Source organism: Amblyomma mixtum, chromosome 4 (assembly GCF_055824585.1).
Source record: "Amblyomma mixtum isolate Tamu chromosome 4, ASM5582458v1, whole genome shotgun sequence".
In the NCBI taxonomy this organism is placed as follows: Eukaryota; Metazoa; Arthropoda; class Arachnida; order Ixodida; family Ixodidae; genus Amblyomma; species Amblyomma mixtum.
The window spans coordinates 113,334,168-113,478,346 of NC_143015.1; the positions used below are offsets into that span (position 1 = coordinate 113,334,168).

General features: G+C 48.1%; 1 protein-coding gene across 1 annotated transcript; it reads right to left on the minus strand.

The window, feature by feature from the left end:
• Positions 1-1,622: 1,622 nt before the first annotated feature.
• LOC149347937 (uncharacterized) lies at positions 1,623-97,082 on the minus strand. The gene is made up of 3 exons (XM_089587780.1): positions 96,660-97,082; positions 40,602-40,956; positions 1,623-5,392 (listed from the first exon to the last, which is right to left on the minus strand). The coding sequence occupies exons 1-3, from the start codon at positions 96,665-96,667 to the stop codon at positions 5,231-5,233; spliced, it is 525 nt and encodes a 174-aa protein (XP_089443906.1). The 5' UTR covers positions 96,668-97,082; the 3' UTR covers positions 1,623-5,230.
• Positions 97,083-144,179: the final 47,097 nt, after the last annotated feature.

Genomic DNA, 144,179 nt, shown 5'->3' on the forward strand with positions numbered 1-144,179 from the left:
CTTCCGTTTTTCTAGCTTTGCGCAATCGGCCTCCCAGGTAGCACCGAACATATGAATAGTGTTATAAAAATGTTATGTAAGTTGGAGTAATGTTACATGTTGCATAGTAACTTTACATTAACATTAAAATTAATATAAATTTTATAAGTTATATGGAAACGTTACTTTCACATTCTAAACAAACATTGTTTTAATATAATCTTCTAAATTTTATTATAATGTTAGAGTCGCAACTATAAAACAACATTGCAAATATATTTCGAGCACGGATTTCCAGACATTTTCTCACTGTTCTTAGAGTAAAGATGTTTTTCCACTAACAGTACCTTGTAACCACATCTCTTAGATAGTACTCGCCATAGATTACATGAAGAGCCCCATTATTTTGTCACAAAACTTTAGTTATTACCCATTCCCCACTGTCACTCATGGGACATCCCGCAGTAGCGAGTATATAAGCTCGGCGGCATGATATCCGTTTGGAGGTGAGTGAGTACGAGTTGCTGTGCTGTAGTGTAGTGGAGAAGGTGTCGCTCTTGTTGTTGGTTCTTGCAAAGTGTTGTAAGTTGTGTGCCGTCACCACTGGCAGGCCTGCATGCTTGTGCGGGGCTGCTTCACCATTTTCGAGAATGTTGCATTTATGTTGTTTACATCTTTCATGAATGTTTGGGGAAGGTTATTCGAACATTTATATGTAACATTACAAAAACATTAGAAAAAAAGGACATCAAGGACATTGAAATAACATTTGAGCGTAACAAAAATGTAACATTATCGCAATGTTTCGGTGCTACCTGGGCTATTCTTTACTCGTTATCGTGTTGGCAGAAGAACCAAGGAACCGCGGGCACAGTTCGTACGCTTTATGACGCAGCAATTATTCCTGGTGTGGTTCTCGTGATGGCAATACGTACGTTACGAGTGCAGCGTTATCATTTGCGTGCAGCATTTCTACACATTTATCCAAATGAGGACCAGAAAACTTGCGACGCAATGAAACCAACTGTACAATTTGGGAGACTGGTCAAACGAAACGTGCATAGTCGTGCTGTGCATCGATCGATATGAAAAAATTTCAGAACTTGTTAGACACAGAATTCCTCCCACATATTTAATATGGGCCAGGTGTAAGAAGTAACCGCGTCAAAAGTTATGTAAACCTTTAAGTTTCCTGAATCTTTAATGTTTGTGTATGCTTATCATCACAGGTGTGGTAGCTATCGTCGCAATATGCAGGTGTGGGATACGTTGCTAGGCTAAGAAGCTGTATCGAAACACCCTAGGCTACGCCACCGTATGTTACTTCATATTCATATCTTCATTCCGCAGATTCCTGGCAGGCTCGTGAAAATGTCCAAATAATGCCCTAAGGAACTGCCCTAAGGTTGATGGGATGGAGTGTACAGATTCCTAAAATGGAGTCCCCCCCCCTCCTTGCATGGTGCAAGTTTAAAGATTGCCCGAGTATTCATTTCCCGTGAAAGGTGTGAATGTTTCCCAGCTATTGACTTTCATAAAGGTGCACCCTCTCAGAACTACGTAAGGAAAAAACATCTTTTATTGTGCAGAAAAAAAAACACTTCAAAACATTTGTCTACAAACGTCGAAAAAACGATGGCAAAAAAAGGAGAAAAAATCGCAAAGCACGCAAGTCTGTGCGCGCTTGGCGGTTGAAAATATCGCGATACAAAATGAACACTACTCGACTCACACGGTAAAAGGGGAAGGGGAGAGGGTAAGCATACAGGTATTTCACAGTCCGAAGCTTGACAAGGCGTGAAGCTATACGATGCTCGCAAATGTTCCTTCTTGAAAAACGGGGCTCCACCCACATTGGCCAGCTTTCAAGAGAGAACGCCACTCGATGATTTTGTAAGGAAAGTTGTGTTGCGCTTTGTGCATACGTACGGCAGAACCGAAGTACAACCCAAGCAGCGCACGCAATCGGCCCAATATTGTAAATGGAAGGTTTCACTGTGGTCCCTTGTAGAACCGACATTTGCCAATACGTTTCCAATATTGGGCCTGTTATGTTTCCACTATTGGGCCCATTACGTTTCCAACATTGGGCCTGTTATATTTTCAGTATTGGGCCTATTACGCTTCCAATATTGGGTCTGTTATATTTCCAGTATTGGGCCCATTACGTTTCCAATATTGGGCCTGTTATGTTTCCAGTATTGGGCCTATTACCTTTCCAGTATTGGGCCTGTTATGCTTCCAGTATTGGGCCCATTACGTTTCCAAAACTGGGCCTTTTATGTTTCCAGTACTGGGCCAATTACGTTTCCAATATTGGGCCAGTTATGTTTCCAGTATTGGGCCCATTACGTTTCCAATATTGGGCCGATTACCTGTGCTGCTTGTGTTAAGATGCTCTCAGGTGACGACCCGAGAGCTGTCGAAAAGTGAATCGTTATAGATCATTGCAGCTTCGTTCAGTGGAGGCAGCCACGCCAGACTTTAGCAGGCGCTGACACCACGATTTTAAAGTTTACCTTTTTTTTCTCTTATTTTGGCGCTTGCGATAACTGAAACGTCATCGCTATCAATGAAAAGCAAGTCGAATTTCGCGAGCTTTCCGCGCGTGTGTACCGGGTGTTTCGGCGAACACTAAAAAAATTTTCAGAAATAGACTTTTTGGGGTGAAAATATGGCGTTTTCGGCATAGTATAGCCATTGTTGGCGGACACTGGAAAGCTGGTTAACTAATTATTAATTTACTTTTTAAGTAGTAGGTTAGCGCAGTTTAGCGCAGAAATGAGGACGGTACAGCATTTCTGACGTGACTCTGCCCACTGAACGAAACTGACATGCTCTATATATACAAACCAGGACACTCATTCGAAACACTCGCAAAACTCTCACAACCACACAAGCATGAATCATCGGCACCAAACATTCTCGGCAGTTCATGAGAATATAAAAAGATTTTACAACACTTCTTTCTTTCTTGTGCAGGCAGAACCTTTATAGTAGTCGCGGCAGTCGCACCGACATAGATGGCAAAAAAAGGAGAAACATTAATCTATTGAACAGTAACGCACAGCTGGCTTCTATTTCTGGTGGAAGTACTGACGTCACAAATTTAATAATCCACTATGCTTTTCTTTAGAACCACGGTATATATGTACAAAATGCACCAGTTCTAGCAGCTTAGAATAAGCCGTTGCAGTACAACCCCTTCGGTGTCGCCGTATGTGTACATGTTTCAGTTTCAGTCGGGCTTCAGCTACTATTTCTTATATAATGCGCTGCAAATTGTTACGGCTTTCATTTGGAGCTCTTTGCAACAAGGCGCTATTATGAACGCAGGGAATCCAACGCTTTACGCTAGTTCTTATCCCCTTGTTTCTAGAACAATCGCCACTTTGAAAGGCTTAAAATTTGCTGATCTGTTTTCATATCGACTCTTTATGACACGAATGAGTCAAAAGAAGTATAAATGAGACTCTGAAGGTAGTGTTCAGTCATGTTGTAGGCAAATGAGTACCCGATAGAAATTTCATAATCACCACGAAGGCCGGAATTTTACTGTGGGCAGTCTCAATTATTGTTTGAAAGATACTTTCTTTTTCCTCTTCGTAATAATAACTGACTGAAGAGGATAAATCGCCGCACACCAGAGACACCAATCTTGTGGAACACGCTTGACAGCCGCGCAGCACAAGTATGAATATTATTAATATTTACTTTACGAGCTCACACGCGAAATACCGGTCATTTTCTAGCAGCCACCTGTAGTCGTGGAGGTCGTACTGGCACCAGTTAGTCAATGTTGAATGCGGTTTCTACAGTCGCAATACGAGTATTTAACAGGACAACAGCCTTAACACTGTCTAAAACGAGTGGAAGTCTAAATGCTTTTATTGGTTCATCAGCACATTGTAGGGACTTTAACTAAGGCTAGTTTAGTAGCGGCGCTGAATTGCTGTTGTTTAGTTTATATTTATTTGCAAATAGCGCATTGTTAAGGACCTATGGCCTGAGTCATGCATTAGCAGAATAGGCATAAACAAAAATAGCACAGACCCGGAGCACTTCTTCGTGTTCATCACGGCAGCTATCTTAGACAGCGTAAAAAAGCCTACAATAAGATACCCTGTTCAAATTGGTTCATTGAGTTAGTTCCCTATGTGACATGCTCCGAAATGCGTTAAGCAACTCGATGAGGAGAGAAGAGAATAGTCAAGAGAAGTTTTCTCGGGGAACGAAAGAAGAGGAAAAAGAAAGCTAGGAGCACACCGCTGCAGTCGGGCCAGTTTATCTTATCAAAACTCGATAGCCTGAGAGAGTATCATGGAGGCAGTTCTCAAAAAGACACCCAGTATAAAAAGGAGTCTTTTAGACTCCCTTTCGAGAGCCGAATAACACTTTATGAATGGAGTCAGTGCTGCTTTCGAGGACTGCACTGACTAGGGAGTGTAAAATTTCCCGCCCGTTGAATCAGGAGTTTTCTAGCTAGAAAAGTCGCAAGATGAATTAAAAAAAAGGGGACCACGAAAGGGTGAAGAAGACAGCTAAATGTCCAGACATCGAACTACGAATGTGTGCTGTACTGGAACATTCTTTTTACAAGCTCATCATTCACACAACTTTCTAGTTCGCAGTAGCTGTGTTTGTGGTTCCGTCTCAGATTGTCTCAAGTAAAGGAAGTCCCAAAACGTACCTGTTTGAGAGGTATGTAGTGCTTGAATTTTTAGCTTTTCATTGCTTTTAACGTGGGAATATTAATGTGGCGTCATAGATTTAACCATCTCAAACCCTTTTGTGACTCCTTACCACTGCTTTTTAATCGTAAATATTAACCAGACCTCTCAAACGGCCCCAGCCTCCATAAGTCAGGTCGACCCAGGTGGCGCTCCCAGCGCTGTTGACGTCACAGCCACTCGGTGACGTCACGATGCGACGTTCGCCGATTCGCTTCACGACGCATTTGCTTTTCGGAAGAATTCGCTTCGACAAAAAAAAACCGTAGAAAATATAAACGCACGCGCACGCACACACAAACACACACTGGACAGCTGTGCACACGGTGGTCAGGTCGCGTCGGAATAGCCACCGACAGTCTTTCTTGATGACGTCACGAAGGACCACCTCGGTCGCAGTGAAATGGGTCCGGTTGTTCACAGCGTCACAAACGTGCGTGGAGGGGTTGAGTCCGACGGGCTCAGGACGAACGAAGAATCACTAGTGACGCGAGCGCCGCCGCGCCGTTTTCCCCCTCTCTCTATATCCGGAAGTAGTGGGGCGGGGTCTTGATGATGACGCGCCTGCGCGGCTTCCCATTGGCCAGGAACTTGATGGGCATGAGGATCATCTTGGAGGTCTGGTAGAGCGACTGTTTCCTGTACGGCTTGGAGTACGACGGCTTCCGGATACCCTTCACCACCTGCGGAAGCGCAATGGAAACATTAAAGAAATTCAGGGGGCACGTTGGCTCTCTACAGTGCTGCAGGGCGAAAGCACTGCCTGGCGCACTGTTTGGCATTGACTGCGAGATTGTTCGTGCTGTACTAGTGCTTTATTTGACTACACATTAAAACTACACACTTTGACTTGCCGACTATGATTGCTTCTTTATCACGATTCTCTCTCTGCTTCGATGAGTCCGGTTGTATCCATGGCTCTGTTCGCAGTAATGAGGTACGTAATGTGCTCACCCACGGACGCCTTACGCCCCCTGCCGGAGCGGACGACAACTATTTTGATAGTTGTCGTCTGCTCCGGCAGGGGCCGTAAGGCGTCCGTGGGTGAGCACATTACTTCGAATCCGCGCACTCTGACGTCATAACCGTTTCGACCAACCGAAAAGCGTGACACGTGTGCTGACAACCTTCTGTCGACAACGATGAGGCATTAAAGGCTTTCTCCTTAAAAACGAAAGGTTGCAGCGGCAAGCGAGAATTGACGTAATGTGATGGGCACATGCTGTTAAGGGAACCATGGTGGTTATTACGTGAGTGTTTTTATGGTCATGTGACCGTTAATCGCCATTAGAGAGATATAGCATATCGTTACCGTGTTTACGTTACCGTTTACTGGGCTCGGTTACCGTTTACCGGGCTCGGCTGGCGACATCTGCGCATGCGCGCCCATTACCGGGCCGGTAACACTTTACGGAAACTCTTTAGCGTTGCGGAGAGAGTTAGCGTTCGCTTGTAAACAAACATGGCGGCGCCCTGCTCGCCCGCTTCGGAATAAATGCATGTCACCGCTGGATTCTTTGATGGGACAGCTCACTCAAATGGTAGCGGTTCGCTTTTATTTCGCATACTCTCACCCATACGTCGAGGCTTAAGTGACAACTAGCGCGTGTTGTTGAGATAATTCTGTGATTTTCGAGCACCTAAGCCTAACTATCCGCGTCGCAAATTTTCCTTCCTCCAAGCGCGTAGCCAAGGAAGCAACAACACTGTAGCTTTTGTGCCAGCTTTAACATTTTTCTCTCTATTTTCATAGTTTTCTTCCTGGAAAAACAAAAGCATTCTGGTAATGCTTGTCATATTCACCACTAAATTCAGAAAAAAAAAGTTTCTCCAGTCCAGAGTTCAAGTGCTTTGACTTACTGTCACCAGAAGGCGCCACTATGTTTACATCCAAGTCGTGCATCGAAACATACAAAGAAGCGACGCTGCGCGCGGCAAACAGAAGGTGTTGTAGCTGCGTCCTTTACAGCATTCGCAACGCAGTAAGCGCAGCGTACACAAGCTTAGTGCGTTCTGCGTAGTAAACTTGTCTACTGGTCAGGGTACTTTTGAAGCCACTGAGCCGGCCGTTAGCAGAAAAGTAGTGAGCACGTCTTTATATACAGAGAAAAAGATGATTAAAGAGCATGTATCCCCTCACTGCAAAGCAAATGCTTTCAATGCATGCGTATTTCTTTTTGTAATTAATGCTGGGGCTTCTACCATCATCATCATTCGTTTTCGCCTTACAGTAACTTGTTACGGGAGAAATCGGAGAGGCGGTATGCTAAAACGTCTTCTAGCGTGCGCAGCGCTAACCGGAAACTCCGGCGTCCGGTAACACGGTAAACGGTAACGTAAACACGGTAACGATATGCTATAACTCTCTATTATTCGCGTGACCGTATATGCGACCAGCGGGTCGTACGACGGATGAGAATTGATCATGCGACTTTTTTGTACGGAGTATTCACTGACGTCACAGCTGCCGCCATTTTGTTGCCTTTGGAGCACTGCGAAAGGCTGCGGGCGTCTCTCCAGCTTGCACTGCTGAACCTACGCGCTGGACAACAAAATGGCGCCCGTGACGTCACGTGAATGCCCCCTATTGACTACGTCATGCGGACAACCACGAGATGTTTGGAGGACAGGGGACGGGTTTGGATGGTCTGGTACAACTAACAATATATAAAAAAGCCCCTCCAAGATTCCTTATCCTTATCCAAGGAGAAAAAAGTGCCAGGGGCAGCTGCACGGGAGCTCTTTGAAGAAACTATAGCAGGATATTAGTAAAAAAAAATAAACATTGTGCCACGGTCCACGGCGTTTTGTATTACTTCGCTAGCCATTCAGAACAGTAAACGAAATAAACTTTTTAATGTTTGACTTTAGTAAGCAAGCCAGCTATTAGAATTATAGAGTTTATATTTTTCTTTGTCCTGAGTAGCTTCTTGTTTAAGTAACAAGAAAGGTTTTATTAACGGACTATTTTTTTTTATCGTGGAGGAATTTTGTTCTGCGGTCCTGAATGCGGGCGGAGCTTCACCGCAGAATTAAGTTGCATCCGACGATACTATTAGCGAAGCTGTTGCAAAACAAGGCTTTCCCCGTGGTCCCTTCGCGGTGGGCAACAGACGGTGGCGCCGCCTATGAGCTGTGGGCGCTTGTCTGTCTGTTTCAAAATTTCAACCCAGTCAGCGTTACTGATTTCTAAAGATGGACCAAAAACGTTAGAGATCACTGCGGCACCCATATTGGAGAAATGCGTATGGCATCACACTTTATGACGTCACACCTTATGACATCACAGCAAGCAACCTAGGAAGCAGGTGGGCCACGTAGGTCACGGAATCTTGTGACAGTTAAATTAATGATTGGTCGGTAGAGGTTGCTGCCATTGCGCCATAATCGCTGCAAAATAAATGCGCAGTTTTCGCGATTATTGTCCTTACTGGCTGAAATAGCAGCGGCATGCAAGTAATTTAGATGAGCCACGTGAAATAGTGCCTGTTAGGTGATCGTTAAGTAACGTCGGCGGTAAAGCCTTTAAGATAATAAATATATAAAACGCATGGATATCAGCATTGAGAAGAATGAAGCAGTCAGAATAAGGTATTTCGCCGAAAGAGATGTGACGACGATTAAAACAGATGGGCATCTTTTTCCAAGATTGTTCATTTGCTGTTCAGATATCATTGGCTCCATCCGCAGCCGGGTGTGTTAATTAATTATTGATTGTTTTCTCTAATCGGTTCTGTACCCAGACTCAGAAACAGGTGTCCATTATGCTAAAAGCGAGTACACGTACAGTCAGTACCAAAAGTCTCTGGACCGCATGCGTCGTAAACAAAGCCGATATAGATCTGTCATTAGCCACCGACTGGAGACAACACTCGTGGAGGTTATAGAACAGGATTCTGACTTCCACCTCCACAAGTGTGGCCTCGATCCGGCAGCTAACAATGGAGCTGTCGTCTTCGTTTACGGCACTGTACCTTTGACGACTGTATCTTTGGTGACTGTACCTTTGACGAATCTACGAAGCGCGGCCAGCAGTCATTGCTATACTTCGATCGTCGTTCATACGACGATCGTTTTATACATTATACGTTTCGAATCAAACATTGTATTCCTCTGACACATTTTGACACTTCACATCTGTTGAACCACTGTGAAATAGTAATCTCGGTGTTAGGGATTTAAACAAAGAAAGCATTAAACTGAAAGAAGGAAGAAAAGTTCAGGAAAGGAAGCCCTCTTTTTTTAGAACGTGAGCTTTAATACTCGCATTACTCAAGGTAACTTAGTATGAAACAAAAGGCCTTTCAAGTGGGACCAGGGGGTGGTACCACTGGTACACAGATTGTGGACCCCTAATTGGCGTATAATGTTCAGAGTGGTATCAAATGATTCAGCGCGTTAGGGAGCGTAACATTACTAGTCGAATCAAAGCGTAGCTTATCACAGGAATTCGCACTGACGACCTTTGGTTTCCCAAACCGTGGCTTCTTGAAACTTCAAACGCCCATTACGGCCAAAGTAATTGGAGTAGGACCTTCGAAGTGGTGTCAAACGATTTGTCTTCTTGCGCTCTATGCGTTGGCATCAAAACAGTGGATATCCTGATATAACGAAAAATTTGTACCGGATATGACGTAATATTCGTTCGATATTGCTAACGCTGGATACTCATACGCTGCCTCAGCCGCCGCGGTGGCTCAGTGGCTATGGTGCTCGGCTGCTGACCCAAAAGACGCGGGTTCGATCCCGGCCGCGGCGGCTAGAATTTCTTTGGAGGAGAAATTCTAGAGGCCCGTGTTCTGTGCGATGTCAGTGCACGCTAAAGAACCCCAGGTGGTCGAAATTTCCGGAGCCCTTCACTACGGCGTCTCTCATAGCCTTAGTCGCTTTGGGACGTAAAACCCCACAAAACCAAACCAAAATCATACGCTGCCTCAGCGTTTTGCCCTTTCTTTATCCGCGTCAGATGGGCTTTGGAAATCGAGTGATTCATTTCTGCATCCGTGTTCGCGACGAGAAGGTGGTACGTTCTGTCTGGGAGGCGTGTGGTATCCCAGGGTCCACCCTACGCATCCTGGTGTATGCTCAGTCGAGCGAACTGATTGACTCTGACTCACTCCCGCCGACATGACAGCTACGCCAGCGAAAAAAAAAAAAACGGAAACGCCTCGCGGATCTGGCAGCTTCTGCTCTCCAGAGACAAAACAACCGGCTGGCCACGATTACAAAGGAAAGCTCACTCATCGAGCATTCCAGAAGCGTTGCGTGTATACGCGGTGACCATGAGCGCAGGCGGGCGACGGTTCCCTCCCAAGCAGCACATTTATTGCAAATGGATGGTTTCACTCTGTTCCTTCGTATAGGACAGGCCTTCGCCAATACATTTCCAATATCGGGCCCATTAGCTGTGCTCGTTGGGCTGCGTGGGCAGTGAGTCGCGCCGTGTCCATTGTCTGCGCAGAGTCCACCAGGGGAAAAAAGAAGTAGACACACACTGTACAGTGTGTTTCGCTCGAGATTTCGCACAACTTTTAAAAATAGGTTTTCTGAGTTAGAAGACCGCTCTTTTTCTCGGCATAACATTGACAGCGGTTTAGTACGCCAGAATACAGCTAAGGCGTGCTAACTAGCAGGATTGTTAACTAGTATTGAATAGTTAACGGTTTAAATATTACTCTTAAGCCCCTTAATCATTGAGAGGCGAGTAGCGTACCGTAAGTAATGTCCTTATCAGTTTTTAGAATTTCGAAAATGAATGCAGTTACCTTCGGCGCTGTGGCCAAACAAATTTTGGCTGTTTCGACGAGTTGCGTGCTTTGGAGAGGTTGCTTTGCCTGCAAGCTCCTCGAAAGCGTATGTATTTTGGCGCGATGTAGCTTGGTTTATTGGTTTATTGGGGTTTAACGTCCCGAAGCAACTTAGGCTAAAGGGACGCTGTAGTGAAGGGCTCCAGAAATTTCGACCGCCTGGGATTCTTTAACGTGCACCGACATCGCACAGCACAGGGGCCTCTAGAATTTCGCCTCCATCGAAATTCGGCTGCCGCGGCCAGGATCGAACCCGCGTCTTTCGGGTCAGCAGCCGAACGCTGTAGCCACTGAGCCATCACGGCGGGGTCCTGCGATGCAGCCAAAATTTGTTGGGCCAAAAGCACTGAGGGTAACCACGTTTTCGAAATTCTAAAAAATGATATGACTATTTTTTACGGGAGGCTGCGCTACTCTCAGTAATTAAGGAGCCTAATAGTAATAGTTAAAAAGTTCACTATTGATTATTAGTTAACCAGCCTGCTAGTTAGCACGTCTTGGCTGTATTCCGACGAATATACTACATCGCTGACAATGCTACGTCCAAGAAAGCGTTCTTCTACCTCAAAAAGCCTGTTTTTAAAAATTGTGTAAAATCTTGTGTTCTAACGCTTACTGTAAAGGTTGGTGGAATATGTTCCGATCGACTGCCCACATAGAAGGCGCTGTATTTTATCGAGACTGTCTGCTTCTTCGTCGTTTACTATACTTCACCTTCTACTTCGCCTTACTATTCTTCCTGGCTCACCTGAATAATGCGGGTAACCTAGCCCGTTACACCTGCGCGGCCAGGCATGGAGTATCACACACTTCACGCATGGCTACTTAGATGTTAACCCAAGCAGAGCTGGAAATTGGCCCAATATTGGAAGTGTATTACACAGGCCGGTCTTGCAGAGAACCAGTGTTAAACCATCCATTTGCAATATTGGGCCAATTACACGTACTGCTTGTGAAGAGGCTGCACGCGCTACACGTGGCAATGGCCATGTGTAGCGCGTGCAGTGCAGTATAGTTATTTATGTCAGCTTGGAAGCGGAGTGTTATCAAGGTGAGCTGTGCAGTGCAGTGCATGTTTCCAGTTCCGGCTTGTGCATGGAACCGGAAGTCGTGCCCTTCCAGCTGAAAAACCATTCAATTCTATCTAACTTTCTCTGCTTCGTGGCGGAAAATGGCATTTCCAGCTGGTTTACGGAACCGGAAATAGCGTCCAGCTGGAAAACTTCCGCTTCCAGCTATAGCTGAAGCCGGAAATGCAGCTGGAAAAGCGTTTTTCCTTAACTTTTCGTGTGGCCTTCAAAGCAAAAGAAAGAGAAAAGAAACCCACTACAGCCATCTATGAACGCGCTTTCGAATTAAACACGAGTTTGAGCCGATTAAATCACTGGGAAGCAGGTATTTCTGTCTAATCTCCCCGGCACGACTAACGGCCCAACGGAACCTTCTAATGGACACGTTTCGTGAGGAGCGAGCGACCATTCATTCAACCGACACGAACCAGTCGGTGCGCGCTGTGCTCAGCGCTGACGCGGATTCCAATATTATACCAATATTCTTCCGCATTCTAGCAAAGCGGATTCTAGCAAACTCAACCCTGACTCATCCGCGTTGATGACAACCATCGGGAACGAAAAAAAAAGAAAAAGAAAGACAGCGGCTCGCGGATCTTGGCAGCGTCTCTCTACCGTGACGACGCTTACTGGCGCGCGCGCACACTATAGACACACAACATACACGATGATTCGGAAGCAATCGGCGAACAATCGCGGGAGTTACGTCAGGTAGTGTAACCGCCCGCGCACAAGTTTTCTCGGGTGGAATCCCGAGTCTCACGCTGCGAAGCTTTGCCCGTCGATGCGAAGAAGGAAAGAAGGAAAAAAGAGAAAGAGTGAAGTGCGGAATATTATTCGTACCCGACGCAGCCTTGAGAGAGCAGTAATAGCTGCGCCTGGAGTCGTTTGGGCGACACGCCCCCGCGGCGCGCGAAAGGTTGTTATAACTGCGCTTCTGATGACAGGCGTGACTCCGCGGGTCCCGCTGGGAAAAGAAAATATGGCACCTCTCTGCTGGCGCATGGCCCGTTCAATCGTGCGTCGCTGCTGGCTTCCCTTTACGTCTCTCTCTTCGATGGAAGCTGGGACACGATATGTGAGCGCGTTCGACCGGAACGTTGCTTTTCGAGGGTAGTTTTTTTTTTTTTTTTTTGACGCGGATATTGACTTCACTGCGTTACACTGGCTAAGTATAGTGGCTAGGTGGGAAAATTGTCCCTCTTTTATTTTAGTGGGGTTGGAAGCGGAGTGAGATTCCCATGGAGTCGGGAACAGTTTCCTCTTTCTCTCTCTCTCACGCACACGCGCAGACGTTATGCGGATACACGTTGGAAAAATAACGGCTTCCACCGTTATGGTTGTGTAGTAAGGAAGGTTTAACGTGCTGAAACTGCAAGATCAACGCGAGAGAAAGTCGTGGTGGAGGACTACGGATTAACATCGACCACATGGGATTGTGTGACGTACTCTGACATTGCACATCACATGGACATCTTTTGTATTTCTCCTGAATGCTTCCTGTGTAAAACACGTTTCGCGTCTTGAGTCGGGGTTAATGTAACATATGTGCATGGATCAGAGAAGACGAGTTAGGAGAGTCCTGGAAATAAGAGGATGAAATAGGCAGGCCTTACAATACGCGGAGCATTGGGCTGGTGGTACCGGACGTGCGAAATTCGGTGGGACAGGCTCACTTTTTGGGCTGTGGTCCCGCAGTCCGACCGACCTAGGCGTGGGACGGTGTTTATTGGGTTGCTATCACAACGCAGCCGAAGTCCAAAGGCGCTTTTGAAAGATGCAGACACGTGACACATAGAGTACACAGTCGATTCCATCCTGTCCATTTCTGCTGAGCCTTAGTAGCGAAAGATGGGTCAACTGGTTCGGCCACATGGTGAAAATAGCTGCTTGCAAAAGAGGACGGGCAAGGAACAAAGCAACAGCGGACGAGCTATAGTGCAAAGAGTGGGCTAGTTGGTATCTGTCGCTGTTAATAACTATTAACGAGCACAAGGAACAAGGAGGATAGAACAACCGCTGACTGGCAACTGCGTAAGGAAGGTGATCACGGTTTCTCGAGGCCACCTCTCATTTCATATCGGATGGAAGAAACCTAGCAGTGGCGTGGTCGTTCGGTTGAGGCCGCATGGCTGCTGGCCATCTTTTCAGCGCACGAGCCGTAGCCAAATCCAAAGTACACTTCACCGCGCCAACCCCGTTTGTGAAACCGCCGTTCACAAACGCGGTTTCACAAACGCCGTTCACAAACGCCGTTCACAAACGCCGTTCACAAGCCTCGACCGCCGTTAGCGCAGCGCAGAGCCTTATAAGCATTATATTCCGCGTGCTGTTGAAGCTGCGCGAACGGCGGTCGAGGCTTAAGCATTATATTCCGTGCTGTTGAAGGCAATGCCGACACGCAAATGCAAGTTCAGTGAGCAGCTGGCAAGAGAGTTTCCGTTCATCAAGAAGACGAAGTCGGTGTTTGGTGTCCGTTGGTATAAATGCGGAACTGATTTCCCGTTTGCGAATGGTGGACGTTCGGACATTATACACTAAACATTAATACACCTACATGGGAGTAAAAAAAGGAGTAAACTGTCCTCTAGCGCACATCCTTTTTACTTCTTTTTGTTTTGAGTGTACAAAGCACGCCGATACTTTGAACTATACGCGTAATGAGTCAGCTGCTAGCTCAGCTAGTACAGTAATCAACTTCTTCAAGAAAGAATGTGCCGGTGAGAAGGAGCTAGAGCTTGCTACACCAGGAGGCGTGTTCGCGTTCCTCACGATTGAGCGCAACCAAACCTTGGTTTGGTTGGTTTATTGGGGTTTAACGTCCCAAAGCGACTCAGGCTATGAGAGACGCCGTAGTGGAGGGCTCCGGAAATTTCGACCACCTGGGGTTCCTTAACGTGCACTGACATCGCACAGTACACGGGCCTCTAGAATTTCGCCTTCGTAGAAATTCAGCCGCCGTGGCCGGGATCGAACCCGCGTCTTTCGGTACAGCAGCCGAGTGCCGTAACCACTAAGCCACCGCGGCGGGGCGAACCAAACCTTCCGATCAATGGAATATACATCGACATTTCTGCAGGAAATTGACTAAAAGATTGCCCCGTGCTCGCGCAAAAGCGAAGCCATGTTTTAAATGTGCTGGTCCCAATTCCTCTCCATCTTTTTCCAACTGTAAGGACTTGAAATATTTCCAATATTGGTGCGCTACATCACTTTATACTATCAGGGGGTTCGAACGTCACTTCTTGCGACTGACGCCTTACAGGGTGAAACCTCGATCGTGATGAGGGTATATTTCACGAGGACACTTCGCGACAACGACGTCGCTCAAAAGCTGGTTGCTTTCAACGCAGAAAGTTACCACTGAGATTTTGGTGGTGTTACTCGCAAGATGCTATAGATCACAAGACCCTCGGCAACCGTTGTGCTGCACACATTGTGCATAACGATGTCCGCACTGCCTCTCAATGCTTGGCAGTGGATTTCGAAGTCGTGATTGTAAAAATGCGAGGTCTGTTAGAAAAGTATCCGACCTTTGGCCGTAGAAAAAAAACTTGCAAAACTGGAGCGTTGCAAACCTAATAACTTTCAAAGTAGTCTCCTTGAGACTCCACACATTTCTCCCAGCGGTGCTGCCATTGTTGGAAGTATTCCGAAAAGGCCCCTTTCGGAATGGAGTTTAGCTCAGCTGTCTTTGCAGCCATAATGTCCTCTCTTGTCTGAAATCGCGCTATTTTCAATGACCTCTTGATTTTGGGAAACAACCAGAAGTCGCAGGGGGCCATAGCAAGAGAGTAAGGAGTCTGTCGAACTACAGGAGTCTGGTTTTTCGCCAAAAAAGTCTCAATCAAGTGCGAGGAATGCGCAGGAGCATTGTCGTGATGGATGCGCCAATGTCCTGTTGACCTCAACTCCGGTCTCTTGCGCCTCACAGCACCTCGTAGGCGACGGAGGACATCCCTGTAGTACTCTTTGGTCATTGTTTGACCCTGTGGGGTGCGTAGTCGTGGTGTGCCACACAGAGGGAGTCAAAGAAAGCAGTCGGCACCACTTTCACATTGCTGCGCACTTGGCGGGCCTTCTTTGGTCTTGGTGACGTGGAATGCTTCCACTGTGACGACTGGGATTTGGTTTCCGGGTCGTACCCGTACACCTAAGACTAGTCACTAGTGATTATAGTGTTGATGAAGTCAGGGTCACTGTTTGTGGAATCCAGCATGTCCTGTGAGACTTCAACACGAAGCTGCTTTTGCTCCACCGTGAGCAGCTTCGGCACGAATTTCGCCGCAACTCTCTCCATGGCCAAATCTTCGGTGATAATGGAATGTGCTGAAAAAGTGCTGATGTCCACCTCTTCCGCAATTTCTCGGATAGTCACACGACGGTCCCGCATCACCACAGCGTTCACTTCGGCAATGGCCTCGTCATTTCGGCATGTTGATGGCCGATCGGAGCGTGGCTCGCTGTCCACCGATGTGGACCGTCTTTAAACCAATTGTATAAATGCTTAATCTGTGTGCTGCTCATAGCATCGTCACCGAAAGCCGTCTGAATATTCCGAGTGGTTTCTACTTGGCTGTCGCCCAGTTTCTGGCAAAATGTGATGCAGTAGCGCTGCTCCTGTCGCTCCGCCATTTTCCTTGCAATAAAAAAACCGACGAGAGCACTGCGCACTACTTCACTAAAACGGTGCGTCCGAGCGACTGACGCTATCGGAAGGCGGAAAAAAAATTCGTGCATGCGCACGAGGTTTGAAGGTCGGCTGATGCAAGCGCGCTTGTTTCATATCCATCAGGTGTTCGCAAAAAAAAAAAAAAATAAAGTCGGATACTTTTCTAACAGGCCTCGTATATTCGTACATCTTCGTTCCCAAGTAGCACAGGTAATCAGCCCAATATTGTAAATGGTCTGGTCCTTTGCAGGGCCGGTATTTACCAATACATTTGGACGTTACGTGATTGCTGTAAAATTGGAAAAGAGGAAGGCTCAGAAAATTCCTGGCGGAGAACGTTGCGGAAGAAGTCCTGCAGCTTTTTGAGGAAACTAATGTGCCTTGTCAGAACATAAATGCAGTAGTTGGGTATTGCGTGTGCTTGTCTGGCTTGAGTTCTGCTCTTGAAAGGGGGTTTTCTTTGATTAATTAGTTACGGACGGCTTAGAAGACCCAGCTCCAAGTTTCTACGGTTAAATCCATGCTTAAGCTCAACCGTATCAGTATCAATAAATAAAGTAAACGTCCGCAGGACATGTGAGCAATACTATGGGCATATCTGCAGGAACGTAGAGATTATTAAGAAGATTACATGTGAAGGACTTACACAGACGAGCGCGAAAGCAGCAGGTTCTTGTGTGGAGAAAGTAAAAGTTTGCTGTTTCATAAAATTCGAGGTTATCAAAAAATCTGTAAAGCAGTTAAAAATGATACTGTGAACGGCCGTTGTCTAATTCTCCATCTGATGAAGGCTAACCCCCCTTTACCTGCCTCGGCCTGCTAAAAATACAGTTACACCACTTACGGTAGGAATGTAGACACAGTGGGCAGATTGTACTACAACAATCATCACCGCTAATCACACGTGGTGAAGCAACGTGTTCGTAGTGCGTCTTCGCCACTGTGCGCCTGACACATGCAGCGAAGCTTCACCGCTTCTTTTGGACACGGGGACAGACGTTCCGTTGATGGGTGCAAGGAGAATCGGAGAAAGTTCCGACTCTTGGGAGAACATCATTCCAGAATATTGCGCCCTGAGTTGACGTCCTTGACATTCCCATGTCTCTCTGTTCGTTTTATGGGGATACGTGCTTCATTTTACAGCGAACAGCTGTTTGAGAGGCTTTCCCCCTGGTTATGCAGCGCGCGTCGTGGTCGACGTCGTAGTGCGTCGAAAATGAACACTCTATAGGATTTCTCCCTTTCTCCAAGCTGGCCTAATCCTTGCATAAAGATGGCGCCAACATTGTTACGGGAGGAGATGCGGAGCACAGCTATGGTTGTGCTTTCTTGGGGTCGAAGTAAAGGTCAACGCTGCGAAAACCTCCTGTGAGTTGGAACATTCTTGTCACAAGCCTTCTGTGGCTTTGGGAGCTCCGTCTACTTCTGTGTGAAATTCGTACGGACAACAGAGAGATTTAGCACAGCCCGATCAGCCCTGCTCATGCGCAACTGGTGACTCGAGGAACCGGTTCGCGCTATGCTAAATCTTTCTAATATGCCACCGCTGTCCCCACCATCATCGTGGCCATCGGTTTTTGGTATTAAGGCGGAAGCCTTTAATGCTTCATCGTTGTCGACAGAAGGTTGTCAGCAGAGGTGTCGCTCTTTTCTAGTCAGACCAGAAAACAAAATCTTTCTGCACGATGGGATTCGAACCACCAGCCTTCCGTTCCGCAGCCGAGTGTGCTAATGGTTACTTCCTGCCAACGCATATGTAGTTTTCCTTGTATAGCACGCTGGAGAGTGTTTGCAGAAAGGCGTCGATTCAGACGGATGCCTGCCAAACGCCCTCCACTGTCTCCAGCATTTGAGATTCACACATAATTGTGTACTTAGTTAACATCTTAACCACACATCAGTGACACAAGCAGGCAACAACACTGCGCTAAAGGCTTTCTCCTCACCGCACTTTAGGTCAACAAAGTGCCCCTCTGAATTTTTTACTATTATTACTAGCGTGGTTACTGCGTCACCGTGGGGCAGCGATTGCCAGCGTCCTTCTATGCATAGTTAGTGCATGGTCGAAAGAGCCGCCTCATCCCACTGAGGCCTCTCCCTCTTCGAGCCATAACGGCCTTGGCACCCGTCGCACACGCAGAACGCCTGGAGGCCGGACCGTTACGTCGCTTACATCCGCTCCTCGCCACGCACGCACACACACATACGCCCGCAGCCATTAAGCACATCGCGGCGTAGCAGCCCTGACGCGCGTCTCAGACAAAACGGACGCCTTTGTCTGCGCGTGGCGCTCTCTCGCGGCTTTCCCCGGAATGAATGCAAAGAGGACGGTGACGAAGGAACGGAAAGAGAAGGTCGGGTCCCCGTCTATGAAAGGAGGTGGCGCTGCCGTTCCTTCGACCGTTGCCGGCGTTGGTTGTGGCCGGCGAAGCGGAAACAGCCGCTCGTGTGTGCGTGCAGGAAAACGTGCCCACAGATCGCCTATCGCGTCGGTTTGTGGAACTCCGCAGACGCGCGCCGCATCTTCTGGCATTCAGCTTGCTTCCGAGGGGTCCTTCGTTCTTTTTTTTCTTGCGTCACTGTTGCGTAGTGTTTGGCGCGCGTGTATTTTGATTGCCTTCGCCTTGTGTGCGAAGGAGGAGACGGATGCCCGCATGTTTGCGAAGCCACGCCAGTGGCCGTTCTTTGGGCGATTGTGCCTTGGCAGCCAGTTCTCACGGGGCCTAAGTAGTGGTGGTGGGGAGGTCAACGGTTGGTCTATTGGCGTTGTTGGATGTACTTTTTTTTTGCATACGTGTTTATGCCAAGAATCCAAGACAGCGAACTCCTGCGTGCTCGTTTATATGGTTTCCGTTCGCCGTAGGTAGTTCTTTGGCTAGTGATGTAAACCAATGGGCAGAAAAGATGTGTGGCGCCCGCTCCGTCGGCGGGCAGCTGCACACGGTAGTCGGGCGCCTTGTAGAAAATGCGAGCAAAAAGTAAAAAAGAAAGGAAACAAACATGTCTGTCGTCCGAGTGGTCACGGAACGCATATACCACGCGTCTGATGCGTTGCGCGATGCCCTTTTCAGTTTTCTGAGGCGGTGATCGGAACGGATCATGTTCGTAAACATGGTGTTCTGTCTTCCGTTCTTACGCCTACTTCTCTGCCCCCCCCCCCCCCCCCCCCTCTCACGCAGTCCACACAAGCGTGTATTTCCCGGGAGACTGTTCCCTTCTTTCCGCAGCAGAACGGATCGTGACGACAGAGTCTCTGGAAGCCGGAATTCGTCGCACCCGTGGACATCGTGTCCACTTCGCGTTTCAGCGGATAAGCGTCCCCCGCAAGGTGGCGTGGCTAGCCGTTGATCAGCGCTGTTGTCTGTTCTTTAGGGTCGATCGACGGGACTTTTTGTTGGGCGCCGAAAAGGAGGAGAAAAAAATAACTCCGGAACTCGGCGCGGGCACGCCGTGACTAAGCGGTTTGACATGCGGGCGGGCGCGACCTGTCCGGTGGTTTTACGCGTGGCCTAGGATTTCCGCGCTCATCTCCCTCCCCCCCCCCCCCCCCCCCTCCTCCTTGTGCTTTTATCCTTCGCTGAGTCTGGCGCAAACCTTCCGGCGAGAAAAGCCACGTGTACCGAAGTTCGTTCGCAGGGCGCCAGGTCATATGACGAAAAAAGGAAAAAAAAAAACGAGAGACGAGTAATAAGTAGAGTGGTTGCTATGCCGATCGAGTCCTGTGCTGCGCAGAACAGTTTATGATGTAGTGAAGCAAAAGTTTGTGTACAGAAGCCATCATCACTGACTGGTCAGTTTACCTTTCCTTTCTGATCAACCCCTTGTATTCTGTTCTTACATAGTTCTCTTATTTTCAGTGCCACTAATTTGTGAACTCACACGTTGACGAGCGCAACCATAATTTCAACTTTTCCGTCTTCTTTTTGCTTTTTTTTCAACTAGCCGTGCGCCCCGCCGCGGTGGCTCAGTGGTTACGGCGCTCGGCTGCTGTCCCGAAAGACGCGGGTTCGATCCCGGCTGCGGCGGCTGAATTTCGATGAAGGCGAAATTCTAGAGGCCCGTGTACTGTGCGATGTCAGTGCACGTTAAAGAACTCCAGGTGGTCGAAATTTCCGGAGCCCTTCACTACGGCGTCTCTCATAGCCTGAGTCACTTTGGGACGTTAAACCCCATACACCAAACCAAACCAACTAGCCGTGCGATTTCTCCCATTGTCGCGGTCTCGCTGAATCGAAAAGTCTCGTAGTTCTCGTCGAAATAACAGCCGCACAACCCTCACGACTGACCGTACAACCCGCGCGGCTGACCGTACAACCCGCACGGCTACCCGTACAACCCGCACGGCTGACCGTACAACCCGACCCTCACGGCTGACCGTACAACCCGCACGGCTGACCGTACAACCCGCACGGCTACCCGTACAACCCGCACGGCTGACCGTACAACCCGACCCTCACGGCTGACCGTACAACCCGCACGGCTGACCGTACAACCCGCACGGCTACCCGTACAACCCGCACGGCTGACCGTACAACCCGACCCTCACGGCTGACCGTACAACCCGCACGGCTGACCGTACAACCCGACCCTCACGGCTGACCGTACAACCCGCACGGCTGACCGTACAACCCGACCCTCACGGCTGACCGTACAACCCGCACGGCTGACCGTACAACCCGACCCTCACGGCTGACCGTACAACCCGCACGGCTGACCGTACAACCCGCACGGCTACCCGTACAACCCGCACGGCTGACCGTACAACCCGACCCTCACGGCTGACCGTACAACCCGCACGGCTGACCGTACAACCCGCACAGCTACCCGTACAACCCGCACGGCTGACCGTACAACCCGACCCTCACGGCTGACCGTACAACCCGCACGGCTGACCGTACAACCCGTGCGGCTGACCGTACAACCCGCACAGCTAACCGTATAACCCGCACGGCTACCCGTACAACCCGCACGGCTGACCGTACAACCCGCACAGCTAACCGTACAACCCTCACGGCTACCCGTACAACCCGCACGGCTGACCGTACAACCCGCACAGCTACCCGTACAACCCTCACGACTGACCGTACAACCCGACCCTCACGGCTGACCGTACAACCCGCACGGCTGACCGTACAACCCGCACGGCTGACCGTACAGCCCGCACAGCTACCCGTACAACCCGCACGGCTGACCGTACAACCCGACCCTCACGGCTGACCGTACAACCCGCACGGCTGACCGTACAACCCGTGCGGCTGACCGTACAACCCGCACGGCTGACCGTACAACCCGCACGGCTGACCGTACAACCCGCACAGCTACCCGTACAACCCGCACGGCTGACCGTACAACCCGACCCTCACGGCTGACCGTACAACCCGCACGGCTGACCGTACAACCCGCACGGCTGACCGTACAACCCGCACAGCTACCCGTACAACCCGCACGGCTGACCGTACGACCCGACCCTCACGGCTGACCGTACAACCCGCACGGCTGACCGTACAACCCGTGCGGCTGACCGTACAACCCGCACAGCTAACCGTATAACCCGCACGGCTGACCGTACAACCCGCACGGCTACCCGTACAACCCGCACGGCTGACCGTACAACCCGCACAGCTAACCGTACAACCCTCACGGCTACCCGTACAACCCGCACGGCTGACCGTACAACCCGCACAGCTACCCGTACAACCCTCACGACTGACCGTACAACCCGACCCTCACGGCTGACCGTACAACCCGCACGGCTGACCGTACAACCCGTGCGGCTGACCGTACAGCCCTCACGGCTAACCGTATAACCCTCGCGGCTGACCGTACAACCCGCACGGCTACCCGTACAACCCGCACGGCTGACCGTACAACCCGCACAGCTAACCGTACAACCCTCACGGCTACCCGTACAACCCGCACGGCTGACCGTACAACCCGCACAGCTACCCGTACAACCCTCACGACTGACCGTACAACCCGACCCTCACGGCTGACCGTACAACCCGCACGGCTGACCGTACAACCCGTGCGGCTGACCGTACAGCCCTCACGGCTAACCGTATAACCCTCGCGGCTGACCGTACAACCCGCACGGCTACCCGTACAACCCGCACGGCTGACCGTACAACCCGCACAGCTAACCGTACAACCCTCACGGCTACCCGTACAACCCGCACGGCTGACCGTACAACCCGCACAGCTACCCGTACAACCCTCACGACTGACCGTACAACCCGACCCTCACGGCTGACCGTACAACCCGACCCTCACGGCTGACCGTACAACCCGTGCGGCTGACCGTACAGCCCTCACGGCTAACCGTATAACCCTCGCGGCTGACCGTACAACCCGCACGGCTACCCGTACAACCCGCACGGCTGACCGTACAACCCGCACAGCTAACCGTACAACCCTCACGGCTACCCGTACAACCCGCACGGCTGACCGTACAACCCGCACAGCTACCCGTACAACCCTCACGACTGACCGTACAACCCGACCCTCACGGCTGACCGTACAACCCGCACGGCTGACCGTACAACCCGTGCGGCTGACCGTACAGCCCTCACGGCTAACCGTATAACCCTCGCGGCTGACCGTACAACCCGCGCGGCTGCCTGCCCGTACAACCCGTATGTACTGGTTTCCTACAAGACCGTGTTTGTTATAACCACCGCATACGTAACTCATACCCCTTAGAAAGAGCCGTCGTTATCGCCATCATCGCCACCACCATCATCATCATCATCAGTCTCACTACGCCCACTGCAGGGCAAAGGCCTCTCCCATGTCTCTCCAATTAACCCTGTCCTTCGCCAGTTGCTGCCACCGTATTCCCGCAAATTTCTTAATCTCATCCGCCCACCTAACTTTCTGCAGCCCTCTGCTACCCATACACCCAGCGGAACGGAACCAAGTACAACTATCCCACGAGCCCACAGAATTATCAAACAGTCGCCAGCACAAGCCACAGCGCCCAAGAAAACCGCTTCATAAGCGCTTCAAACGGAACCTCTCAGACCGACTGCCTGCCGTGCTCGGACAATGTAGAAGATACCACCATGCGTCCGGGCCTCGGCCACCCGCAGGGAGTGACTTATGGTTATCGTCGCCGCCGGACGCACATCTTTCGGCCTCGGGGACAATAGCGCGGACGGGGAGCCAAGGTGGACCGGGAACGAGATATACGCTCCGCGCAGTGATTACTTTGTCCCGTCATTTTCTCAGTACACGCGCGTACACCCGGTAGCCCTTCCTGTTCACCGAAAGGGATAAAACGTCCACTTAAAAGTCAACCGGGGAGGACCTACCGGCGCCCCTTAATCGCTTTCAGAGGGTCATGCCTCTGTGGTTGCCGAGCGTAATCATCTATCTGTCGTGCTTGTCATTCTACACGAACACGGCACGTATGTATCTGTGGACGACGACTGGGAGGGGAGGGTTTCGGAGACAGTGCAGAAACAAAGAAAGGTCCAGTCGCTAAACCGCTCTTCGTATTGTCTTTTTTTGTTTGGTGGTAATAGGAGGACCGATGGGATTGCATAGAAGACGTCTGACCGTTCTCACGGGTATACATAACGGTGCGGATGTGATATGTATGCTCCATGGAAAGAAAGCCAGTGCGGGTCCGTGCCTGATACGAGGAGCACGGCAGCTCCAATCATATCGGTCCGGGTCTACAGAGGGTGCACTTAGCACCGTGTTTCAAGATTACGGGAAAAAGGACAACATCTACGAGTATACAAACAAATGGATATTCTAGAGATATACGCCAAATCGCCACTCTTGTCCTCAGCCCATTTGGGTGCTTGACAAATGTATTAGACAAAGACCTCCACGGAGACAAGCACTGTTATTTCTTGTCGCCGGAAGCGCGGAGCTTTCTTTAATCGGAGTATGGCGGGACGGGCTATTGACAAGGACGGTATATAGATTACGAACGCTGAAAGGAGACATCGTCTTCGTTGTCGACGACAAACAGCCGCAGCGATTGAGTCCGCGTACGTGAGCCGGTTTCGCAATCGCTTTCAGTCCTTGTAAAGAGCCGAGCATTGCGCTTCGTTGCAATGTATGCATAGGCATCCGGGAGATATGCGAAGCTCTCGATGACTCCTTTTGGTTCGTTGTTTCTTTTCCTTCCTTTCATTTTAATTTTAGTAACGTCTTTCTCTGTGTCCACTCTATACACGATTACGCCTGATGGGAGTAAAAACTATGGGGACACTTTGGAAGCCTTACTTCCTTGTTACTTGTTTGTGTTTACAGTGCACTTGAACTCGCGGTGCGAGTCGATGGTCATCCGTCTTTGTGAAAGGAGTGCTGCTGTTGCATAGACGCGCGTACCGCGGCGGCAGGCTTCGATGAGTAGTGGCCACTTAGTAATTGTCTTCTTGGTTCCCAAGCGATAAGTGCCGTGATAACCGAGCGTGTAATTGCCGTTCGCGATAAGGTCGAAGCATTGCGTCTCCTCAGGCACCCCCCTTAATTCAGCTTCGAAACATGGCTGACTCTGTAAGCACTGTTAGGCCTGCAGTGTTTTCTCACGAAGGAAACCCTTTTTGGCTGCAGCGTTGGCGAGTGTACAAGGAAGCTGGTTGAATGAAACCAGCGGTTGCGATACGCCTGTAGTCTGTTTTTTTCTTTCTTTTTCCCCTTTGGACCAGCTCGTGGTGCGTGGGAACTGCTTTCGCGGGGTGAAATTGGAGCGGCGGAAGGCGCGTAGATGTATCGCGACGACGGGAAGAAAACCGCGGGAAATGTCTAGCGACGACGGAAACAAAAACCGCGGGAAATGTCAGTTTTTATATCCTTTTCAGTCTCCGCGCATATCATGATGAATGTATGCTTTTTTTTTTGTAAAAAACCACACCAATTCTGCAGCCTACGTGCCAGTCGCAGTCAGAGATTACTTTCTGTGCTTCCGGGTCCCGGGTAATCCACCCCCCCCCCCCCCCCCCCTTTTTTTTCAACAACTGTGCAGCAACAGAGGCGTGTCCAACATTTTTGGACAACAAATTCGAATATTGGAAAGTTGTAAGGTACTGTTAAGGAAATATTGAAGGTAATAGGCCATTCTTTAGATGTGTAGCAAAATATTCCCTTTAAAGTTGTTCCATCGCTAGCATCGCGCAGTTTAGAATGCCGTAGAAAACCAAAGGGACGATCGCTAAAACACTAATGGCAAAAAAATTCAAGGCTACCGATGGGAGATGGGCGGATATATTGATTGCTATAGTAAAATATTCCAATATATGAAAAAATTGCGTTCATAAAAGGTTTCCCGCTCAAAAATGCTTTTGTCCAGAATCGCTTCTGAAAGGGATCTTAACAAGTTTCAGGACCTTCTAACCCAAATGTCTGTTTAGCTTCACTAATTGATTGTACCACTTGCTGCATTCAGCTGTTTTATTATTTTGTTTTGTTCCTGTGGTTGTTATGCCTCTAAAACACTATCTGTTCTTTTTTTCGTGTAACTTACAATGTATACTACAGGTTTTTGTTTTTCTTGTTTTGTTTTCTACATGTGCTTTCTGTATTTATGTATTGCACCTTGGTGCTTGCTAATTCTAATTTTGCGTTGTGTGTCATTGCTCCCCCTATGTAATACCCTCGATTGAGGGCCTTTAGGGGTTTATTGAATAAATAAATAAATTGTTGGGTATGAAATCAGCTTCATATTCCCAGCGGCCAAGTAACTATTAAGTTTCACGGTGGTACTTATCGTAAATATGATCTAAATATTTATTCAGCCTATGTTTTTAACCGTATGTGCGGCATAGGACTTGGATGCATGCTTCTGACGGCACCAAGACCCTCAGCAGAGAGCATGGAGAAAAATCATAGGAAAAGAACTGTGGGAACTACAGATGCGAAACCCTTTGTCTACGCTCTACGTTCCGAACATAAGCTCAGCTTTGAAAAGGAAAGCGTATATGCAGGGTGTGTTACCTTTTTCAGGCCTCTTGCTTTCACTTCCAGTGAATGGAGTATATATATATATATATATATATATATATATATATATATATATGATGAAAGAAGCCAACAGCCAGAGAAACCAAGGGGCACAGGGGATTTTTTTAAAAATATTTATTTATTTTGTGGTGTTGATCAATTTAGAATATTACTGGATATGTTATCGCTTAAAGCTAATTGATTAGAAAAGCAGAAGAAAAAACAACCACATATATATATATATATATATATATATATATATATATATATATATATATATATATATATATATAGCGAAGTATGCGCTTCGTTAAAGGAAACATTTATTTGACTGCATGTTTCGATCGGAAGACCGATCTTTTTGAAGAGTGATTTTTCTTCTCTGGTGTTTCCCTTTTGATAGGGATTGGACTCAGAACAATGTTGTGGCATGTTGGAGCGAGAAACGGATAGAGAATAGAAAGATAAGTAGACGGAAGTAAAAAAATACAAGTAAAAATAAAGAAATAACCATGGGCAGGAAAAGTGGGAGTGGGACCCGCACGAAAGAATGGAAAATGCGCAGAACATGTAAAGAGTAGGGATATACAATATCCAGATGCGACCTCTGCTTTGTCGAGTCAGATAAAAATGTTTCCTTTTACGAAGCGTATACTTGGCTATATACTCTTTGAAGCAGTCAAGCTCTCGCAACACACACACGCACACGCACGCACACACACACGCACGCACGCACACACGCACGCGCACACGCACGCGCACACACACACACACACGCACACACACACACACACACACACACACACACACACACGCACGCACACACACACGCACGCACGCACGCACACGCACACACGCACGCACACACGCACGCACACGCACACACACACACAGACACACATCCCCAGAGAAAATGAATAGCGGCCAAAGATTGGGGTTAAAACGTTATAGACATTTAGGCTCCCATGCATGAGACCTTTTCAGCTCCTCTGCATTGAGGAGGCTTTCGTACAGGCCACCGCATGGGAGTCGAATCGTCGTACACACTTAACCTCAGCCTTCGGCGTTTCCTTTTTCGACATCTTTTCTGCTTTCTTTTTGTTATTCGCTGCCTCATACCTGCCAATATTTTCTGCTGCTTCCTCTGCAATGCCCCCGAGCCGTGAGGGCAATGAAGTAAATAAATAAATAGCCTAGAAGAGTTGATAAATGGGCAAGTTGAAAACTATTTACGCTTAGCGTAAAAGCCATGCACAACAAAAATACAGAAGACACACGGCAGTGTGTCCTGGGTCAGGAAGGGTATTGCATTAAAGAAAGAAATGAAGGCCTTTATCTACATGTTGTGGCAAGTGGCTCTTTCCTTTTGGGCTGGAGCCAGATATAAAAGAAGATAAATATACTGTCACCTGAAGGAACGTAAGTTCAGCACAAGTAGCATCATTTATGGCACATGTTTTGCAACCAATATTCTTTGTCTTTGAACGCTATACATGGCTATAGCTTACGCTTGATCCCGCTACGTTTCCTGATGTCGAAAGCTTCAGCGATTGAGCGCTTTAACTCTTCCTTTTCTATGGTCAAAACGACCTTTCTTTTTGCCTTGTGTTGAGCAGTCGCGTCTGTAGAATTTTTAAATTACGAAAGTACCAGCATAGAGCACCCTTCACGAAGGAAGCCGCAGAATGGAGCACAGAATAGTGTAGCTTTGGAACGTGGTCTTAGAACACTTTTCTTCATCAGTGTTGTAAGTGAATCCATGCGCAGGACGTTAATGCAGTGCATGATCTGGTTGGGCGGGCTTCAAAGTGTATGGTTGAAGTTCTGGGGTGTGCTCCGAAGCTGGACAGAGGGCTCCCTACGGTCTAATCTATTTCTCAATGAACTAACTATTTTTTTTCCGTCTTCACATTCTGTATGCAATACAGTAGGAAGCTCCTTTCTTGGACTTATTTAAGGTGTTCAGTGCTTCGCTGCGTCGCCCGCAGGCTGTAGCACGCAGGATATTCTCCTTACTGATAAATGCAGCATCTCATTTTTCCGGATGCATTGTTCTCTCTTCGAACGAGTAGCGAAGAAAACAGAAGGCTGGAGTGGAAATGTAATCTGCGGAAGTGTTGAGGTAAAGAATGAAACGCTCAAGGAAAGAAGTGCTATTATCCCCCCCCCCCCTCTTTCTCTGGAAGAAGCTTATTGCGGATGCAGGTTTGTAATGAAAAAGATCTGCGCAAAGCCTCCACGGCCGAACATGAAAGTGCGTCCTTGCTTGAGGCTTATAGTCCAAGGATTATCGCGTCATCGACTGAAGCATGCCTTGGCTCGATTGCTTAATTTGAATAGTTAACGAGAGGCCGGAGGTTTACTCCATGCAGAGTTTCCTTTCTTCCATTGCGCGGTAAGCTTCAAACATAGCACGCTTTATATGCACGGCTGCAACCAGAAAAGGGAGACGGTCCAGCTGGCGCTCTTTGAACGGCTCAGACACGGGGAGACGTGGACTAGCGCGTAAGAAACTTCAGGCCTGCAAAGTTGTTTCTCTCGTACTTTGCGTTTCCGACTCGCTAGTTAGCATGATAAGTGTTGTTCTGGCTAATTCGTCGTTGGGCACATAGACAGTGCGGCACAAAACAGACAGCACCTGACATGACAACAGAAAATTTTATATCCGTCACAACAGATTTTTTTGGTAGTATCTTGACTCACGAACTTGTAGTAACAACAAATTTTTTTTGTAGGAACAAGATTTCCTGTCTGCTGTCCTTCGACAAAGCGACAGAACTACCAAAAAATACCGTAATACTTAAAAATAATCTTTATTCTGCATCAGTAATCTGTATCACTTTAAAGAACCCCAGGTGGTCGAAATTTCCGTAGCCCTCCTCCACTACGGCGTCCCTCGTATAGCATGAATCGCTTTGGAACGTTAAACACCCATAAACCCAAAACCCATAAACCGTGTCTGTAATCTGCATGAGCAATCTGTAATCTGTATCTAATCTGTATCACGTTAAAGAACCCCAGGTGGTCGAAATTTCCGGAGCCCTTCACTACGGCGTCCCTCATAGCCTGAGTCGCTTCGGGACGTTAAACTTCCATGAACAATAAACCCACAAACTGTGTCTGCAATCTGTATCTGTAATCTGTACCTGTAATCTGTATCTGTAATCTGTAACTGTAATCTGTGTCTGCAATCTGTATCTGATTGCGCGACAAAACTTTTTGTGTATTATGGGCACGATTCTGTCGTCTTTTCTGACTGGGACATGAACACTGTAGCTGCTAGTACATGTCGCTTGTACATCGTGTCCCTGTCTGTTTTGCACCACACAATCAATGTGGCTACTGTTACCATGTCTGGGCGGCTACCATGTTCATGCCAAATCTCTGAGAAAGTTGCGCGGTAATAAGCGTCTCAGAAAGTGAGCGATAACGCCCAAACAGCTTGTAGAAAACGCCGCACTCATTCAGTGAACTTCAGCAGAAAGTACGAACCCGTCATGAGCTGAACAGAGGGGTGCCAATACCTTTCACTGAACAGTCCAAAAACACTACTTTGTCGCGGGCGTAAAGCATAAACAGAAATGAGGGTACAGTGGTAAACACCATGCTCCATAGTCACTCCTCTTGGCGGTCGACGTATTTCCCTCTGTTGTACCCCAGGATGCACTAGGGTCATTCACCCTGTATTGGAAGTTAGGCTTTGTGTTAATAAATGTGCTATTCCTTATAAAAATGGTCTATAGAGTTCTTATAGACTCTACTGCCTTCCTATAGATATTTATCGTTGTCTATTCATACTTTATAGACTGTCTATAGACAAAACTCTACTACAAGCGTATTACCGTAAATCTATAGATTTTCTATAGTATTTGTATCGCCTATAGACTGTTCTCTAGGATTTGTCTATCAAAAGTCTGTAGACTCTATAGACGGAAGTCTATGAACAGTCTATAAACTGTCTAAAATTTTTATAAGAAATGGCTCTTTACCTTCTGCACTCCCGTAGACGCATGACTAAAAAATGTTTCCTAACCGGCCATTGTGTAATTAAAAAAATAAAAACAAGCCGATACATTGATAATCTAGCTTGGAATCGAAACACCGCTGTTGTGCACCTCTCCCTGTACAGTATGCAGGCCCCTACCAAAGCGCAGTGGTTTGTGCTTGTCGAAACAGATTTCGTCGCAGGCTGTTTCGTCGTACGCTGTTTTGTCTGACATATCTACTGCTGGCGGTCGTTTGACGAACCTCTACTCAGCGGCATGATCGTCGTTTCAATTAGTACCCAAAAATTTATTTCCCAAGCCTCCCTTGTTAGTACAGTGGTCCTGCTGCTAAGTGCACATGAAAGCTTTGTCCGTAGGAACACAGCTAGCACAGTGCAAAGAAACTGACGCTGAAAACTCCATCAAAACCCTCAATATGCGAGTAGCAGAAACTTGCTACTAAAGATATACGTACCTTGTCTACTTAGTAACTAAATAAGCAGCGTCTTAAAAGCTAAAGAAAAGCGTGTTATAGCCGAATACAACTTGAGTTTGCAGTGAAGCTCCGCCCCCATTCAGCCTCTGCACACAGAATTCCTCCACGACGAAAACGTAGTCCACTGCTTAAATGTTTCTTGTTACGTAAACAAGAAGGTTCATCACAAAAAAATAATGAGCTCTAGAATTTTGATACATGGATTGTTTGTTATAGTCAAACACTAAGAAGCTGATTTCATTTACAGTTGCGATTGGCCAGCGGAGTAATACAAGACACCGCGGACCGCGGCCCAGTGTTAGCAACTGCTGTTTTTTTTTAAGTTGTATCCTACTATAATTTCACGTCTTTAGGTATATATGAACTTCCAGGTGAAAGCTCCAGGAAATTCAATGAACTTTCGACCATAATTATTTCCATAGAAACCGATGGTTTACAGCAGTTGTGAGTTGCAGTTCTTGTACAGCGCACTGGTATCGCAAGCGTGCTCGGAGACGGTGGATCATTATATGTCTTGGTACTCGACGTGTACCCATTCAGCTGTGGTGGCGAGCTCGCACTTAGGTCGTTGGCTACTTCGCCGTGACTGAGCGGGGGGCGCAACGAACACTGCCTTGCGAAGCGATGCTCTTCATATTTTTTACCTTTCTTTTCGTGCGCGGGAGCGTCGACAAATTCGGGCGCACTACGGCAAGGCGGCGAATCGCGGTCAAGGCTATATGCGAGGCCGTATACAGAACCATACCGAATCGTTCCGTGGAATGATTATCGTTCCGCGCTCAAGTACGTCGCGAAGCAGCCGCAACTCTTTATCCGCAGTTACACGCCCGTAAATTGCCGAGGCGCGGTGACCGGTTAGCATTCCTTTGTTTCCTGTAATCACCTACCGGCGTAATACACGGCCCGGTTACATCACACAGTCCGCCGCAGGCCCGGAGGGCTCGGCGTATACACACTGTGCTTTCATATGCAAATATCGCGTGCGGGCTCGCTTCGAACTGGCCCCGTCGGGGCCCTTCGCTTGTATACACCTCGCGGTCGTGTATATACATGCTCACGCTCACAGGAGGCAGACGCACAAACGCATGTGTCGATACCCGCGCATCTGCGTTTGAATCTCCGAGCGGACGGACTGCGAGCATCGGCGAGACACATGGCACGCAGAGAAGAGCGGGCCTGCAGAGGCGGCGATGACCGCGCCCATGTAGTGAGTATACCGTAAGGAAGGATCCAGCGCCGTCGTCATCCGTCTGGCCGCTCGATACCCGTCTGTGTATCGACGCACGAGTCCGAGGCTGCTTATTACCCGCGCCCATTTCTTCTTCTTCTTCTTCCCACTCCCTGGTGCCGAAGAAGAAGACCGGGTCTGTCGGGCACCCACTGGTTTATTGCGCGAGGCGTGTTGTGTACCCTGGCGGCACGCGCTGTCACTTGCGAGTGAGGAGTGTTTCGCCGGCAGTCCCTGGCGCTGGTGGGTGAAGATCTCTTGAAAGAGACTATATATGTACGTCTAAGTTCACTCGAGGGCAACGCAGAGCGGGTTCGAAACGGAGGCTGTATAGGAGTTGGACACACACGGAAACCTCCAGTCTTGTCATCTTTCCAGGGGTGCAGCAGGGACACTTGCAGCCGTCATCATCATCATCATCATCATCATCATCATCATCTTTGCTCCCACTATCTGTCCCCATGTTGTCACTATGCTACAGTTCATCATCGTTACTTTCATCCCACTGACGTCCACTGCTGGATAAAGGTCTCTCCCATTGTCCTTGCCTTGTCCTGTTCTTGTACTGGCTTCAGCTGTCGCCAAACATACTAGCCCCCCCCCCCCCCGTGCGTTTGTCTCGATCCTCTTGGTATCCACTCCGGTATGCACTTGGTATCCACTTGGTATCCACTTGGTATCCACTTGGTATCCACTTGGTATCCACTTGGTATTCACTTTGAGGGAGTATTCCGATGAGTAGTCCGATGGCTGCACCACTCCCCCGTTCTTCCACCTCCTTGGGTGCACCAAATCCCATGTTCACCTTGTCCTCATTCAACTGCCCACATCACCAATGCGGACATGGGAGTTGGTGCACTGATAGAGGTGGGCCCTGTAGTGTACAAGGTAGTATATATAGGGTGTTGACGGCAGCGCTAATGCAGTTTAATTTGCATAATAATATAATAGCAGTAGTAGTAACAATCTCTTACGAGGAAACGAAAGCTGCTCTAACTGTCTCACCCCCCGCGCAGCAATTATTGTATAAAAATAAAATAAAAGCTAAAGCGGCGAGAGTTTGGCTGGAAATTCGGTCGCCGCTGGTTGCTCTAGCTTCAGTTTACTAACCCCGGGGATGCCGCGGGGTGCCGGGACGTGCTCGTAAACCCGGCGGTTGTGCATTCGTGGGGGCAACTATATACGCGGCCAGCTCTCACGCCGTGGCACGGACGGTCAGCTCCCCGCTCGTAAGCGGAGCGGAACGCACACACGATTTGCTCGGCTCGGCAGAAAAATGAAAAACTTCCGTGGTTAGAAAGGAAGGCGTCTCGACGAACTCTTCCTTTTGCATTCGTACCTGCATGCGAAGCACGATTGTCTGTTAACGAGGAACGACGAAGTGTGAGACGAGGAAGAAGAGACTACTGTTTTTAAGCAGAAGCGTCCAGCCGAGTTCACGTAGATTACAGCTCATTCTCACTGCCGGGTGTGCCAGTTGTGATGGTGGATGTATTCTTAGTAGGAAAGCACTACTTAACACGGTCCCAGCCAAGAATCTTGCGAAGCCTCGGAGTAACTCGGGCAAGCTCGGGCAAGTTCAGGCAAGTTCAGGCACGTTCGGGCACGTTCGGGCACGTTCGGGCACGTTCGGGCACGTTCGGGCACGTTCGGGAACGTTCGGGCAAGCTCGGGCAAGCTCGGGCAAGCTCGGGCAAGCTTGGAAAAGCTCGGAAAAGCTCGGGAAAGCTCGGGCAAGCTCGGGTTAGTTCGGAGGAGCGTCGCGCAAGCTGTAGCCAATGGGAGGAAGTTCGGATATGTCCAGCGTTCTCGAAAAAACAAATTGAAAAACTGTAAGATACTGCCTCGAAATATAGAAATTGGTCCATTCTTCTGATACGAGTATTTCCATCTATCGCATGGAGCAGTTGAGACTGCCACAGAAAACAAACGGGGAACGCCTTTGACGATAGCAAGAAAATTAATACACAAAGAATTGCAAGAGTGCCGTCGTGTGATCTGCGGATATATGGATCGGTATAATGAAATCTTACATTATACGAAAAAATTGCGATCATGAACGGTTTCCTCGCTCAGAAATGCTTTTGCCCGGAATTGCTAGGTATGAGCGTCGCGCCAGCTGTAGCCAATGGGAGGGTGACCTTGAGGGTGACCTTGGCCGAACCTAGCATAGCAACAGCCCATGCAGAAATGAAATAAATATTGCCGCGACTGGGTTTCGAACTCTAGGCGGCGCGAACAGATCAGCTTTGCTGGCCACTGCACGAGAGCACTATACGCTATCGCCGCAGCCAATCACGCCTCGTGTTGAACTGCAACACACTCTCGCGCTGTGCATTACACATCGTCGTCTTCATCAACTTCCATCTGCAGCGCGGACAGATCAGATGAGCTTAACCTCGATCAGAGCCTTAACTGAGTCTAATATCGTCGCCAGATGTGCCGGCGACCCAGCAAAGCAAAACCATGAGCCAACGAGGCTGAACACATGCTTTCGCACGCCTACTCGGTTTAACTATACGTTAAAACCATACCCGCTTTTTCGTGCCTTATGGTCACCCGACGTCAGAGGCATGCCGACGTAGAGGTCTCCGGATCAAGTTCGATTAAATGTCGGTAAACTAGAGTTTGTACATTTCAGACCGCCATGTTGACGTCGCCGTTGAGTATATGAATCTTAGGGCACCATATTGAATACCGAGCCATAATTGCACAGCCGCTGAATCACGATGGAGGTTCATGACGCCCCAGTGGGCACTGGTATTGTCTTGGATGTCCCATGGACGTCCTATAGACGTCCACAGAACACCCAGGGAGTTTCAGTGTTCATTGGAACGTTGGAAGTTGAATAAATCCTGCCTACTAGGCCACAACATTTTATAGCAGTATATAACAATGTATAGCGTATAGTATCACGAGCAGCACCATCGGTTCCGGATACAAGACAACGAGGAGGTGGCGTCGTGGCGTTGGTTCTAACCTAGAGCCGCATGAGTACACACAGTCGCGGCGTTAGGTCCGAACGCTTTCGAGCAGATCACACGCATCATCGGCATTTTCTGATACAATCGAACCTCGTTATAACGAAACGGTTTATAACGAAGTAACGGATATAACGAAGGAATGATTTCCCTTGAAGCTCGGTCGACACGTCTAATAACGAATCTACAGCTATAACGAAGTAATCGCCTGGCCCCTTAAACTTTGTTATAACGAGGTTAAACTGCACTACCATCTTTAATTAGTTAATTTCTAATTAGTTCAAATGAAAGCTTCGAATTACCTGTTTCCCAGAAGCACATTAGTTTCAGACATTTCCCTCAATAATGGCATGCAGTGCACTTCTTCCACCGACGCTCTAATCGTTGGACGCAGTCAAAAAAATAAAATAAAGAGGGTTGCGCTCTTTCTCACTCAGCCTTGCAGCCCGATTGTCGCGCCATCTTGCTTTTTGCTGTTTCCCCAAAATGAAGGAACAACGAAGAGGTCACCGGTGGTAACCTCATTCTTCTACGACAGCGGACAGAGAATGCATCGGGGCGGAAGTATGGCAAGGGAGCTCCGTCGAAAAATGATGTGTTCTTGGGAATGAGGGCATTTCGGTCTTTCATCTGATTGCGACATCTTTCAGCACGTGTTAAGGAAGTAGCTGGCAGAAAGGGAAACCTGTATAACGTGTCTCGTGTGGAGAATTACGGCTTAAAGAAAACGCTGATGACGAATTGAAGCTGGCTGGTATCGAGAGATTGTGGAGGTCTAATGACAAACTGGCTATTTTCAATGAAGTTGGGGCTTTCATAATTGCACCGCTGATCGAGGAGTCCTCTTCGTCATCGACGCCGCATGTTTGAAACGAATGGCAGAGAAAAAAAAAAGCATTTACTATACTAACATACTAAAAACATACTATACTATACTGCACTACACTACGTTACACTACACTACACTATGCTATACTATACTATACTATACTATACTATACTATACTATACTATACTATACTATACTATACTATACTATACTATACTATACTGCACTACACTACACTCACTACACTACACTATACTATACTATACTATACTATACTATGCTACGAGTATACTGCACTACACTACACTCACTATACTATACTATACTATACTATACTATACTATACTATACTATACTATACTATACTATACAACACGTGCATTCTGAAGGCTGTGATTTTTAATTGGTGCGTATACCGCACGTCCCGCCAAAAGTACTAGTATTAGTCGGAGTCATCATTCGTGGATGTGACATCATCCGGCCTATAGAGCGTTAAGTAGACACTGAAAACAAATTGACGCAGTTTTTGCTTTAAGTAGTAAAAACCGATTTTATGGTTCTTTCCAGGTATGTTCATGTTAGTCTTGGATTCTAGAAATTTATCGCTACTGAATTCAAACTTGTGACGTCCACGCCGAAAAAGAGTCCGTGATCGCCGTTTTGATGAGAATGCTGGTGTAGCATGCCCTCAGAGATCCACGCTAAAACACTGCGTCGACACGCGCAGTTTAGTTGCGAAGTCGGCCGGTGATGGCGACACCTGTACTCTTCATTTTTTTGCTGGTTTATAACTTACAAAAGCTTCGTTTTCAGTGAAAGTACCGCCTTTGTCGTTAGCATGCTGTAATATTTTGGTACAGGTCAACTTCGGTTTGGTCCTAAGTACTTCTTTAAAAGTACGGCCGAGCCAAGGCTTGTGAATTAACACTTTTGTCTACCCGAAAGGAAGCTGCGCGGAAAGCCAGCGACGGCGTTGAGGTGACATCAACCGCAAGCTATCAGTAGCGTCGTCACTGTATAGGTATGCAACGAAAAGAAATTTGCCCAGGAACGCAATATCCCGGGTTTTCTCATCGAGAAAGCTTGCCCACATTTGCAGTGCCTGCGTCATGCAGTCAACCTACCGGCGATTCGCTGCCAAAAAAAAAAAAAGGAAGAAAGAACAAGAGGCGTCGTGGGCTCCCAAGCGGAAACGAAACAAAAGACGAGACCAAGAATAAGAGGCGCTCCTAACCGCCGCGGGGAAGTTGCGGGCTCGCAACAAGCCTTGACCGCCGGCCCAAAGAGTTAAGGAAGGGCGAGCAGACTGCGAGGATAACGTCCCAGGAGACGCTGCTGCTCTAAACACAGGGAAGCCGGTCAGCGGAGCGAGAGAAGGTCGGAAGAAGAAGGGTGCGCCGCGCAGCAGACGGCGTGCCACTGCGGAGCAGACGACGTGCGCGCCAAAGAAGCAGACGACGTGCCTTACGCCGGCAGACGACGAGCTTCTTCGCGAAGCAGACGACGTGATAATCACCGACGCCTGCCGCCGAGAGCGCGCCCTTGCGTCTGAAGTTCTTTTCCGCCGAGACGGCGCTAACAAGCCGAACCCGAGACTCGCAGGCTTTTCGCAGATATACGGGTAGACGGACAGGTTACGGATCACGCTCTGTAATGATGGCGAAACAAAGCCAGTACTTTACTGGGTAACGCGGGCACTCTCGGGGCGTCCTGGAGACGCACCCGGTGGACCGGATGTGCGTTGTGTATACAAAGGCGTAGTGAGTCCGATGCGCTTTCTTTCCTTGTGTATAATTTTTTTCTTTCACTTCTCTACGAACGCGTGAACTCGTCGCTGCTTTCTCGTCTGGCGATGAAGAGGAGTGCTGCCGCGATGGCTGTTCGAATTCGTGTTGGCCCGTTTCTTATTTCATTGGACGATTCGGTAGCTCCTAGGCCTAACGATCACCGGTTTGTTGCAGGAATTGTTCACTTCATCCAAACCAGATGGCGCCGCTATCACCGTAGTTATCGTCGCGTCCGCGTTTGCTTAGGTTGAATGATGTAATATAAAGCATGGTGTAATATAAAACTCAATGTCCCCGTGGCCCGGTATGTGCCGTCATTGCATTGTATATCAAGCCGGGGAACAGGAAGTTTGGAGAACTTTAGGACGTTACGTGGGTTCAATATTTTATTTTAGTGTGTGCCCCAACTTTGCCACTGCAAGAAATCAAATATTTAGTGAAAGCAAATTGCGGTTTGAAAGTATAAGAAGAGGTAATTCCTCGTTTACTGACATGCCCAGGAAGTTGAGGCGGAATCGCGCATCTCTAAGTTGAGTACTCAACACTTGCGCAATTGATATAATGCACAATCTCAGAGTACACAGTTAGGCATTGAGAGGCCTCTTATCACTATTTTTTGAACATAATTAATTTACTTTACATCTATATAAGTTATAATGACATTTCAGTCGCGCTACGCCCTCACAGTCACAATTTAACTTCAATGTGAATCATTTTCATTGCCCAGCTCAACTTTTGTCGTCGCAACCCTCAATACTGAATCAGTAGAGCAATTTTTTTTTGTCCTACACTGGCTACACTAGTGTAACCAGTGTAGCATGGATCCATTTTTTTCCCCAGTGTATGAAAGTGTAGCTCCGCCCACCTACACGAACGCATTTCTTTTATGCGTAGTGTAGCGTGACAACTACGTATCTTACACCGCTTTTTTAAAAAAAAATTAAGGTTTAGGCTAGCAGACGAAAACTCACAACGCCATTTTCTGGTGGCTAACGTCGCGATCGGTTGCAGAGCAGCCTCAGAAGACAGAAAAAGAAAATATTTGTCCGCCTGGAATTTTCGTCGAGGTATGCTTCGTGCTACACGCGGGTAACTCAACGTCGGACTCTTCATACGACGATGAATTTACTGTGCAGGAAATTTAGCGACGACTGCGTAGAAGTGCTCCATGCATCCGCTGAGCAGACGGTAAAAGTAGGTGCGGTGCGTGTTTTCTATGCCTTTTTGTACCGTAATAAACACCACGCACAACTATGTTGCACTATATATGCCTGTATTTCATCCTATATTGTAGCCCGATGACCCAAAAGTTCAGAGGTCGTCGTCTGCTCCCCAGGAGGACGACGCTCAGTATCACGCTATCGGCTGACGCTCGTACATAGCGGGTGCAGCGCCTTCACGAAATAGCTTTAGCCCCGCCCTCCACTCGTCCACACTAGTTTGTGCGAAGTGTAGCTCAGTGTAAGTTTACAAAAATTGCAAGTGTGGCAACGCGCACGGCTTTTGCTTCGAACGACTGCTTTAACTTCACTACTTTAGAGACTGGAGGCGCTGGGACGTCACGGACACTGGCCCACAGACTAACCGTTCGTCGCGAGTACTGATATGCGCAGCTCATTTCAGAGCGAGATATCTGCTCCTCGTGGTACAACTTCCGATTTCGCTGTGGATGAGACAATGACCTTCAGTGCCTCACAAGGTCAAACCGAACTTAACTCTGTGGTGGTATGGTCCAAACTATGACAGTATGACCACGTGATGTATGACTATGACCATTGGGTACCTGACCTTGACCTTGACATTTGATTGAGACAGTGGGCACCACATCGACAGTGACCTTCAATGCCTCACAAGGTCGAACCGAACTTAATTGCATGGTGGCATCGCCCAAGATATGGCAGTATGACCACGTGATCATATGACTATGAACACTGGGTACCTGAACTTGACCTTGGCATTTGATTGGAACAGTGGGCACCACATCGACAATGACCTTCAATGCCTCACAAGGGCAAACCGAACTTGACTGCGTAGTGGTATGGCCCACGCTATGGTAGTATGACCACGTGATCATATGACTATGAACACTGGGTACCTGAACTTGACCTTGGCATTTGATTGGAACAGTGGGCACCACATCGACAATGACCTTCAATGCCTCACAAGGGCAAACCGAACTTGACTGCGTAGTGGTATGGCCCACGCTATGGTAGTATGACCACGTGATCATATGACTATGAACACTGGGTACCTGAACTTGACCTTGGCATTTGATTGGAACAGTGGGCACCACATCGACAATGACCTTCAATGCCTCACAAGGGCAAACCGAACTTGACTGCGTAGTGGTATGGCCCACGCCATGGTAGTATGACCACGTGATCATATGACTATGAACACTGGGTACCTGAACTTGACCTTGGCATTTGATTGGAACAGTGGGCACCACATCGACAATGACCTTCAATGCCTCACAAGGGCAAACCGAACTTGACTGCGTAGTGGTATGGCCCACGCTATGGTAGTATGACCACGTGATCATATGACTATGAACACTGGGTACCTGAACTTGACCTTGGCATTTGATTGGAACAGTGGGCACCACATCGACAATGACCTTCAATGCCTCACAAGGGCAAACCGAACTTGACTGCGTAGTGGTATGGCCCACGCTATGGTAGTATGACCACGTGATCATATGACTATGAACACTGGGTACCTGAACTTGACCTTGACATTTCATTGAGACAGTGGGCTCCACATCGACAATGACCTTCAATGCCTAGCAAGGTCAAACCGAACTTAACTACGTGGTGGTACGGCCCAACCTATGGTGTACGACCACGGGATAATATGACTGTGACCATTGGGTATCTTGCTTTGACATTTGACATTGACCCTTAACCTTAATGTTTGATTTGAGACAGTGGAGACCGTGCTTAGCGGAGCTTTCGCTCGGATAGCGAGGTTCAAGGCATGTTGAACCACAGCCATTTTTAAAGCATATTTTGTTTAGAGTGCAGACGCATGACGGGATACGTCAACGGTCGCGTCCGCAAAAGCGGGCAGTAGTTCCACTCACATCCAGCGGCCTGGCGTTCGACATGAACTCGATGGGGATCTTGAAGAGCGGAGACAGGACGGACGCCTGCTGCTGCTGCGCGGCGGGCGACTTGTTCCTGACGAAGGTGCTGACATAGTAGATGGGCGAGTCTCGCATCGAGTTGCGCATCGAAGCCCGCATCGAGGCCCGTTTCCAGAGCGACCGCAGGAAGGATTGGGCCACCAGGCCTGCCCCGCCGCCGCCGGAACCGCCGCCGCTGCTCCGGCCGCCGAGGAACCCCGCGGCCGAGGCACCCTGGGCACTCAGGACCAGCAGCAGGGCGGCGAGGAACAGTCCCAGGGACCAGAGCTGCTGCCGCTGCGATGCCTTGCACCTGCGAGGGTTGCATGGGCGGGATTGGCATTAGTGAGGAGAAGGAAGGGTGGTCTTGAAGGTATTGTGCAATAAAAAAGTGAACACAGCACAAGGTAACAACCCGCCGCGGTGGCTCAGTGGTAAGGCGATCGTCTACCGAGCCGGAGTACCCGGGTTCGAACCCGACCGCGGCGGCCGCGTTTCGATGGAGGCGAAACGCAAGAGGCGCACGTGTGCTGTGCGATGTCAGTGCACGTTAAAGATCCCCAGGTGGTCGAAATTATTCCGGAGACCTCCACTACGGCACCTCTTTCTGTCTTTCTTCTTTCACTCCCACCTTCCTCCCTTCCCTCACGGCGCGGTTCAGGTGTCCGCCGAGATATGTGAGACAGATACTGCGCCATTTCCTTTCCTCTAAAACCAATTTACTAATTTACAAGGTAACATGAGCGTAACAATCAAAAAGCACTTTAGCGTACCGCCAAATGCGGTAATTAAACCTTTCAGCCCCGCCGCGGTGGCTCAGTGGTTACGGCGTTCGGCTGCTGACCTGAAAGACGCGGGTTCGATCCCGGCCGCGGCGGCGGAATTTCGATTAAGGCGAAATGATAGAGGCCCGTGTGCTGTGCGATGTCAGTGCACGTTAAAGAACCCCAGGTGGTCCAAATTTCCGGAGCCCTTCACAACGGCGTCTCTCGTAGTTGCTTTGGGACATTAAGCCTCAATAAACCAATTAAACCTTTCAGAGGCAACCAACCGTGGTTAGAGGAGGGGTCAGGGGGCTCATCAAAATTCTCAGACTTTCCGCCGCCATCAACCGGTGCAAAAAAGTGCCGGCGGTACTTGTATTCGAGCCATGACGACATTGACTAAGCCCAGCTCATTGAATTATGACGCTACATCCCATCTGCTCTCCCTACTTAATAAATAAATTCTTTATTTCACTCATGAAGTGAGGGAGTGCGGGAAAAAAGCTGAAAATTCAGCTCGACTAGTTCCCAGCTCCCCAGAGTACAAAAAATTCAAGAAACAAAAGAAGAGAGGAGAAGAAAAAAAAAATAAAGTAATGGCCCAGCGGCATAAGAACAGCACAAATCAAAATACAGAAATGCTTTGTTTACAAAGTCAGATCGGCTTGTACAAGGAAAATAAACAAAACAATTCTAATTGAACTGTATGAGACACCGGTGATGAGCGAAAGTACATGCCGGAAAAAGCCCGAAAAAGCAAGAACGTTACATAAGTAAAGGAAAGAGACGAAGAAAAACAATGCGCATGAACATAAAACCTCTTTCTGCCTTTCGCTTTCCATGTCGCGTTGTGTAGATTAGCAGGTACCAGACATATTTCCTTCGGCCGACCTTGTTCCATCTTGTTATTCAAATTCTCTATTTAGCAAGTGTTCACTTGCAAGGCCAACGCCTAATATTGCACACGCCGGCCCGTATGTCCTTCATGCCCCAGGCCCCTATGGCGGTTGTGTTTTTCAATGATTTTTTTTCCGACAAATTAGTTTGCTTCCCTTCCAATGGAAGCGACCATCGTGGACGTCAGGCCTCGTAGCTAGCAAGTGGGATGTCGTCCGCCTGCTCTGGCATTAAAGGGGACCCGACCGATGGCAAATATGCAAAATAATGGACCGCAAGCAAAGGACCGCTGTAAGACACGACCGCTGGATAACGTTCTTATTGACAATTAAGCGTACAAGGGTAGGGAAATGAACGACTTGTTACGATCGATGTATAACATATCAAGGAAGCCAAAAATCATTTAAGCCAACGTCATCCTTACAAAACATTCTTTAGGCAGTGTATAGACTGTCCATAGACTTTTGTCTTTAAAATCTGTCGACATTCTATAGATAAATTTTATAAACTAATCTATGGCAATACAAATCTTACAGTCTATAGACAATCTATAGATTGATAGCCGTACTCTTTTAGTCGACTTTCTTGTATAGAGAGTCTATAGGCTGTGATAGACAGCAGGAAATATCTATAGGGAGGCAATGTAGTATCTAGAAGTCTATAGACAGTCTATATAGACCATTTTTATAAGAGCAGCGCTGGTGAACATTCAAGCTAAGGCGACACGCCACAGAACTGCTCCCGAAAGTAGAAGGTTGATAGGCTTCGCTGTAGATCATTTACTAGAGCACCATACGCTACATTCGGAGGTCATGGGTTCGGATCCTGTAGCAGAACGTAGTCGTCTTTGCTTCTACCCAATCAGCATAGGTAATCGGCCCAATATTGGCAATGTATTGGCAAAAGGTAGGTCCCGTAAAGGACCAAAGTGAAACCATCCACTTCCAATATATGTAGGGTTATTCGTTTTCGGGTTTTATATTTTTTCAAATTCGGGGGGTAAAAATCGGGCGTTATTTTTCGGCTTGATAATAGGGGAGAAATCGGGTTTTTCGGGGAAAAACTCCGAAATTCGGGTTTTATCGGGTTAAATTTGGAAACTAATAATTTATTCGATTTGCTCTATCCGGTGGGTAACAATTAGGACTATATTTTGGGCTGCTTTCAAGAAAGTATTGCGAAATTTGGCGTTTCTTTGGTAATTAATTATTACTCGCAGTGAGAGGCAACGGTCAGTTTTGAGAAAAAAAAACATTTTATTCACGAGGGCTGGTCATCGAAGTTCTACACGTCCTTATTAACATACATAGTCATCTGCATGCGCAACAGCTCGGTTTCCATCCGAGACCTGTCTGGTCTCTGCAGGTACCTTAGCTGAGAGAACGTTCGCTCAACGTCACAGCTGCCATTAGCTAGGCACAACAATGACAACGCTGCATTTGCTAGCCTTGGGTAAAGCACAGTTGCGTCGTTCCAATAGTCCACCACTTCAACACCTTCATTTGTGGGGCTTGCTTCCAGCAAGTACTGGTTAAACTCTTCGCGAAGCGAGCCTACATCGTCCGTCACGGAAATAAAGAGAGGTCGGTAGTCATCAAACGACTGACTCAGCAGCCGCTTCTGGAACGGATCGAGTACGGCTACACCACTGTAGTACGTCTCCCAATTTTCACAATGTCAACTGGTTTTCTTCTTTGTATGAGACGTTCCGTTTCAATGTGCAGTCCCATTTTGTGGAGATTTTTGCGCTGTATTGCCTATCTGTCGGCCGCCTTGGCCGCCTCTCGCCTGCGCGCCAACTAGAGGCACAGCAATTCCGTGGGCACAATTGTTTCAGAAATCGGAAAAAATCGGGTTTTACCCGATATTTTAGGAACACGTTCGGGGAGCAAAAATCGGGTAAAATTGGGTTTTACCCGAAAACGAACAACCCTAAATATATGGGGCGACTGTGCCTGTGTTCCTATGGGTACTTTCTGGTAAATTATCTGTCATCTGAAAAAAAAAATGACTATGCTACCAATTCTACACTTTCCTTCTACGCACCCAGCGCTACAGTGCCGAATGCACTACCGAAGCCGCAGCCACACACGGCTTTTGCTCGGCGCAGGACCACGAAGCGTACGCGGCTCTTACGCGCTTTCCAGCTCGCGCACGGCGAGGCGTATAACGATTCCGCTGCTCCAGCGGCCAAGCGCGAACAGAGCGTCTCAGCTGGCGAGGCGTAACCAACGCCTGCCACGTGGAGCGGAGACGTGTCCCTAACCGCCGTCCACCTCTTCTTCTTCTTCCATAGGCACACGTCAGCGTCACGAGCAGATGGCGTGTCACGCGAGACGCAGATCGAGACTGAACTTTCGCGCTGTCCACGCCGCCGGAAGTGACGAGGCATATCCCGAGTCTCGCGCTCTGTCCACGTGACCCCTAAGCACACGATTCTCTCGTTGGAAATGACGGAAAAGGGTGCTTTTTTTTTTCTTAAGGCTGACAGCTTCTGGAGAGGGCTTCTCTGGAGTGAGCAGCTTCGTCGTAGAGTATAGTGTCCCTTAGCAGAAAACTCCCGTCTTCCCCTGGTGCCCGAAGACATTTCAATTCACGAGGACTTGGGAAGGGATGCTGTGGAAGATGTGACCGCATGGCTGTCAGCTTTAATTATCTGCCCGTATGTCCCTTGCGTTGGAATCCTCTTTATTGCCCTAACATACTATCGATTATCTATTCATCAGCGGTTGTTATTACCTCGAGACATAAAAGGGATGAATCATATGAGATGTCAAGAAATTAGTTGGTATAATGAAATCCAGAAGGGACAGATGATAGGGGTCTCCCTGTTCAAGTATCATCGGGTGCTGCATGGTCTGTCTAATGCGCCCCTTTGTGGCGAGGTTTCGGATTACGGTTGGTGTTCTAATGCTGGGCAAACCCACAGAACGTGGTAGATGTCAGCTTTCGCTTGACGGTAGAGGCACACAGGACACCCGCGGAGGGGAAGAAAGCCTTGGAAGTGAGGTTATCCCTTCTTCGCAGCACGTCTTTCGCCAGAATGTATACACCCCGTTCGTTTTCGGATGTGACTTTAACACGAGGTTACTCGCGTGTTAGGGCAGCTCTCTTCCCGTCCATTAACACTGCCCCTTTACCGTGGTGCGCTGCGTTATCCTCTTTCTTATTCCAACCTAATTCTCGGTCCTTGACATCGATAGGCAAGATTATATTCAGATTAAGTTCTGGTGATTGAAACCCCCTCTGTTTAATCTGAATTATCGATGTTATCGTGAGCGTTGAGGGAGGCGGTTGGGAAACCGCTGACAAAATCAACTAGATCCATTCTATCTCGCCTTTTAAGCTGCTATCTTTCCTTTCTGCAGAAAGACTTGAATTTCAGACGTTGTTTATCGTGCCGGCGCTTTAAACTGTGCAATTGGAGGAGTCTGAAGTAAGAAGTTAGTAGAGAAAATAATGTAAACTAGCACACAGACGCTGAGTTAAACTAGGGTTATTTAAAGTTTAATTCAAAGGTCAAATCATTAAATTGAAATCCTGCCCTGCATAAGACATATTTTTATGCATTATAAGAGTTTCTAGGGAATCATCACATACCGGTAACTACAACAGCAGTATGCCTATAACCGAGTCAACAATAGATAAGTCGGTATCAATCGAAATCATCACATAGCCGTTGACTGCTACTACCGTATGCATATAACCAAGTCATCAACAGATAAGTCGGTATCAATTGATATAAACTTTCCTGAAGTCACTTCAGTCGCTACAGTTAGCGACAAAAGATGTCGTTGACATCTCTAGTACTATAAGATAGTCATTGCCCTAGCACCTGACGGTCGACAACCGCTGGCTTACTCAATGCAACGCGTGATTCGGCGACACTATCAGTGGTGGTTAGAGTGTGCGAAACCATTGTTCGCCAAACGAAACTGCCAGTCTCGAGACGCGTGATGGATCGGAAAGTTCAGTAACCGTGGCGTTGACTTCGAACAAAGGAACTCTCGCCTGGGTCTTTGACCACACCAAACGGTGGCTAAGAGAACGGAAAAGCGACTACCCTCTTCAAACGTGAAAACAGAGAGAGAGAAAAAAAAAAACAGTGCAGCCCGAAAGTGTCTTGCACTTCTGGGAAAAACTTGATGACGCCTTTTCAAGAGGTTTTCCACGAACGAGAGCTATTTTCACGGCTGAACGGATTCCCCCGTCAAAGTTGGGAGAAGACCGAGGGAAAGACACTTTCTCAAGTCCTGGCCAATCCCCCCCCCCCCCCCCCCCCCCCCGTGGGTATGTGCCACTCCAACAGAGGACAACAACAACCTAAGGCTCTGCTCAGCACAGGAAATCCGTTGAGCACAGCGGGCGTTTGAAAACGAACGCAAACAACAACAACAAAAAACGAGATGGACAGGTCTTTCCACAGAACGGAAGAAAGGCGTTACTAAGATTCACTTTCCCCACTTTCGGCTTCGTTCACGCAAACGACCCATCTTGTTCTTTGCAGCTGTCCTCCTCTTCTGCGGTGCCGAAGGTGCTTATTATTAATGGCTCTGATGCGAGGAGCGTCACGGCCAAACGAAACGCTACGCGTTCCCGTGTACACCCGTCGTCTGCAGTTCGGTCTCCTACTACGCACCCGTCGTCTGCAGTTAGGTCTCCTCCTACGCATCTTCTGCTGCACATCCCTCCTCCACGGTTTGATTGGCCCTTACGCATCACGTGACGCGCTCGTCTCTCCTCTGATTGGCGCGCCCCTCACGCCACGTGACGTTCTAACCTGGTTTATTTAATCTTTCAAGCAGAAGAATGTAATCGCTTTGGCCCGGCTAAAAACAGACGAAACCAGCGCCATGCGTCGTCTGCTTGTCTTCGCGCTTGTTTTTTTTTCTTCGAAAGAGCGTTTAGAGAAAACTCGGGCTAAGTGGGCTGTTTAGTATGGAAGAAGGGTGACATCACGACCGGGCACTTAAGCTCGTAGTGCGGTAGCTTCTGCGGTTACGCGCTAAAGAGTACCGGTAAACGAGAAAAACAAAAAAAAAGAAGAAACAAAATGGCGGAAAGGCGGACAAATGGGAGGCGGGAACGGAAGAGGCTCGAAAGCAGACGGCAACCGCTTCATTCTGGAAAGAATCGTCTGCTACCGCGCGAACAGCGTTGCAGAGGCTAGGACGCAGCGAGGCATGAAATGACCGCCACGGCGCTTCTATCATCGCGGTCAAGACGCGTCTGTCACAGACCTCGGAGTACCTGTCTCTTTTCTTTTTGCCGGAGGCATTTAAAAATACAAACAGATAAACCAGGCGTTTTCTTCCAGTAAAGTGGGTGGCCTGGCTTACGGTGCGTATACGAGACGGGCACCTATCTCAAAGTGGTGGGAATGTAAAATGTGCTAGAATGTTTTGAGCTCCGAAGAGCTGGTTGAGGCCGTCAATGGAGGCTAAGAGATGTGCCTTCCGAGCCCTAGATGTTTTCAGAGCGTTAGCTCGAATACTGGCATTACTCAAGGTCACGTTAGTGTAAAGCTCAAGGTCATTCAAGGTGGGACCAGTAGGTGGTACCATTGGTGCACAGATTGTGGACCACCTAATTGGAGTAGAATGCTTGGAGTGGTATGAAACAATTCAGCGCGTTACGGAGAGTAAGATTATCTAGTCGGATCAAATCGTAGTCTATCATAGGGATTCGCGCCAACGACCTTTGGTTCACCAAACCGTGACTTCCTGAAACTTCAAACGTCCATTACGGCCAAACTATTTTTTTATATATTTACGACAAGACTACGAGGCGGAACTTCGAAGAGATGGATCGGCTGCGTCGGTTATTGAGATCAGTTACCGTACAACAGATTTCATGCGGCAATTTTGAATGACAAGCGTATCCTACCTGAAGGTTCAAATTATGTCGCATTTACCTTCGAATATGGGTGTCCGCAGAAAGAGTAAACCGAAACTTTGCCTGTCTTGCAGACCTCCACATGCAGTGACCGGACATATTTTTCACTGCCTTCCAGGCCACACCGAAATCACTGATGTAACACTAAAAGCGCATTTTGTTAATAATTATTTCCTCAAAGTCCTCAAATTGCATGCCAGTAATAAATTGACGGTGCAATCTTTTCTTGGATGCATTAATTACTACGCAACGAGACTTGGGCGGAGGATACACCAATTGGTCATAATAATTAATCGCTTATGGAATCAAACTAAGCTACTCTAGTCCTAATTTCATATTCGGCAGAAACACTTAAGACCGCTTACGTGGTTGGATGCGAAAGCACGTCATGGACCCAAGACGTAGACGTTTGGCTGTGGTTTGCGAACTGAGTTTATTTCAGGCGATGAGCCTTTTTTTGTTTTTGAAGCATGACACCACCCACACACACATACACGGATATGACCGGTTTTAAGGCGAAAGCCTTTAATGACTCATACTGTCGTCCGTTAACAAAGCATGTCACACGTGTTTAACTCGGGAACTAAAAAAGATAGAAGAAAACCAAAGGTTGCTTCAGATAGAGGAGGAAAAACGAACCTACAAGCTATGTTTGATGACTGTAGATTAATTAGTTAATTAACTATAGGCAAAACAAGAGGAAATTGCATCGAAATAGCGCGGACGTCGATATAGCCACGGGAATGGTGTGACGTCACATCCACCGAAAGTCGTCACGGCATAGTAAAAATTTTCACAGAATGGTCTGAAAAGCGCCGGATTTGTGTCAAATTAGAGGGGAAAATGTGTAATTAAGCGTAATTAACACGTAAGGTCCCCGAAATATGTATAATTAGGGTATCAATATAGTCATCGGAACGGTGTGACGTCACATCCACTGGAAGTCATCCCGGCATTGTGTCCTCGGCTTTCGCCTCAACACTGTAGTTGCCAAAGTGGCCCCGCAATTTTCAAACACGGCCGCCGGTGGGGGTTCTGAGACCAAGGTTGCACTTCCCGAACAATGCGAGCATTAATAGCTCCCGTAAGCATAATTTCTGCACACATAGTTCTTTGGGAGGCTGTATTTTTGGACGTATAGGCGTATACTGCTGTCTGAGTCGTTTTTTTCTTCGTCATTATCATTTTTGCTGAGTCATTCTTTTTCCAGCGTCTCCCTCCTCTCTCCTGCAAGTGGATTGGGGCAGCAGGAGGAGGGTACGACTTACAGGGTGGAGAGAAGCAAAGCCCCCATAACACATCATGGCCCTTTTATGCTGTCGCATTAAAATATTTCACGGGCACTTTGGCTCTCTCAAGTGCTGCAAGGCGAAAGCCTTTCCTGGCGCACTGTTTGGCATTGACTGCGACACTGTTTGTGCTGTACTAGTGCTTCATTTGACTACACACTTTGACTACAGATTACGACTACGCACTTTGACTGCCGACTTTGGCTGCTTTTTTAGTTCGGTTGTATAGATGGCTCTCTTCGCGGCACGGTGGAAGAATAAGTGGAAGAATAAGCTTATTCTTCCACCGTGGTTTGCAGTAATGAGGTATGTAATGTGGTCACCGACGGACGCCTTACGCCTCCTGTCGGAGCCGACAACTATTTTATTAGTCGTCGTCTGCTCCAAAAGGGGGCGTCAGGCATCCGTGGGTGACCTCATTACTTCGAATCCGCGCACTCTGACGTCATAACCATTTCGACCAACCGAAAAGCGTGACATCTTTGCTGACAACCTTATGTCGACAACGATGAGGCATTAAACGCTTCCGCCTTAATAAGTGCGCAGCTATAGGCAGGGCACTAAAAATGATGACGTCATCGCATCGCTCCGGTAATGGTCGCAGTAATCGCCGTCTACGGCGTCTTCATTTCCTCGATCACTTTCTCTGCCCTATAGCACTGCCCTGCGACGCACACTACACCTCTCGACGTCTCGGCTCAGTGGCCTGGCCGGGAAGCTCGTAGACCAGGCACGCGTCGACACTGGTTTACCCAAACGCATGCTTCGAGGTTAGAGAGAGAGAGAGAGAAAGAAAAGAAAAGGATTAGAAGGGAAAAGAAAAAGCAAATCACCCGTTCCTGCCTCCGTATCTGATATATGTACGCACGTAAGCGGCCGAACGGATCCGCATGCCTAAATAGAGACGGCAGTGACCATCTCTTCTCCTTGCTCTGCAATCTCCCCCCCCCCCCCCCCGTCTCCTGCCTTCTCTTTCCGCACACACACACATATACTCGTATCAAAGCCTCCGTGCTTGGCGGTTGTAAAAAAAAGAACCCCTCCCCCGCGGGGGGCCGAATATACCGCTTACACGCACCTTTAGCCGCCATGTTTTAAGCATGAGATGCTTATCGTCGTCGCCGCACCCGTGAATAAGGTTTTCACGGAAAAGAATACCTGCGTTTCACTGATGCTGTTTGTCTGTTTCGTGCTCAGAACGTAAGTAAAGAAAAAAAAAGTTGAATGAGTATGCTGCACAGGTGCTCGAAAATGCGTGTGCCGGTGCGGGGACACTTGGGTACACTTTGATATACATCTTTCTTCCTTATTCGTGTACACGCAGCGTCATTCATTTTTTTTTAGAAAAAGCGGCGAGTCGCAGCGCTTATGAAGGGAGAACAAATCATATCAGAGCAGGGCAGAACATAGCAGTTTTTGTTTTTGTCCGGAAGGGAAATCGGTGAAAAACAGTGAACCACTGCTCGAGAGTCGGTAATCCGGCCGTCGACCCATCGATGGCCACATTGATACCTCAGTAATTATGCGTGCAACAGCTGAGTGGAGAGATATAGGCCAGTTGGTAGGTGACTCTCTCTCTCTCTCACACACACACACACACACGCGCACACACACACACACACACGCGCACACACACACACACACACACACACACACACACACACACACACACACACACACACACGAGAGAAACTTTGCAGTCGCTGAAGAAACAAGTGCGCGCTATTACCTCTATCCGTCTATGGCTTAGCTTTCGTTGAGTAAAAAATTAGCAGTGGTTTAGCTTTGGTTAAACCAGGAGGATTGCGAAAGCAACGAGGAGAGAGAGAGGCGATGGAGAGCGCGCGGCAGCGGCGGCGGCCCCGGCACGCTAGCTATGGGCCGCTACTGCGCATGCGCAACTGGCGAGCGCGGCGGCGGCACCTGTGAGTCACCCGCGCAGCGACGGCGCGCCAGCTGTGCGCCGTGTGACGTCACAGCTCCTCGCGCATGCGCAGTATGGCCTTTCGTCAGCTCCGCGAAATGGCTCGGCGACTCGCGCAGTGTTGCTTCCGCAACAATATTACACCTGGAATATTTACTAGGTAATAGCCGTATAGAGGAGTTTTTGAGGTTTAAAGGGCATCGATGTTTCCATGCTGTAGTAGTGCAGCAACCGCATCAAAATCGAACCACTTCACCTCCTGGACGATAAGAATACTCTCCAGAAGGCCCGGGCCACGAGTGCTGTTTTGATGTTTGGTTTCCCTGTTTGCTGCTTGGGTGATGTAGGGCGCCCTAGCGGAGGAGCATGCCGCTGCGGATAAAAAAGAGGCTGTTCCTCTTCTTCCACTGGACGGTCCTTGGCATTACGATCCATCTTTAGCCGCCACCTTGCTTTCGATGGACAAAGAGATATTGGTTACTTTTTTGTCTACCCCTATTCTGCACATCTAGCTGATTCAAGAAAAAAAATAATGGACGAACGATCACACAAACTAATGCGTCTTTGAATGTGATTTCACCGTCATTTTTTCGTTTCGATGCTGCGGGAGCGTCAGGAGGTTGAAGATGGGTAGAGTCTTCTGGAGGTTGCAGGTGGGTGGAAGCTTCTGAAGGTTGAAGATGTGTGAAGTCTGGGGGTTGAAGTTGGTTGGACTTTCTGGAGGTTGAAGATGGTTGGAGTCTTCTAGCGGTTGAAGATGGTTGGAGTCTTCTGAGGGTTGAAGATTGGTGGGCTGTTCTAGAGGGTGAAGATTGGAGGACTCTTCTGGAGGTTGAAGATGGGCGGAGTCTTCTGGAGGTTGAAGATAAGTGGAGCCTTCTGGAGGTTGAAGATGGTTTGACTCTTCTGGAGGTTGAAGATGGCTTGACTCTTCTGGAGGTTGAAGATGGTTGGAGTCTTCTGGAGGTTGAAGATAAGTGGAGCCTTCTGGAGGTTGAAGATTGGAGGACTCTTCTGGAGGTTGAAGATGGGTGGAGTCTTCTGGAGGTTGAAGATGTGTTGCAGCCTTGCAGAGGGTGAAGTGGGGTGAAAAGTGGAGTAGGTTGTGTGGTAGGTTCCTCTCATGGGCTTCTTGTGGGTGCAGTTGGGTGGGGAGGTGGATTGTAGGTGATACTTCAGTAGGATGAAAGTGGGCAGGGGTCGGGTGGGATAGTGGACTGAGGGTGGAAGGTGGGCATCTCTCTTAGTATGTTGCGGTGAAGAGGTGGGGAGGGGGCTGGTAGGTGGCACCTCTGTAGGATGAAGGGTGGAGTCTCCTGGCTTGAGCTGGAGGCTTCACTTCTAAAGATGTCAGATTTCATGACTCGTTACAGTAACGCTGCTTTCGTTGTAAAATACTATGTATGGAATTGCGTTTTTCGAACCAGATGTACATTGTTCTTGTTTCTTGCTTTTACCTTGACCACATCTCAAAACACTTCAATCGTGGAGTGTAACCTGTGCGCTCGGAATCGCGGTGCCGTTAGATTCGCGTCAATACGGTACTCGACAGCGATGGCAAACCGATTAGGAAGGCCAGCCGGCTCGACGCGTTTCCGCGCCGCGCCCGGTCGTAAAAAGGACGTTTCGGCTTATCTCTTCTCCCTCTCGTTACGAGATCCACATCGCTGCGGCACGTGTAACTCTCGGCCTCTCTGTCTACTCTTTACGGCGGCGACGTTATATACGCCTCCACTGGCGAAGGCTCTGCCATCCCCCCCCCCTTTTTTTCGGCATTTTTTCCCACTCTGTGGTTCCTTCCTACGTGTTAGCGGTGGTCTGGTTTAAACGGGAGCCACTGTCGCTTTCTCCTGCCAGGTACGGCGCCGGCGCGACGTGCGTTCCGCTGGAGTCTGTACCGTGCGTACGATAAGTCATGCGGGCGAGCGCGCTGGTAGCTCAAGGCCACGGCAGCAGGCGAACTTCATCTGCAAGCCACAAGTTGGACTCGGGCTTTATTGGGTATTTTTATTTGTTTTCTCTCTCGGTATGTTCTATTTTTGGTATTTCTTGTTTTCTTCTTCTCCTACCTGTACTTTTGTCCATTCCTCTCCACCTTTAGGCCTTAACAAAAGAACTAATGCGCGAAGAAACCAATGAATGAAAGAAGGATCGCAAGAAGGATAGCACGTTAAAGAACCCCTGGTGGTCGAAATTTCCGGAGCCCTCCACTACGGCTTCCCTCAGCCTGAGTCGCTATGGGACGTTAAAACACCAATAAACAAAGCAAAAAGGATAAAAAGAAAGAATGTATCGCATGAAGGAATGAACAAACGAAAGAAACTGTTTCCACTTCCTCTGCACCTTCGAGCCTTAAACAAACGAACTAATGCACGAAGAAACCAATGAACGAAAGAAGGATCGTTAGAAGGATAGCACGTTAAAGAACCCCACGTGGTCGAAATTTCCGGAGCCCTGCACTACGGCGTCCTTAACAGCCTGAGTCGCTTTGGGACGTTAAAACTGCGATAAACCAATAAACCTAGCAAGGATAGAAAGAAAGAATGTATCGCATGAAGGAATGAAGAAACGAAAGAAACTGTTTCCACTTCCTCTGCACCTTCGAGCCTTAAACAAACGAACTAATGCACAAAGAAACCAATGAACGAAAGAAGGATTGCAAAAAGGAAAGAAAGAATTTAAAAGAAGAACGAACGAACAGAAGAAATAGCGTCCACTTCCTCTGCACCTTCGAGCCTTAAACAAACGAACCAATGCGCGAAGAAACCAATGAACGAACGAACGTCTGCAAAAAAGAAAGGAAGAATGGACGTACTGAAAGAACAAACGAAGAGAAGAAAGAAGGAATTAAAATATGAATGCACAATCGCGAGAAGCAATGAAAGAGCTATCGAACGAACGCATGAACTCGTTGGTCCAGCCGAAAAAATGCCTACAAAGTGCCTCTGTGTGTTATGTCACGGCCAGCTATAGACTGCATCAACGATGCCTCATGCTTGTGCACAGATATATGCATCAGCACCGCCTGTACCGCAGCCGAAACGGTAAAGCTCGCATCCGGTAACCTCGATAGTAATGCTAAAAGGAAAACCGCACGTATCAGTGGTTCACGTGGATCGGTTTCAAGAGTACAAAGAAAGAGCAGGTATTAGTATGCAACAGTGGTGACTTGGCATGCGTGTACTGCGCTCAGCGAACTTATTTTATTATTTTTATTAAATCTTTTTGTACGCTCTACAGCAGTGGTTGCGCTTTGTTTAATTCGTGCCCTGTTTCATCCGATCCGGTTCATCGATCGGTGCTAACTGCAATCCGCGTAGTTCCGATTCTTCTACCGGATTGTCTAGTTTGCTGTGGTGAAGCGTTGCCGACAGCACGGAACGCGTTTATTTCGTTCTTTTTTTTTTTCAGTGCCCTGAGCTGCTGCTGTGTTCGACACAACCCCCCCCCCCCGCTCCCCCCCCCCCCCACCCCCCGACCCGCCGAGGTGGCTCAGTGCCCTTGGCATTCGGCTACTTATCTCAAGGTCGCGGGATCGAATCTCTGCAGGAGCGGCCGCATTTCGGTGGAAGCGAAATGGAAATGGAGGCGTAGCCCACCGTTATTATTATTCACATCAATTTTTAGAATTTCGAAAATGTGGTTATCCTCGGCGCTGTGGCCTGAGAAATTTTGGCTGTTTCGACGAGTTGCGTGCACTGAAGACGTTGTTCTGCCTGCAAGCTTCTCGAAAGCGCATGCATTTTGGCACGATGTACCCAAAATTTGTTGGGCCACAGCGCGGAGAGTAATCGCGTTTTCGAAATTCTAAAAACTGATATGGATATTAATTACGGTGGGTAATAAGGGAGTAATTACTCACTGACATCCACCGGAGAGCAGCCATGTGGCTACAAAGGAAAGCTATACAGTTTTCTCAGAAACTTCGTAGTTAAAGAAACATTCGTCCTGGTCCGGGGGTCGAACCCGGGACCACCGCTTCACCGGAGCAGTCGCTCTGCCTTATTACAAATCTACTCCACCTTGGGATTCCCGTAAACGTTTGACTAATTACGGTTGGCTACACGCCTCTGTATGATTAAAGAGCCTAACAGTAATAGTTAAAAAGTTACCTATTCGATATTAGTTAACCAGCCTTCTTGTTAGCACGTCTTAGCTCTATTCTGATGTACAGGGTCGTCCAAAAGTTCCCAGGCCACAGGGTCTATTTTAGAGCGCTATAGTTGGGCAGCTACGACACCCCTGGAGCCAAAAACCTCTGTAGAGGATAGTCGAAGTACTATTCTCACCTCTGAGAACCTTGATGTCTTCGATGCTATCGTAAGTGGCAGTATACGCCGCTTGAAAGCAGACCCTGTGGCCTGGGAACTTTTGACGGACCCTGTACCTGATCACTGACAGTGCTATGTCAAAGAAAGCACTCTTCTAACTCAGAATGCCTATATACAAAAAAAAAAAAAGATGTGTAACGTCTTAGGTGACACGCCCTGTATACCCCCAAGGTTTTCCGCCCTCCTCCGTGCTGACTGCGGTAGCCGTACTGCAACCCTCTCTCACTCCCCCTCCGCCTCAACCACACAGAGAGCATTTGCTGAACGCTCATTGAACACCTGGCCACACAGGCACTTACTCTTTTATAGACTTTTATAGACTCTGTTGCCTTGCTATAGAGATTTCTTTTTGTCTATTCATAGTCTATACACTCTCTATAGACAAGAGTCTATATATAGACTCTATATATAGACTCTATAGACTTTTGTAGACTCTATTGCCTTCCTATAGAGATTTATTTTTGTCTATTGATAGTCTATAGACTCTCCATAGACAAGAGTCTATATATAGACTCTATGTATAGACTTTTATAGACTCTATTTTATATATAGACTCTATAGACTTTTATAGACTCTATTTCCTTCCTATAGAGATTTTTTGCCTATTGATAGATTGATAGTCTATTGATGGTTTTGTCTATTGATGGCCATAATTCTATAGATTGTCTATAGACTACCTGTGGCATTTGTATTGCCTATAGACTGTTCTCTAGGATTTGTCTATATAGAGTCTATAGGCTGTCTAAAAAATCTTATACAGCAGGTGAACAGAGGGTTTACTAATTACCTCAGAGTTACGAAATTTATACCACGGAATAGTAAGCGGCTATCACCGCAATATCGCCTGTTCGATGAAGGGGTGGTGGTGGTGAAAACATTTATTAAATCATAGGGAGAGGTGTTGGGGGTCGTGACCTGAAGGGTCACGCCCTTACAACCACTAGGTGGGATGCTAGACAGGGACCCCACTGGCGTTTGCCGCAGCCCGGGCGCGCTGCGTTAAGGCCCTTTGGGCCTCGAGGGTGCAGCAACCGGACAGGGTCGCCTCCCAGTCCTCTCGGGTGGGGTTTGGGATAGGGGGTAGGGATGGGTTCTGCTGGCAGGCCCACACCATGTGGTAAGTGTCAGACACCTCCCCACAGTGTGAGCACCGCCCGTCGAATTGAGGATCAAAATGTTGCAGAGTTGCCGGGCACAACATCGTGTTGGTGAGCAGGGGCAGGAGTACCCGCTCGTTGACCTTCCCCAGCCCTTTGCACGGGGTGGGAAGAGCAGCTACAACTCTCGTCTCCCTTCCTTGGTTTCGGTGACTGGTCGGCTACTTCGGAATTCTTGCATGCTCTTGGCAGTCGCGGCTCCACATTTCACTGGATGCGAATTGAGGGGGAAAAAAAACAGAAGCTGATCCTTTCGAAAGGCTTTCCGAAGTTTAGCCTTTGATATTGCCTCCGAGAAGTGCGTATAGAAGCGAAACAGCAGGCTGGACATTAAGTACAGAAGTAGCATAAATTAGGACATATATCTGTATTAGAACGGAAGTGTCTTCTCCCTGCAGGACTTGCATTCTATCAAGGCTATCTTCTTCCAAGACCACCGGAATAACATTGTATACTCTATCGGGGCAATATACCGGACATATGAGAAGCTTTAACGCTGTCCCTTTAAGTACTTCGCATTTAAGTGCGAAGCGCGAACACGAGACCTTTACGAAAGGTCTCGTGTACATTTTAAATGAAACAAAACACAAGACGCATGCTTTAACTAATGTTCGGGTCAAACTTTCAAGAGCCCCGGGTGGTCTCGGCACGAATCCCTTAGGAAATTCGTGCATCGCTCCTGAATACCTCTGGCCACGTGGAGACTTCAAAGCGTGAGAACGATAAAAAAAAAAGAAAGATGGGGGACATCGCGTTATTATTAATATCATCCGACGACTGCGCTGTCACTTTGAAGTCTCCGGCATGCCGGCTGGCAGCGGCGTTTCACTTAAGCGAGAGCACTGCCCTTCCTCCGCGCTAACGCCAAGGTCTTCCTCTCGTCCGTTTCTTTCATTTTTTTTTATTTTACCTTCTAACCGATAATCGCGTTACTGAGCACATAAATCCGCAGACCGGGACGAAGTGTCCGAGCATGAGCACCCAGAAACAAGCCAAACCAAGTCAGGTCAAGACGAGACAAGCATCACAAGCATGCAGGCGTCCCACTTCTCTTCGAGAGAGGTTGTGGTGGGGAGGACTCCAGGCTGTGTTTTCAAGAAGTGGAAAGCACTTTGTATAGTTGCTGAGGGACATGGGCACATAATGTATATAACGTTGGGAGGAAGCGTTGAGAATTTGAAAAGACCACGTCGCCGTGTGAGCGAGGAAGACGCAAATAAAGAAATACAAAAAAAATCGTAGAAATAAGCATAATCCACTCCTGTCTAAAAAGCCGAAGTCATAAGCATAAGCAGAGGACGACAAGTGGGACGACCTCGAGAAGACAAAACGCCGTTCCTGTCCTCTCTTCCTGTTCGTTCTTTAGCGCAAAAAAACTGAGAAGATTAGGATGGGGGGAGGGGGGGGGGGGGGGGGGGGCTTGAAACAAGATGTACGGGCGACGCTCAATCACCGGTGGATATACAACTAAGCCGACGCGGTCGTTCGAATTGCAAAGTACCCCCGGCGCGCGAGTTCTTGTGTAGGGTGGGGGCCCTGTATCGGGGACATCGCAGGAGGTCCAGGACAGATTCCACGCAGACCGAACAACGACCTTGAGAAATTTCCTGCGGTCGCCGGTTTATGCCCCCCTCTCAACATTTGTCCTGCCACCAACAGGTTAGGTGTGTAAGGGGCCGGTGCTTTCACTGTTTGTGAATGCGCGTATAATGTTATGCTCTAACGTGGTGCTGTGATCGAACCTGTCAGGTTAGGTCAAGGTCTGGCCTGCTGCTCCTGCTAAGGTCACGTCGTCCGCGCTTCCATCATGCCGTGTCTTTTCTTTGTGCACCTCATCGTCGGGGTCCCAGTGGAAGGTATTCGAAGCGCACGGGCTTAGCATTCAGCTTTGCTCTTCTTTAGCCGTGTGGTCACCCGTCTTCAGGACTCCTGTCTGACTAGAGACGTGTAGAGAGATAACTTGGCGTGGCCAAGTGACCTGTGCCAGCGGAGAAAAAGCGACCGACCCAGTCGACGGCAGGTAAGCCAGTTGAAGTTTTAACGAATTCCTTCGGGGATCACGTGCGGCTTTGAAGTCGCAGAAAACGAAAAAAGGCGAGGAAAGAACATTCGTTTTGGTCTAGAGATTTTATGGTCCTATGGTTGCCGTCGTGGGTTCATCATTAGTCGAAGTGGCTGGCGGGTGTGCGGCGGCGGCACTTTTTTTGTTATCTTGCGAAAGTAGGAATAGAAGAGACTTCGCTTGAGACACAGCGTGTCTGTCGCATGGCCAGACAGGTTTGCAACAATGCTGTGGTGCCTGGTAGGTGACGGGTATTCGGGGCCAAAGAGAACCTAACAAGCACGGCAGGAAGTACAGAGTGGGCTATAACGCTGACTTAAGAGTGAGTCGAGCACGTTCTTTCGGCTCTCCCGCTGTTCCGCGTTTTGTTTTTTAAAGCGAGGGATGTCCAAGTCCCCGTGCTTATTTTTTGAAAGCTGGTAATTACTTGCTGTTCTTCTCAGAAGCAGAAGACGGGAGGAGTTGTATTTTTGTATTGATTGTTTCCTTCTGGGACTCTTTCCAGAGGAAACGGAGTTGCCGTCGTATGTCGTAACTCGTATCGTACGTCGTAGTTGCACTGACGTCATACTCTGACCTAGAAGGGTTTCCTAGACTGAGAAACAGCGAACTACAGGCAACGTATACATGACGGTTCCTCACCGCCGCGGTGGCTCAGTGGTTACGGCGCTCGGCTGCTGACCAGAAACAGGCGGGTTCGATCCCGGCAGCGGCGACCGAATTTCGATGAAGGCGAAATTCTAGGGACCCGTGTACTGTGTGATGTCAGTGCACGTTGAAGCACCCCAGGTGGTCGAAATTTCCGGAGCCCTTCACTACGGCGCCCCTCATAGCCCGAGTCGCTTTGGGACGTTAAACACCCGTAAACCATAAACCATCATCGATTTCTTATATTTACACCCCCCCCCCCCCCCCCCCCCCCTTCTTCCTCAGTGTTTGTAGTTGGTTCATGCCTGGGTAAATCTCAGGTTGCAGGCTGTTAAGTAACCCTAACTGCTACCAACAACAGCCGATCCCCGCACTCAAATGCTGTCACCAATACACGCGACGGTATGCGCGTGCTGTGAGATAGAGATGCCTGCAGACTGCGCAAACAGGGCCGCGATGGCGATTGGAGGAAACGATTGCGCCAAGGGGCAGCCACGTACGCCTTTTACGGCCGAGCTTCGAACGGACGCTTTTAATCTCGGCGGCAAGGCACCCCTGCAGGCTGCGCGGGTTATCCTCGGATCTCAGCGACTATACTCAAAGGCCAAGACCGCTCGCTCGGAGGACGCTGTACGCGACGCGTAACTGCACCAGACAGAATACCTATACGGTGCTGGTCTCCGACCCGGGATAAGATAATAGTGACCACGAAGCGAAACTTGCAGCACGAATACGCTGCCCGCTATTTGTGTGTTTGTTTGGATATGAAATCGGCACGAAGGTATTCGATATTGAAGCGCAGTAGCGATAAAAGATTTATTTTTTCGGACGACCACGAAGCGTTTGATCACGTATCGAATTCCTGCTATCTCTGTGCAGAGCCCACACACCAGGCAGCGACGTAAATCAATTTTTTGTTTGCTTGTGTTTTAATCGCTGTATCTGGGATGTATATCGGCTTCTTCGGCTGGCAAGCAAGAGCTCGCGCAATGCTTGTGCGATTTCAACTGCGAGGACGCAGAACACGCATTGGCTTTTATGGGTTCTTTCCTCTTTCCTCGTGCACGCTTGGTGTAGCAATAATGGCGGCTTGTACGTTACATGTGCGCCTCCGCCAACGATAATCAACTGCACGTGGCCTGTTCGTCGAGTAAGTACTAGGGGCGTCCTGTATCATGTGTAAGCCGTTGGAAGTAGTGCACAGAAGTGAGCATTGCGCACATCGAATGAGTACCTTTGCCGACGGGTAAACAATTTGCGCTTTGTGCAAGGTATAAACAGAAGGATGCTTAGGCAAGTGTGTACATACCCCTCTTACCAAAAGCAACCGGCCAATAGGTTTTTGCTTCTGAAACGTATAACACAGCCTTTACGGCACCCCTAAATACCGAAAGGTGTCAAAACGTGAGGAAAAGGGTTCACTTTACTTTGCACAGATCCAGAACTTCAGGGCTGCCGTAAGTGCTTCGCTACGCGGCCAAGATACAAACCACCGTTGCTCGGTTACTTTTGGCGAAGACACACAGGGCAAAGTAAAGCACAAACAGCACAGGGCAAAGTAGAGAGCACATGTGTACCTCTGCCGACAGTGAACAGCGTGTGCACTGGTGACGTAAGCAGCAAGCACTGCTTGCGCCATGTTTGTCTCTGCCAACTGTACACATGCAGCACAGAGCTCGGTAGAGAGCACGTGTGCACCTCGGCCGACGATGATCAACGCGTGCTCTGTTGACGTTAAGCAGCAGACACTGCTTGCACCACGTGCAGCTTGGTAGTGCAGCCACCAAGTTGGTTACATCCGAGGTGCAGACAAGAGTGTTCGCTATATCCGAGGTGGCATGCTTAGGTTCGCTATATCCGACGTAATTCATTAAACTTCGTTATATCCGAGGCTAAATCACTGAAGTTCGTTATATCCGAGGTGACCTACTAAGGACATACCAGGTTGTCACCTGCCCACCTTGGCAGGTGCGCTCGCCATTTCAGCTAAAGCACTGACCCTTCCAGCTAAGGTATTAATAATTTATTTATTTATTTATTTCGTGTACCCTCAGGGCCAGAGGCATTATAGAGGGGAGTGGTTACAAATATTTAGGAAAAAAAATGTACAGTGCAGCAAACTAATTAGTAATACAAAAATGATTGCTCCTAGTTATACATTATTAGCTGTTGGGTTCTTGGTGTGCTGGTTAATAGTATATAATACACAAAATACACAATATACAGCGCAGCAATACAGTGAAAAACAAACAAACAAAACGCTCGTACAAAAAACAACAAGAATATAGAATTAAAAAAAAAAGATGATGCTCCTACTTATAAAAAGTTTTCTAATGCTGTTTTGAAGCGTTGGTTGTCAGTAATAGTAGCGGTAGATGCAGGAAGGTGATTCCACTCAGCAGCTGTGCGCGGAAGAAATGACTGAAACATGGCATTGGTTTTGCAAAATGGAATTCCGACTTTGTTATTGTGATCTAGCCTTGATGAAATGTATTGGGGAGGGGAGATCAGTTCGTGGCGAAGTGAAGGATGATAAAATATCTTGTGAAAAAGTGAGAGTCTAAGGGCTTTACGGCGAGATGCTAAAGATGACAGGCTGAGATTTAATTTCATTGCAGAGATGCTGGCAGTTCGGTTATAATTACATACAATAAAACGAGCAGAATTATTCTGGACCATTTCTAATGAGTGAATTAGGTTTTGTTGAAAGGGATCCCACACTGCTGCAGCATACTCTAGCTTTGAGCGGACCAGTGTCTTATATAGAAGTAGTTTTAGGGAAGAAGGCGCCTTAGAGAAATTACGTTTTAGATATCCCAGCATGCGATTAGCATTATTAATTACGTAAGAAGTGTGAATGGACCAAGTGAGGTTGCTAGTAATATGGATACCAAGATATTTGTAAGAAGAAACAGGATCTAGAGGGACATTATTAAGGTGATAGGAAGGTAGCTGGCCGGATGTTCTTGATACACGCAGAAATTTACATTTTTTGATGTTTAATTCCATTGACCATGATTGGCACCAAATACAGATAGCGTTAAGGTCTGATTGAAGAGAAGATATGTCATCGTCGCAAATTATTTCCCTGTAGATGACGCAATCATCTGCGAATAAATGAATGTTAGAGGAAACACAAGAGGGTAGATCATTAATGTAAATTAAAAAAAGTAGAGGACCAAGTACCGACCCTTGAGGTACGCCGGACTGTACTTTACTTGGCTGCGAGGTTGAGTCATTAGCAGAAACAAATTGCGAACGGTTAAAAAGAAAGCATTCGATCCAAGCAAGCAATTTGGGATCAATGTTAAGTTGATGTAACTTAAACATCAGAAGGTTATGGCATACTTTATCAAATGCTTTCGAGAAATCTAAAAATATACAGTCGGCAAGTGAACAGCGGTCAAGGATGACGTTTAGCTGATGCGTGAATGATACTAGTTGTGTTTCACATGAATAAGTCTTGCGGAAGCCATGTTGCGATGGTGAGAAAAATGAATTAGATTCGAGAAAGCTAGCTAGATTTGAGGCAAGGACATGTTCTAGAAGTTTACATGGGATGCAAGTGAGCGAGATAGGCCGGTAGTTAAAAGAACAATGCTTGTCACCTGATTTATGGAGTGGGATCACCTTCCCTACCTTCCATTCAGCCGGCAAAGAACTTTTTCGAGCGACTGCTGGAATATCTTTGTTAGAAAAATGGAAGAATAACAGCTCGTGTTTTTCAAAAATTTCGCGTTGATTAAATCGTGCCCAGGAGCGGAAGATGGTTTTAGAGATGAAATTATTGATTCGATGCCTTCTGCTTCAATGGTTATGGGAAACATTGCTTGATAAACATTGTTGTGCGTAGATTGGGGCGTAATATTGGTAGTTGAAGAAAAGTTGCGCAGGAAAACTTCGTTAAGTACAGACGCACATTCGTTAGCTGGAATAACATTGGAAGAGCTGTCAATCAAGGTTATCATGTCATCCGCTTTGGGGTTAATCACACGCCAGAATTTTTTTATGTCGGTTTTAAGCATTGATGGCAGGGTATTATGAAGAAAGTTATTCTTTGCTTGTTTAAGCGCGGTTAAATACTCATGGGCTGCCAGTTTGTATTTAGTCCACCGTGTTATGCTAACAGAACCTTTCGCAGATTTGTAGAGACGCTTTTTTTTATTAGACAAGCGCTTGAGACAGGTGCTGTACCATGGAGCGTTATGGTTACAGACAAGGGTGCGAAGTGGGATGTATTTGTTTGTTAATTCAGCAATTTTGGAAGAAAACATATTCCAGTTAGACTGAACACTACGGCAGTCAAAGTCTTGTAGAAAGACGTCAAGGAAGACTGATAATTCAGTATTAATGGCTTCAAAATTAGCTTTTGCATAATTTCGAAACGGTTTGAATTTTTTAACGGTTTTTGGTCGCAAGATATTCAAGTTGGTCGCAAGATATCGCCACCTGTTGGCGGCTTTTGCCTTGTAATTATTAATCACTAGTGACTTCTGCTTTGCTATAAACGTGCAGGTGCAGTCAAATCTTAACGCGATAGTGTTATTAAGGCTGCTTGTTCTGCAGAAAATTCGGCGTCGTAGGCGTTGTGTGCGAAACATCCCCGGAGAATCACCATAGGTAGGTCACCTAGGTGACGTGACCTTGTGGCGCCATCACACCCTGTCCACCGGACTGTGAACAAGCTGACCACCATGATAGGCGGGATTTAAATGAACAAGAGTGTTGCTCGGGGAGAGCAACCTGGGTTGCACAATCCCCCACCGCTGGGAGCACCTGCCATCGCTAGGAGTGGTGGGAGGACTCCCAAGGGTCGATAGATGTTTCAAGGCGAAAGCCTTTAATGCTTCATCGTTGTCGACAGAAGGTTGTCAGCAGAGGTGTCACGCTTTTTCTAGTCAGACCAGAAAAAAGAAACTTTGTGCACGATGGGTTTCGAACCACCATCCTTCCGTTCCGCAGCCGAGAGTGCTAATGGCTACGCTACTTCCTGCCAGCGCATATGCAGTTCTCCTTGTCTGGAGAGTGTTTGCAGAAAGGCGTCGAATCAGACGGATGTCTCCCAAACGCCCTCCAGTGTCTCCAGCATTTGAGATTCACAAACAATTGCGTACTTAATTAACATCTTAACCACACATCAGTGACACAAGCGGTAACACCGTGCTAAAGGCTTTCGCCTCACTGCACTTTAGGTCAACAAAGTGCCCCCCTGAATTTTTTCAGTCGAGAATGATCAATTCCGCATTTATGGGCATTAATTAACCTACGGACGCTACCTAGTCATACCCTGATACCCTGAAGGCGGGCCGTAAGTGTGCCCTCCAATATCTTGAAGTGGTTGTCAAGGCAAGCTGCAGGGGGTACGCCTATGGACGAGAGAATACGTCGGCCGACTGCAAAGCTATACGGTGGCGTGTTATTAATGACGAAGGAAAACTACGCCGGCAATATGGTGGGAGACTACGAGGAAGGTTTATCCGGGACCCCAACATCTGATTTTCCTCTATGAGCGGGCGATAAACGCGTGTATGATTTGTTGTTGTTGACGCTGTGTGGAGGATAAAAAAAAAGTTGGGCTCAAATGTTTTATGAAAGGAGACATCCTGATGTAAGGACATTGTTTGCACCAAAACATTCCGTGGAAAGCAAGATTTAAGATTTGAGATTAAAGTAACTTATAAGCCACGCTCAGAGTACTATTTATCAACGTAAAAAAACAATAAAGAGATATCGATATTTTAGGGAATCCAGATGTCTTCGTTGTATACACCTGAACTAAGCTGTATGTGTAAGATTTTAACGCTGATCAAGTGTGAATATAAATCATCAGTGTTTCTAAGCCTAAACGGTGCTGCACTTTATATGAAGCGGAAAGTTAGCTTCGTTCACTTTTATCGATACAAATGGACGAATTTTGAGATTATTGGGAGCTCGTCAAACACGACATTACCAAAAAAACTTTCAGAGGGACATTGACATTTGATAGAAGAACAGCTTCATGTACGGCGTTGTTCAGAAGCCTTCAGGTCGAACAGTTTGCTTTCCTGCCGCACACTCTGAACAGGAAGGAGTTAAAAGGGAGTAAGATGTCCTCTAGCGCACTTTACAAAAAGGAGTGCACTAGAGGACACCTTACTCATCATCATCATCATCATCATCAGCCTGACTACGCCCACTGCAGAGCAAAGGCCTCTCCCATGTCTCTCCAATTAGCCCTGTCCTTCGCCAGTTGCCGCCACTGTATCCCCGCAAACTTCTTAATCTCATCCACCCACCTAAGTATCTGCCCCCACCCCTGCTACGCTTGCCTTCTCTTGGAATCCATTCCGTTACCCTTAAGGACAAGCGGTTATCTTGCTTTCGCATTACATGCCCTGCCCAAGCCCATTTCTTCCTCTTGATTTCAACTAAGATGTCATTAACCCGCGTTTGTTCCCTCACCCACTCCGCCCACTTCCGATCTCTTAGCGTTACACCTATCATTTTCCTTTCCATAGCTCGCTGCGTTGTCCTTAACTTCAGCTGAACCCTCTCTGTTAGCCTCCACGTTTCTGTCCCATAGGTGAGTACCGGTAGGATACAGCTGTTGTATATACTTTTATCTGAGTTTTATTTAGAGTGTATAGTATAGCGCTACTTACAGCAGCCTAAATACCAAAAGGGAAAGGGAAAGACGAAGCCTGAGGCTTGTGAATGAGGCTGTATAGATATGCGTTCACGGCGAAAGCTGAAAATATGGAGCTCCGCGCAACCCTACACGCGCACACCCGGAAATTGCTACGATCCAAAAGTACCGAGCCCTCGCACATGCAGACTTTCGGAAGCCATGTTATCTAGAGTAATAAAACGGATCTGAAGAGCCTCTCGCTCCCGCCGTCGCGTGGCGCTGCCAGAGGTGTACGGAGGACCCGCGACCTGGCTACTTTTTTTGCCGGATGCGAGGACATCCTTGTGCGGGCGCTTTTAACGGTCCCTCCCGGAACGGAGTTTAGCGGCCATGCAACGGACCAAAACGGAGAGGAGAGAGAAGAAAAAGAATAATAATAAAAGGAGGGATCGGTGATTAGAAAGCAAAAGGCGAAACAAAGCCGCCGACCGGGGGGGAGATTAAAGACGACCCGGAATTTCACCGGCGTCCGGGTCTCGCCGTTGCAGACGATCCAAGTACGCAGAATACATATACAAACGCAGGCGTAAGAAATCCGTGACAACGCATGCGAAGGATCAGACGAAAACGAAGGATGCTGCTATGAAAGGAACGCATTGAAGAGCAGCAGTATATGTAGACAATATGCAAGGAAAAGATTGCGCGGCTTTGCTGATTTCACTCTCAACGTATACCTTCTCGCTCGTGTTTATAGAGAGCGCAAGCGATTTTGATTAGTGCATTTCGATCATTACCCTCGGAGTAGAGTGTCATTGCAAACATTTTCGCGCCGTTTGTTTACGAGGCACCGTAGAGACATCTGGTGCGCTTTGAACACGCCACTGTATACATGCTCAAGAAGAACTCTAGTTTGGGCTAGTTGCTTCATGATTCACGAAATACGGGGACAAAAGAGAAATGTCGTGTTTGTTTCTCTTTTTTCCCCGTATTTCGCGCCGTTTTCTTCGTGAACTGTGTATGCTGTATGCCGTCGTTAGGAGGCAGTCTTAACGCATTGAATTCCATAGTCCTCAGCAGGATATCCTTCAGCAAAACGGGACCTGCAGAATACCGTCAACCAACAAGCCCCGGCTTGAAGCCTTGCCTGGAATTTCAATGTCCGGTTAAGCGAAAGCTTCAACAGCGGTGGAGAATTCGCGCTGGCTTCTTCAGCTGCAGTATAGTTCATGAAATACTTGTTTTGCTTTCACACATTCCACGTCGTCTGCAAAGCCAGCGTACATTTTCAGTCGGTTTACGGTACAAGCAACGTCTATGGCACGGTTTGTGGAATCAGCTTTTGTCAGTTGCTTCTGCAGTAATAGCTACGCAGTTCAGGGAGCAATTGCTTTCGATTGTAGGAGTAGTCACTGCGTGGTGTTCAACGCTGGCAGACGACAGACAACTACAAGGAGGAGAGACAACTGCGCTAACGTCCCCTTGTGATCGTCTGTCGTCTGCCAGCACTGTGTGCCACGTAATGACTGAAACAAACGCTAGCATAGCAGCATACAACATTCTGCCGTATGGCTGCGCTTGGGTGGATGTCAGTGAGTAATTACTCCCTTAGTACAATAATACTCCACATTGGGGAATTCCCCTAAACATTTGAACGCTGTTCCCATTTCGAGTTATTGATGAGTTCGCTCTCGCGCTACCGAATGCTAGTCGTGCCGGTTAGCATAGTTGGTAGAGCGACTGCTCCGGTGTAGCGGTGGTCCCGGGTTCGAGCCCCGGACCAGGACGAATTTTTCTTTAACTACGAAGTTTCTTTGTAATCTGTGTAGCTGTCCTTTGCAGCCGTTTGGCTGCGCACGGGTGGATGTCAATGAGTAATTACTCCCTTATTATTACTATTATACTTTACCTAGCTAGTTGTACTAGAGTGTCGTGAGAGAGAGATTAGTGACGTCATCGCTGACAGACGAATCTAGTCTACGCCTGCGGTCTGCCCTATGAGTATACGCATGCTGGTCGAGAATGTACAGACGGCAAAACGCTTGTCTGTAACGCCTGGGCTACACACTTTGGGCACCACACGCGACGTCTATAGCAATAAAGCCTGTTTTGAGACAGGCTGCTTTGTGTGAAGTCTCGTCAGTTTTCCACAGAGTTCCATATAGTTTCTTAATATGACTAGAGGGACAGCTGGAGCTACTACACTTGATCCACAGTGGAGAGGCACAGGAATGCCGGGAAGACAAGGTTTCTTGCTTGACTTGGCTATTTTAGGGCATAAAAGGTGGATTAAGCCGTGAAAATACGACTCTTTTGGAGGCGAACCTCGATGAAACGCTGTGAAAGTTTCCGTACCAGCCTAATATCGAACTTTGACTGGCGTTAAATCTATTGAAAAAGTGAAAAACTCAGTATCGAAGTAACTTGATCTCCACACGGAGGAGTGCATCGCGGTGGAACGACCGATTCCGAGGAGCATTCTACGCTTTCGGCCTAACACTAGCCAAGCCAAGTAAGTAACCTCGTCTTCCCGGCATTCCCGCGTTGATGAGGTGTTCTTGAAGGAACTCGCATAGACGGTGGCGCCAGATTTCTCTCTCGGTAATGTTTAGAAACTCTGTGGGATTTCCCAACGCGCTCACGTGCACCCTGTCTCGAGACAGGCGTTATCCCTAGATGTCGCCTCTGCAAAAATTCAGGGGGGCACTTTGTTGACCTATAGTGTGGTGAGGCGAAAGCCTTTGCGTTTGGGAGGCATCCGTCTGATTCGACGACTTTCTGCAAACACTCTCCAGCGTCCTAGACAAGGAGAACTACATATGCGTTGGCAGGAAGTAGCGTAGCCATTAGCACGCTCGGCTACGAAACGGAAGGATGGTGGTTCGAATCCCATCGTGCACAGAGATTCCTTTTCTGGTCTGACTAGAAAAAGCGTGACACCTCGGCTGACAACCTTCTGTCGACAACGGTGAGGTATTAAAGGCTTTCGCCCTAAAACGTAGCACCCAGCTCGGCCGTTCTATCAACAAGCGGTTAGCACTGCGGCCCATATGCGGCAATACCCGGGAGTATCCAATCTCCGGAAGAAGTATTGACCGTGGCAGAGCTCTTGCTTTGCATTATACATACTCGCCGGAACTGGGGCGGTGCGAAAGAAGAGCAGGTTTGTCAGACATAATACAAAGAAACGACTCCCTCCCTTGATCGTGCAAGATTTCGCTGTGTCCATATAGGGGCTCTGGGGGCTTCGGTAGGTTTGCACTTCAAACAGATGTCTTATTCACCTCGTTGAGACGCGAGCCTGCGGTTATCTCGATAAGCTCGTTCGGGACTCGGTCTCATGATCCCGACCTGCTGCGTCGGCTTCTTATTTTGACCAGAATACAACTCCCTCGCCTGGCCCTGCACAACGACGCGATTGTCGTCTCGATAACACCGCGCGGAGAATACGTTTCGCGTGTTCACTCCCCATGCTTCTCTGTGGTGTATTATGCTTCCGCACTGCCCCGGATGGTATAGCGGCAACGAATAATCCCCCTCTCCAAGATAATCCTCGCAGTCGCCCGTGACCCCGACGTGCTTTAATCCCCCGGTTGGCTTAAGGGCATCCACCTGGAGGCCAGGAGACGGCGCTGATCTCACAAGCAGCCGAAGCAACACGAACGAGCTTTTCCTTTCCGGCACCTCCGTGGCTTCCGACCCCGCGTTGTTTACGCGTCTCTAGCGATTGCGCGGTGGCGATGATGGATCGGCGTGATGTCTCGCCGCGCCGGTGGCAGTCATTTCTATTTTCGGCCACGGAACGGCGCTGATGGGGAATCGCAGGTGTTGCGCTTCCGTGTTCGTCTGCTGCGCAAGGCGGGAATGGGACAAAGAGTTGTCTGCGACGGTACTATTTTCGAACTCGCACGTCGAACTTCAAGGCTTTCCGTAATGCAGACGACCACTATAGGACACCTGTAACTAGATGCAATGTGACAATTTAGCAGGCGACTGCTGAAACTGAGGGACGCGGGCGTGACGTAGAGAGCCGTCTGTGAGTGAACTATTTTTGAACTCTCAGGGTGAAATTAGGCCTGCCGTAATGCAGACGACCACTATAGGACACCTGTAACTAGATGCAATGTGACAATTTAGCAGGCGACTGCTGAAACTGAGGGACGCGGGCGTGACGTAGAGAGCCGTCTGTGAGTGAACTATTTTTGAACTTTCAGGCCGAAATTAGGCCTGCCGTAATGCAGACGACCACTATAGGACACCTGTAACTAGATGCAATGTCACAATTTAGCAGGCGACTGCTGAAACTGAGGGACGCGGGCGTGACGTAGAGAGCCATCTGTGAGTGAACTATTTTTGAACTCTCAGGCCGAAATTAGGCCTGCCGTAATGCAGACGACCACTATAGGACACCTGCAACTAGATGCAATGTGACAATTTAGCAGGCGACTGCTGAAACTGAGGGACGCGGGCGTGACGTAGAGAGCCGTCTGTGAGTGAACTATTTTTGAACTCTCAGGCCGAAATTACGCCTGCCGTAATGCAGACGACCACTATAGGACACCTGCAACTAGATGCAATGTGACAATTTAGCAGGCGACTGCTGAAACTGAGGGACGCGGGCGTGACGTAGAGAGCCGTCTGTGAGTGAACTATTTTTGAACTCTCAGGCCGAAATTAGGCCTGCCGTAATGCAGACGACCACTATAGGACACCTGCAACTAGATGCAATGTGACAATTTAGCAGGCGACTGCTGAAACTGAGGGACGCGGGCGTGACGTAGAGGGCCGTCTGTGAGTGAACTATTTTAGAACTCTCAGGCCGAAATTAGGCCTGCCGTAATGCAGACGACCACTATAGGACACCTGCAACTAGATGCAAAGTGACAGTTTAGCAGGTGACTGCTGAAACTGAGGGACGCGGGCGTGACGTAGAGAGCCGTCTGTGAGTGAACTATTTTTGAACTCTCAGGCCGAAATTAGGCCTGCCGTAATGCAGACGACCACTATAGGACACCTGTAACTAGATGCAATGTGACAATTTAGCAGGCGACTGCTGAAACTGAGGGACGCGGGCGTGACGTAGAGGGCCGTCTGTGAGTGAACTATTTTTGAACTCTCAGGCCGAAATTAGGCCTGCCGTAATGCAGACGACCACTATAGGACACCTGTAACTAGATGCAATGTGACAATTTAGCAGGCGACTGCTGAAACTGAGGGACGCGGGCGTGACGTAGAGAGCCGTCTGTGAGTGAACTATTTTTGAACTCTCAGGCCGAAATTAGGCCTGCCGTAATGCAGACGACCACTATAGGACACCTGCAACTAGATGCAATGTGACAATTTAGCAGGCGACTGCTGAAACTGAGGGACGCGGGCGTGACGTAGAGAGCCGTCTGTGAGTGAACTATTTTTGAACTCTCAGGCCGAAATTAGGCCTGCCGTAATGCAGACGACCACTATAGGACACCTGCAACTAGATGCAATGTGACAATTTAGCAGGCGACTGCTGAAACTGAGGGACGCGGGCGTGACGTAGAGAGCCGTCTGTGAGTGAACTATTTTTGAACTCTCAGGCCGAAATTAGGCCTGCCGTAATGCAGACGACCACTATAGGACACCTGCAACTAGATGCAATGTGACAATTTAGCAGGCGACTGCTGAAACTGAGGGACGCGGGCGTGACGTAGAGGGCCGTCTGTGAGTGAACTATTTTAGAACTCTCAGGCCGAAATTAGGCCTGCCGTAATGCAGACGACCACTATAGGACACCTGCAACTAGATGCAAAGTGACAGTTTAGCAGGTGACTGCTGAAACTGAGGGACGCGGGCGTGACGTAGAGAGCCGTCTGTGAGTGAACTATTTTTGAACTCTCAGGCCGAAATTAGGCCTGCCGTAATGCAGACGACCACTATAGGACACCTGTAACTAGATGCAATGTGACAATTTAGCAGGCGACTGCTGAAACTGAGGGACGCGGGCGTGACGTAGAGAGCCGTCTGTGAGTGAACTATTTTTGAACTCTCAGGCCGAAATTAGGCCTGCCGTAATGCAGACGACCACTATAGGACACCTGTAACTAGATGCAATGTGACAATTTAGCAGGCGACTGCTGAAACTGAGGGACGCGGGCGTGACGTAGAGAGCCGTCTGTGAGTGAACTATTTTTGAACTCTCAGGCCGAAATTAGGCCTGCCGTAATGCAGACGACCACTATAGGACACCTGTAACTAGATGCAATGTGACAATTTAGCAGGCGACTGCTGAAACTGAGGGACGCGGGCGTGACGTAGAGAGCCGTCTGTGAGTGAACTATTTTTGAACTCTCAGGCCGAAATTAGGCCTGCCGTAATGCAGACGACCACTATAGGACACCTGTAACTAGATGCAATGTGACAATTTAGCAGGCGACTGCTGAAACTGAGGGACGCGGGCATGACGTAGAGAGCCGTCTGTGAGTGAACTATTTTTGAACTCTCAGGCCGAAATTAGGCCTGCCGTAATGCAGACGACCACTATAGGACACCTGTAACTAGATGCAATGTGACAATTTAGCAGGCGACTGCTGAAACTGAGGGACGCGGGCGTGACGTAGAGAGCCGTCTGTGAGTGAACTATTTTTGAACTCTCAGGCCGAAATTAGGCCTGCCGTAATGCAGACGACCACTATAGGACACCTGTAACTAGATGCAATGTGACAATTTAGCAGGCGACTGCTGAAACTGAGGGACGCGGGCATGACGTAGAGAGCCGTCTGTGAGTGAACTATTTTTGAACTCTCAGGCCGAAATTAGGCCTGCCGTAATGCAGACGACCACTATAGGACACCTGTAACTAGATGCAATGTGACAATTTAGCAGGCGACTGCTGAAACTGAGGGACGCGGGCGTGACGTAGAGAGCCGTCTGTGAGTGAACTATTTTTGAACTCTCAGGTCGAAATTAGGCTTGCCGTAATGCAGAGGACCACTGGGGGATCAACATTTTTAAGTCATAGAGTTTATTACTATTACCTAGAGCGAAAGCTGGCGCCCATTCTATGGGAGTTTGTGTGGAACTTCTTCAAGACCACTTCAGCCACCATGGGCGCTCAAAGCATCATGGGCCGGTGAGCTGCCGACTGCAGAACTACAACTTTTGGCCGAAAAATAATGCAGAAATAAACGCTGTTCGGTAATCGAGAATGTCCTAACATTCAATATCCTGTCTAATGATTGCAAAAAATGAGCAGAAAAGGATGTAAATGCAAAGTTTGCCCAAAATAAGAGATGGCTATAGCTGTCCTATTGGCCAGGTAATGAACACTACAAAACTAATATTTCGTACTTAACAGGCGCACTTTTAAAAAGAAATATGTTTAAAAAAATGTTGTTTTAAATACTTTAAAAGGTTTTTTAATTGCATTTCGAAAAAGAAAAAGCCTTTTATTGGCGTCGTGTGCTGTTGTGGTTTCGCTACTATGGCTTTTGCACATTGCGTTCGCGCCGAAGTCATCTGCGCACACACGAACAGCGTTTTCGGAATGAAACGTCTCAGTAGCGATACCCTGTGTACCCGAAAAAAGCACGACTGTCCCGCACCAAGTAGCTCACCGGCCCATGATGCTTTGAGCGTCCATGGTGGCGTCCATGGTGGCAAGTGCAGAGCCGCCAGCTTTCCCTCTAGGTAATAGTGGTAATAGTAAGAAACTCTATGTTATAAGTAGAGGCCAATGTGAACGCAGGCGACTGCTGAAGCTGGCACGCAGCCCGCCATATCGTAGCAGACGGGAAATAATTCTATCTGAGCAGACGACAGTTTGGTGGCAACGGGGACCTTTTCACGGCTGAAAACAATTAAAGGCGGTTATATACTTCCTCATTAATGCGTTTTGCCAGAGCAGCTCGTTGTGTTCTTGCGATTTGCCATTAAATGAAGAGACTCCACCAACAACTGTGCGGAGCGCCCTCGGACGTTTCCTTGCTGCCGGTGACGTCACGTCACGTGACCTGGTCGGTCACGTGAGCCACGCTGGTCACGTGATGTGTTACTTCAACGCTCGACGCAGACGACGTACGACACTCACGTCAGATGCGAGCGCTAACAGCTTCGCTGTAAAAATAATGGGGCGTTGAATGATAGTACAGTTATGGTAAAAAAAAAAAGGGAGCAGGTGGTAAAGCTCCGAATCGTCTGCTACGCAGTGCGCAGATAAGCAGTCACCCGCACTACTTCGACGTGTCCGCTTCACGGTATATTATTGAGGACGTGTTGATGAATTCAGTTCAGTCAGTGGAATTCAATTTAATTTATTAGGATTAAGTTCACTTCGATTCAACCTGTACACAGGATTCAGCGGACTCAAATGCTCTGGCGCAGCCGTTAAAGGCATTCGTAACTGAATAGGCTGATTCAACAACAACAAAAGGTATATAAAAATCGAATGCTTTGTGAAAGTACAGATGTTCATTCTTTGAGATGAGACGCGTATGGGCCCTGACTGCGGCTTTCCAGGTCAACCAATCATTAACTGCCATTAATTGCATGTAGATTATTTGTCCTGTAAAAGTATGTGCGTGGTTGTTATAACGCACTGAGGAACAAAAAAGTGAGACCGTTAATCAAACGGCCTTTTTTTTGCAGCACGTCTGAACAGCCTTATTCATCGTCCGTCTTTACTAAGGGCCTTGTTGCTTTCAGAAGCAGGGCCACTCCGGGCTGACGACTAACCGACAAATAAAGCACGCAGAACTCAGGCAGAATAAAAGAACAGTCCCGTGAAGTAGCGGCAAGAGCGGCGGCAAACGTTGCTTTGGGGATAAAATGCCAGGTTTTTACACGCTGAATGAGGCCAGAGGGCGTACCACATTTTCTTCTAATACTCTCTTTGCCTTCGTTCGGTATATATAAAGCGCTGGTATAACATGCGCAACTGTTACTCGAAGTGCCTCATGCACAAGGTTGGCGTATGTAAAGTATATCCAGGATATATCGCCGCATTTTCTGTTTTTATTCACTTATTTTTGTACAGCTGGCGTGATAGAACAACCACGAAGCAAGCGGCAGAGACGCGCTGAATAAAAAAACCTTCGAAGCAAAACGAAAGCAGTTGCGGGGTTGATGGAGAACATTACCCGAAATTTACGTTTTGCATTCAGTAAATGCGCATCGCAGAAAAAAAAAAAGTGTGTCGTGTTATCAGGGCACTCGAGTACATTCAACGTCCCCCTTTAACTCAGACAGTGGGTATAGTGCACTTTCAGGTAAGGTCATCCATCGGTTACAAACACGCCTCGCCGTGTATAACACTGCCTAAAAGAAGTGCAGAGCCCATCATTCCTCACATCCATCCCCTCCCAAGCTCACTCGGGTCCCACAGCCTTGTACCCCCTCAGTCGGGTCCCCCAGCCTTTGAGAGCAGGACATGCTTTACGTCAGCTACCTCCACTGCGGAACCCGTTCGTTTTCGAGCGACTGGAGGTCACGTCGCAGGGTCAAGTTCAGGAGCCGCTCCATGCAACGCTGGAAAGAAATCGTAAAGCAAGAGCAAGAACGAGATGGGACGGCGTCGACGCCAACTTGTTCTCTCGAGGCGGCGTAGCAGACGAATTCGCCGCAGTCACTGCATGCACATTCGCGTATAGTCAAACCCGCAGACACACGACACAACTAGAGCGGAGCAGATACAAAAACACAAAAAACAAGCAGTTGGCTTCGAAGATGAGTGCGCCCGCGCTCGGAGCTGCCGCGGTTTTAAAACGCACGAACAGAAACAGCTCGGGAAAAAAATATAGAAAACAAATACCGAGAACTTTCGGGGCGGACTTGAGGGGGGTATGCAAGAAGAGGAGGGAGGGGGGGGGGGAATGTTCCTCGCAGGATGTTACGCCTGCTTGATTCGACCGCATCCTGCAGAAGAACGTCGCGTGTGTCGTCTGCTTTCTTTCTTGCTTGCGTTGCTGAAGGAATGCGCTCGGCTTTCGGCGGCCTGCTAGGCCTTTTTTTTTCATCATTCGTCTGCGCTTCCACTCGCAGCAGACGACGCGCGCTTGGAGGCGGGAATCGAAAGGCGCGAAGAAATGCGGTCAGAAAGGAATTTATTCTGGCGGCCCCGGGACTGCAAGCTGCATACGGAATGGAAAGGAGGGGGCGCAGGAGGGAAAGACACGCTTTCGAGCGAAGTGGCTTGTCCAGAAAAAGAAGAAAAGAAATTGTAGCAGGCAACACTGTGCGGGTCTGCAATTCACCGCGTCTCTTTGCAGACTTGTTTCGGTGTCAACAAACTGCTGCTTCTTCGATGCGGCGACATCCTCGCGGTGACTCTTTAACCAGTACCGACGTGTGACATATACTCTAGTTCCCAGAAACAAGCAAAAAAGAAAAAACGCAATACTCAGCATGCGGAACTCCTCAAGCGTGACTTAATTTTCGCACTAACCTAGACCTATATTTCTGAACCTTGGACGACGTTGTTTTCGGGGCGTAAACCATGCGTACGTCGATCGCGGCTTGTTCATTATGCGACACAGATGCAGAACTGTGACGAAGACGCGACTTTTTTTTTTTTTTTGACATAGATATGTTTTTCTTCTTTACGGCTTCAGACGCTGCTGCAGTATCTTTTTGTTTTTCAAAGGTAGTGTAGCAGTGATACAGACATGACCAGAAGTTAGATTTTAGGCTTTTGTACATTTGGAGGCGACAGGGTAGACAGAAAGCAAAATTTCGGAATCGTACAGGTGGCAGCACTGTCTCCGTATGCCGCATGACTACCCGTGAACTTTTAGGGGCTACGACCGACTAGTTTTTTTAGTCAGACTTGCAAAGAGATGGTAGGCCCATCGAAAGTGGCATCTGTATAGGCTGTACTGGGGAATTATATCTCTGATGCTTGCGCGCTTCATTTCACGAATGTTCTTGAGTAATCTGGACAAAACAGCGTCTTGTTGTCCATAGCCGAAATCGCAGAGACATTCCTTGAAACCGGCTTCGTTCGACGTCCAAGCTTTTTTTTTTTTTTTTCACACCGAGTATTAAGCACGTTAAATGAGTGTAAGTTACATTCTCGAATTAATACAGGGCACACTGGCGCGGAACGTGGTAAAAGCGATTGCGATTCCGCGCCAGTCGCGAATATATGCAGGGTGTTTTACCTAAGACTTTGCACAATTTTTAAAAGTATGCTTTTTGAGTTAGAAGAATGCTTTTTTCGGCATAGCATTTTCAGCGGCGTAGTGCATCAGAATGCAGCTAGCAGATTGGTTATCTAAAATTGATTAGTTACCTTTTAAATATTAGTCTTAGGCTCCCTAATTATTTGGATACTTGTAGCCCACCGCAAAAAATATCCATATCAGTTTTAAGAATTTCGAAGACGCAGTTACCCTCGGTGCTAGAAACCAGCAAATTTTGTCTACACCGCGCCAATATAGTACACGCGCTTTCAAGAAGCTTGCAGGCAGGGCAACCTCTCCAGTGCACGTAACTCGTCGAAATAGACGAAATCTGTTGGGTCACAGCGCCGAGGGTGACCGCGTTTTTGAAATTCTAAAATCTGATACGGATATTACTCACGGTAGGCTACACGCCTCTCAGTAATTAAACAGCCTAACAGTAAAAAAGTTAAGTATTCAGTGTTAGTTAACCAGCCTGCTAGTTAGCACGTCTGGGCTGTATTCTGATGTACTACAACGCCGGCAATGCCATGCAGAAAAAAAGCGCTGTTCTAGCTCAGAAAGCTCGTTTTTCAAAATTGTGTACAGTCTTAGTTGAAACACCCTGTATAGGCTATCACTGAATGTATATACAGAAAGTCACATTTCATGATGATGATGATGATGATTTTTAAAAATTGTGCAATGTCTTACTTGAAACATCCTGTATAGGCTACCACTGAAAGCATACAGAGAGTCACATTTATCTATCGCTGACCGGCTGACAGCTTTTGATAGCGCGCCATAGCGGCCGGAGATTTATAACCATAGATATACTTCACCCGACTTTCAGCAACGCTGGCCTTATCCAAGCGCGACATCTCTAAACCGTCCCCGGTGCTTTCACTCGATCGTCTCATGCCCCATTACATGGGGAATAGACAGTCCGCCTGGGGGCAGGCGTTCACGCACACACCTATAGCCACAGGACGTTCGTCCCGAAAGTGAAAGTGCCTTAGAACGTGCACGCCTCGGGCCGACACTTTATATCACCACGGGGGCCACCTCTCGGCCGATGTGTACACCAGTGACAACCGCGCGTCTTTCTCTATTTTTTTTCTTCTCCCCTCACTATAAGCGAAAGTCAATAACGAACCCGCTACGCACAAAAAGCGGACTCTAACGAGCTCGCGTCGTGAGACCGGCGGAAAAAAGTGCCTTCGGGCTCTGAAAGGAAGGTGGCCACGAAAAAGATGGACGGTTATTGCGCGGGTGCACACACTCGGCCGGTGTAAATAACACACCTCTGGGACCACCGCAGCCTCTCTCGCTGGGGCCGATAAAATAGCGTCGCGAGCCAGCGAGCGCGCGCGACTAGGCTCTCCCAATGTAAAGCGCTGGCGTCGCTCTCCTTGGGTGCAACGGCCAATCTTCGCATTAAAATGGCGCCCGCCGCCCGCCACCGCCGCCCGCGGCGCGCGCGCGCCCAAGGTTTGTGTCGTCTGCTTCGGGCGAAAGGACAAACTTAGGCCTTTTCCTTTCTTTCTTTCTTTCTTTCTTTCTTTCTTTCTTTCTTTCTTTCTTTCTTTCTTTCTTTCTTTCTTTCTTTCTTTCTTTCTTTCTTTCTTCTGCGAAGTTTCGCCGCGCCCCCTGGCAGGTGCCGCGGAAAGTGAGCCGTTCATCAAGCGCGGCTCCTTCAGCTCTTGTAGTTTCGTATTTGCGATTGCGACTGCTGCGCTCAGAGACGTGTAATGACCCCGGGGCTAACACCACCACCACCGTGCCTTTGCTTCGGGCCGGCGGAATTCCGGGGTCTCTCTTCTCTGTGTGAGTGTGCGATGGGCTTTGCCCTTGGTAAAACAGGCAGCCGGCATTAGCTTTCGCGTAAGTTCTGGCCTTTTTTTCTACCTTTTTGTTTTATTTTTTTCCGCGGCCAGTTGCTTTGTGCATCACTGGGTGCGTCGGCGGGCCGGCGTCGTCTGCAAAGGACAGAAGTTGACGGAAGCCGTCTGCTTCCGAGTGTTGGCTTTGAGCTGCGCGGCACCGCACAGTTCCACTACTGTGTGAAGAGAGTTGTGACTCGTCAAATAGTAGATCGCCAGTTGACGGGGCCCTCCCCTACTACTGGGACTCTGGAGTAGCAAGGGGTTTCGTGAGCATAACCTTTGCGCTCGCAGTGAGGAAGCCGTTATTACTGTGCTCTCGAAGAAACCGCGTTAGATTCCGTTGCACAGAGACTTGACAATGGGTTCGCAGACCGCCGTGATTGCTGATGTCCCGTCGAAAGCGGCACGCCCGAATAACTTCAGTCCTCACTTCTCTGGTTTGGAATGCCAGGGATGTCACTGTGACCGCCATTTTGCAGCATATTGGGCACGCCGAAAGGCTGACGCGCGTCTAATCGGCTTATCACCACCGGCTTCGGCTTGCACCGCTCAAGCTGATCGCTGTATAGTTCTGATTGGACACTAAACTTAAAATTTACCAGATACTGCAACCATGGCCAGAACGGAATGGAAAAGGACTAATCGTACCTCTTAGTACTCACAAACAGAACCTTTCCTGTTAAAATCCTAATCGAAATCAAGAGGAAGAAATGGACTTGGGCAGGACATGCAATGCGAAGGCAAGGTAACCGCTGGTTCATAAGGGTAACGGAGTGGATTCCAAAAGCAGGCAAGCGTAGCAGGGAACGGCAGAAAGTTAGGTGGGCGGATGTGATAACGAAGTTTGCGGGGATATGATCGCCGCAGCTGGCAAAGAACAGGTTTAATTGGAGCGACATAGGAGAAGCCTTTGCCCTGCAATGGGCATAGTCAGGCTGATGATGATGATGACTGCTTCTTTGCAGGGGCGCATTTGGGGAGGGGGAGGGGGGACAAGCACACTGCGCGAAGGCCGTAAAAGGGCTAGCGAGGACATTAATCTTACGGCACTTCGCCCTACAGCCCGGAGAAGAGGTTTGCCTGCGCAGTAGCAAACAGACAACCAGAAAGAAACAACACCAGCAGTAAAACAATAAAACAACCTGACCTTCAACGTCGCGTACACCGCGTGTCAACGAGCTTGTCGTCCATTCCGGAAAAGGTCGTTCATCAAGCGGCAAGTAATTAATAACTTCGGACAGGTAACGAAAGGATATAGAGGCAGCGCTTCTGAGTGCATATACCTCTATGCGTATACTTACATCTGTATGTACATATTCACTACGGGCTACTTACGGACGCCCCAGCTGGTCAGTTCCGGCTCTCGTTTTCTTAAGCCTTTTATTGACCGCCTTGGTAATGCCTGCGAACGCAGCGGGCGCAATGTACGAAGTGTCAGAAGAGCGAACCGAACGTATTTGAAGGATCGATTCGTTCTGGCCTGTAGTTCCGTTTCGGGGTGGACGTGTTCAATTTATTCCCAGCCAGTTTTTGTTTGGGACGCATCCGCTGTTTTCTCTTTCGCCGAGGCATGAGAAGGATGGACGGTGCGTCCAGGAACAGTATTAATCACTTAACGGAGGATTATAACAACCCTTTTAGCCACACGTCATTTGGTCCGCACAGAGGGCCCGCGGCGAGTCGGCTCTGAGATTATTATTAACGGCTTTCGGCTGCGGCTCTTAAGCGCAAATTAATTACTGTCGCCATGTGGCGTGACTGCCACTCCTTTATGCACCGCTGTTCCTACTTCTTTCGTGTTTTTTTTTCTTATTTATGCTTATTCTCTTCCCAACCGAGTTTGTTGCCTTGATAGGATACACACTCACTCGACCAAGCTTCCGGCTCGCGTCTTCTTTTTCTCCTGATTCGGCTTAGTCTAACGGAATTCCATCAGACGCCTGTCAACACTGGGCAGTGCGCCTTTATCGTCTGCGTTTCCTCCCCATGATTGTCTGCGAGGCGATCGCGGTGTCGTCTGCTAGAAGCTCTCGCCGACCGCGTTCATTGCCCGCAACAAATGGCGTTTCTCTTGCTGCTTACCGATAGTGAGGTTATTAACAGGGAACTTCGAGGGGAAGGCAATTAGTCTGCTTCGGAGATAACCGCGTTCTTATTTATTTTCTGAGCTTCTCTGCCTTTTTCATCATGCTCGAGAGTTGTTACTGCGCCCCCTGTTAACACCATCATTCTGTGGTGGTTTCGGGCGCATATCCGGGCAGTCTTTACAAGCTACGGGCCGTCTTTGAGCGACGGAAAAGTCATTCTACTACGTGTCATGTCCCCCCCCCCCCCCCCCCCCCCCCCCCCCCCCGCCTCTTCGCTAGAGGTCACTCACGCCTCGCCTTTTTTTGCTACGAGTTAATTAGTGTCGGCGAAAAAAGTGATAGTTATTACGTGACCTCTTCATTAATATCGGTTCTGACACGTCTACTACGCTGAGCTCGAGTGTTTGAAGCTTCCGTCCCATCTGCATATTAATGCGCTGAGCCTGCTGCGGCGTCTGCATGCTGAGTATGAAAAGGGCCTTTGCGTCGGTTATTACCAAGATCAGCCTGAGATGGGGTCCGCTGCTTTGTAATAACGTCGGCGGACGTAGTGCATACGGCGTGCAATGTGTGGCCAATTTTAACGTTGTAGTGCTCTGCTCGTCACTGGGGGCACAGACCGAACACGTGACAGTAGATTTTAATTAGCTTGCGCTCTGTGGCGTAATATATCTTCACAGTATCCCACGGACTGAATTTGGCGCCATATTGCTCGGAGTAAAATGTTAGATCCCAGAAATACAGGAGGCATGCTGGGAGATAAATCACTGCAAAAGCTGATCTACCGGCGAAACAAGCGGCTAAATTTAATTTTAATTTTACTATGAACGTAACGGATAAGCCTAAGTAAGAGCGCACAGTTTTACCTTTCTTAGACGTTTGTAAGTTAACCAAACTTGCGAATTTTAAGCGTGCACGAATAATGTATTTCTGAAAAAAAAATTATAGTTCTTTTTTTCATTTCTGGAGTGGAGAGACTGGCAATAATGACGCCGTTCCGGAAGCTCTAAACTTTAATCCTACATTTTTATTGCGCGGGTATTACGGTGTTAATAATCATAAAACTGTTTTAATTCTCCCTACACACCCGCTGAAGTGTGAAAAAACCGAAAGAAGGCGTCTATAACACACTATCGAGCAGATGTCACTGAACAAGTCAGTCTCGGAAACCTATTGGTACGTGGTAGAACCCACATTTTATAGGTCCGGTCCCTGCAGTGTGAAAAAAGGTGTAGCAACGCAGCTGTTGAAGCACCAAAAGAAGACGTGTATAACACACTATCGAGCAGGTGTCTGCGAACAAGTCAGTCTCGGAAACCTATTGGTGCGTGGTAGAACCCACATTTTATAGGTCCAGTCACTGCAGCTTGAAAAAAAGGTGTAGCAAGGCAGCTCTTGAAGCACCAAACGAAGACTTCTTTAACGAACTATCGAGCAGATGTCTCTGAACAAGTTAGTCTCGGAAACCTATTGGTGCATGGTAGAACCCACATTTTATAGGTCCGGTCGCTGCAGTGTGCAAAAAGGTGTAGCAAGGCAGCTGTTGAAGCACCAAAAGAAGACGTGTATAACACACTATCGAGCAGGTGTCTGGGAACAAGTCAGTCTCGGAAACCTATTGGTGCATGGTAGAACCCACATTTTATAGGTCCGTCACTGCAGCTTGAAAAAAAGGTGTAGCAAGGCAGCTCTTGAAGCACCAAACGAAGACTTCTATAACGAACTATCGAGCAGACGTCTCTGAACAAGTTAGTCTCGGAAACCTATTGGTGCATGGTAGGACCCACATTTTATAGGTCCAGTGGTGAAAAGAGCCTATAATGCTGCATGTATGCTATCAATCGGTCAGTCCGTTGTACGCTGCAGCGCTAATCTGTTAACACATCACTGTAACACAAGAAAGGAGATCCTTTCCTTTGTAGCCGTATGGCTGCGCTCGGGTGGATTCCAATGAGTAATTACTCCCTTATTACAAATCTACTCCACCTTGGGGTATTCCCCTAAACATTTGGTCAACAAGAAAAGAGATATTGAAAACTAAGTATATACGAAAACCATTAGGAAAGGGAACATGTGCCTGAGTCTACCTTTTCAGCAAGAAACTTCTAACCATCATTTCACTGAAGTAGCCACTAAGTTCTATGTAGCCCCTGGATAGTCAACCTCCGGGGGCTGTATTTGCTAACGCTCACTTTCCCAATTAAGAAATCTATTGCTCTCCTACCTTGAGTAGTTGGGTCCTGTGACGTCATGAGCGAGAACTAAACAAGCAATGCCGACTGAGGTATCCGAGGCGGAGCTGACCAATGGCAATAAAGGAAAAAGATCAGTCCATCAAGCATGATGGACAGGCGGATAGGATGGCCGCGAAGACGAAGTTGGCTGTTGTTGGGCATGAAACGGGGATTCAGTCGTAACAATAAGACTCTCCTCGAGGCCAACCTCGAAGAGAGGCTGTGAAAGTTTTCACATGAGCCTAACACCAAACTTCAAATTGCGTTAAATACATTGAAGAAGCGAAAAACGCATCCCGTAGGAGCTAACGATTTCGAGACAGGTTCTACGTTTTGAGCCGAACACTAACTAGCCTATAGCCAAATACGAAATTTCATCTTCCCGGCATTCACGCGGTGAATTAAGTGCTCGTTAAGAAAGTCGCATAGACGGTGCGCCGTTTTTTCTTCTTAGTAATATTGAGCAACTTTATGACGTGTTACAACCTTCCGTCGCAGACGATTAAGGCATCAGCGGAGCATACAGTCGCGTTCATTACGAAAGGGAACACTCAATCCTACTCTAACCGACCTGCACTGGCGTAGTGTGCCAGTGGCAACTTGCCTGTATTCTTACTGTTCCTGCCATGTCTGATTTCATCGAAGCTTTCGCGCGATCTGTAAGCCTCGCGCTTGTTAACAGGCAGACCGTATCAGCGTCAAAGGAACGCGAGAAGAACTAGTTCACGGGAAACTAGATTATCACGGAGGGGAGGCACTTACGACGAGAACCGTGTCAAAAGAAACAAGGAAAGTCGGGGGGCCGATGGCATGCCGAGCAAAAGAAGACGAAGAAGAGTAAGGAATCGAAAACGGATTCGTTCCAAAACGCAACTATACCGCGTAAACGCATTCGCGCTTCTCGAAAACGCGCCTAAATTGGAATCGACGGCTAACCAGTGAGCCGTGCATAACGCCGCCCAGAATGTAGCTGCAGTTTGCGGGAAACGAAAAAAAAAACATGCAACAAATTTTCAGCCGTGTTAAGGAGAAAAGCGGAGCCAGACAGAAATTCCTTTCTTTCTTTCTTTCTTTCTTTCTTTCTTTCTTTCTTTCTTTCTTTCTTTCTTTCTTTCTTTCTTTCTTTCTTTCTTTCTTTCTTTCTTTCTTTCTTTCTTTCTTTCTTTCTTTCTTTCTTTCTTTCTCTCTTTCTTTCTTTCTTTCTTTCTTTCTTTCTTTCAAGGGCCTTTTTCACGCGTTTACACCAAAAAGAAAAATGCGCGTCTAGCTACTTCTGGCCCTTGCGTGCGGTTCTTGTATTTGTCCGTGCGTAGTGGGTGTGAATAAGAAACTAAGCGCTGCGGAGACAAGGCGTGAGCGGGAATACCCGCTCGCGCTTTTTCTTCACCGCTACAGGAAGAGTTGGGCGGTAGCTGAGGCGCCTCGATGGCCCGTGTAAGAACGGTATACGTCAAGAGTCAGGAAACAGCGCAACAGGATCGCTATATAAAAAAAAAAAATAGAGAGAGAGGGCTAACCGCACGGGGGCGCTGCGGTTTCGCGGGCTGCTGCCGCCAACACAATCCAACGGCCGATTACCGCGGCGGCATCGTCGGATAATGCAACGCACGAGCCGGCGCGAAGAAAGGGTGAAGAAAGAAATATGAGAGAGGAGGAAAGAGAGAAATAAAGAAAGAGAACGAGCGAAGGTAGCCGTGAAGAGCGTGCGGCGCGGTTTCCCGTTACAATGGCCGTGACCCGATGCTGTCAATCAGTTTCGAAAATGGTTTCTTGATTTTGTGCCTTCGCCCCTGCTCCCTTTCTTGGCCTTTACCGCCGCTTCCGTAGGGGTAAACAGCATCAAGATCAACACTGCAGCAGCGCCCCCTGGCGCGTGCTTGCGCGGCGGAAAAGCAAGGAGGTCCCGCGGGCGAAACAGGATCGCTATAGGAGCAGACGACAGGCCCGGAGATGCGGCGTGCAGATAGCAGACGATGCGCGAGTAAGCAGACGAGGCGGCGAGAGGAACATGGCGGCGCCCATCGGCGCGAGCAGATGAGAAGCAAAGACGCGAATCCTCGGCGGTTTTTTCCTTTTTCTTTAGTTTTTTCTTGAGCGAGTTTTTTCGCCCGTGAAATTTCCCGCATCACTTAAGAAGAAGAGGAGGAAGAAGCAGTCAAAGGTGAGAGAAATGTGGAGAGAGAGAGAGAAAAGGTGGCGAAGGCTGAGCTCTCCCCGGGATCTCACCTCGGTTTCTTTTTTTGATTTTTTCTTTCTTTTTGGCGGGACGGCGGGGGCATGGGCGAACTCGGGCGCGTGGAGCGGAAACGCCGTGAGAAGAAAAAAGTAGAAAATAAGATAGAAACAGGGAGAATAACGAGACGGGAGTGGAAGCTTAGGTCATGGAATGTCGACTATGCCTCAGTCTTCCGTAGCTTCGCTGAAAACGTCGGCCACCTTCGAAACTCGCTCGGAGAAAAAAAAAATTGAAGAAAAAATTCGACCGTGAAAACAGGCTCGCACTCACTGCATTACTTGCTACCCCCCACCCCCCCCCCACCCCCCACCCCCCCCCCCCTCCCGCCCGGTACAGTGTGGAGCGGAAGAAAAATAGGTATAAAAAGGTAGGAGGAGGGATGATATGGGGCGCGATTCCGTTGCTTAACGGTCTCGGAAGTCAAAAACATCTCCACTTTAAAAAGAAGAAAGCAGAGACTGATGGCGGGTTTGCTGAGGCCGCGAGAGCAGAAAAAAAAAATGAGTCGGGAGGTTACAGACGACACTCCGGTCAGGCTCCCGCGTCGAGAAGAGCCGACGCACACACGCTCGCACACATCAGTAGTGGGGAACGGAGGTGGGGAGGGGGGGAGGGGGGGTGTAAAACGCGTCACGAAACGCATATTTGGGGACAAAAACACAAAGCGCAGTGCAAGAATGGAGGCGTCAGCGGACATTAATGGAGAGCCGGTAGCGAAGACAAAAGGTGGAAGCGGACACGACGACGCAGACGATGACGCCGCCGTCCGTCGGAGGGCGCGCCCTTCGCACGGTAGCTGCAGACGATATCTCACCCACGGAAGCGTGCTCACACGCACGCACACTTACGGGTCGTCTGCTCACACGGTGGTGCTCGCGACGAGGCTATTGGCTTCACGCCCCTCGGAGTGCTTTTATTTATCTACGCATTTGTGCTTCGCTTCGCCTCAGAGCGGCGAAGACGGAGTCACCGCCGTGACCGCCCAAGAAGAGGCGCGAGTGTAGTTTGGGCAAATGCGACCAACTGAGGAAATGCTTGAAAAGAAGCGAGCGCTGCGTAAATAAAATGAATTGCGCAATTTTTTTCGATTTTGAGGAAAAATTTTTTTTTTTTTTCAAATTGACTGAGTGTAGAGGCGACATTTGGTTTGTTGGTTATTCCCTGTGTATGTGGAAATTGTCGTGGTATACAGGTATATCATCTTTGATAGCATTCGCCTTGCAACCAGTGTCAGTGATAATCTCCGGTAATTTCAGAAACGCTCACATTATTTGTAATTCTCATAAAAGCTCATACAGCTCTCATAAGTATTGACGTTGCAGGTCTTCTGAGACTGCGGTAGGCGCGCGCAGTTTCTGGTGAGAATATAGGTACCAACAAAAAATGCGTCAGCAACGGACTCACCCAAAAGCCTGTCGTGTGCAAAGCTTGAAATTCGCTTTTTGAATCAGCTGGCGATGGCTGTATGCTTACCAACGCCGGACTAAGCTCGACTTCTGCTGCTTAGTGTTCTTTAAACTGAATAGTTGCGAAATGGTTGTGAGAAGAATGAAGGAAAGGCAGGGAGGCTAACCAGAAATATTGCCGGTAGTCTACGCTATAGCGGAGAATAAGGGAAATGAAAGGGAACCCTCAGGGAAACCTTCGCTGTCATCTGTGTAAAACCTTAACCCTTCTCTGCAGCTTCAGCAATGTCTGGCCTCTCACACTGCGAACGGCACTTGTGTCGCTTGCAGAAAAATAAACAAATAGATAAAACAGCTTTGAGGAAATGAAAAGCCCAGTAACTGTCTCACTACTCTATGGACACCCTAACCGCGCTGTGAGGTGGATCAAGGGGCGAGTGAATTAAGAGAAAAGCGCTGTGATGGAGGGCTCCGGACTAATCTGGACCACCTGGGGTTCTCTAACGTGCACTGACATCGCACAGCACACGGGCGCCTCTTGCGTTTCGCGGCCGTCCAAACACGGCGCCCGGTCGGATTCGAACCTCGGGTACTCGAAAGCAGAAAGTCGCCCGTGGGTTCCGCGATGTCAGTGCACATGAAAGATCTCCAAGTGGTTCACTTCCTCCTGTCCTCCCTGGTGTGGTTGAAACGTCCATCTAAAAGTGAGACACTTACTGCGCCTTTCCTCTCCTGATAGCCCAGCCGCGGTGGCTCAGTGGTTACGGCGCTCGGCTGCTGGACCGAAAGACGCGGGTTCGATCCCGGTCGCGGCGGCCGAATTTCGATGAGGGCGAATTCTAGAGGCGTGTACTGTGCGATGTCAGTGCACGTTAGAGAACCCCAGGTGGTCGAGATTTCCGGAGCCCTCCACTACGGCGTCCCTCATAGCCCGAGTCGCTTTGGAACGTTAGACCCTAGTCAACCAACCAGACCTCTCCTGATAGCCAATTTATATTTATTAAGTGGTCCTACATGAACTATCTTACTTATCTTCAGCTGGAATACATAACTCTTGCAAAAGGTACTTCGGTACCCATATTGCACTGTCTACGCTTTGAAACTTGACACGTGTCATCATCATCAGCAGCATGACTAGAACCCCCCCCCCCCCAAAAAAAAAAACAACAACAACAAAAACTACGTATCTAAATTCATAAACAAGGATATCAATTCATCCTGCCGCTTTTGTGGAGAGAAATCCATGTGATCTGTGCGTGCAGAACCCGTAAGCCCACCCCCGAACTCTTGCCTGATCCCTCCAAAGAAGCATGGGATAAGCTAAGGTTCAGCGATGGCCCCGACATTCAGTCCAAGGCCGCCGAATGGGCCGGAGTCGCCAAAGGTCTCCACGGCCTAAGGCACGCTATAGCTAACTTGCCTTATAATCCCCAACGCCTATGCGCAGCGCAATAAAGTTTTGTCCGCCTCAGCCAAATAACCCTTTCTTCTGACAGCTGCGGCCACCCTGTCCCCGCAGACGGCGTCACGTTTCAACCGCACACAAGGCCGCCACATTGGTGCTGCGATATTTTAGACGTGCAGGCTCCCGCATAGACGTGTACAGGTATGCCATTCTGTTCTTCGTTTGTCATGCATCGACACGACGGCCTGCATGTTACGAAACTCGGAATCCTAGTCCGCTCATCACCTCTGGCCAGCAGTTTCCGGAGGCCAAGAGATGGAGGCGCTGCCTATATGCGCCAAGGAGTCGGCTATTACCTGAGCTCCCCAACTTTTCTTTCGCCGACACACCGTGTCTATAGCAGGTCGTTTGAACGGTGCTCAAACATAGCCAGCAAGAGGTGTAGCACCGATTTTTAGGAAGGAAAAAAAATTTTCTTGGAGCTGTGGTCGGAGTCTGCCGCTTGAGAGAGGCAAGATAAAAAAAAAAAACAGAAATTCACCGGCGCCTTCTTCCGAACTGCGCACGCGCGCAGATAGGAAAGTGTTTCTGAGAACGGCCATAAAAGCACAATTAAAAACGACTGTTCCCCTTGCTTCTGTGGCTTTGATACGTCGTATCCTTTCGGAGGTGTAAGACAACGGTCCCAATTTCCTTTCCACTGACAGGGACTTTTTCTTGTTTTCTTTTTTAAAGCAAATCATTCACAGCACACAAATATTTCCTCGTTGTCCTTTGAGATTGAGTTACCCTTTAGATTGCATTCTAAGACGTCTTTGCGCCCAAATCCTTGTTTAGACCTCTGACACGCAAATGAATATTTTGCCACTTTTTTTTTCTTAACCTGCAGTTACCAGCACGCAAATACTTTACCATTTCCACAAGGATTTGTGTTAACTTTTAGGTCGCATTCTGAAATTCTATGGCGCCAGAATCGCCGTTTAAGAAACTCTCATAGGAGCCGGAAGGCGAAACCGGAAGTTGGTGCGTGCACTGTACCGTTACGCATGCGCGCTACTGAAGGTCACGTGAAGGTCACGTGCCGGCGATTCTGACTACATCCAAAGGGTCATGGCGTGAGCACTGAATCGCCCTTTGTACGGTCGCTACGCGGCAATTGTCACTAGAGCCTCGCCGCGGTGGCTCAGTGGTTACGGCGCTCGGCTGCTGGCCCGAAAGAGGCGGATTCGATCCCGGCTGCGGCGGCCGATTTTCGATGAAGGCGAAATTCCAGAGGCCCGCGTACTGTGCGATGTCAGTGCACGTGAAAGAACCCCAGTTGGTCGAAATTTCCGGAGCCCTTCACCACGGCGTCTCTCATAGCCTGAGTTGCTTTGGGACGTTAAACCTTAATAAACCAAGCCTTTGACAGCGTTTAACTCGAATTAACTCGGAATTGAAAAAAGATAGGAGAAAACGAATTCTTGCTGCAGTTAGATGAGCAAAAAATGAACCTAGAGGCCAGGTTCGATGGCTGCAGATTAATTAGTTAATTAAGTATAGGCAGAAAGGTCGAAATGGCGTCGAAATAGCTGGGACGTCGATATAGCCACGGCAACGGTGTGACGTCACATGCACCGGAAGTCGCCACGGCCTAGTGAAAATTGCCACAGAATGGTCGGGAAAACTTCGGATTTGTGTCAAAGTAGATGGCAAGAATGTGTAAATAAGCGGAATTAACAGTTAAGATCGCCGAAAGATGTATAATTTGTGCATCGATATAGCCACGGGAACGGTGTGACGTCACATCTAGCAGAAGTCGTCACGGCGTAGTGTCCTCGGCTTTCGCCTCTCAACACTTTAGTTGCCAAAGTGTCCTCGCAATTTTTTCGTGCTCTGAGGACGCTCAGATCGAAGCTGAGTGGGTAAGACAGAAGAAGACATCGATCGAGCCGCGAACGTTGATCCCGTCGCCTGTTTCGTTTACTTTTTTTCTTTTCACCGCACAGGTGACATGGACACTGCAGCCGCGAACCGGATTACACCGGCGATAGCAACTCTCGGCTTGACGCCACCGACACCGCGGCGCCAACTCGGAGGCGAGGGTTGCCGCGCCTATAAAGATGCTGTCGCGTTCGAAAGTGGAAAAAGAGGACTGGAAAGAAAGGAACTCCGCCGCCGACTGACTGCGACTCTGGTCGTACGAACGGCGAGATCCTGTCGATATGCACGCGAACCAAGCGCGGCTGTGAACAGTGGCGGACACACGGCGTGTCCGTCGTAGTCGGCTTGCATCGCGAACACAACCAACACCGGCGCGAACAGCTTCTGGGCGAAAAAATAAAGAACATGATAAAGTATTCAGTGCGCCGATGAAACAAACGGCTAAAAATATTGCCACTCTGTTCCGGTTTCTCCTAGTTTTGACTTTGGAGCAAAATAACAAAAAGAGCCGAACAAATTTAAAGAATTGAGTTGTACAGAACTTCAACCAAAAACCCGCTCTCCTCAGCGAAATTTTTTTTACTAGAGAACCGTGAGCAATTTTTTTTTTTTTTACGAACGAAGTTCAACAAAGCCAGTGTGCAAATAGCCCCCCCCCCCCCCCTCCCCCGCGCGCCCTATACTGTTGTCAGCGTCAGCCGTTAATCCTCTGAAATTTTCCCGTATGCGCACTATGATGGCATATAATGTGCGGTGTTTGCGCGATTTCCCCTGAACTAACACGTTTAAAAAAATTTTCGCCGTACTTAATCCGCAGTCAAAAGAAGCACTCTTCATCCCAGGTATGTTTCTTATCGCAGCGGCCATCCGTTCAAAGCAGGAGTTGCATGGTGCTGTTCTCGGTATAACGAATTTGAAGAGGCCCGGCGATAGAAACTTCGTTATAGCCGTAGCTTCGTTATAGCCCGTGTTTAGCGAGCTTCCAAGGGGAATTGCCAGTATTTCGTTATATCCATTATTTCGTTATAAAACGTTTCGTTATAACTAGGCTCAACTTATGTATCACCTGTACTAGCAACGACTGGAATCACATCCATCGCTAAAGTGACGTACCCTCCAGAAAGCTGGTCATCGCATGTTCTTTTACGTTACACGCAGCTCTATGTAACTCCATTGCCGAAACAAACTAGTAAACAAACTAACAAAGAAATAGACAAAAAAGACAAACCTACTAGTCCTGTCAGTTCTCACACAGACTCCACAAACACACGTATAGGGACTTCAGACATTTCAATCCTGCGTTTACGAACGCCACCAAGTTCACGATGAGAAAAGCACAGTGCGCGGAGATGCACACGATGCACTGCATAGCTCACTTTTGCCGTTACTGAAAAGTTTTCACTGTTTCTTGCGTTTTGCTTGCAGTGTTAATTTTGTTTCTGTTCTCTCGCATTGCCGTACACTTTGTTTTTAGAATTGTTACCTCTCTCGCTCACCACTGCAATTTACCTACGAAAGGCTGCAGTGTGTGTAAATTAAAAAAAATAGATGCAAAGTTAGGCACTGTACAGTTATAACTACCCATGTGTAGACGCCCCTATCCAGGTAGAGTGAGTGAGGAAACGTAAACGCTGAACGTAAACACTGAACCTGTTAAAAGGGAGTATTAACTGTCCTGTAGAGCAGTCGCTTTTATAAAAGGGAGGACAGCTTAAACCCTTTTAACTCCTATATAGGCTATTTATATTTAGAGTGTATACTTTCGTGCATTCGCGATTAGAGGAAAGAAAACGTGTGGGGGGAGGAGGGGCGGTTGCTTGAATTCGCGCCAACTGCTCAAGTTGCAGCGAGAGTTTTGCAAGTTCGTTGTAGCGACGATGAGATTTCTGTTTACTCCGTGATCCGCTCGTCGCAAGGTTGCCTGTTACGGTCAAGAACTGAAGCTGGTCAAACGTGACGTTCACGTTGTCGCGATGACCTCCTTTTCTGTTCACCTGAAACCTGTTAGTGCCCTACTCACAGGCCTAATTCAGCCTAATGAGGCCCACCCTGTACTTTGATGTGGAAGCCCGCGACCTGCACGTAGCCAGGTGGAGGACTCACGGATGTGCATATGCAACAGTACTGGACACAAGAATTTTAAGGCGAAAGCCTTTAATGCCTCATCGTTGTCGACAGAAGGTTGCCAGCAGAGGTGTCGCTCTTTTCTAGTCAGACCAGAAAAGAAATCTTTGTGCACGATGGGATTCGAACCACCATCCCTCCGTTCCGCAGCCGAGCGTGCTAATGGCTTCGCTGCTTCCTGCCAACGCATATGCAGTTCTCCTTGTCTGGAGAGTGTTTGCAGAAAGGCGTCGAATCAGACGAATGTCCCCCAAAAGCCCTCCACTGTCTCCACCATTTAAGATTCACAAACAATTGTGTACTTCATTAACATCTTAACCACACATCAGTGACACAAGCAGCAACACCGCGCTAAAGGATTTCGCCTCACCGCACTTTAGGTCAACAATGGGCACCCTCGAATTTTTTTGAAGGGGAAAGGGTGTATGAGCGCATTTTTTTTTTCAGATATTTGAAGATTTCACTGTAACGATCAATATATCCGCATGTCTCCCGTCGGCAGGCTTGGTTTTTTTTCTTTGCTGTAAACGTTTCTGCTATCGTCAGAAGCGTTCCCCATTGGTTTTATATGGCGGCCTTAACTCCTCGATGCGAGCGATGGAAACGCTATAAACTAAACATTTTGCTACACATTGGAAGAATAGACCATTACCTTCAACATTTCTATATCAGTACCTTACATTTTTCAAATATTGTGGTCCTATAAGCTATATGCTGGTCCTCGAGGGTAACGGAGTGCATTCCAAGAGAAGGCGAGTGTCTAGCAGGAAGCGGCGGAAAGTTAGGTGGGCGGATGAGATTAGGAAGTTTGCGGGAATACGGTGGCCGCAAGTGGTGAAGGACAGGGTTAATTGGAGAGACATGGGAGAGGCCTTTGCTCTGCAGTGGCCGTAGTCAGGCCGATGATGATGATGATGATGACTGTCCAAGAATGTTGGACGTGACGTCACTAACATAGCCGTGATTGATCGGCGACGAGGCTGCTACGGTATGAGCGTTTGGTTTCTAGACTGCAGAAAAAAAAAACAGAAAAAGAGGCTTCTCACTCTCGCCTGACTTCCATGGCCCACTCCGAGACCTGTATCCCGCTGGATTATATGTTGCGAATAGAAGAAACACGTGGCGCAATTTCTTGGAAGACACGGAAACGCGGGAGGCTCTCCTCAAAAAGAAAAGCGAAAGACATCCACGCCGAGCCGAGGGTGTGAGGAGAACGCATTCGGGCGAACGGCACCGCCTTTCGCTGCTCCTGGTCTTGAACTCTACGGTTTACCGGTAACGCGAACTCCTGCTTCTCATCCCTACAACGGTCTCGACATCCCAAAGGCGCCCGTGTGCTGTGCGATGTCAATGCACGTTAAAGATCCCCAGGTGGTCGACACTATTCCGGAGCAACCCCCTCACTACGGCACCTCTTTCTCTCCCACCTTCCTCCCTTCCCTTGCAGCGCGGTTCAGGTGCCCGCCGATATATGTGTGACAGATACTGCGCCATTTCCTTCCCTCAAAAGCCAATTTTTCAGCTAATTAAGATAGTTGTTTCAAGTACTCTCGGATTTTTCATTGAGTCCAAAAGGAACGAAACATCTTTACTATCCTTATATCAAGTACGACCTGAACAGAGCACATTCTCGGGAGCACCCGCTTTGCCGGCCTACCTCGGCTCGCATTCCGCAAGTGTCGCGCCGAGTGGATATAAAGCTCCAGTTAAATCAAAGCGTAGTCGCGTATTCCTTCTTTCGAACGCTTAAGTATATATCAGTTGTAAGTATTCACAGTGCAAGTTTCGTGATATTCACTTTAGCACTACTGTTACTGACGTGGTCGCAAGTGCAGTTTCAGCCGAGACGGTGAACGAGGAAAAACGAGTCAGCTGTCGTATTACAGCCGTCACTATACGCAGTAGGGGCTGCAACAAATCGGTGTGCACGGACCCAAATGGGCATCTCCACTCAGTGGTTACTTTCAGAAGGCGGGTCTTGGACGACATTCTGATTTCCTAGAGGATGGCCGCCACAGGTTTTGGTTACGACAAACTACTCTGCTGGCGGGAAAGCCAGCGGAAAGTGTAATATAAGCGCCACTTAAAAAGAAGACAGAGGGCATGAACATTTATCTATTGCGTGCTATCAGGACCCGCTGGTTGCACGCACACACCTCTCGTCGTCATTTTTTATGAGCAACGCAATGTTCGAAGCTTTAGGAATGAAATGCTTGCAGCTCTCATTCTCGGCAAACTCGAACGAACATCATCCCGGAATCACGGCGAAACCAACGCTCAGTTCAGAACTGTAGCCGAAACCATCCACAACTTTGTGAAACTTTCCGTTCCGAGCGGTATCCTGCAGAAAAACAATTTTCCCCTTACAGAGTCGTGAGCTGAAGTCGATCCAACGCCGACTCCAATGTATCAGGTTTGTGAACCGACGCCTCAGACCACTCGTCCATTATTGAAAAACCTGGCGCTATGTGTTCGAATTTGTGTCTAGTACGTGCTACTTATATACCTATTGTATATTTCTACCAAATCATCATCACCTTATACGTTCGGTCTGCCCTTCCAAATAATGGTCAACAGCAGAGTGCTGCCCCTATGTCTCGTCTTTGATTGCGCTGTTTTTCCAATTCGTAAAACATGTACCAACCAGCCCGTATTTGCCCTCTTCTGCCCCTATGGCCATGCAAGCAAGCTGGATGAGTCAAAAGATAACAAAGCTTATTTGTGTCGTCAGCACCAGGTTTATGTATCCGCATACAAAGGCGAGAAGGCGGCCAAGCGGCAAAACGCGTCGCTGAGGCGAATACGGCACGCAAAACAGCGAAAGCAGCGACGAGCGCAGACAGCGCTGCGTATCTCAGAACAGCAAGCGAGCGAAGGCGGAGAAACGTCGAGCGCACAAGGAAACCCAGCAATACCCGAGTGCGGCTAACACCATCTATGAGCCATCCCACAAGCTACGGTTTTCCGGCAATGAATTGCATTCTTTATGCCTATACTGTCGACGACGAGATGAGCTGGAGATTTTTTTTTTTTTTTCATATCCACTGGACTGTACACGGCAAACTACGCTGTGGCTAACACATGTTGAATGCAGTTTTCAAAACCGCGTCGAATGACCATAACCCCTGGAATCGCATACAAGCATTTGAAATGACGTGCTCAGTTTGACATATACTAGTATATTTTCCGCGGCGCCCTTATAAAAGTCTGGAGAAGAAACTGGCCAAAGACACAACATATGAGCCTGCGGCCGAATGTTCTGGACTCGTCGCACTGCTGCTATAATCCAAAACTAAGGAAAAGTCTGGCCACCCGTATATAAACCCGCCGATTTCTTTTTTCTTCTTGCAAAGATCGTCAACAAAGTTCGGGTACGTTTCCAGAACTAGTACGTAGGGATCAGAATGGAGCTTGTCCACGAAAAATAGAAAAATTATGGTTACCTGCCGTCACAATCGTTTACCCTTCAAGACAAATCTAGATCATCAGCGGAACACTGTAAAGAGGCAGGCTTGGAGGACTACGGATTTCAGCCCGCGAGGCATAGAGGGCAGCTCGAGCGCTAACGCTTCTTTAAAACGACCTGCGACTCGAGAAAGACCCGTGCGGCAACCCTGCATTTACATTTTTTACGAACAGCGCGAAATTCACGAACAAAAAGGCGACGTTTGCCCCTGTGATTACGGCCCCCGAAACTCGGTGACCGCCCTTGAGGAATTCCTTTAAAATTATCACTCCTTCCCAAAATGATGCATGGCTTGTCAAGTCACGGTCTCGGGGCAAGCGGCGGTACCGGGCGATCCAGGGCACCACGATTGATGCGTTCGGAACCAGTCATCACGTGATCGCCGCCACAAAAGACGGGGACCCAAAGGGTCAAAGCCAGCGGAGAAGGATAATAATAAAAACGCCGGCCGCGCGCGTGTATCGGACACAATGCGGGATCATCCGCTGAGGCGTGCTGCCCAAAAGAACGAGGAAAACGTATGAATGGCGAGCAGCCCGCGGAGCTTACCTGAACATTTCGTCTTCTCGTGTGCGTCCCTGTACGCGCTGCTGCGGTTATGTCGTCCGGAATGTAGCAGACGACGGTGAAGGCCTCTAGCAGACGACCTTTCGGGAAGTGGCAGACGACGTCGACAATAAGCGACGTAGCGGAAGACGGAACAAGAACGCAGTGATCGAGAGAAAAAAAAAAAAGAACTCCTCAGAGCTCCTCTCCTTGTGTGTCGGGACGAAGCACCAAAAAAACTCCCGAGTCCGTAAAGATCGGCGAGAGACTTCTTTTTCCGCGGTACACCACACAAGCACTCAGTCGAACTCCGCACACCACGCCGATGGGAAGCAAGGAAGCACCACGGAGGAGGCCCTAGGAGGAGCAGCAGCAGCAGGAGCAGACGACCAGAGGCGAGCGAACCGCTACTCCCCGTGTGATGATGCGCGCGCGGAGCAGACGAGAAAACTTCTCGGGAGCAGACGACGCGGAGCAAGCAGACGACGACGCGCGATGCACGCCGGCCGGTGCCCTCCCCCTCTCGCGCCCTCTCCCAGTGAAGAGAGGCGCACTATCCTCCTCTCCGACTTCTGCTATCCTCTCTGAGCGCCGCCATCTTTTTCTTCGCTCGGTGCTTCTCTCCCGCGCTTCCCCAGCCTCTCACCGACGCCAGCGGTTCGCAACGAATGACCCCCCGATTGGTCCGGGCATGCCGTGACGTAGGATGCGATTCAGCACGCGTTTTTGCTCTCGTTCATGACGCTACGCGAGTCTCCGGACCTGACCGCGCATAGCGGCAACTTACGCGGAGTTTAATCGTTTCCTTTATATCACGGGCATGGATACAGTTATAAGCGGGAGTAGATTCGGTTATAACGAAGGACTTTGCTATATCGAATCGAAACTTGATGGCTTGCTTGGTAGACACATACTACGGGCTGATTTGAGGTAGGTACAGCCTTTGTCAAAAGTTTGGAGCCCAGGGGGTTTTCTTTTGAGCCAGACTGTGTCGCTCTTAATGAATCTCTAGCGCTCCAAATTTCCTCAATGTGAGAAGATTTCTGGTACTGCCTCCTGCAATAGTTAGGACTTCCACGAATGCTCCTGGAGTCCCAATATAAAGGTTAGAAGTGAACCCCCTGGGCTCTAAACTTTTGACAAAGACTGTACGTTTTAAAAGTTCGACATCTCCTTCCCTCTTTCCACTCCTATCCAAGGCGTCTGTTCTGCTGTAAATTTATTTAGCTCACTCAGCAATACACGTTCGCATAGGATGTAAATTGCTTCAGAATGAATGTACACCGTTGGTTCAGAGTCGTGCTAAAGTTCCATCTGTCTCCAGTCGCTCATGAAAAACAATACCACAACCTCAAAAGGTTGAATTTCTATGGAGGCGAAATTCTAGAGGCCCGTGTACTGTGCGATGTGAGTGCACGTTAAAGAACCCCAGGTGGTCGAAATTTCCGGAGCCCTTCACTACGGCGTCTCTCATAGCCTGAGTCGCTTCGGCACGTTAAACCCCATTAACCAAACCATACCAAACCAAACCAAATGTGCATGTATAGAAAACGCTGTGCTTTTAAGGCGCCCTATATGTTTTCACTGCACTGGAAGAGATTGTGTTACATAGACATTCACGCATTTCTGCGGATACAAATAAGAACCTGACCGCTCTTATGACACGCCTACCAGATCAACGACTGGAGATTGTAAATTTTTTTTTTTGACCATGCCCTTTGCTATCCAGAAGCTTTATATTGAAATATTCTCGCTCCAATGGGCATTTGCGTTGCGTCTTGTAGTTGTGCTTCAATTCACCTCAAATGCGGCTGTTCTGTAAACCCTTTCCAATCGGCGAGGAAGATTTGTTGTGAACGAGAAGCAATCGTTGCTCGTTTATTCTTCTAGATAGGCAGGATTACGCGTTCTTAACGTAAATCTTTCTTATCACTAATAAACATTGAGCTAGCTATTTGTGAGGGCAAACTGATTTTATCTGCGCACCTTCTCACCACCGGCACTGTGCTACAGCGAAGACATATCACCTCGCTTAATGCAATGTTGTCAAATAATATTTATGTATTCCGGCTGTCGGTCTTCTACTATCCGCAACTACAGCTGAATTAGCGGGGCGTGCCGGGAAGTCTGGCAACATTAGGCAAGATGGCGGACACAAGGGCGTCCGTGCGTAACTTGTCGTTTGAGAGTACAGTTGAACCTCGTTATGACGAAGTTGGAGGGGACCTGAGATTGCTTCGTTATAGCCGGAGCTTCGTTATAGCCCGTGTTGACGGAGCTTCCAAGGGGAAATCGTCATTCCTTCGTTATATTCATTATTTCGTTATAAACCGTGTTTGTTATAACGAAGTTGGACTGTATTTGGTCGACCTCTGTTTGTGAAGAAATTAGCGATGTTTCAGTTGAGGCCGATTGCGGTTATGGACGCCTATAGCATTGAATTCTGATGGACTATGAGGGTAATACAGGTAGTGAGACCGAATATGTGTCAATTTGGGGAAACGTCTGGCGTGGCAGGTTCGCACGTGATCGTGACGCAACTGATTAACGTTTTCACGAAGCCTACATTGAAGCCTACGGAGCCTACTGTGCTCCATCTAAGAAATGCAAGCACATTCGCACCGAGCTCTTTCGGTGCGACAGATAAGCATCTCGCGAGTGTGACTTTAATCAGCATGGAAGCAAACGCTGATATGTCGGCAGTCACCGCAGTTTCGAATTCGCCGTGTTTGTTGCAGCAGACTTTTCGCTAGCTATCAGCAGTAGAAAAACTTTTCGAGACGACGGCTTGCTATATTCTCAGAGTAGAACAGAAAGCTCCCTGTGTCAAGAAGGGGGCAACAAAATAAGCCAGAGCGGATGTGAATATCTGCAACGTGTTGACAGACAATTGGCAAACAATTGGGCTTGTGGCAAACGATTAAGGAAAATGTGTTTTCGATCAAATTTGGTTTGGTGCATCAGAATGCAGTGTTTGAATTCGCTATGCATTTTCACCGGTCACCCGACAAAAATTTTTTTTGCTCATTCACTTCATCACAGATGGCTTCGACGCGAATGCCAGTTAACCGCGGTTACCTTTCTCAGTGTCGGTATCGGCACGCAGGTGCCGTGAGCTTGCGCGTGCTGAAGCTGACGACCACTAAGCAACCTTGTCAGTGGAGGTCGAAGAGTTTAAAGGTTGGTCTCGAAAATGCGTCCCGGAAGAAGCTTTGAGGAGCCTAGAAGACTCACGGTGATTGCGGAGAGATTCATGGGCTTTATGCATTGAAGTCGTTTTTCCACAATGCGGAACACCGGACTAGTGAATGTTTCCCTGTTTCATATTTCACCAAGCGACTGGCCGTGAGGCTGCAAGTAAGGCCCAAGAAAAGCTATACTGTATGCATGACGCTATGTCGTCGACCACATACCCACCTCAGTCCTGTAGACGTTGCAGACGTTGCGTAGAATGATGACATACTTCGAGTGTTGATTTTTTACTGCTTTGATAGCATAGTCGTCTTCGCCAAAAAGGTATGGTCGGCGTGCATGTGTGAAGGCTCCATCCCAGCGCTCCGAGCGGCCATATGAGAGAATCAGGGCATAATCTGGGCATGGAAGGTGCTTCCTCCTGAGTACAACCAGTACCGGAAACGCAGATTTGTCTCGTCACATCGTATGATCACTTGCGCATCTCTTTATTTGCATTTTGTGCTTTAGGAAATGAAGATTCTGTATTTATACTTAAGGGATTCTATCTGCGTTTAGTGGTTGGCGTATTCACTTATAAGTGATGTACTATCGTGCTCAATATGACTTGCAGCGCGTCCGAATGGAACTAACCGAGGTATTTACTTCAAATGAAACCAACGCGCCTTCACACAGAGCATCCAATTTGCAGAACCATTCAGTGTAACGTATTCTTTGCATCGACGGCAAAATGCACCAATTTCCGGCATCGCTTGGTTCGTTCTGCTTCGCGAAATAAATTCCTACCGCGCTTCGTTTGTTGCAGCTTATACTGAGGGCGATAGTACGCCAAGTGTGCTTCGGGAATAGAATAGCATGCCATCGCATATATTAAATAAAATACTGTTACTTGTATCTCGGAACTCTCGGAGCCATGCGAAAACTCGGCGTCTCACAACAAGCTTTCGCAGCAGAAAAGCTGTCACAAAAATGAAGCTTGTAATTCAGAGCCAATGCTGCCTTGCGCGCGTATTCTTTGGACTCGCATGCAGAGGCTAAAAAAACAAATAAAAACTGCGGGATGATCAGACATCTGATGCGGCAATACTGCGAAAGCAGTTACCCGTAGTGACTGCTTAGATAATTTTACTGCAGTGAATACTTTTACTCGAAGCCGAGGCTTCACCCTTAAAAGGTATTTTTTTTCGACAGTCTGTAGGCTGTCCACAGACTTCTGTCTATAAGGTCTATAGACTGTAGACAAATCATAGAGAACAGTCTATAGGCAATAGAAATGCTATAGACAGTCTGTAGACAGTCTATAGATTTATGGCCATATGCCTTCAGTACACTTTCATCTATATACAGTCTGTAGACTATGAATAGACAAAAAGAAATATCTATAGGAAGGCAATAGAGTCTATAACAAGTCTATAGACCATTTTTATGAGGGCACACACGCTAGCATTGCTTTAGCAGCAGAAGAAATATAGTCATTGTCGTTTGCCGGGAGCAGGCGTCAAGCACGAAACGCATCGCAGGAAATGCGTGGCACACTTTCTAGGACGACTCACAGATGGCGACAGCCGCGTCCGGCCTGGTCGTGTGGCTTCTCCACCCGCTTTGTCTCCTGCGATCCTGGTCTGCGCGGTTGCTTTCGCGGCTCGAGGTGCTGCCGCTACTAATAGCTTCTTCTCCAGATGGATAGCGCGTTCAACGTCTCTCGCCGCTTTTGCTGCTTTATGTGACGTCGCGTTCAGCTGTTTCACTTCGTCGTGCTAGACAGCGCGCTCAGCGTCCTTTGCTGCTTTCGCTGCTTGATGCGCGCCCTCCCCGTCCTACGGCTTTAGAGGAGCGTTCGGCGTACTTGGCCGCCTTCTCACCTTCTTGTGTTCCTATACACAAAGCTGCCATTGGCGACACAGGTAGGACTTTCGAGAAATTTGAAGCGCAGTACGAGCGGGTGAAAGGCGACGACGACGGCAGTGATTTACTGGTTATGAAAGGCTGTAGTGTGCTGATCATAACACAGAGCTCGAGACGCTGCATTGCAGGCTGTGTGATCTGATACTGAGGCTGTGGGAAATCGAAGCTGCTCTACTCGCGCCCAGTGATGTTTCGTGCCGCAACCGAAACATTCCCTCAATTAGATCCACAATTTCCTATTTCGGACCCTTTTCCTCTGGAACACTGGAAATCTCCAATTCGAAAAAAAAAAAGAATTTCTGTTTTTAAAGAGACACCGAGCACGACTCCATGCAATTGTTATCAGGTAGCAATATCTTATTTTGCTCTTTTTGAGTACGTTGACGTTTGTCTTGCTGTGGTTCTGTTTGTTACGTTGTTGGTTTTCTGGGACTTTGTATGCAGTCTTCTACTATGGGACTCTACGCTGTATAATGATATGCATGCTTTCCTTGTTCCGTGTGTGCGCAATAAACTTTATCCAAATTTATTTGATATGATGTACCTTTGTGATCCCTACCTCCCGATCCGACATCAGTGCACTTACTTCGAGGCTTTGCCTGGATTAACCTTGCCATTGGCCAGAGAATGAAGACAAGAGATTTCAGTAACTAAGTATATTGACTCCAAGTACCTCGAAGGGTAAAAGTCGCCCGGGGGCTGTTGTCGTAAAGTGCTTAATTTTTTTGTTCACCGGAGTCCAAAGAAATCGCGGTGAAATGTTTCCTTCTCATTGGAACCAACTAGTTCAACAACAAGTCTTGTCAAGTAGTAAGGTTGAAAGTTGGGCGAGTTGAATCTTATTCATGATGAAGTTAGCGCCAAAAACGAGGACCAAAGTAGGAGAGGAGACACACCCTTTAGACAGCGTCGATAGCGAGGTGAATGTTTCTTTCAGTGGCGACGATCATGTCCCGAAAGCTTTCTGGGGGTTTGTGGCATCACTGCCGCGACTAAGTGAATGCTTATGACGTCATAAAATTACGCGGACGCATTTTTTTTTATACTGATAACGATAGATTGACGCACAGGCTCTTAGAGTCTGGGCGTGAACATGTTGTCATCTATATTGTGATCATATTGTCCCTTTAAAAATGGTCTATAGACAGTCTGTAGACTTCTTATAGACTCTATTGTCTTCCTATAGATATTTCGTTTTGTCTGTGTGTAGTCTCGACTGTCTAAAGACAAGTCTATTAAATGTGTATGGCCATAAATATATAGAGTGTTTGTAGACTGTCTATAGGGTTTGCATTGTCTATAGACTACTGTCTAGGATTTGTCGACAGAGAGTCTATAGATTTTATAGACAGAAGTCTATGGGCAGTCTATAGACTGTTAAAAAAAAGTTTTTGCAAGGGTAGGTTTTCGCTGTGTGACTTCGCACCTTTAGTGAGCCCCTGTTTACCCGAGCCACAAAATTTCTCTCCAGCCAGCCACGAATTGCTTTGTGACGTCATACCACCTTACGGCTAAATCGCAGTACCGTCGCCACGCGGCGCCACGCGCTTCCCTCGCAGTTTCTATATCCGTTTTGCGTTCGCAGGCAATAATTTCATATAACGGCGGTACGCATTTAGCTGGCGATTCCATTTCACGGCTGGCTAATAGCGTTGCTCCTCGCCCGATTGAATTCTCCGCTTCGGTTTCGAGTTTCCGATTCCCAGCGCTCTTAACTCCCGTATACACTGCAGCGATGCGTATCGCTTCATCGGAGAAGCGTGTAGAGATTCCCGTGTCTTCGTTGCGCAACTTTTGCCTAAGGGCACAACGGTGCCGGGTAACACGCGTCCCGGGCGCTTCGGGCAGTTCTCAATTTTCGGAGGCAAATTACAGAGCCGTTTGCGGCTCAACGGTTCGCCGCAACGCTGCCTGCTTCTAAGCCTATTGAGCCATCGCCGCGCGGTTGAATCAACGGTGCACGAAAGAACCGCAGCACGGTGCCAAGCAAAACCAGAAAGATCCTGTAGCTCGTATACTAAGCAACCGTCTTGGCCAGCGTGCGTCACGAGTTCGGTCGTGTTTTGGGGGGGATGAACTTGGCGACCTCTCTCCGGGTGCCGAAACGGGCGAACGCACAGCAGCAGGAGCCGCGAAAGCCACAGCAGCAGGAGCCGCGAAAGCCAGTAGGAACGGACTTTGTCCTTCGCGAAAAAGGAAACAAGAAAAAAAGATAAGCACGCGAAAGGAGAGAAAGGTCGGCGAGAAAGCTGCGCAAGGTCGATTTCTCCGCGCGCGCTTCCAATCACCGTGTCTAATAGGTAAACGCCAGCGCGTAGTACACCCATGCGCTGGTTGAGGGCGCTGCTGCGTTTTTTTTTCGGATGCGAAACTGAGGCTGCCGCCAGCTTCCGCACGCACGAGCGATGAGCAGACGAACCGTGAGGAGACTCGCGGATTGCGTCATGACGTGCCTTAGCAGAAGACGACGAGCTGGTAGATAGAAAGAAAGCAGACGGTGATTGCGAAACTTTCACTCGCGGATCTATTATGGCTCCGATTGATTACGCGTCGCTGTGCGTCGGGAACTTGTGCTGCGCGATGGGCGCTCTCTTCGCGCCCCAAGCTCACTGCCATTTTTTTTTTTTTTCACTTACGCGGACGCCTCAATTACGAGAGTCCATTTGGAAACACGCCGCGGAGAAGGCGCTCGCTTCTCACGCGTTGGGCTGTTGGCCGTACGAAGCTCTTTTCGTGCGCGGAGTTTGAATGACAGCGGTCCGGGGCCGGGCGTCCCCGCCGGACGTGTGAAGCACACGAACAGGCTTATAAGGGTGCTTCGTCGTCGCATTTGTATGTCTCCGTATTAAGGCACTTGTATTTCTCTGTATTAAGGCGGCCGAAAATCATCCGCGTTCGAGGAGCTGTCGAACCGGAGGCAGAATCCTTTGTGTGTGTGTGTGTGTGTGTATATATATATATATATATATATATATATATATATATATATATATATATATATATATATATATATATATATATATATATATATATATATATATATATATATACCGGCAAGCATGTACTCATTGGGGCTCGTAGTAGTGGCCTTAGCTTTCACTGGGCATAAATCCATCGACGGACTATTATCTGACCGCTGGCCTCGTCATGGAAAGCATCCGGGACAGCTCTGAGGAATTCTGGGAAAGGGATAATTCCCTCACAGGCACTTCACATGCTCTCAGATGGAATGCGCGCACCTTTAGCGGAGAGAAAGATTTAACATAGAGCTGGAAAGACGGCGTCACAAGAGTGACCTTACTGCCTTTTGAATTGACACTCTGTTGAAGTTAGCGAGGTTCCACAGTATACTCACATGCTTTCGTATACTGCCAGCCCAGGATCATTTTGCTGTCATTGAGTGGTTTCGGGGCAAGTAAGCAGCCGCATGGGGCATTAATCGTGTTTTCTACGAAGTTGATGTATATCGATAGAGTACTGCCTCCTAACGCCAAAGAGGCTAGTGAAAAACGGAGCTTTTATAAGCAAGATGAGGTCTATTTCGGCCTATTTTGGAAGCAGACTGCGGTGACGTTAGGACAGTTAGCAGCGAATCCATAATGTAACGCCAAACACCATTCGCCTCCTACGGTGATCAAGGAGTACTTTCGGTCTTGACGAATGGAGCTTTGAATCCAGTGACGGCAACAACAACGGTGCTTTCTTAAACCCAGTTTCTCACTAATGGTATTTGTCTATTTTGATGTCGAACATACACCTATATGACCAGGAAAAGAATCGACCTTTACTAAAAGTACAACCTGGATTTAGTTGTTCTCGGTATTACCTTACATTCAAAGTAGATATTTTGTCCACTAACTATAAGACAAGCGGCACTTAAAGCTGGCTCCCATCATTGAAATGTGATGCGTACAGGATACGCTGTTTTCGTGAAAACTGCGAATGATGGTGCTCTTGAGATACGAGGAAAAAAACGCGGAGAAGTAAGTTCCATTGAGTGTTCTTTTCTCAGCAAGAGTTCCGTGCAGTGAACTATAACCCTTGTCGATGGACAGTCACGAAATGAGATTTATTCGCGAGGCATTCAAATGAGTAACCTTGTAAAGTTTCTCATGGCTAACTACACACACGTTCTTTGAGTGCAGGAACCAAAGCAGCGCATGTAATCGGCCCAATATTGGGAACGTATTGGCAAATGTCGGCCCTACCAAGGACCAGAGTAAAGCCATCCATTTACAATATTGGGCCTGTTTACCATTGTTGCTTGGGAATGTTCCTACCAATGCATAGGCAAACTACCCAGCTCGCATAACTGACCAGTTCTGCAAACGTCGTGTTCACATGGCTGGCAAAACGTACAGTCGTGCGCAGTATTAGAGGGAACAAACTGTTTCAAGCAAAATGCAGTATTTCCTGGTTTTTTCTCGATTTAACTTGAGAATTACTGTTGTATATTATACAGCAAATGGAGAAATAGTTAGAAAGCCGATAAAACTGTGCTTTTAGCACATTATTCAGGGGTAATTAAGAAGCTATTTCTCAAACACTGTTCCCTTTTATATTGCTCACAACTGCACGCACGCGTGGCCACTGGCGCCATCTAGGGCCTCTTTTGGGCGATTGCTGAGTATCTCCAAAGGTGCCCGTCTTCAGAGCAAATCAAAAACTCTTACATTCATTTCGGCTTCCAAAGTGACGGTCTGTTGTGGTCTTCCTGGCTTACTATCTAGAACACACAGTTACATTCATTGCCTGTAGTAGACGGCGTGTGGGGTTCAGTGCCCCCAATCCTGATTAATTTTGACCACCCTGTAGGTTCTTCAACGCACACTGGCAGCAGTCGTGGCCGATATTCAATGCCACGTCCTTGGACACAACAGCCACCTGTATCTATAAAACAATCTATAAAACAAAGGTCTATAAAGCCATCTGTAAAACAAAGCTGTATAAAACGATCTATAAAACAAGAAATGCCGTTTCCGCGCATTTAAATACAAAGGGTGTCGATTCTTCTCCCTAAAACAGAATGTGAGCAGCATCATTTCTGCTCTCTCCACTGTGCTCCGCCTTGTTGATATGGGGTTTCGAAAAAGGCGGCAAAAACAGAGAAACCAAAGCCACTCAAGAGAGCGATAGAGAGAGAAAAGGCAAGGAGAGAGATTCAAAAATACAAGAAAAATTAAAGCGCAAACTTCCGCGGCTTCACTTCCTGGCGCAGTCCAATTTGCCGGTCCATCACCCTGCGTCGTAAAAAGCGCCCGCGCACCTCTTCGACAGCTTTCGCTTTTGCGAAATACTCCCCCCCCTCCCTCCTCTCCTACTCGTAATCGTGTGCTATAGGAGCAACGCTGTGATCGTCGAGAGAGCGGCAAAGTCGCTAAACGCCTTCACCTGCAGCAAACACAATGGCGATAAACAAATAAGCACTCGCCGCACCGAGCGCTGAAAGCCACGACACAAGACGAGGAGGGGAATTACCGGGCAGTAATAAGGCTTGGAAGCCGATATCATGTCCGGAGAGAGAGAGATAGCGTTATTTATTTTCTTTCTTTTTTATGGGCTCGTAAATATTATTCCGGGCGGCGCGACTCGCCTGCGGAGTAAAGAAGAAAGTAATCAACACAGGGTGGACGAAGAATGGAGGAACGAGACGGGCAGAAAGATTGGTGGAAGATGAAAATAATCAGCCGGAGCGAGCGAAGGAGATGAAAGAGATAGGTGAGAAGGAAAGAAGGAAGGAAGAGTCACACAGCAGCGCATGCACACGCTGGAGGAGGTGCGAGCGAGGAACGTATATAGTGGGATGCGCAGATTATATGCGTTGAAGAGAGGAATCACATAAGGGTCTGCGGCTTGTGCTTAGGCCTCGGTGTTAACCGTGGGTGGAATTGAGGAGAGATGGGGAGGGGGTGGGGGGGGGGGGGTATAAGCAGAGGGAGCTAGCGGAGGGGGCCGTGTCGTGAAGACGTTCTTCCCGTAACGAGGCGTCGAATTTATGACCTTTCTCTCACGTCTGGCGTCTCCACCTCTGTGTGCTCGTTATAAACAGGGTGTATACGTATATATACACGCCGGTGTTTTATGCCTTCCTTTCTACTCTATCTTTTCTTTCTGTCCTATTCTTCTCTTTTCTGAAATCTTGTACATCCAATTAAGGATGTTGCCAGTGTCAGTACCTGCCCCGTCGCACGAGCTGTTAAAATATGGTTCCGGTATCTCTGTTTTTATTTCATTTCCTCGCGAACAGTTGTATTTTTCCTCGCCTGATTTTCCCCGTCACATTTTCCTCTCTTCCCCCACTTTCATCAGGCTCGCTTATATAGCTATCATAACCGCCCGTGACGAGCACGCTATAGTAAATGATCAATCGCCTTCCTCTGCCCGTCTCCGAGTCGTGTTCGGCATTATTCATTCGGCGCGTCTGCACCTGAAGGCGCGGAGAAAGTTGGTTCCTGTTTCCTTGAGCGCTTTTTTATCGCGCCATATTCGATTAGTTACACCCCTCGCCCCAGGAAATAACATCCACGCATGCGCACAGCACGTCTGCGAATCATCAATCGTTTTGCGCCGACGCGGGCAAAACTGATTATACGCGTAGCCTGGAAGGGTCCGTGGAAAAGGATTTTCAAAGTGGTTATCGCGAGCTATTCGTTAAAGGATTGCGCGGTACTTCTGGCCCTATGGGAACGAAATCAGCCTTATAGGAGGCTATGCATGCATAGGAGAGAACGACCTTATCTGTTCATTCTCGTTCAGCTCATAAATCATTTATGTAGCGTGGGAAGTGTAGGATTTCTGTCTGCGTCTACTGTAGGTGCTTGGAACAGGTAACTGGGCAGAATAACCTGTAAGGGATGCAACATTGTTAATCTGCGATGACAGGAATATTGCTTGAGCTATTTATTACTTGTAGGCTGGGTATCGCACGAAGGCGCGCATACGCATGCAAAGACGAGCTTGGAGATGAGATTGGCTGTGGCGGAGCCGGGCATCGTCTTCTTTCATCTTTATAGAACCGAAAGCGTTGTGCGTGCCAACATTTGCATTTGGAGTTTAAAATGATGATGATGATGATTGTGACTTTTTATGGCGCAAGTGCATCTGGGACCAAAGAGCGCCATGGCACAAGGTATTTTTATTCCTCTCAAGGTGGGGTCAAAGACCCATTTACCAAGCATTTCAACCTGAAGAAGCCGAGTACCAGGCAAAGGAAAAGCTTGTACATATATCACCGGTGGGTACCCGGTGGCACTGGGGATCGAACCCGGCACCTCCCACATGCGAGGTGGGTGCTGAAACCGGTAGTCCACTGCTGCGGTCCAGAATTTAAAATGTGGCTCCGTAATGTTTATTCGTTTTAAACTGCGAACAGTACACCTGAGTTTCAATGAACTTTTAATAACTATCTATTAACGTTTACGAAATAGCACTACGGGAAGTGTTTTTGGTGATGGCTGTGATGATCACGGTCAACTGTCGATGTCTTGCTATGTTACGCGTCTCTTTAACAGCCACGTATTTGCAATAGTATCTTGTATATATTCGTTTATATGGTCATCATCAGCGCTTTAACAGGTTCTTGCATAGCGAAGCTTTGTTCTCATTCAATATTTTCTTCATTTACTTCACGTTTTGGCCACCAATGGCCAATCCCGAAGAACGCCCGAAGGCATCGTCACAGCCTCCGCTAAAGTCACGCAAATTAAGTACGTTCGGCGGCCATCTCATGAGGCCGTAAACTGAAACCAGTGTTAAAAGTGCCGCCTTGCTGCCATTAAGCCAGTCGTCGATAGCGGCAAGGCAGTATTCTCTCGCCTTGACCTCGCATAACTGTATCCTCTTCCTCACGGCACGCAAATCTTTTTTTTTCTTTGTTTTTAGGCTTGGGGGGGGGGGGGGCACCAGTTATATCTCTACCGGGAACGGGCCAACCGGGCCTCTGCTATAATACCGCGCATTTCTCTCTTTCGGAGCAAGAGAGGAGCTGGCTGAACACAATGTAGTGTTAATCGTTTCCGGAAACACTGTGGCTCCGTGGGAGAGTGGCGCTTCTCTCGTTCGCCATTGCCCACCCGGCCTTATCCGGGTCCGTTTAATTTCCTCTTTGTTTTCTTTTTCTTTCAATCCTCCTTTCGTTTCTAACGAAGAGGAGTTTTAATTTTTGCCCCCGCGTGACGCTGAGACCGGTGCGCTGAAATGCAGTGCAACGGGTTCGTAAAAAAAGCCTTCCGTAATCTCCCCCGCTGAGCACAGCGTATATAATAGTAATCCGGGTGCCGGCTTCATTGGAGGCCAGAAAGGCTTACCAGCAGACGACACTCCCGGGTGAAAGTCGCCGCTATAACAGCAGACGATAACGGATGGTGGCAGACGGCAGCGGACTAAGGTAGCAGACGATAATGCCGGGCGGCGTCTGAGAAAGGGGATAGATTAGAACGGCGTGAAAGCGGCAATATATTTGGTCGTCTGCGCCCGAATGGGAGCCGGGTGCATAAGTCGTCGGCTCAGACGCCATTACAATTCCGCGAACTGAAAAGCGACAGTGAGGCTGCAGCCTTTGAAAAGTTGAAATTGCAAAGGGGAGAAGTTAATTGCGTCCTGTAGGAAGAAGAAAGGAATAGGATGCGCTCGTAGAAATTGGCTTTAATTGCGCCAGAGAGTCTCGCGAGTGAAGTTGCTTGGCTCGACGTTTTCTTGTTCGCTGTACTTTAAATGTAGTTTCGATGCTCCTCCATCTATCTGGATTATAATTGGGGCGAAACTTAATCTCAAGGGTGATTTTCGGATTAGTGCTTTCCCATCAAAATTGCTATTGTAGCGTAGTTTATCTTTCGAAGCTACGCATTAGATTTGGTCATCCACTTTTTCTAAATGATCTCTCACAATAGTAACTTTTTGCTTTTCGTACGTATCGTACACAGCAGGAGCAAAGCGTTGAGCAATCATCAAAAGGCAATGCTAAACAGGACGGTTTAGTTTTATCAGCTAGGACCCACGTATACATTGAGACTACGTGGAGTTCAATGCGTTTGATTAGTTCGCTAAGGCATTCAGTACATCACTGTAGTCGCAAAAATGTATTTCGTTTGGTTATCTGTACTACTTATACATTTCTCCAACACCACGCATGTGAAGAAGCTTCTGCACATCGGTTTCTGAGTTAATACGCCCTACCATCTTGACCGAATAACCCGAAGAGCAAGACACTGCTGTTGAGTTTATCGCGTCTAGCCCGTGAAAAATGCCTCTATTTGCTCATTTTTACTGTCGACGTTCTGACCCACAAATTAAGCAGGTAGTCAAAGTTTTATAAATATATACGTTTTTCTTTTCTACCCAGCTTCGATGCTGAAGCTATATACAGCCTCCCGTCGTCTCTAATAATTCTCATAACCCGGTGCGCTGATCGGCCGGATTCGAGCCAGAATTTATTGAATCCGTCGCTTACGACTCAGGGCACACTGATTAATTTAGCCGAAGCCGGTATTAGGCAGAAAAAAAAAGGACAAGAAAAACGCGTTACACCGATCAGGCCAATCGGTGCTCAACGTCAGCAAAAGTTTTAGCCGCTATTTGTTATGTTTTGCTACAGAAAGGAGAAGTAATTAACTCCGACTTCGTAATAACATGGTCTCGCTCTAATCGTCTGCCACCGCAGCAGACGACGGCGAATTGCAGACGGCGCCCGCGAGATTCCACGACGACTCGTTTGTCCTGTCGTCTGCTTCTTTGCGGACCGCTGGCGAGACTGCGTTTCAAGTAAATAGACGAGCGGAACGAAATTGGCTCGAGATGAGCGCGTAGTAACGCGTAGCCAAGTCAAGACAAGCCAAGCCAATCGCGGCTCTCCGGTGGCCGCGGCGCCTCGAAGCCCCACTGAACGGGTTCGTCTGCGTTCCGGGCCCATTTTGTAGAGAAAGTAGCCCAACAAAAAAAACGGGCGCGGGAAAAATGCCTTGAATAATGGTTCCACATTTCTCCCCGGCCCCTGATTGCTGCCGGTCGTTCCTTTTTATTGGTGACCCTGTGCGCTGCATTCGCGCGCGTATATACATCATCTTCCGTTGCTTCCATTTTGAGATTCGCTTTTTTTTTTCTTCGGCTCGAGGGGTAGGAGAGGCATTCTGTTGCCTGAGTTCCTTGCCACTGCGTGAAATATTTCCTGTTGCGGGCTTTTCTGCAAGAAGTTTCTGCAGTTTCTGAGAAGTTTGCAGTAACTTCGATCCTGGCCGCGGCGGTCGCATTTCGATAGAGGCGAAGTTCTGGAGTCCCCGTGTACTGTGCGATGTCATTGCACGTTGAGGAGCCCCAGGGGGTCGAAATTATCCGGAGCAACTTCACTACGGCGTCCCTGACACCCTGAGTCACTTTGGAATGTTATACACCCCAAAACCATAAGCCAGTTTACAGTTTTTTTTTGTTGTTTCCTCAAAAACGATGGCACATACCCACGGTGGGGGATTGTCCAGGGTTTGGTGCAGATCCAAACAGGAAAACAGTTTATAGTAACTATTTATAGTAACTCTGCGTGCCTGAACATATCTTTTCCTTTGCCGCTGAGTTGATGACGAGCGCTACGCGTCACTAGATCTATAGCCCTAAGCGCCGTAGTAACTCAAGCGGATATCGAAGCCGAATGTCGGTGTGTGAGATTGTAGCCGGCTTAAGCTTTCTTGAAACGTCACGGGTTGTATACGTACCTACATAAGGCGCGCATTCTATCTCTCGGCTTTATCTATCACAGGTTTCTTAAGGTCTCATTTCCTTCCCAAGTTCACCTCTCTGTCTCTCGGATTTTCACAACACTACAAGTTTTATTTTTGAGAGGTCCGCTCACCACAATATTTGTGTGGGGATTCAAACAAAGATCACGCCACTGGTTTGAGTGATAACTACAGTCTTGGTCAAAAGGAATAAGGCCACAGCGTTCACCCGATGCGAAATGAATGTCTCTAGAATGCTCCTTGTAGCAGATCATTCAAAATACGAGTCAAACAGGAAGCTTCTCTACATCCAGAAGAAATCTTCTGCTAGCATTTCAAGGCCATTCGGCCTTTAGTAGTGCTGTAATGGCTCTGCTATGGGACAGAAGCGAAAAGCCTTCGACATTAAGACTTTTGATCAAGACTGTACCTTTTCTTTCTCTTTCGTGAACATTCTTGCTCTCGACGAATGAAACCCAGGAGACATTTCACGTTAAGGGCAGAATTAACGAAAATATTCGTTCTTGAGTTCAGGATGACTGTTCCCTTTTATAATTCAGCTGCCTGTAGTTGCTCTTTTAGTTGCTTCAGAACGTTGATGACGCCTCAGCCCTTTCATATAGAGTTTCGGTGTACACTCAATGAAGATCTCTGTGTTAGTGTGTTACTGTTGGCACTTTTGTTGAAAGCTATAAAAAGACCCCAATATTAGTTGCGAAACACATTAGTTGCGCCTTAACTATTTCGTTGTCCGGTGTGCATAACTTCGACAGATGTGCTAGAGAAAAGCACATGGCATCCGTCCGAGTGGGCTATGCCCAACATTCTTAGACAAAAATTTCGAATATTAGACAATTCTAAGGTACTGTTATGGAAATATTGAAGGTAATGGTCCATTGACGACCAAATATTTAGGGGAATCCCCCAAGGTGGAGTAGATTTTGTAATAAGGGAGTAATTACTCATTGACGTCCACCCGAGCGCAGCCATACGGCCACAAAGGAAAGCTATACAGCTTTCTCAGAAACTTCGTAGTTAAAGAAAAATTCGTCCTGGTCCGGGGTTCGAACCCGGGACCACCGCTACACCGGAGCAGTCCTTGAGCTAACCGGGACGGCAAGCTTATGGTAGGGCGAGAGCGAATTGATCTATAACTCGAAGTGGGAACAGTGTTGACCAAATATTTAGGGGAATCCCGCGAAATCTTTATTTTAAAGTTGTTCCATCACTAGCATCGAGCAGTTAAAACTGCCATTGAAAACCAATGGGGAACGCTTTTGACGACAGGAAAATCGTTAATAGGAAAAAACAAAACTGCACGCCTGCCGACGGGACATCTCCGGATATATTGATTGCAACAGTGAAAGCTTGCAAGATATGAAAGAAATTGCATTCATAAAGTCTTTCCCGTTAAAAACCGTTTTTTTTTTCCAGAATATTTGGGCATGAGTCGAGTCAGCCGCGGAACTTTCGGTTCGGAGTCGTACTAAGCCTCGCCTTTCGACCATGTCTGCAAAGCGAGGCCAATGAATCTATGCGCCGTGTTGCTTCTGGATTGTGCAATTTTGGGGCACACTGTTTTACGCACTGCGCACAGTGCGGCAAAGGAGGAAATGGCACGAAATTCTTCTCGTTTGGTCGTCAGTGTCCGTTCTACAGTTTCCCTTACACGCGGAGCTATCGGAAGCCCTAGAAAGGCCAAATATTTAAAATGCATTTCCAATATGCCACGATAAAGCCAGTTTTATAGGGGCCTTCGCGCTGAAACGTGTGTACTACACTCTGTACACAAATACGCCTATATGGGAGTGTAAAAGAAGTAAGCACTCCTCTAGTGCGCTCCTTGTTATAAAAGGGAGTGTGCTGGAGGAGAGCTTACACTGTTAGCAAAAAAACACCCAAAAGGGAGTAAATGGCTTGTCCTCTAACGAACACCCAAAAGGGAGTAAATGGCTTGTCCTCTAACGAACACCCAAAAGGAGGTTTTTTTTACTCCATATGTATGGTGTTTTTTATTTACTCCCTTGTATAAGGGAGTTATTTTGGAGTATAAAGGGAGTTATTTTGGAGTGAAACGGGAGTAAATTTTTTACTACCCATGGCGGCGTACGCGGCAGGAGTCGTCTGCTTGTCGTCTCCTTTTGCTGTACGAGCTCGTTTCATTGGCCATGTTCGTAGATAAAGGGATGTAACATTATAATCAGTAGTTCAAAACTGAAAAGGAGACGCTGGGTATTTTTCACGGTCATGCACCACGCTATATTTGGCCCGAAACTAGAGCAGAAGAGATGAAAATACACCTGATGTAGTTTGGAATGGCAGTGTTTGCTTTCATATTCACTTCATCAAGGCTTGGATTTTAAACATGGCTGAGGAAAAATGTGGCCCCTGAGCTCAATCAAGAGCTCAGCGTTGACACTATCTTCTATCACAGTTCCATGTTCGTGCAACACATAATCTGCTGCAACACATTGCGAGAGCCACACTGAAAAAAGCCTGTGAGAATTAGGCCTAAGCGGGGGCTGTAACGGGATGGCGACACAAAGGAAAGTCAGGTATCGTTAGAGCACTGGAGGCTTCACAGGAGCAATTCAATTATGTAATGTACTGTAGCGGAAAACGGCGACAAGCCGATATCTTGTACCGCGGCAGGCGCCCGTGAAGGAGCAGAAGTCAGCAGAGATCCAGTGACGATGGTAACCAAGCGGCCGTCACTCACCGCCATTATCCGACAACTGACCAGAAGCAGACGAGACGCTAGGCGGCGGGGCGGATTGCACAAAATGGTGTTTTTTTTACTCCATTTCGGCACTGTTGGAGTATTTGGCACAATTAACTCCCTTTATAGACTGGAGTAAATGCTGGTAAATCCTCGTTTTTACTCCATTATTCCCTCATGGGAGTAAAATGGAGGACAGTAAACCTTTTTACTCCCCACTAATGGAGTAAATGTTTTCACAAATGGAGTAAAAAGGGTGGCCGCCACCATTTTTACTCCCTTTTGGGTATATTTTTGTTTACAGTGTACTCCCTTTTCACTCCTTGTCGTTTAGACATGTACAGTCTTTGCCAAAAGTAACCAGGCTGCATGGTTTGCTTCTCGTCCGTATAGCAGAGCCCTCACGGCTTCCCTTAAGATCCAAAAGTTCTTCGAAGGTGAGGACAGGGGTTCCCTTACCATACAGCGATTTAGAGCATGAGGGCTGGCATAATAGTTTTAATATACGACTCAGAAGCAAACCATGCAGCCTGGTTACTTTTGGCATAGACTGTACATCAGGTATTTGCGACAACGATACACACTGCATCACGCGTATTCGTAATACTCGCGGCCACGAAATTACATCTTTGATGGCTGTAATGGGTTTCAAGGAGAAAGGTTGTTACGCGCAAGTTATGTGACAATAACTCTACTAAAGGCTCAGAGAAGAACAGTGTTTGAAAAATTTTGGAAGTCCATTATGTAAATAGGGCCTTTTGAAGCCGGCGTAGCGTGAGAGCCGCTTAAAAACGCGTAACACATTTCGGACCCGTTTGTCGTTGTCAAAATGCAAAAGATGCATGGTTTTTTTTTCCATAGTAGCAATTTACCACGGTGCCTGGTCATGCACTGAAAATGTCAGATATCTGCGAATAACCTGGAAATATTTGCAATTGCTGTGGAACCAGTTGTCAGTGTGCTGGTGAATTGGTACAGCATTAGCTATAATTATAGCAGAATTACCAATTCATTATAGCACTACCAATTTCCATAGTGAAGAGCTCCGGAAATTTCGACCACCTGGAGTTAAAGAACCCCAGGTGGTCGAAATTTCCGGAGCCCTCCACTACGGCGTCTCTCATAGCTTGAGCCGCTTTGGGACGTTGAACCCAATAAACCAAACTGAACCAATTACCATCGCAGAATTACCAAGTTCGGGCTATAGAAGCTGTACAACCTCTGAGAGAGAGTGAATCGAAGAATATAAATTTTGCAAACGAAGGTTATTCTCATAACGACTTTTCTTGTTTATTACCTTAATAAAATAAGGTTGTTCTCACAACGGTCAGATCAGCATACTGTAATACGTGCAGCACAAAATAAAGCTCAGACAAAAAAAATATATCCCTGCTCCCCGCCAGCTCTCGCCGCCGTGTACAATAAAGCAGCCTCCGCCCGTTGATCGCCGCGTTACCTAGTAGCAGTTCCAAATCGGGCACAAAGTCTTTGATTCGTCGGTACCCGCCCACATCGGTCACGGAACTAAGGCATGTCCAGAGAGCGGCGCGCGAAATCTCTCAAGAGTTGGGTCGGTCAGACACGAACGCGGCCCTAAACGAGTCCTTCAAACCGCATGACAGTCGGCAACACGGAAGCATTAGAGGGCCCTGCGGTCCCTCAGCTCAGCGCCGCAGCCGACGCAAGAGAAGTGGCGCCAAAAGGGCACCCTTGGTAGCGCGCCCCTGACAGGTCGACCGATTAGCCGCGCCGCGCCGCCACCGGCGCCGTATATGCACGCGGAAGGCTCATTTCCTTCTGTGCGGCGATTATTATTTTTCTTCCCCCCCCCCCCCCCCCACCCCCCCCCCCCCCTCTGAGCGCTCTTATCATTTTCACAGGACCAGCTTCACTTGAGCAGAGACCCGGCGCTTCTAGCGACTGCTGCGTACGTTTCCTGTTGTTATTGCTGGACGCCGCCGCTAGGCGGCTGAGTGCGGCGGTCACACCTCGCCGTGTCGCCGCCTCACGGCGTGAAAACCTGAGCGCGAGAGTATGTACCACGGTGGTTGGCGTGCGCGCGTTCTCGTCTACTCTTGAAACGCACGGTTTTTCACACGAGGTGCGAGAATGCGCGTTCACTCCGCCGCTGGAGATAGTAGTCGTCTGCTCGCACGCCGTGCGGCCGCCATGTTGGGAACGGCGCTGATAGCAGTCGTCTGCTAGCGCACTGAGCGGCCGCCATGTTGGAAGCACCGCTGCGGCTGTGGCGACGCCTACTGGGCGCTCCGTTGTTGATACCTAGCCCCGCTAATCATTTCGTAACCTTTGTTTAGCCGTTCTCAGGAGAAAAACACGGCACCCAGAGAGTCCCTCGCGTGACCGCCTACTCGCGATGCCCCGTAATCTCGCGCGCTTTTATTTTGTGAGGCGTGTGAGAAGCGTGAAAAGTAATTGCTTAGATTCTGCCCACCCTGCCTCGTCGGCGGAGATCCCGAAGGAGTGTTTTAAATTTCACGGCGTCGTTTGGGCATTCAGGGACCCCGGGTGATTGTTTTTTCTCTACGCGCCGCCGCACCTCTGCATTTTAACGCCGTTCTGATGCACTTCCCTCCTTGCGTGTGCTTGTGGGCGCGATTTTCAACGGCCGGTCAAATACTGCTTGCATCGTCCCTGTCATCTGCGGCGGCTATTGTTTTCGAGAGGCGTTTAATTATTTTCCCGGCGGTATATGCATAAGGCAGGTTGCTTTGTTCTTCCAAGACCTGTACAGTCGTGAGAAATATTAGAGGGAACAAAGTTGGGCAATTCATTTATTGATTACTTCATAGTTGTGTTTGACAGGCACAGTTTCTTTCGGCTTTTCAACTAGTTTTCCTCTACGTACATAATGTACATGAGCCATTCACAAGTTTCGAGCGGAAATAACTTGAAAATTCGCAATTTTCTGCAAACTGTTGTTCCCTGTGATATTTCTCCCGACTGTATACATACCCGCGAGCGGCATCGAGGAAATAGTAATGAATTCAGAACCTAACGTCACGGAGATATTTTAGAGGAAGAACTAAAAAAGAAACTGCGTTGGAATTCTCATTGTGGTTCTCGAAAGTAGTGTATTAGTGACTTGTTGCCTTTATTTCGCGAGGAGCAAGCTTTGAAAACTTGTGCTAAGAATCACGCCTATGGCGCGAAACCCTGGTTTACGAAACACCATCCCAAACAGCACAGGTAATTGTCCCAGTATTTGAAATGGATGGCTTCACTCTGGTCCTGTGTAGCACCAACCTTTGCCAATACATTTCCAATATTGGAAATTGATCACTCTGGTTCTGTGTAGAACCGCCCTTTGCCAATATATTTCCAATATCGGGTCGATTAGCCGTGCTGCTGGGGATGCCTCTAGACGTTCCGCTTGCCTCAGTGGTGGCCGCCTCCGAAACAGTGCGCATGCGCGATAGGCTTGGCGGTACCGCTCTGTTACACAAGTTACAAAGTCCTGCGAGCCGTGATTCTTTTGAAATTGAAATTGAAATTGAACTTTATTCCGTCGAGGCGGAAAGGGACTCGAACAAAAGTGAAAACATGTCACTTGACGTGGTTCGAGCCCCCATTCACAAGGCATACAGCAGTTGCACATTTACATGTATAGCAGCATAGTTACGAGAACATACACACATAGAAAATGAGTCAAGACCTTCTTGTCTGAAAAGAAAAAAATCGCATTTTACACAACAATAAGATATCCCCATCACATCAAGACCAGCATAATACACCTGAGGAAAGAAAAACATCATTATACAATTATAGCGAGCATAACCATCACTCTTGTTGAGTAAAAAAATTCTTCAGAGTTTTCAGCGTTCCTGAGAAGTTCGTTCGGGCACATTGAGTTGCGTGACAGTCACACCTACTCTCCGAGTTTTGGAGCCATCAGAAGGCAGATTCTGAAGCGTAGGTCCTGTGGAAAGTTTCGATAATGGTGGGTCTGAAAAAGGTGTCCACGAAAGTTTCGCGAATTTTCCCCCATTGCGTTCACTTTCCCGCTCACCCAGCGAGTTTTCCTAGCCAGTGTTTTTTCAAGCAGCTTTCAAACACGCTTAGCCTTTGACGCCCATTTTGTCCCCAAGCAGCACGTATCATTGGCCCAATACTGGAAACGTAATATTGGTAAAGAACGGTTCTACAATGGACCAGAGTGAAGCCATCCATTTGGAACACTGGACCGATTACATGTGCTGATTTGGTCTCTTACAGCCCTTGAGCATGTCTGGGCCGTAAACCATGCATGTACCACACCACCACACACCACACACCACACCACACCACACCACACCACACCACACCACACCACACCACACCACACCATACCACACCACACCACACCACACCATACCATACCATACCATACCATACCATACCATACCATACCATACCATACCATACCATACCATACCATACCATACCATACCATCCCAAGAAGCACCGATAATTGGCGCACTATTGTAAATGGATGGTATCACTCTCGTCCTTTTTAGGGCCAGCCTTTGCGAATACATATACAATATAGCCAATTACGTGTGCTGCTTGGGATACTTTCGACACCCGTTCGACTAAAGATATATTAGGGAACATCATAACTTATGCACACCCAACAATTTTGAAAAAAAAAATCGTTTTTGAACGGGAAGAAGTTTATGAGTGCAATTTTTTGATATATTGTTAGATTTGACTATAACATTCAATACATCCGCATTCTCCCGTCGGCATACTTGCATTTTTTTTTTGCTATTAACGATTTTACTATCGTCAAAAGCATTCCCCTTTGGTTTTTGCGAGTGATGGAACCGCTATGAAAGAACTATTTTGGTTCATATCGAAAGAATGGACCATTACCGTCAATATTTCTATACCAATACCTTTTGGTTCCCAATATTCAATTTTGTTTTTCCAAGAATGTTCGACATGAGAATGTTATTTACATTCCTCGTGTAATTAATCTTCGTTTCTATGTGTAAACGCGGAGCACTTATTTTCAGTTTCACGAAAGGCTAACAGGAACACAATATTGTTACGTAGCCGCACGGAAACTTCCGATGAACGGCATCCTCACTTTGCAAACACGCCGGGAACGGCGAGCTCTGAAATCAAAGAAAGAGAATGAATTATGACGGATGACGGCGTAATTCTTCCTCCACGACACCCTAAATGAGCGATGGGTATTGAAGGGCCTCGAGAGCCGACTTAGTACCCAGTGCTTCGTTTCTTTTTTCGCCATCTCTTTTTCCCGGTCCGCTCGGTTCGCGAGGCTGCAATCTATCTTTAAACGCGTATGCGTCCTCCATGAAGAGCCTTCCGTCTTCATAAATAAGAAAGTGGGAGGAACGCATTCGTGGAGGCCGCATAATGCGTTCGTGGAAAGAAAACAAAGTGGGAAATGGATCACACTGAGTTTTGCAACCCCCACCCCCTCTCCTCCGCAAGCTCACACACGACTATATATGAGAAGAAAGTCGCTTAAAAAACCACGACAGAGTTTAACACACTGTTCCGGCTGGTGCAATAGCCGGAACGTCGTGCTAAACTCTGGTGTGTTAAGTCACCTTTTGGTCATGCAACTTGAGTCGAACCCCTTTATAACGAAGCGATTTATAATGAAATAATGGTTGTAACGAAGGAACGACGATTCCCCTGGGAAGCTCGGTCAACACTGGCTATAACGAAGCTACGCCTATAACGAAGAAACCGCCTGGTCCCTTCAACTTCGTTATAACGAAGTAGAAGCTAGAGCCCGGCGATTACTTCGTTATAGCTGTAGCTTCGTTATAGCCCGAGTTGACCGAGCTTCCAAGGGGAATCGTCATTCCTTCGTTGGTGAAGGCGAAATGGTCTTTATTTAACTCGCTCAAAGTTACATAAGTAAGAAAGGAGAAAGGACAAAAAAGCTGCGTTCATGCAGCTTGAAAGCCACCCTGCGCCCTCTGCCGGGGCGTATAGCCCCAGCAGCTGATATCAAGAGCAGTGGAAGAGCGCACTTCGTTATAACCATCATTTCGTTATAAACCGTTTCGTTATAGCGAGGTTCGACTGTACATACACGCTCACGACAGAAGCGAGCAGTCATCGAAACCGTGCGAAGTATGGGGGAATTCATTTTCATTACTATTAATATCATTTCTGTTATCAAAAAATTATACGTTGCTCCTTAGGTTGCTTCCCTCGGTTTTAAGGGCTGTTGGCTTATTTCGTATATGTTATACTTAGTCCTTAATTTCTCTTATTCCTATGTGTACGCACACAGCCACGAATGCGCTCCAATTCAGCCCACAAGGTATGCGACTGAAAACGCTTGATTCACAGACTCGAAAAGAAGCAGACGGGACGTCCCCAATATGAGAGAGGCCCCGGTACGGGGCCCCGTACATCGCAAACGGGAATGTGTGCAACGATGCGCGTCACGCAGGCGTCGAAATGTGGGGGAAAAAATGTATTACCCGCCCCCTATATAGCCGCTGCTTTACGGTCCCTGTATACGGCCCCTGTATGTTGATGCGGGTGCTGAATGGTAAGGAACAGATTCGCCGAAGAAAAGCCCGCTCAACCGAACCCCGTAGTCGCGGACGAAAAACAAGTTGGACGACATAACGGAACCGCCGAAATACGCACAGTCGACGTTTGCAGGTCAGACAAGCGAAAAGAACGGTAAATGCGGTCCGGGAAAAGAAAAAAGCAAGAATTAATGATTCTTTGCACGGGAGGGATGGGGGGGGGGGGGGGGGGGGGGGTACGTTGGCTACCGCGCGACGCCAGGTAGCTCTCGACGGTGATTGAGTGGGGGCCGTGTAAAAACCGGAAGCCAAGACTCCGTGTGAGCGATCCACATTTTAATTCGGCGCCGAGGCCATGAATTGGTGCACGGCAGCCGTGTAGCAGGCGTATTTCGAGCATGCAGACGAACAATTAGCGGTGGCGCTGCAATCGCCCGCGGTTTGCTCTTCGTCTGCTTCGGAATGCGCGCGCCGCCATATTGCTGGACGGCATTCCTATAGGGATCAGCGACAGGCAGTGGGGCTGGTTTACACGGCGAAAGCTCGCGGGATAAAAAGAATAGAAAGATGAGGTGGAGGGACTGGTGAGAGAAGAAACAAAAACAGGAAATAGCGGGTTTTAGAAGTGCCGGCGTGCGGCACGCGTTGTCGAGTTACAGTGCAGAGATTCCGGCATGCTCACGCTTGTCTCATCACTCTATGTGAAGGCCGAAGCGTGATTTAATTTCTTTATGCGTCTTCATCACGTCGGGACGTCAACGTACAAAAATAAGCCAAGACAAGCGAAGCCGATGACCGAAGTGGCATATTGGTGCGGCTTACTATGTGCGCCGTGTATAATATACAAGTTCTCGCTACACGGGATGACGATCAACGTTGGTATATGGTATTGCTAAGCGGCGCGCTTATCGAAATAAACTCAGCAGTAAAACGTCTTTGGCTGTCCGGTTTCCGTAGCCGTCAAGCTCACGCACCGCGGACGACTTAGGTGTGAGGCAAAAAAAAAAAATAGAGGAGGAGGAGGAAGAGGTTGCGACAAAAAAAAAAAAAAACTTAGTGCGCGACAAGCCAAGTGAGTGCGCTCTGTAAACAAGATAAATCAGCGCAAACAAACGCCGAAGTTAACTTGGCGCTACCCGCATGTTCGAAAAAAAAAAGCGAATCCACCGAGAGAGAGGAAGACAAGTGTGGAGAGGATACGTGACGCCATCTCTCGGCGGAACAAAAAAAGAAAAAGGCCCATTATTCCGGACAAGCGAGACCGGGATGCGTAATTAGACATCCGCCTCTAGTGTCAGCCTTAATCTAGATCTTATTTCTTTTTTTCTTCCGCGGTCGTCTGCTACCGGGAGTAGCAGACGACAACGAAGACGCCACGCTCCGCAGAAGTACACAAAGTTCGTCTGCTGTCGATGCGCGGACGAAAATAAATTAAAAGCGTTGGCAGAAGCGAAAGTAAATAAAAAAAAAATCGCCCGAGGCGACTAGGAAGAGGAAATAAGAATTTAGCGCTACAAAGAGCAGAGGGTGAGGGAAAAGGTGCTGTAAACAAAAGCAGGTGGCTTTACGCCGAAAAACAAAGTAAAAAAACGGGAAGAGCCAAGCGAGGCGTACTCTCGTCTGCAACAGGATAAAAAGATAGAAAAGTCACGGCCAAGGGCAACAAGCCGGACCGCCATGTTGGAACGTGACGGTACTAACGGTGCTGCGTACAGGATCCAGGAGAGGGGGGGTGGGCAATGGGGGTCGTGAGGCGAGGAATTTAGAAAGTGAGTCTTCTTCGAGGATTCCAGGCACGAAACGCGGGTGCAGAAACTGACGCGGCCTCCGACGACTTCGTGACGGTGGGTCCGCGGTTCCTCCTGCTCGAAATAAGAAATACAGCGCTGAATTAAGCGGCACGCACGCTGCGAACTCGGGGTCTTATCTGGCCGCTTGACGGGCGATTTGTTTCGAGGCCGATTTGTCGATCCGCGTGTGCTAGCAATCATTAGTTGTTTGAACAGCACAGTTGGCCTTTAGGGTTCTATATGAGCCGTTCCTGGCGTCATAAGGCTCAGACGCGGCAGCGTTCACCGTGTCAGCATTCCATACCCTCACTTGCAAGCGAAAAACTGTGGGGGCACTTTGGCAGCCTATAGTGTGCTAGGCGAAAGCCTTTGTCGCGCTACCTCGACTGCCGGTGACTGCCTATGCTTGTTACGTCTGCACCGCTTGGGAGCCATCCTCCTCCACTAGCTGCCGCACACCGAGTGACGATGGAGCAGCGGTCGACGCCGCCGCGCCGACAGCTCCGCCTGTCGACGAAGGTGACGTCACCCTTTGGCAGCTGGGGTGGTATTCTCCCGGTGTCGCCTTTTGCGACATGTCGCAGTCGCACTTCGCTGATTGGCTCGAGCCGCGGTGACGGCGGCGTGACAACACGGATCCGCCTTCCTGCTACGTCGTCGTGACGTCGCCCCAATTTACTACGCTTAGTCGAACAACGGAATGCGCTGAAGCGATTCGCGCGGGCGACGGGCTACCGTTAGCGTACGAACGCAATCGGAAGTTGCGGCTTTTGCGCCCTTGGCGTGAAAACATGGTGACGTCCTTTCAAGCGAGAGCCGCCCGCTTCAGCCAATTCAGCAGTCCTTGCGATTCCGGTCAGCATGTTTACCGGCAACTACTGGTGTTGTTACTTTTCGCTATGACTTACCTTGCTTCGACGATTAAGTTTAAGCTGCAATTCAGCCTAGTTTTTTAGATACGCTCTCGATTCTGGAGCGCGCAAGCCTAATGGGACCTCCAGCTACACTGCTACCGTCTGCAACTGCCCGAAACGCAGTCGAAACCTAGCACAACCGTCCGGAACGAAAGAAAAATAGATTTGGAGCTTTTTCGCGGTGTTTTATAGACTTAAAAGAAGTAAAGCGAGTTTATATTAAATTTTCAAATGTTTTTTTGAACATTAGACGTCATGCGATGGCAAATATTCTTGCTATAAAATATACGAAACTACTGCTGCTAGTGAATCAGCAGTGGTAAATTGTCGCTTCTCGGAGTGAATGAATGCACCGCAGACGAAAGTGCCGGCGGCTTTTTCCGTTTCTTCGAGCATCTGTAAGCACTTTTTTAGGCCCCGCCCATATGCGACATGTCGCAAAAGGCGACACCGGCAGAATACCACCCCTGCGCTCGTGGATGAGTCACCCCAGGCGCTGGATGTAACGCCGGACGGACGGACGGGAGAATGAGCCATTAAAGGCTTTCGCCTTAATATTGTCAGCATTCCTGCGTTGCAAGCATATTGTTTCATCGACTACTTGCTTTGACTTAATCGTTGCAAGAGGTGGCTGCTGGCACATGTTTTAACGTTTTTTTCTGCGGAGGAAGAGAAAAGTTTAATGACCAAGAAAAGGTTGTTGATTGAGCTGCTGGTTGGTGTCCTCAGTCCAGGACCCCTGTGGCTTTGGCCGACGAGCGCTCCTTGGCTTCCCAAGATGACGCTGGTCAGTTGTACCACTCACTGTTCCGGGTTGCTGTGGAACCGACCGAGATACAGCTCCGACGCCTGGGAGTGAATATGTGCTTACGAGGCGGGGATCATGAACCCGTGTTGCTTGGTGACTAACGCGTAGTGCGTCAGACGACCACAGATGGGATCATCATCATCAGCACCGCCACCACCACCACACCCTTCCCTACGCCCATTGCAGGGCAAAGCCCTCTTCCATATATCGCGATTATCACGGTCCTAAGCCGGCTGACGTCACTTTACCCCCGCTCATATACTGATCTCATCTGCCCACATAACTTTGTCTGCCCCTTCAAAGCTTTATTTCTCTTGGCAGATGGGACATATGAAGGGATATACTGATATACGGAAGTATGAAGGAATGACTCATTTGCCTGCAATATAGATTGATGGAAGAATAGCTTGGACATGGATTAGGCGCACATACGAATAGATATGCGTGCAGAATGGCGAGGGGGTGGGCGCATGGTCGAAGAGGTAAACTGTTGCTTTGCAGTAGAGGACTTGCGTGCTCTGTAGACAAAGCCGCCTTTGAAAGCCGGTTCAAACCAAAGTTCAAAGAAGAGAGGTATCTTACAGCTGCCTTCCATCGAGGGTTAGTCGGCGCGTACTTGCAGACAGCTGAACTGCAGTGAACGCGATGAAGTATACAATTACTCGCACGTTTCCTTGGGTGGTACTTTCTTCGCGCATCACCCTACCATCAGAGCACCGGAAGTTTATAAGCTTTCTCGGTCCATTCGACAAAGATCTAACATTGCACGCTTTCCTCAATATCGATCCTTTTTCGCAGTATACTTCTTACTCTCGAGCTTGCATCAACAAGCAGCGTCTGTCAGCCCCGTGAATTCCTACGAGCTCAAGACGGCCTCCACTGACCACCATCGCCGCACTGTTCCCACATCTTTCCCACGGGCTTGGCGGTAAGGGAGCCCGTGTACGTACTGCAAGGATACCAGTATACGCACGCGCCGTTCGTTCCTCGTAGTACAAACTACACACGCCTGCTGGCTCAGTGCATAGCGGCGTCGTCGGCTCATTATAAACCCCCCCCCCCCCCGTGCATGATAGGCAAAGTGAGACGCAATCGAAGCGCCGGGGCCAATTCGGGTCGGCGTCCGGCTTCGGCGCCGGGCCGTGCATTAATGAAGAAGGCCGGGCTCTGCCCCCGATGTCTGGACGTGCACTGTCTTCTTCCTGGTGCACAGCATATATACATGGCGGCCCTGTTGCTGCTTGTGCTTCTCTAGTTGCTGCTTGTGCTTCTTTATTTTGCTGTTTTTGCTTCTCTTGTTACATGGGAGACGCCGGCGCGGAGAGGCTGGGGTATGTAGGCGAGTTGATGGCAAGCCTTGGCTGCAGAACGCAGCCCTTTCTGGTCGGATTCGCTAATGTATCGAATGGGGGGCGTTGGGCAATTTGTTGTCAGCGGGACACCGAGCCTTTTTCCGGCGTAGCGATGTTCGTTAATTTGGACCCTAAGCCCTGTTTGCTGCGTGTTGGTGAGGATTTTAGTGCCGTATACCGGTCAAGGAAATGTGGTAAGAGGGAGACGGATGATTGAAAGGGAGCTTAGAGGTGTAGAGAGACTTGATTAGAGTACGCATGGGTCGTTTTGGGTTCAGGCAGGTAAATGAATTGTACCGGGCCCCTTGACGCATTTGCAGTTTGCCGCTGAATTGTGTGCAGCGGTTCATTTGAACTGCGTCCGACCGAATTACTTTGAATTCAGCGTATTTCATCTATGCGCTTGTTGTGATATATCGCCACATGACGACTTCGAAGCAGTGGTACACGACACGCCGTTAAAGGCATGCTTAACTCCCGCACGTTTCGCCCGACTATAGTATATATATATATATATATATATATATATATATATATATATATATATATATATATATATATATATATATATATATATATATATATATATATATATATATATATGACAGAAGCCAACAGCCACAGAAACCAAGGGGCACGGGATTTTTTTTTAAGTTATTTATTTTGTGGTGTTGATCAATTTAGAATATTACTGAATATGTTATCGTTTAAAGATAACTGATTAGAAAAGCAGAAGAAAAAACAACCACCTGCCGCCGGTGGGATCCGAACCCACGACCTCGATATATATATATATATATACATATATATATATGCCAAGGATAGGCGGAAGCATTGGCATATATATATATATATATATATATATATATATATATATATATATATATATATATATATATATATATATATGCCAATGCTTCCGCCTATCCTTTCGTTCACTTTTGATTTGTGGCTTTGTTAAGGTTTACTGGTTTTCTTTTGTTCCGTGTGCGTCAGTCTTATAGCTTTTCGTTTATCTTTTTTCTTGTTTGCGTGAGCTCGCATGCGTTTTGATCACAGCAATACTTAATCATAATAGTGCATCATCGAGATGTTATATTACACACAGGTCAATGACTGCGATTGTATTATGCGCATCATTTTTAGGTTTCCAACGAGGCTACCATCACCTGTACACGCATTCGGTGTTGAGTAGCCTTCGGCGCATGCGTACGAAGCTCTCCGCTTTGTGCTTTCAGCGGGAGGCATTCGTTTTCGGCACGAAGGCGTGGGCTTATCGCCTTGCAACCTTAGATCCAATCGCGCCGCGCTAGGTGTTGCACGTAATGCCGTACACGCTTGTATACCCTTTCTGGCGCGCATTTGTTCATCCGCGTGAAGTTGCCTTCTTAGCGTAAATCGCATTCCCGAATACTATCCTGTATGCACCTGTTCTAGTACCTGCTGGTAATTTGTCTTTTTATCCCTTTATTGCGTGGCCCCTGATGAGATGATGCTATCAGATGACCCGCGGCGGTGGCCTAGCGGAGCCTGAGGGCTTCTGCAGTGGAAGTTGTGGAAATTGGTTTTATGCAGTGACCACGCATATAGGTGGTCGCATTGTTGCTTTTTTTGTGTTTTGGTGCAGGTACACAACGCGTGCAGGTGTTCGAGTACACCATGTTAATAATAAGCACGCTAACCAGAGCCTGAGAGGCCATTGGGATCTAGGACTAAGGACGACCACCCGCGCAATTCCGGAAACGCAGTAAAGTTTTCATTCATTCATTCATTCATTCATTCATTCATTCATTCATTCATTCATTCATTCATTCATTCGAGTATATCGACAGTTCTCGGCGCAGGTCATAGATCCCCTGAAAGCGGTTGCGAATGTTGCAGAGCCAAAAATGAAAGCAATGAACTGAAACTGATCGTGTTGCACCGATGTACCCCATAGCCCGCGAAACAAGGAAGGACATACACAGTAGCTGCGTACGTCCTTCCTTGTTTCTTGTGTCCCGTCCTTTGCGCTGCTCCACCAAGATCCAATAGTACCAACTAGCCCAGCAACTTGCTCTCCTAACGCATTGTAAGCTGCGCAAAACACACCCGGATATCTGAAAAAATGCTCATGATGGCTATTTAGAGGCTCGGTATCATGACAAAAAAATATATATTTTTGCCTAAATGTTATAAACGTGCGAAAGCAGAATTGCATGAACGATAACGACGACGATGACAGAGAATTCTTTCTCTGTGCCTTCACGCGGCAGATGGAAGTTGATGAAGGCGCCGACGTGCAATGCACAGCGCGAGAGTGTATGTTGCAGTTTAACAGGAACGCGGGTTCGGCCAACGTTTTTAGATCCTACCTGCGTACAGACTTTGGGGCAAGAATCGACGCACAGCCACTCCAGGTGTACACATCGTCTTTTCTTTCCTCGAGGTGGCTAGGCTTTCTTACAATGTACCACCGCTCCCACTCGGAAGCTATGCCATGTACAAGGCGAGTACATAAAGAAGCCCGAGCCGAAGACAAAGCCGTAAAACGGAAGCAAGCGCGCCCGCTATATAGTTTGCCACCTAGTTCAGCCAGGCGCCTGCTTGTTACGAGGTAAGCCTAGCCGGCTGACGACATCGTAAACATCCCTTCATATTCGCAGTGCGTGCCGCCGGGTGTAGCGGCTCGCATCCCCGTGCGTGCATATATCTAGGTGTGCCTTTTATCGGCATCTGCACAGTGTGCGTGGATGGATAAAGGTGGCCGCTACATAACGGAGTGCCAACAGCAAAACAATTCGGGGGCCGGTTTTATATGCCCGATGCCTGCTAAGCCGCGCCCTAAATGATCTCTGAAACGAGTTGCTTATGACCGGAAAGCCATCGCGTGCGTAGCAGACGACTCCGGGGTTGGTCGTCGTCGTCTGCTCGGTGCGGGCACGGAGCAGACGATGGCCCGCTTCGTGCCTTGGCCGATGGCTCGTCTGCTCATTACTAACGGAGTTGCAAGGGCTTAAGCTGGAAACAAGGGGTTGGAGTATCTTTCTTGGATAAGTGTCGCTAACTTCTAGTTGATTAGGTGGACTGAAAATAAAAATATGTGACAGCTGGACACTGCCAGCGCTCGCCCCCTGGAGTGGAAACTCTGAAGCTGGGGAAAAAAAAAGTGGTAGGGTCTTAACGTAGTTAAACCGAGTAGACGTACGAAAGCATGAGTGTAGCGTTGTTTCATGGTTTTGCTTTTCTGGGTGTTCGGCACGTCTGAGGGTCTCAACGTAGACTGTTAAATCTCATGAAGTATTGTGCTTTCTCACTAAAATCTTGACGTTAGAATAAGGAGAGCTCAGCGAGCAGTGGCAGGGAAAATGGCAGCGGCAACGTTAAGAGAACAGTGTGGATTATAAAAAAAAAATTAGTAGCAGCCTGACATAAATCAAGGGCTTGGGCGAGGCATTCCTTGAACAGAGAACGCGGTTAGTGGCCTTTTAATGGAGTAGATTCTAAGGGAAGATATATTAAACCGGTGGCGACGGAGAATTCAGTGGGGAAGACGACGTCGGGAAAATTGCTGGGATGGCCGCGGCTGCCGCATGACTAGGATAATTGGACATCAACGGAAGAGGTGTTTATCACTTAGTGGACGTAATCCGGTTGATAATGATGATGGTGAAACAGACACTCGCAAATACGGCAGCACTTGCGATTGTAGAATACGGCGTAGCATATGCAAATATGGTAGCGTTTGCAAGCAGGATCCGAGTCAGAAATTGAACTGCGCCGACAGCGATAGTGATGGAGAACCTTAAAAGTTATCTCCATCTAGGGTGCCAGATGCAGCGCCTGACTGCATAGTACAATCAAATGGTTCCCGCGGAATATAGCTGCGAAATTGAACCGAGAAATGCTGCTTTCGTGTAAACTAAGGCCCCACCCCACCAAATTCAGGGGAAAGAAAATAAAAAATGCCGCACTTAGTCGAGTGCATACAGTATTTCAACCCCAGAGCACACAGCACATTGAAGAGTGCAGGGCTAAACTAATATTCACTGTAAAACAGACAGAAATAAACTACACGGTTTTGAACGGTTTACCACTAGAGATAAAACAATCACATGAAACTTGTAAAATATTAAGAACTTACTTTATGGAACTTATCTGACCAATGTGACGGTTGTTTTATGTTCGTGTCTGCAGGCCTGTGTTGCGTTGGGTGGATTTAGTTGAGAGCAATATAACATACATAATATTGTATTTCATCTTTACACAGTGTCTTTTTTTCATATATTGTAAGATTCCACTATAGCAATCAACGTAGCCGCAGTTCTCCCGTCGGCAAGCTCGATTTTTTTCGCTGTTAACGTTCTTGCTACGTCAAAATCGGTCCCCATTGGTTTTCTATGGCAGTCTTAACTGCTGGATGCGAGCGATGGGAGCACTAAAAAAAAAAAGGGGGGATTTTCTGCATATCGGAAGAACGGACCATCACCTTAAATATTTCTGTACCAGAACCTTACAGTTTTTCAACTGTCAAAATTTTTGCCGAAGAATGTTGGACACGACGTTCCAGCTGTTGTGCACCGGCTGGTGCTGAGTTTCGCGTTAAATTTTTAACAACTGCGTCATAAATTTCCCTTTAATTAACAACCAATTAATCAATAAACCGTCAGGTACTCAGAAGTGGCATCTCAACACCATTCGCCTTGTTCAGCCCTATCAGAAATGTCACTGCAACGTCTCGGCCTAATGCCGGGATAGGACCTCATGGTTTAGGACCGACTCCATCACATGGACCTAAACCAATGGGCACTAGTATTCTCTTGGAGGTCCCATGGACGTCCCGTAGACGTCCACAGGACGTCCAAAGGGGTTTCAGTGCGCATTTTTAAAGTGCACATCTTTGGACAATTTCACGTTTCAGTTTTCGACCGCGCTCATGCAAATTTACTTGCAGCCCCAACGCGCACTTTTATCCCACCGAACTGCTGAGCAGACCTGCCGAGGCTTCAGTGCAAGCAGCATTCGGCGTTCTCTTACGGGAGCCTCAAAAACACTGCACCCCTTCCTTTCCTCTTTCGTGACGCTCTCTCTCGATGTTCGCTTTGCATCTTTCAAAGTCGACGAACTGCTTCCTCGACCAGGTTCTTTCGTTTTGCTTAATTTCTTCGCCGTCACCAAACGTCCGGAATGCGACGAGCGACCTAGGAAGGGCGCGCAGCAGACGAGCGCTACAGACACGAAGCAGACGACAAGCAGGCGTCCACTGAGACTCGCCAACAAGACAGTGAGAGAGCGTGTGAAAACAAAACAAAACAAAAAACGACGCTGTAAAAGAATGCAAGCGTGAAAAGCGGGTAGGCGTGAAGGCTGTGGAAGACACGGACGCCTGGAGAGGACGCGGAAGGCTTGTTCCTGAAACGAAAGCACGTCACCACGGGGGGTGGGGAGGTGCATGACACGCTGATTCGCGCCGCCTGTTAGGCGGCCCCCACACCGGCAGTCAACAAAGCGGGCGACAAAAAAGTGAAAAGCGAGAAACAAGATGGCCGCTGAGGGTAGCGAAGGGTTGGCTACAAAGAAGCCTATTTCTTGGCGTAAGTAAGCCTTCTGCTAACTTTCTTCTCATCTCGTCTGGTCTACGCGAAAGTCCGAGCCTTATGTGCCACAGCGTGTGAGATCATTTTCTGCGGATACCCCACGCTGTCCGTGCTCTCTGACATCTCGTCCGATCCGATGCCTAAGCACTTTCGGTTGCCGCCACTTCCTTTTTCGGCATACCATCATTTTTTTTTTACCTCGTCGTATTTCGGCGCCTTGTTAGGGGTTGTTTGCTGTCAAAGACACCTCCATATTTATTAGTCGGCCGCGTTTATCGGGTTATGCCAAAACCCTCCCGGCGACTAGGTCTCCGTTGGCATTTACTTTGCTTTTCCGTCAAATCGTTCGCTTTTATTTTCTGCTAAAAACTCTCGCTGCACCCAGTTGACCGTTGACCTTCCCCTCCGCGTTAGTTCGTCTGCGGAGGCTCGTGGCAGTCGTCTGCTCCGCGGCAGCACCGACTCTTTTTTTCTTCTAACCTCTCTTAATGACCCCGACACGGCCGGCTCGCATTTATCTTTTTCTTTATATGTTTTTATCCCGGCTCATGTTTCCTCGGGCACTTGCTTGTTTGTTTGGTCGCCGCCGCTGCAAAGCTTGCGTGGAAGCCGCCCGCTCTCACTGGTCGTCTGCGTTGTGTGCGGTCCAAAAAGCCCCCGCGCTAAAACGCGCCCGTGACCCACCGCGTAAAAGCCAGGACGTGACGACGGGGGCTATTTTTGTAAGGCAAGGCTGTGCACGCTGGCCTCATATTCTGCCTGCATGAATCGCCGCGATGGAGATGAACAGCCTAGGAAGGGCAAAAGAAGAGCGCAGACAAGAACGCCTCAGCGAAAGTAAGACGTCCCCTCGGCTTCTCGTCTTCTCGAATATTCAGTAGGAGCACCGAGAGTCGGCCGCGCCACACATCGAGATAAACGCATTGCACTCGGCTGTGTCTGTACCTACGACGACAGCGCCGTGTGATGATGATAAACTACCCGCGCGTCCCTGCGACCGAATCGAGCAGAAAACGTCGGTCCAGCTTCGCTGGCACACCCTGTTTAACCGAAAGGGGTTTAGTCTTTTGCGTTCGTTTATCGGGAGCAGTCGGTCGTCTGTCTGGTTCGGAAAAATAGAGACGCCTCTCGGCGGGGCTTTATTTCCTTCATTGAGATAACCGAAGCGCACGCCGCCTGCTGGAGATGCACGGCGACTTCTCTGTTTGAATCAAAGGCGCCTCACGACGTACGAGCTCCGCTCACTTACTAGGCTTATCTGAAGGAGGAGTCGTTTCTGTCCACCGAAGCAGACGATCGGCGCGAGTACAATCGTCTGCACGCGCGTGTGTGTGTGGGGCCGGCGGACAAGCGAAATTGAAGACGTGTCCCTCCTTCCAGCTAGCTATCTCCTTGTTCAGCCCGGATTTAGAATGATCGCGTTTTTCCCAGCGTGTGGCAGCAGTTGGTAGACGCTGTTGACGCTTATCTTCACTTGTTTCAGTGTCCTTAAAGTGTCGCTGGAAAATCAACAAGCGGCACGCGGGATGACCATGCTGAGCGGCTTGTACTGAGTGTGCCGAACGTCGTGAGGTGTTTCCCGCGCGTTCCGTCTTTTCGCCGTGAGAAGTGTCTGTAATCGGCCGTGGAACCACTTTTTGTGTCGTTCCGTGCGATTCTCTTCTTGCCGGTCGTGTCGGTTTATCTTTCTGGCGTCCCCTCTGGGGCGCTCCGAAAAATCGCCGAAGAGGAAATGTTGCGCGAAGGAGTGCGTTCCCAGACTGATATGAATGCGCGTTTTGAAGAGCTTTTGAAAGCGAATGCGTGTACTGATAAGAGAAGAAGGTCGTGGGCTGTAGTTTATATTTAGACTACACTGAAGCTTACGCAGATTGAATGCCTAAACATTCTGGCGATAAAGTTTAGTAAGAAAGAAAGGGACTGCTTTCTTTTTGAATTAGATTACTTGTAGGGATACAATGAAGCTACGCTTGTTGGAGGTGCGCTATTCTTGTAAAAGGAGCGGACTGACACGTACGAATTGTATTCGTGAGACCTTCTTCAGTCAAAGCCCTAGTTGCACACAATAGCTTCGACCGGAGCGCGATCATGCACAGCTTTCGCAGGATCTTTGCAGTTGAAAGAAAATTTGTACGGTTCAATCTATAAGAGGGGTTTTAGGACGGTGAAATAAAACTCAACAAAAAGTTCAGGTTACAGAACAAAGCGAAGAAATACACTTGATGTAAATACATCGATACAGAGAGCGATCGATATTCTACATAACTCAGTTGTTAGTTGGTGCCTGCGCTTGATGGAAGAGGCATCAGCTGCTGTTATATGCTTTATTTCGGCCTGGCCTAACTCTGCACCATCACCTGAATGGAGGGGTCGTTATTCCATTGAACAACGATGGTTTGGTTGGTATATGGGGTTTAACGTCCCAAAGCGACTCAGGCTATGAGGGACGCCGTAGTGAAGGGCTCCGGAAGTTTCGACCACCTGGGGTTCTTTAACGTGCACTGACATGGCACAGCACACGGGCCTCTATAATTTCTCCTCCAAATAAATTCAAGCGCCGCGGCCGGGATCGAACCCGCGTCTTTCAGGCCAGCCGCCGAGCACTATAACCACTCAGCCACCACGGCGGCCATTGGGCGGCCATTGAGCAACGAGTAATTATTCTAATGACTCTGCCAACCTTTAGTTAAGCATGGAAAATTAAGCCATTGCGGTCATCCAGTGGGCGACTGGTCGGCCGTTACTCGGAAGCTCAACTACTCGCTCATTCACTATCGCGCACTCATTTATTGAGTCACTTACTCGTTGATGATGTGATTAGCTCATTCAAATGAGGTCGTTTGCTCGGTCACTATTATTAACTGACTGTCTGGCTCGTTAACCAGCACGCTTGCTTACTCGAGCGCTAAATGTCCAACTCATATCATGATTGACCCACTCGTTCATCACTAACGCGCTGGTTAACTAATTTAATCAGTGTGTGACCCACTAATATTGTAGCCGACTGTGTGGATCTATGATGTTCCATGCCGTAACCAAAAAAATCCCTAAATTAGACGAAATAAACTCCCATTTCAGGCCCCTTTTCTTTGCGGCGCCTTCAAACATCTGCGCCCAGAAAACCAAAAACCTCCCAGAGACGTCCAGATTAAGTCTAAACGTCTACGTACCGAGACATAATCTCTGAGACGTATTATTTGCCACCCTTTTTTCGTGGAAAAGCTGGAGAGGTACCCACGACCTTATATCTGCCTTAACCTAGGCTCCTTGTAGATATTTCATGGGACGTCCTGGGAATGGAAGTGACGTATAATTTAAGAATTCCACATTTTTCAGTCATTCGATGTTGCCTTACTGCATTTAAAGTAGGAAATTGCTGTTGACTACAAATTGGTGGCATGACCAGCGCTGCCTGTATTTTTGTTTGTGTGTTCATGCTCGCTTCACGGCAAGATACATTATCCTGCCTAAAAAGAAGAAAACTATTAGAAGTAGTAAGGGCAAATCTGAATGCACACCCATCAGGTTTCTGACTCAACTGGACGCAGTTGGTTTGAAATGCCAGTCACTTTGGTCAGGATTCGCATTGTTGTTTCGTTACTATTCTTACTTTAAATTTATATCTTGCGCTGCAGCCAAAGGAAGCTATCTCAGCTTAATGTGCGAGGCCACAGTCTGAAAAACTTTTTAAAATCAGCAGCCAGTACTATAATAATCATTTTTTACTGATTAAGCATGTTTTATTCAACTTATCCAACTATTTAAAGTACAAAAATTGGTTAAATTCCAATTTTTGGAGCTAATTTTTCTCAAAAATATGTTAAATGTGCTAATCGCGCTTGCAATGATAACTAACTACTGGAATGATGAACTGAGGAAAGCTTCGGCATTTGTGTAGCTGAATGTGGGACCTCATCTTTCTTGGGAGTAAACTTCTTGAGCCCCACTTTTTATCATCACCAGCCTGTGTCCACTGCTGACCAAAAATTTCCCCAATTAACAGTCCTGTACCGTGTCAGCGGCGGCCACCTTATCCCAGCAAACTTCCGAACCTCATCTGCCCTCCTGAACTGATCCTCTACTGTGCTTGCATTCACGTTATATGCGCTGCCCATGTCTGTTTTGACATTTCGACTAGGATGTATTTAACCTAAGTTAATAACATAGCAGTTGAAATAACAAAGCCGGCATGGGTCAAGGAAAAAACTCAAGTGCGTTTTTTCTTAAAGCATGCGTAATTGCGTAAAGCATGAGTTGCAAGCACCATTGCTTTACGTGTTGCATTGCAAAAATATAAGGTCTTCATTCCACTGTCCCTCGGGCATTTCTTCCCGTGAGAGTCCGCTGGTGTTGTGAACATAATGCTCTTTGCATTATAATGCTCTTGCAACATGCTCTTGCAACATAATGCTATCTAGCATTGTCATAGAATGCTGTAGCGGAAGCCTCTAGGCAAGAGGTGGCCAAGGGAACAGTAGGATGAGGACGTCGATAATTTTTGTAATGCACAATTTTCCAGTTATTAGAACTGCAGTATTTAAGACAAATTATTGGTCTATGTGTAGTCATAATCTCTTTATATAGACGTCTAGACTGCGTAGACTGGGCGTACTTACACCATGCAGAAATGTCTCGTAAATGTCGAGCTGGATGTCGGCACTAAGTACTGTACCTTGGGCCGGACACTAACTTTGGTGTTGTAGGTACGTAGATTTTTGGTAGACAGTACTAAATTGGATGTCTGGTGGAGGTGTCTAATGTTCAGCATAAATATCTCGCTGTTGTCCATGTGACGTTTGATGGTTTACTGGGCGCCGGTTGGAAAAAAAAGTTCAATTATTTCGGTTCTTAAAATTCCCTGAAGCTTCGTAAAATTCCATTTTTTGCGAGATTTTATCCCTCAAATTTCCTGAAAACGGTAAAATTTCCCGTCTGCAACCTCACTGTTGTCGACTAACTTATTAATTAACACTTGAGATAATGCACTCATTTATCAACCGAATGGACTACTGACTAAATTATTATAGTCATTCACTCACTGAATCACAAGCTGACTCACTCATTTATTCGCTTATTGAGTGAATAATTGTGTTTGTCATCGAGTTAGTTAATCAGACCAGTGAAATTAGTCCGCCGCACATTGTTAATGACAGCGGTCTCTTATTAATGCGAAAGCATTAAATTGCTCTGTTGCGTCAGCAAAAAGCGTCCGTAAAACGTGTCCGTAAATTTTTTTCCGCACGATTACGTCGTTCTCTGAAGATAAATGTGTGAAAGTGTGCCTGTGACAGATAGCGTGTGATAAAATGTTGCCGGGGGAAAAAATTCGTTTTGTCAGGTGCAATTAGTTAATTAATTAAACGCGAAAAAATATTCTTAGACATCAAAATAGCGATGGACGTCAATATAGTACATGGACGTCAGAACAGCCCCGTACGTCGGATATAGCACGTGGACGTTTTGCTTTCGCATTGCTCCGATGCGGATCGCCGCAGTGATCTCAAAGTTTTTTTACAATACAGCTGCGTAAGTAACAGGTTCATCTTTACACAGGTCTGTCTGACTCCGACCTAGCCTTGCCCAGACAATATGACGGATAAGGTTGTCAAAACTAAACGGATAATACCGGCGTTTTGCGTCGCTCAACGCATACGTATGCTCTCATATCGCTGAGAGATCAAAATGCGATCTCAAGAAACGATAACTCGCCGAGAGAAAGCTCAGAGTCCCGTACGAAAACACAGGAACGTGATTCGTATTCATGTAACAGACGATCCAGCTTCGGGTAAACCTCGTCCCCGCTCTGAGACAGGACGATAACTTACGCCACGTTATCGCTACATGCCGTTGACGGGGCGCTTAATACACTCGCAGACATCGAAGCTCTCGGTCTGTCCAAGCTTGTTCCCCCACACAAGGGACAACTTATGACCGGACGCTATCCCTTTGGACACCACGAATTTCTCCGCCCGTTTCATGTAGTTTCCCCGGCACGGCGATCAGATAACGCGTACCCGTTCCTCGTAGGCATGCCTGTGTCGTGCTCGACATTATCACCTGTCACACGCGATAAAACGCCCCAGGAATTCTCGTTAGCGGGTTCTCAGAAAACCGCGGCCGGTACACACAATTCTCATCTGCAACGTCTTGCAGTTTGTTTCCTTTTTCTTTTTATGATTTACTTCGCAGTCCTCAGGCTGCTCTCAATCACTCGGGAATTAAACTGCTCGCGGAAGCGACCGTGGAGAGAATGTTTTTTCCGAATCCAAACAGACGCTGTCGTCTGCTACGTTCATATGTATACACACATACATACCCGCTGTCGCAGACGATGCCGTTGGCGAAGTTTCGTCTGCTAAAGAAAAAAGCGAGGACAAAAAGCGGTACGCAGACGATTGAGGGAACCCGGGAAAACCTGTTCCCGACGGCGCGCTGAAGCGTGCAAAATTGTAAGAAAACGGGAGATAAAACGAGCGGTCTAAGGTATTAAATGAGACGGTCCGCATCGCCTCCCCTTACTTTACAAACGATCTCGAAGAACGGGCAAGCGATATCAGATAACGAGCTCGGCTTAAAACAAATGCCCCTCCAACCGCACGACCACTTTCACTGTCTGCTACTCATTGAAGCAGACGATCGGGCGCCGGTTGTCCCCGTAAACCGGAAGACGCCTGGACCGACCACGCTTAAAGAGAGCGTTTGCTTTTGCCTCCCGAAGGTCGGATTTATGTGAACACTTTTACTTGCTCCAAAACTCCGTGCGCTTTCTCCCCCCCCCCCCCCCCCCCCCCCGCCTCCCAGTCGTGCTGAGTTTTTCTTTTTGGCTATCACTACAAGTTTCTCTCACGTCGCCAGCGGGTCGCATACCGTTCGCGAGACTCGTACGTCTCGGCAAAAAGACAAACATCTCTCGGTCCCGTAAGAAGTCCCGCAGAAACTGCCGGCGTCCGTTCGGTCCAAGATAAAAAAAAGAGCAAAGAAATACGAAAAAGGAAAGGAAGAAGAGAAAAGAAAGAAAGGGAAGGAAGAAAGAAGCTGCGTACGAGGAGTCATCGACCGCGCATCCGTTCTCGTCTCGCGATGATCGGCTGCTCGGCGCCGAGCGGCTCGCTTTGTCTCTCGAGTGGTCGTGCAAACAACGTAATTATACACTCGGCCTGTGTACAGGATACGCTATAGGGCGTGTATGCCTGCTTCCTCGCCGCGAACTTTGTGGCGGAAAAGCGTGGTTTGACGAGAAAGGGGGCGCTACCGTGTTTGGGGGGCGCGCGGGTCGCTCACGCGATGTGATGGAGGTTATCCTTTGGGAGAGAACATGGAAACACTTCCGTTTATATCTGGCCTTTCTTGTGCAGTCGGCGCCGAAAGTTTGTGGGATGGGGGTGTGCGGGGGCAAATATTTCGGCGACGCAAGCCTATAGCTCCCGAAGTGCTTGGAAGAGTGAGGGACTTTCCATGCTTTATCCACTGGTATCAAAAGAAGGCGTCTAGTATGTCGCGAGGGAGCAGTACAGTACCTTTGGTCTACAGCACATAGGTCCCGCAAGCTTATGTAGTAGACTGTACATTTTGGGGATGTTGCGTCCAGTAGCGTGCCTGACATCAAGTGTTTCGCACATTAAAAAAACATACCCAACAATTCTGGACAAAAGCATTTTTGAGCGGAAACCAGTTTATGAGCGCAAGTTTTTTTCATATCTTCTAAGATTTCACTATAACAATCAATATATCCGCAAATCTCCCATCGGCAGGCATGAGTTCTTTGGCTATTAACATTTTTGCTGTCACCAAAAGCGTTCCCAATTAGTTTTTTCTGGCAGTCTTAACTTCTCGATGCGAATGATGGAAACACTCTAAAAGAAAGATTTTGGCTACATATCGGAAGAATTACCCGCCGCGATGGCTCAGTGGTTACGGCGCTCGGCTGCTGGTCCGAAAGACGCGGGTACGATCGCGGCCGCGGCGGCTGAATTTCGATGGAGGCGAAATTCTAGAGGTGCCGAGTACTGTGCTATATAAGTGCACGTTAAGAACCCCAGGTGGTAGAAATTTCCGGAGCCCTTCACTACGGCGTCCCTCACAGCCTCAGTCGCTTTGGGACGTTAAACCCTCATAAACCACAAACCATATCGGAAGAATGGACAATTACATATTCTATATTTCTATAACAGTACCTTACAAAACCGCCGCGGTGGCTCAGTGGTTCTGGTGCTAGGCTGCTGACCCGAAAGACGCGGGTTCGATCCCGGCCGCGCCGGCTGAATTTCGATGGAGGAGAAATTCCAGAGGCCCGTGTACTGTGCGATGTCAGTGCACGTTAAAGAACCCCAGGTGGTCGAAATTTCCGGAGCCCTTCACTACGGCGTCCCTCATAGCCTCAGACGCTTTGGGACATTAAACCCTCATAAACCATAAACCATATCGGAAGAATGGACAATTACAAATTCAATATTTCTATAACAATACCTTACAATGCCGCCGCAGTGGTTCAGTGGTTATGGTGCTCGGCTGCTGACCCGAAAGACGCGGGTTCGATCCCGGCCACGCCGGCTGAATTTCGATGGAGGAGAAATTCCAGAGGCCCGTGTACTGTGCGATGTCAGTGCACGTTAAAGAACCCCAGGTGGTCGAAATTTCCGGAGCCCTTCACTACGGCCTCCCTCATAGCCTCAGACGCTTTGGGACATTAAACCCTCATAAACCATAAACCATATCGGAAGAATGGACAATTACAAATTCAATATTTCTATAACAATACCTTATACAATGCCGCCGTGGTTGCTCGCTCAGTGGTTATGGTGTTCGGCTGCTGACCCGAAAGACGCGGGTTCGATCCCGGCCGTGGTGGTCGTATTTCGATGGAGGCGTATTTCGATGTAAGTGCGCGTTAAAGAACCCAAGGTGGTCGAAATTTCCTGAGCCCTCCACTACGGCATCGTCCCTCATAGCCTGTGCCGCTTTGGGACGTTAAACCCACCTAAACAAAACTAAATCAATACCTTGCAATATTTCAATATTAAAATTTTTTGTCTAAGAGTGTTGGACAGGGTATTTTTTTTTTATTTGCCTCAAACTTCAGCGGGTCTGTCTTCCCGTTCTCTAATTTGTGTTATGGTTGATCATTTTCGAGTTTAGCCGTTTCGACCAATCAAGAGCAGTGCACATCTGAAACTGAACGCGTTAGCTGTGAGCTAGGCTTGCTGCAGAATTTCCCGGTGAGGGAGATTTTGCGCAGAAATCGGCAGGCTTAGGAATCCAATTGCCCAGATGAGTTGTCATAAAGATCCCCGAAGCCTGCTATTCATTGGAAGATATGCGGGAACTTCTGTAGGGTCAGCGAACTGTTCGCCGGTAACCATATGCTTTTGACTTGCCGACGGGGGTGCCCCTCCTAAGAGGCGCGGTACGGAGAAGCCGCGGAGAACACGGAAACGCCTGTGGTGCAAGGTGGGGAAATCGCTATTAAGAGGCCGCTCAAATTCCTCGTCTTCCCTATAGCACCGATCGCTCAAGGTACAAGCGATGTGCTTTCAGCGGAGCAGCAGACGAAAACACGTGTTCCAAGCCGTCGTGTCGTCTGCATGCGTGTCAAACGGCTCACGCGAGCAGACGATTCTGTCCCCGGGAAATCGCGGTTGCAGACGATTCTGTTCGGGGGATCGTCTGCTCCCGAGCCGCTCCGTTGTGTCGCGGTAATTATTGGCTCAATTACAAACGCCACCATTTTCTTGTATGTGTGCAAGCGTGCAAAGAGGTGCGGCTCACCGCGTATGTCTACTGTACGTGTCGCAAAAGGGAATTGCGAAATCGAGCAGGAAAACAAGCATAGCCTTTTATTCAGCGGGTCGTCCTACATCGAATACGGGACGGTATTCGTGTGTACGAGCAGTACGGGTGTCGGCAGTCTGTCCCATTTTTTTTTGCCTGCTGAGGTGCTATTTGTACGTGTTTAATTTTCTGCCTCTCCGTTCAGAAGGACAAACCGTGACAGCAGATGATGTTGGGGCGCAATTAACTCCAAGAAAAAAAAAAAAAACGAACTGAGCATACGAAACCAACGCAGCGAAAAGCGCGCCGAACGCACCGCGCGGGCTTATTATAATAACAAAAATGAAGTCATTTCTTTTTTAGTTCGCGCCACACCTTGCTGAATTTGCTCTCTCGGTCATCACGCATGTATAAGACAAGATCACCTAACCCAGAAGAAGCAAGGAGCACATAAAGAAAATAAACTCTATTTCAAGCCCATTTCAATTAATGACGCACCACCTCCGAAGCGATATGTGTCGTCTGCAATATAGGTGCGCACGTAGCAGACGATCTCACGCGAGCAGACGATTCGCCCCGGCGGCGCACAAGTCCCCGAGGCAAAGGCGCACAGTCAGAGAGACGCTCGTCGTCTGCTCCGCAGCGCGGCTCCTTCAGAAGCAGAAAAGAGGTACGGGGGCCATTTATATAAACAGAAGGCGTGTTTCGGCCTAAAGGGGTTGCTATACAACCCTTTCTTAGCGGGCGCTAAAAGCTATCCAGCATATACTGCCGCAAAGTGATCTGGTAATGACCTTGCCAAGAGTGGGGAGGGCGAAACCTCTCTAGTCGTTGTCTTGAATGCTTTCACCGGTTACGTTTTCTTGTGTTTTAGCGTCGGTCAACGTCTTTGCGGTGTCTGTTTTTGTTTACAGCGAACCCTTTGAACACGCCAAAACTGCCGGCAGCTGCCGGGAGGGGGAGCGGTGAGCGCTGGCCAGCGGTGGGCCTAACAATGCGGCTCCCCCGTAGCGCGCAGGGCCAACCTGGAGCCAACCCATTAGCCACGGTGCGTCCCAGGTCATTACGCCCCGTTATGGCGTTTAGCGGCCCTCGCCGCCAGGGGGCCAAGATAAAGAAAGGGTTGTTGCAAAAGGAAACGAGTCCTGCTGCTCGCAAGTGCGCGTATGTCTACGCCTGGTATTCAGCGGCCACGCTTCTGGGTAGTTAGGAGGCGCGTATGGGAGGCACGGGCTTCCGTCTGCTGAGGAAATACGCAAGTGCGTAAACACGGATGGTCATTCCGCGTGTCTAGTATGATATACAGAACTTTGTTTTCATGTTAGTCCGCGTGTCTAGTATGACACGCACAAATTTATTTTGCAATGAAGCTAGAAATGAAAATGGGGCGAAAGGGGGAAAAATAAAATTGGCGCATTAGCGACAAATTCATTTCTGGGGGGTCCAGTTTCTACAAATATATTTTCTCGTATTTCACTGCTTTGAAAAGTCACTAATAGATTTTCATTTAATCGATTATTTTTTGCGTACCTGATACGCTGTACTTGGGACAAATGAGGTCAGGGGAGCACAGCCAAGCACGTCGGTGACAAAATTTTGGTTTCGCTTTCCGACAATCTCAGTTTGGCTGAAGAAGAGGGCTGATTGGTTCATCTGGCTTTTATAAAAGGCGGGGAACAAAGGGGACAAACGGGTAAGCGATCTGTCGTTTCCTCACTTGTGCCAGTTGTCTGGGCTGTTGCCTGTCTTTTAGTCAGTTTGGCTGTTCCTGTTGGATCAAAAATCCAGCGGAGCACTTTGTTGACCTAAAGTGCGGTGAGGCGAAAGCCTCAAGCGCGGTGTTGCTGCTGCTTGTGTCCCTGATGCGTGGTTAAGATGTTGAGCTTCGCCTCTAAGAGTGGAACGCGACGGCGTCTTGCAACGCTGCCAGGGAGTCCACAGAACGCCATCGCTCGTTCGGTTCTACGCCTTGCTCGTCGCTGAATTGGTTTTTGAGGAAAGGAAATGTATCTGTCTCGCATATCTCGGTGGACACCTGAACCTCGCCGTAACGGGAAGGGAGGGAGATGGGAGTGAACGAAGACACCGTATTCACTAGACGCGCCTTTGTTCATTCCATACCATCGAGCTGGCATGGCGCAGTGGTTAGCACGCTCGTCTCGCACTCTGGAGACCGGGGTTGGATTCCCGAACTCGACCAATTTCCGACTCGGTTTTATTTATTTATATGGCCTGATTAGAAAGGTTAATTAGGCTAATTGGATGATTAAGC

Coding starts and splice junctions, on each gene's coding strand:
- LOC149347937 (XM_089587780.1), bottom strand. Junction 5,393..40,601: donor CGAACGCCAGGCCGCTGGAT/GTGAGTGGAACT, acceptor GCGCTTCCGCAG/GTGGTGAAGGGTATCCGGAA.